This window comes from Thalia democratica, chromosome 1 (assembly GCF_965202585.1).
Source record: "Thalia democratica chromosome 1, ktThaDemo2.hap1.1, whole genome shotgun sequence".
NCBI lineage: Eukaryota > Metazoa > Chordata > Thaliacea > Salpida > Salpidae > Thalia > Thalia democratica.
In genome coordinates, this window is record NC_139165.1 from 62,149,667 (window position 1) to 62,262,692 (window position 113,026).

Here is a 113,026-nt window from a genome sequence, read left to right on the forward strand (position 1 = left end):
TTCAGTTTCTATTTTTTGTGGGTTTGATGTTGTCTAGATTTATATAAAAATCTATCAGTACATTCGAAACATGTGCAATCTAATCTATGAAGAAATGAATTTCTATATATAGAAACAAGCTGTTATAACGATAAGTGCTTACTAAAGTAAACTGAATAATTTAGATTCTTTTAATAACTACCATAACATTTGTCTTGGTTATATACAATGGAAAAAGTCCATAAAAATATAAATTTTAGTTCTGAAATAACGTAACTTAAAGTGTATTTTGATATTTTCTCGCTTAATTTAACACTGTTCAGACAGTCTAGCTCGACTTTTAAAACATAAAACGTTTTATTAAATCAAAAAGTTGTATTCAAATTACATACTATTTTTAAGCTGTTTCTGTATATGTATAACATATTTTCCTTGGATAGTGACTTTTTAAACATGACAAATATACTTTAAATTTTAAGTCGGTGTCATTTTTGCACGAGTCGTCATTTTTGCACCCGTATTTACCCTAACCTCGTGCAAAAGTGACCCGTTACCATTTTTATTCATAAAAGACATATTAGAAAATGTTGATTAATTAAAGAATTCAAAAGTTACGTTTTGAAGTACTATCAGCGTATAAAAGTTGAGTATCTTAATTTAGAAACTAGGTTAAACGTATTATTTTTATTAACCGCCAATCTATATATTGCAACATGCGTTTATTGGCTTTTGGTAGTTACAGGCAAATTTAAAAATATATACTGGCTGAAGTTTTTAAATTGTACATAAAAAGCCCTAATAAAAAAAGACATCACGCTGATATTCTAATTAGAGTTTCTCAAAGTATGCGATATTAATCCCCTTGGGTGGTTGAAGTAAGTCAGGGGGCAACAAATTTTAAATGGGCAAAGTAGAAGGCAATTTTTAGTTAGTGACTAAGTTTTTCTTCATTTGATTTATTAACATTGTAGTTTCTCATTCAATGATAAGTTAGTGAGATAGACAAAAAAGAATTATAACATTTTGTTTTATTAGCATATATTTTAGTTTTGTACAACTAGGTCATAATTAGTTTAAATTTTTTTAATTAACATTCAAAGCTAGTTCTGTTATACGTTATGTAATTAGTTGAGTATTTCTTAAAATTTTTTATATAAATTTTTTAGTAAGTTTACTATGATTTTGAATTAATTGAAGATTATTTAGCGACAAAAGTATTGCTCAATATATTTGGTCTAAGGACCTCTTGTAGGACAAAACTTTTCGGTTATCGATTTGTACACCACCTGGATACCTTTCAACGTCTTGTCCAGGACATATGATTAGATTTACATGTAGTTGTAAAATATTTATATTTGAAAAAAAAATTTTTATTATAGCCACTTTTACCTAAATTTAAATTTTAAGCATAGGTCAAAACAGTTAAACTTTACAATAATTTTGTACTGCGTAGTTTAGATTTTTTAAACCAGGTCTAGTTTCCATATTTAAAAGCCCGTAAACTTTTTTATGTTTCTTGAAATATATGTATAAATTTTTCGTTTTAAAAAAATTTAAAATTCCTGTTTTCAAATTAAACAACACTTACCATTCTAAGTATAGAAGTCTCTTAAGTAACACAAAAGCTCATTTGTTTTTAAAAGAAACAACAACTTGTTGTAATTTACTGTATAAACTCTAAACTGCCAGCTTTTTAAGAATATTTTACAACTGTTAATTTAAAACGAGTGTGAAGTTAGCTTGAATAATATTTTTAAAAATGATAAAACTTTGGGTCTAATTATTTTCCATATCTTAATAGCTAATTAAAAACTTTATTTTTATTCTAGAGAACGATCCTTTGTCTTTAAACTAAAAAAAATCAATTGAATTCGGGTTTGGTTTCTTGAGTGGGGCCCCTTAGAAAAAAATGGGTTTAAAAATTAATAAATTTTATGAGTTTGAGTAAAAAAAAAAATAAAAATTTTATCAAATTTGGATCTAATCATTTTTCTTATATTAATAGCTAATTAAATTTTTTTTTTTTTTAAAAAACGATCCTTTGTCTTTAAACTAAAAAAAATCCAGTGGATTGGGGTTTTGTTTTTTGAGTGGGGCCCCTTAAAAAATAGGGTTTAAAAAAAAATATTTATTTTTTAATCTTCTTAATAATATGTGTATAAACGGCTATATATTTTTTTTTAATAACTGTCAATATTTTGTAAAATTTGGCTTTAATTGGGTTTTTTTATGAATTTTATGAATTATGAACTTAAACTCATAAAACAAAAAAAATCATAAAAAAAACCCAATTAAGGCCAAATTGAGCAAAACGTTGACAGTTAGTAAAAAAAAAAGTTATAGCCGTTTATACACATATTATTAAGAAGATCAAAAAATGAATATTTTTTTTTTTAAACCCTATTTTTCTAAGGGGCCCCACTCAAAAAACCAAACCCAAATCCACTGGTTTTTTTTTAGTTTAAAGACAAAGGACCGTTCTCTAGAATAAAAAAAAAATAATTAGCTATTAAGATAAGAAAAATGATTAGATCCAAATTTTGGAAATTTTTAAAAACTTTATTCAAACTAATTTCACACTCGTTAATTTAAAAAGTATACCAAAATGTATTTTTAAAATCAGTAAAGTATTAATTAAAAATATAATCAAATCAAAAAACAAATTACTTATATGTTAAAAATAACGTTTATAAACAAACATTGGAGAGATTAGTTAAGTCATATAACAAAAAATATTAAATAAAAATATAATTCAGAATCAATGTAATTGCGATAGTGGCTGCAAATAATATTTGAAAGGGGAAAATTACCGTTTGGAGAACATTATTTACAAAGCAACAGTTAACTCTGACCTTGAGAAGAAGTTCTACATCGGCTTATGCTCAACTAAGTTCAGATTCCGATATGCTAATCATAATAAATCTTTTAAAGGTGGTGTATATGAAAATGAGACTGAGCTTTCAATATACGTTTTGAACCTAAAGCGCAAAAACAGTGGTTAAGAAAACACATAGGAAAAGATAAAAATAACACAGCCTATAGCAGATGATAATAACCCTGTCTGGTGGGCTGTGCTTAAAAGAGTAAACCGCCGTTATGTAAGCGTTGAAAAAAAAAGGTTGCTTAAATAAGAAAAGTGAATTCATATAGTTTTGTTGACATGAAAAAGCTCTTTTTAATTTGTTCAACAAATTTTAAAGCATTAGTATATTCACTTATATGTAGTTTTTTGGACTTTGGTTGTTTATTTAGAATAGGGGTGGGCAACGTACGGCCCGTGGACCGGATCCAGCCCGCGAAGTAAAAATGACCGGCCCCAAAACCTTTTTTAAATTTAAATGAAATCCGGCCCGCGGACAAAATTGATCCGGCCCGCGAGTAGATGATCCGGCCCGCAAAGCATTTTCAAAATTTATATGAAATCCGGCCAACCAATGTAAATATTACAAAATTTATAAAAAACTATTTTAGAACTATTTTAATAAAACAAAAATGTAAGACTTTGACCCTGAAAACGTTTGTAAAATTGGCTTTTTATTTTTGTGGTGATAAAAGCACTCTTTTCTTAAAGTATCTTTTTCTATTTCGAGTCAGTTGAAGTAATCCTTTCTCAAATTATCCAAAAACAGTTGTTTACTGAACTAACTTTGATGATCTTACCTACCATAATGACTTTCATAAAAAAAGAACGTGTTAAAAATTGCTGTCTTTCCCAGATGTGTAGTGAGTGGTTTTTATACTTGTTTAGAAAAGTAAAAATATCATTTTAAGCATTGACAATTATTTTAAGTCAAACTGCTCAACATTAAATTTAAATAAAATACTTTAAGTTGAGACTAAAATTTCCACACTTTTCTGCTATTGATTTTTTTATTTATGACTTTTTGATTAATTATATGGTTAAGTTTAGTGATGACCAATTGGTGACAATAGTTTTACTTGATAATGAGTTTGGTCGTCGTATTGCAGACTTTAAACAACTAATAAAAGAATTTGATATTGTGTCATCATAGTTGACGTTTGACACCGAAAATGCACCTAGTAATATACAGTTAGAACTGCTAAACTTCAATGTGACAGTAAACTAAAAAACAAAATTCAAACCTTAAACGTTTGACAGATTTTACGCCCTACTTAACAAGTCAAAGTTTGTTAATTTAAAAAAGATGGCAATGAAGTTATTTGTTCTGTTTGGGTCTACATTTACTTGCGAACATACATTCTCAACCATGTATATAAACAAAAGTTAGCTGTGTTCAAATCTTACTGATACCAATCTGCAGTCATTACTGAGAATATATACTTCGAATATACTTCAAGATTTTAAACAACTTGTTAAAATTTTTGATGATTCACAAATTTCTCATTGACTTCTTTTTAATGTAATTATTCTTGCTAAACTCTTTAACCTTACATTAAAAATGTAAAATGACAGTTTTATATGTTAGTTTTTCGTTTAGTACTATTTTCATTAGTGAAACTGATCTTAATCTAAAAGTCTATTAAATTAGTATGGTTATCATGATTAATTATTAAGTAATCTCTTTTTTATTTTAGTATTTCGTTATTTATGTTAAACTTTTATACTAGATGAATTGTTTGATAATACTATTTTTGGAGTACAGAACTTAGTTAAGTTTCATAAGTTGATCATTACTGTTTGATATTTTGAAAGTAAAAGTACTGGAACTTTAAGCCAAAGTAGTTTTTTATCTAGGTTCAACTGTTTTTTAAATATGTTGATATGAAAATTCATATCAAACATAGAATGTTCGTTGCTTTTAGTATATTTTTAGATAGTTTTTTATGTATTATTGAACGAGCCAAAGTTTGTCAACTTCAAAATATGACTATGAAACTAGTTTTTTTATTCGAAACTTCAACTAAAACAACTAAATTTCATATTATACTATGTCGTCAAAAAGTACGCACTACTCGTGCTAAGTACGCACTTTTTGGTCGGGTTCAATTTGCGTACTTAAGCGGTAGTGTACTGTACATTATGATTATTTATTAAATTTAAAAAACAAAAAGATCATCAATAAACTCTGATTCTAAGTATCACTTTATAACTATGGTTGATTTTATTAAAACATTTGATGATCGTTTTAATTTCTAAGTTTTTTAAAGATTTTGTTTATACATTTTTTAACTCTGATAAAACTAAGACTTTTAACATGTTATCAAAACTACAAATTTTGGACAATGTGACCGGCAAATTAATTTAAACATTATTTATAACATCCTCACTTGCTTTTATGAGTAAATTAAGTTTGTTTAAATGTAGCGATTAGTTTCCAAAAAAGTTTAGGTTTTTTTTTTGCAATTTAACTTGCTTAATTTTTTGTTTAAGTAAAAGTACAATTTAATTTTAAAGGATTCGTATGTTTTGTATACTTCTACGGTATATTATTACCACAATAAAATAATACTTACTAATTAATTAAATATACAGTAGAGACACCAACCTTGAGCCCAGGAATATGTGCATACCGTAAAATGTATTTAAAATACGTATCTTACAGTTTTAAGAAAAAAATTTCGACTTTTACAATTATTAATAGCCTAGCTAATGTATACTTTTTTAGATAAAGTAAAAAACAAATGACCCCGGGTCATTATTTCTACTTTTTACAAACTCAGGTCATTTGTTTTACTTGATCCACGTTTTTCTGGGGTCATATTTTTTACTTGTTAAAACTTTTAGAGTCTTTTTTTAAACTTGATTTGTTATTTCACTTTATTCTTTTTATTTTTTATTTAATTATCGCTGCTACCCCTTACCTATTACCTCGGTCGGTAACTTTTTTTTCTCTTCTTGTTATTATTTATATTTTTTGTTATTAGTTTTTTCACTATCACTTTTACCCCTAAGACTTACTGTTGGTCGCTTTTTTTTTAAATAAATTTAGTTTTTTATTTTATTTTTTCATAATTTTTTGGTTGTTATATTTAAGTTTTTTTTTTAATATCACTGTTACCCTCAGACCTTATCCTTGGTCGTTTTTTTGTTTCTTTTTACTATCGTGCAAAATTGTCACTCTTGCAAAATGACCGCAAAGAAAACTATTTGATAATAGTAAATTTTTTTGCTAAAGTATATCTAGGTTCATCATTTTTACTTGTTCAAACTTTCGAGGTCTTTTTTTTTACTTTCAAATACTGGGGTAATTATTTACTTGATCTTTTTTTATATAAAAAACGGTCTATTCTAGTTTCTCAAAGTTATTATTTTTGTGAACGATATAATACTGGAATATCTGCAGCCTGTACTACATATACCAAGTTTAAACTATTGTTTATTTAACTTCATTCGTTTAACTACATACCATAAATTTAAAAACAAAATTGACCAATCTCAATTTTGAGATTTATTGCGTACCTTAAAAGTAACCCTACTTTAGTTTAGTTCTTTCTGTTTTTTTCTTTACCTTCAAGTTTGATAGAATTTTAGTAAAAAAACAATATCGTTTTTTTAGTTAATGATTAACTTGATCAAATATACAAATTGGTAATATTTAATTTTTCGGTAATGAATACTTATTTTTTCAAGTTTGTTTTCTTCAAAAGGTAATAGTTTAAAAAAACTATAGCAGCAGGTTTCTACTCAAAGATTGTTTTATAGTACTTTTTAACATAGTTTTATTTAAATACATAAACCATACAAAATTTATATATAAAAAGCTAAATATGAAAAACAAAATTTTTGTAAAATATTTTGTAATTTATTTAAATTTACTTGCATAGTTGATAGTCATACTTCTTAATTATTATTGATTGTTTTACTTAAAAAAGTTAGTTAAGGTATGCATTTAAAAGATATTTTGAAAATAAAAATTAATTTTTGTTATTATAGGTTTTGTAAATAAAATATAAAGATTTACATTTTATCTATTTAGAAAAAAACAGCTTATAAACTTTTGTTTGTGAGCAAAGTTAATTAACGTTTTATCGACACTACTGGGCGTTCATACAATTTTTAAGCTGTTTTGTAATGTTTTAAACAAACTTTAATATACAATTATTGCTATTTTTACACTTAGTAAGCTTAATTTTGCTTACGTCTCTAAAAAATGAATTAAAAGCTTTGCAGTGCATAGTAAATAAATAAAAAATAAAAGATCAGTGTTTATCATTCGCACAATAAGTTTTTAAAAATACTGAACTAGACTATTAAGTTTAAACATTTTTAACAAAAATTACTGTTACTGCTGTATTTTTCATATAAAACTTTTATATAATATGCAAGAAATATGTAAAATATAATCGACATAGAAATCAAAATAAAATACAGAAACTAGAATTTTAATATATGTTTTTTTTTTAGTTTAAATCGTTACAGCAACTATAAACTTAGTTCCTTTAAGTAGTGTTTTTAGTTTCTTTGTTAAATTTGTGTTTGTAAAGAGGAATTATTCAATTTGCGAGAGTAAACATTTTATTTTGAGTTTTTTATATTTTTGTCAATTCTCACATAAGCTTTTACAAAATTTTTAAAAGTCAACTTGTAGAAACCGTTAGTATTAAAATTTGCTTTTAACAACAAAGTTAAGATAAATTACTTAAATCATAGACTTAAATGATTAGAAAAGTATATATTCTCTTCACGCTTAGTTCTCAGTCTCAGTAAAAAAATATAGCTATAATAACAACTAACTTCCTTTTTATAGTTGTTAAATATAACTATTTATTTTAATTTTGATCAGGTATAGAAACAACAAACAAAGAACATGAGTTTTAAAAAAGTTTTTTTTTGTACACAAATTAAATGAATTAACAAAAAAAAAATTTTTTTTTAATATTATTAACAAATCTTAACATTAAATTTTGTATTTCTTCTAAAAAAGTTATAAATTGTTTACAAATAAGTACTTTTGACGTTTTTTTTTTGATAGATTTTAATTTGATTTTAATAAATAACTGTTTTAATTTGTGTATCTGAGTTTTATAGGAATATATCAGAGTTTTCCAAAAGAGATTCTTTTTGGCGATTTTAGTTAGTCGGAGGGAAATAACTATTAAAGGGGGAAAAAGGGGGCGGTTTTGAATTTTTTGTCAGTCATAGAATTCTTAATTTTTAGCATGCTATTTCACAAATTTTATTTTGATTTTAACTTTTATTCTGAGGTAAGAATGAAAGCAGGGGTTTTCAAAGTGAACGATATCATGGGGTAATAACTAGTAAGGACATAAAACACTAAATGAGTAAATAAATAATTAAAGGGTCAATATCTAATAAAGGAGGCGATTGTGGAAAGAAATTTTTAAAACTCTGATATAGATTAGTAGACAATATATTAAGCGTATAAAATGAATTTTGGTTTTAGATAAAAGTTAGTCATAAGGTTAGTGTTTTATGAATTGTATATAACCAAATAACAACAATAAACAAAAACACCAAATCTTAAGATAGTTTATAACCGCTGACCGATGGTTCGGTCGGGGTCAAGTTAGTTGGTTGTTTAGTTTGGGTTTTTGCCTTGGTTTGTGACCGCGTTATGCGTTTTATATCGTCCATCGATAAGCGTTTGGACGACATGATCTAATATGTTATTTAATTACAGTATTACAAACGTTCAAATGGAAGTTAACAATTAAAACAAGTAGTAAGCTACTTCTTATTATACTACCCTTTCGACTATACTTATTTGTTTTGTTCAATTTCTGAGTACTAATCTTTTATTAATTTTTTTCTTAATATCTAACTTTTGAAACAAGTAGAAAGCTACTACTTGTTATAAGTTCATGAAATCTTATAGAAATGTTTATACAAAATGCATTAATATTTTTTTGACAAGTATGTTTAAGGTTTTATGAAAATATAATTATAGTGTTAATAGTTTAAAATACATAATTTAAGATTGATAAATGTAGACAAGTATTATATATATTTTTTTTGGTAGTTAAATAGTTGACATTTTGTTAAATATCAAATTTAAAAAATAAATGTTCATAATAATTATTTTTATCATAAAGCATTTGAGTGTATATCAATTAGATTAGTTTACGATTTTTTTTAACTAAAAAATATACCAGGTGGTTCAACAAAGTTAGAATTTAAAGTTGTTTGCATTTTTTTTAAAATAATAATCAAGTTTTATAACCATACAAATAAATTAATTAGTTTTACTTTCTTTAATAATAAATAAAAATAATTCTTTCATAGACAAATGTATATTTCAATTCATATTAAAGTTTTTGAAATTTAAAACTGTATAAATACGTAGATGAGAAGTACTAAACTCAAAAACTTGTAGTAGAAGTTATTATCATTATTATTATAAGTTATAATACTTAGTTTTTGTTTTATATTACAATCAGTACTATATTGTTTTTTGTTACAGCAAATATTTTAGTTTTTGACATATAAGTTTATACACTAAAAATCTAGTAAACGTAAGCTTTATATCATATTAATACTTATGTTTAAGACTTCAAAGCCTTGGTGTGAAAAAAATATTTCTTTAAACTTTTCAACAATATTTTAAAACGATTTATTCATAAAAGATTAATATAATCAAAATACTAGCTTTTTGTGAAATACAGTAAAAACACAATTTTATTTATACTACATAACGTAAGGCTAGTTATACAAGTAGTCTTATTTTTTAAAACTATTTTTTTCATCAAGTAAATATGCTAGAACATTTGTTTACTCATATATGATATAGGTAGTTTACGGCCCGTCAACAGATATCTCTGGCCCGCAACGTATCTCTTAGCAGTAAAGCAGCTAAGTAAGAAAAAAGAGAGTTGTTTATAACAAGTATTAAACAAGTGCACTTAACTTGATTTTTGGTGAACAGTAGTGCTTGTTGTATAGATTTAACTTACTTTTTATTTAAATATTTCTATTAGTCTTAGAAGTTAGTATGACCTGGTTGAAATTGTTTTACAAAACTTTACTTTTCTTTAAAAAAATTAATGTGTATTTCCCACCAGTAGTAAACATTATAATGTTAATTAACATTATTTATAACTCATACATCGTTAAGTTTTTAACAATATTAACAACGTTAGTTTTAATTACAAAATTACTTTTTATACATGTATAAAACAATTTATTAAACAGTCAAAAGTATATTTATTTATGTTAATAAAGTAATTTAAGAAATTAAAACGTAATTTTAATTTTGTTTATTTAAGTAAAACGTATCTTTTAAGATTATGTAAAAACTAGAACAACTTTAAAGTACAATGGAAAATGAATATAGTAAGTAATTCTACAAACTTAAAAATATTCAGTTTTTTATCTAAAGAACGTGCAATTTTGGCACAGTGTATTTTGGTTACACATATTATATAGTTTCATTCTTCTTAGTACCTTAAACTTTAGTAAGCTAACATTTGTTTTTTTTATCCAAAATATCTATTAGAACTAGTTTATAATACTGTTATGCTTAATAGCTAGGTAGAGTTTTATTTTTGGTTTAATAAAAACATTTTTTAATAAATATAATCTCATGCATAATTTGGTAAACTTGTCGTGATTATTTTCATGTAATATTTAAAAGTCGCCTCGTCACACCTGAAATAATTTCTCCATCGTAGCGTAGTTCACGGTCCATTGCATTTCTTCCACACATAAATTTTTCTTTATTTATTTTTTTATCTTCGTCAATGAATTTTTTGTTGTTTTTCAAACCGTTTTATTTAGGCTCAAGTGACTGAAGAAAACTTATAAATACCTTTTAAAAAAGCACTCATCACAGTTTTTTGAAAAAAAATTAAATTGGTATAAGAACAGTTGTGAATATGATCATAAGATTTATTATGTTTGAACTTTATTTAGTTTTAAAAGTCTAGCAACTAAAGCTAGTTATTAATACAATTTAAGAACTAAATCAAATACTGTTTTTATTGTTTAGTTATCTTTGGTACAATTACTAGAAAGTTTAGTAAAATCATTTGTTTTGAAGTTTTTGTTCGTCTTTTGAAAATATTTAATGTTGATATTCTTAAATTAAATTTAATATTATAAATTACTTTGTCAAGTGCAAAACAAAAAAGTTATAAAATAAATAAAACTACTTTAAGCTTGATTTAATTAACTATTTAAAATTACTACTTTTGTTGCAATTATATTTTTATTCCTTTTTAATCGTATAGTCATAATGTAAATAATTGTACACTCTACCTACACTACTCCTAATTTCAAGATATTAACGATTTGAAAAAGCTTATATGTTATGCAACTTTAAATTGTAAATTAAATTGAAGTTTCTAAGTTGAACATGTAAACTTTTTATTGTACAAACTTTGAGAAAATATGAAATATATCAAAAGTATATAATTGTAAAACTAAAAATTTAAGAAGAAAATTATGAAACAGAACAACTTAAAAACAAAAACTGAACAAAAATTGTAGCTTAAAACATTGCTTTTGAACTCTACAAAGTAAATAAAAGTTAAACTAAACTTAAGACTATGTTTAAAAAAATTTATTAATATATTATAACCAGTTGTGTAAAGTTTAGAAAGTATTTTTTTTTGTTTAAGTTTAATTTTAACTTTAGAAATAGCTTTTAATATATATTTTTTTAATACAGTTTTCGTTATTGATAAGTATTATAATACTGTTTATAATTTTTTTTAAGCTTGATAACTACAAATATTTGTATCAACATTTTGACAGCATTTCACATGATCTTAAAAGTTTTGTTAAAAATTTATAGAATGTTTTTATGATTTCTTAAAGATAATAATTAGTGTATTTTTAAATAGTTTTGTTTTTAAACGTTAAATTTTATAAAATCGAACTTTTTTATTCAAGTATTAAAGAATTAATGTATTTATTAAATTTAACAAAACTTTTATGTACAATTCTCTCAGTTTACTGTTACTTACCTTTTCTATTCAACCTGTATAAGTAATTTTTGTAGTTTAACTATTAAACACTTAAATATTTACCTACTAAACAAAACACTGATTTTTTCTCAGCTTAAGGCTGTTAGAAATTGAAATAGCGGTTTGTATTTTACTCTAAACTTCACATCAGATTTTGATAAAATAAAACTCTGTTAAAAAAAAAATGTTTTGAAAAATGTTTAATTTATATACAAAAATTATAGTTTAAAGTAGTTAGTAATTTAATAACTTTTTCAATAGGGCTAGTATTAAAAACACTAGTTTAAAAACATAAAACTTCTTAAAGTTCAAATGCTTAATTTATAAACTAAAGTATCACATTACAAAACTTATTAAAAAGTTGTGTAATATTTTTATTATTAAATTTTTGTATTAATCAATATAAAATTGATATATCCTTAAGTATTTTGTATAGTGATTAACTTGTTGCATTTCTGCATAAATTATAAGTTTTAGTGACATCAGTATCAGTTATTTAGTTATGTTTGATTATTTTTAGACTTTTCTTTTTGGTTAAGTAACAAAACCTGATTGTAACCTATTTTTTAAAGTTTTTTTTTTCTTTTAAATCAAACAATTATGTATGTTTTACTTTACTTCTACTTTAACTTTACCTATTGACAACAATTGAAAGCTGTCAACACCTTTAAATCGGTTTTAGTTTTATAAAAAGAACGTCCAACGTAGTTAAGAAAGTATTTAAACTAACAAGATACAAAATCTACAAGTTTTTGTTCAATTATCTTTTGTGAGCATTATATGAATTAATAAAATGTGTTTTTACGTTGTTATTTTTAATAATTTGTTATCATACGCTAAAATTAAGGGTGCACTGCACAACTATTAAAACTTTGACAATTCAATTTCTAACATTTAAAGTTTTAATACCTCTAAATTAATTTTAACCATCTTATTTAATAAAAATTGACAATCAAAATATTTTACTATCATAGTACTATTAATCAAACCTACATGATCATTTTTATTTTCTAAAAATTTTAGCTATTACTAGAAATATGGCTAAAATAAGTTTCCAAAATTATTAAAACGTATTAACTTTTAGAAAGTTACACTTTTCTGATTTTATAAATACTTTCAAAATACTTTTTTCCAATTATAACCTTATTATTTAGACGTACAAGTTTTTTAAATTATGTATTAGTTTTTGAATTGTGGCCTTTTAAACATTTTTTTAAGAATTTGAACTGTCATGTAACCAAACTTAGTTTTTTTTTAATTAGTAAATTTAAATTTATAATAAAACTACTGTTTAAAAGTTTTAGACGTACTGCACTAAAAATATACCTGCATGAATAAAGATAAAAGAAATGACAACACAACAAAGTGGTACAGCAATAGACACTAGCAGAACACAAGTGTTCAGTACTGGACAGAACAATAGTAATAATAAGCAAAGCGATGAGACCACGCCAAGACCCGTTTTAAGTACACAGTCAAACCAGGTTTTAGTTTTACTTTGATTTTATCTTATATGACATTTAGATTAAAAAGATACTTGTTTCTAATAAAAATATACACCTGTAAAGCTGTTTATATTTTATGAGCAGCAAAAAATCTTTAGTCATTTAATTATATGCGTACAAACGCAGTTTTAAGAATGATAGACTGAATCTCAGCATAAACCAAATATAGACAAATTAGAAAATATCTGTAAACTGACAAAAATCATCATTTACCGAGTATACTATATTCTATGTAATTTTTAACTTTAAAATATTTAGTAAACCCTCAATGGGTCTGTCAAAAAACAACAGCGAATTTAGTTGATCATAATTTTAAACATTTTAATTATTAAAAAAATAAACTTAATCATATATTTTGTAATTTTATACTTTTTTGTTTGTTTTCATAATAGATTTTAAAAAATTAAACTTGAAAGTATTTGTTTCGAATTAGTACTATGTATATTGAATTTTTTTAAGGAATTTCCTTTAAACAAGTTATTAGCGTTAAAATTTTTTTTTTGTATATAAACATTTACAATAGTTGATAAGATTACATCGTGTTTTCATAATGTAGAAAACAGGCTCTATAAACATCGACTTTTTTCATTCTTTAATATTTTTCTAAAGAAACAACTGCTTAAGTACTTCATCCTACGCAAGGCCTCTTGTCGCTTATTAGTTTAACTTTTTACCAATTAAGTTGAACGTTCATGTTTTATTAAATCTGTTTAGTTTTTTATGGCATTTTATGTTTTTTTGAAACGAATTCATCAGTTAATTACCTTGTAATAAGTATAATAAATAAATTTGTCGAAACTCTTTACCGTTTTAACTTTTATTTTTATCTCACGTTTCCTGCAAAACATAGATTATAAGTGAAATTCTTCCTGTTGTCTGATATTTATCGTGTTTTTCAAACATAGTCTTATGCAGATTTTTAAAACATCAAACAAAATGTTAAGCTTTGTAGCTAGTTTATTTTATAGAACACGATAAAAAATTGGCGCTTAAAAACTTTTGTAAAAGGACCGGTGTATGGAACGACTTTTTAATCATCGAGCTACACACCATTTGTTTACTTTATCTTTTTTGAGCTATAAATAAAGAACAATAAAAAGCAAAACGTTTTTTTATAAACAAAAACTTGTTATTTTATTAAACTAAACAGTATAAAAGGAAATATAAATATTTAAAGAAAAACGTAACGCTGTATGAAAGTTTATTAAGGTAAGCTTAATATGAAAAACAGATAGTATATATATTTAAGAATAAATTTTAACTTAAAATAATAGTTTTAGGTTTGTTGAACTGTTTTAAATTATAAAACAGTTGAGATTTCTGTGGTTCAGTAAAATAAAATAATTCTTTTTTTAATTTAAGCTTTTTAATTTTATATATACATATATAGATTGATACCTATAGATTTATAGAGATAAACTGCATAAAAAAACACAAAAGAAAAATGCTTTTTCATTTAAAGATGCTTAGTTTATTTAATCCTGGCTCGAAAAATAAAAATACTGGCTATCAGCTATTTTGAGTACGTATTTATCAGCAAAATAGTTATTAGTTTAAATTAGTAATCTACCGAATCCAAAAGTTTTGGATTTGGCCAAATCCGAATCCGAGTCTTATTTTTAAATTAGGATTCGGCCGAATCCGAGTTCGAATCCTAATGTTTTAATAATTGGAATTCTAAAGATTTAAGCTGCTTGTAATCTAAATAGAATACAAATTTATAAATAATAAGTACTTATTATATAATACTTATTTAGTAAATTAAGTTTGAACAACATTTCTAACGTGTTTATAAATAAATACATTTTTATTTAAGAATATTTAATTTCAAAAGCGAACAAAAAAACGAATGTGTTGCTGAAAAAAATCAAGCTACACACACAAGAACTTAGTTTCAATATTTTCATATCCATACAAGCAACATTAACAACTAACTTGTATTTTTGTTAGACAAAATAAATAAATCATCGACTTTAATAAATGCTTAAAGCATAAAACAAATCACAAACATAATCAAAATATATTATGTTTAACTTAAGAGTTAGAGTTGAACTTAAGAGTTAGTTTTTATTTTGACCATAAACAAATTAGAACATAAACTTGTTCTTGGTATAGAATAGGGGTGGGCAATGTACGGCCCGCGGAGACCGTTTTTGAATAACAATAGAATTCGGCCCGCAGATGAAAATGACCGGCCCGCGTTAGAAATGTCAGGCCCGCAAAGTTCAATATTAAAATTTTGCTGTAAAACTTTGTATTATATTTTTACAAAACAAAACTGTAAAATTTTGACATAAAAAATGTTTAAAAATGGCTTCTCAAATTTAAGTCTACTGATTAAAACCATTTTTTCCTAATAATTTGTGTTGTTCTAAACTTAGTTAGAATACATTTTTGTCAAATTAACCAAATTAATTTGTTTGTTTATATCTGATACTTTACATACCAACCTTTGTCAATTACCATGTCAATTCTATTTGTAGACATTACATAAACATCTGACATGTCGCAATCTACATCGTAAGTTGTCACGTTTGAGAAATTGTTGTGAATTAGAAGGATTCAAAAAAGTGATCAACCGTATCTATAAAACAGATTTCGGTCAAATCTGGGTCCAGATCTCGATTTAAAGTTAGTATCCAATCACATCCGGATAATATTTTCTAATTAGTATCCGGCCAGAACCGGATTTAAAAAGACATTATCCGGATACTGGATCTGGTAAATCACTAATTCGAAATGCTCTGGCCTGCCGAAGACAAAAATTTTCTTGATCCGGCCCGAATAAAAACGTTGCCCAACCCTAGTATAGAACCTTCTTTCGCAAGATTCTTCTATATTTTAGGCTAAAGTTTTACAAACATTTGATAATTCTTTAGAACTTTCATTAGTGTTGACAAACTTCGTCAGTGATCATGATGCGGGATCACGCTTTAGAGCAATGCATTGTTTTTACTTCACTCCTTTGTTACAAAAAAAAGGTTTAAGCAGTACAATAATTTGATTAGCCAGTTGCCATTCTTTAGCGGTGATAATCGAATCTTGAACGTTTTTGTAACTAGCCACATAGTACCGGACACTTGATTTTAGCTTTTTCAGTCTCTCTAGCATAAGATATGTTGAGTTCCACCTTGTATCCACATCTTGAACAAATATTTTTTTTCTTTAGAACATTGTTTATAAAATAAAATATTAAATTGTTTGAAATTATAACATATATGTCATAAATAAAAAATTTCAAATAAATATACAGCAAATAAAAGTAAATAGGTAAAAGTATGAAAGCATTTGCTTTAATGTTACATATTTCATTGTATAAATATTTGACCTTTATATGAAAAATCTCCAAAAAAAAAACTTTTTATAACTGAGATTTTTTATTTTAACTAACAGGTTTTCCAAAAAAACACAATAACATGAAATAAGTAAAATAAAATTTCTACAATCCTTGTCATAAATTATTTAAGAAACAGTTAAATAAAAAATCAATAACATCTGAAGGAGACTGAAAACCGTATTAACCAAACAAAAGATACTTTAAATAATTACGTGGTCTTTGTAAAGTAGACCTCTCTACTAACAAATCCATAAATTTATCCGTAAAATATATGTTATAAGTTTTCAAGATAACCTTAGTAGCGATGTCTAGAAAAAAAATCTTGGTAAGGCCTAAGCTGTGCAAATAAGATTTCACTGAACTGAGGTGACCTGAGGAAAACCTTACTAAAATTAAATAAATTAAATTACCTACAAGTATATATTTTTTTATACTCTCATAAGAGAAATACCAAAATGTTATATGAACTGAAATAGGTTCACGAGCAAACATAAAAAACTAAATATATGATGAATTAATAAGAGCAATTATCCAAAAGCTGAGATTAAACGCCTTAACTACGTACTTAGTTTTATTTAAGACTCTAACAAAATAATTTATCATAGTTTTTAAATTGTGTTCAAAACTCTAAATTAAAGTTGAGAAGGCTATTATAAGTGTGAAAAAGCACTGTTTTATCTACTCAAGCTTTAAATCATTAATTAGTTTTACATTTCATTTAACTTTTGACAAACAATTGAGTAAAATTCAAAAAGTTTAAATTGGTCTACTGAATCCAAATTTTCGGATTCGGCCGGATCCGAATCCGAATCTCGTTTCGAAATCAGGATTCAGCCGAGTCCGAGTCCGAATCTTGAGTTCTGTAGATTACTAGTTAAAATATTCAATTTTTTTGAAGGAATTATATCAAAGAATTTGTAAATCTACACAAAACAGATATTATATTTTAAAATTAAATGCTAAACAAGCAAGCTTTTCTGTTTTATTTAAAGTTTCAAGCAGTTAATTAAAGTTTGACAATAAATTTTAAGCATTTTCGTATAGATTACTTGATAGAAAATAGTAACTTATGAACTTCGAATTATTTTTTTGCTTGAGTTTAATAAAAACTATTTTATTATTAATAATATCTAAATTGTAAATAAACAATTTTATAAAATTCATAATTAACAAAAAGTTATAAATACAATGTTTTTTACAAAAAAATTACTAGCATTTTCTAAAATCACTGGCATATTATCATAAAACTGAATAGTTTTGCTTTAAGTTACTTCTTATAGCATGAAACCTTTAATCTTTTATGATCTCTAATTTCATCAATTTGAATGTGTTTTAAATGAAAAAGTAGCTATTAAAGAGGTAAAAGTTGTAAGTTCGGTAATAAAACTTATCTAAAGTGTTCGTAATAAAAATCTACTACTTGACACTATAAACTAAGCTTATGAAAATTTAATGACTAAATGTTTTAAGTTCATATACTTTAAAATTTAATATATTATGTAAAATGGCATTGCTTGAGTTATTGAGGCATGGTTTTCTAAGTTTCATAAAACGTTGATACATTTAAAAGGTTCATCCTGAGGACGAGATAGGAGTAACGCTTGACTATGACTATCAGGCACAGGAAAGACATTCCGAACCAGGAGAAGAAACAAGTGAGACCAGTAGAAGAGAAAACAGGAGAAATAACAGAGATCGCAGAAGAAGAAGAAGGTTTTTATTTTATTTTAATTGAATGTTACTTTAAACGTTAACAATTTATTTTTCCACTAAAGTAGTTTTTAAAGAAAAGTATATTGTGAAAATATCAAAAAATGAAAGTTTAATTTTCCGTAATTTAATTTAATGAAATTATATCCCTAAAATTGCTTGTTTTTTGTTTTAGTCAAATGCACAACACTTTAAAATTTACGCATTAGAATTTTTAATTCTACCTTTAGACTTTGAGTAAATTTAAGATATTTTATACAACTATGTTTTAAACCTGACTAAGTTAATCAAAATAAGCAGTATAAGACTAAAATTTTGTTTATATCTAATTGTACATGTATGTTAGATACCATCAATAAGTTTAAAAGTAATATAACTTTGTTACGGGTTTATAAACAATTTAAAATCTATTAAAAACTAAAAGATTAATCAATTAGATTTGTTTTACACTTGTAAATAAAAAAAATACATTTTAAGTTTAAGGTACAGTAGTTTTTCTCTAAATACATGTAACTTGTTGTTAATAAAGAAAAGATGTATTACTCTATTACTCGATGTAACTGTATGTACGATTAATTAATATAAGTTTTTAGTAAATTTAAAAGCTTTATAACTAATGCACGCTTTCTATTTTTCGTAGAACACTAGGTTTTGTCTAGATTTTAAGGAGCTCTACATAAATAAATAGTATTTTAAACGCTGTAATTACCATTTAAAGTCGTAAGTAATATATGTAATACGTAGAAATGATATCAAGTTTAATATTTTTGAACTGTTTTAAAAATCTAACTTAATATTCTAAATGTTCTAAAAGTTTGTTTCATTCTAATAGCAGCTGTGTCTACTTGATCAGCATTTTTTTTTCATAATACAAATTAATTAATCTAAATTATTCTGTAACTATCAATTGTTTACAAAGATTGTTAGGTTTACTTTGAAACACTCTTATTTTATTTTTGTTGTATCTTAAATGAAAAAAAACATCTCTAACGTTAATTTTATGTTAAAAAGTTTACAGCGCTTTATTTTTTTTACAAACTTTTGTTTGTTTTTAAATAGTAATAATAGACAGACATTTAGTTGTTTAAGTCAGTTTATAACAAGATTAAGTTTAGCATTAGTAATGTAGCCAATTAATTTTTTTTAAGGGATTTCTAATTCAATCCGGCTAACAATTTAACATTTTGTAATAAATTTGATTTTGATTAATTTCATATATAGAAAAAACATTAAATTTGATTATTTATGAAGTTTTATTACTTCAATGTTTCAAATTTTTAAAAAGACAAAAAAAATACAAAATCTAAATACTTTCGTTGTTTAATGACTATACAAAAATATAAGCTTTTTATTTCTAAGCTTTAATGTATCACAAAAACTCGGTCTTTCTTTCTATATAGATGAAAATAGCTCATAGTTAAAGCAAATAAAATGATTTTGTTTTTAAAACATTTTCTTTAGAATAATAATCTTGAAAAAAAATTGCATAAACTCTAAAAATATTTATTAATTAATTTGTATTATTCCAGTAAATTAATTTAAGGATTTAAAAAACTTACTAATTGAAAAAAATATAATTTTTAAAGATTTACAATTTACGTAATAAGTTAATTGAGTATAAGTTTTACATTTAAGTTAAAACAAAACTCAATAGCAACCAGTTTTATATCTTTTACAATTTTTTTTTGTAAAAACGATACTATGTAATCTAAATTGTATGGCTAAATTATTTAAAATAATACTTAAAGTAAACCTCGTTGTAAGTTTCCCTGCACTCATATAAGGTTTTGAGCTACATTAGTTAAAAATCACTTATATTAGAACTAAATTAAACTCTTTAATACACTTTTTGAATAATTACAGTTTATTGAACGACAAAAAATACGCTCAAAATATTTGGTCCTAGGACCTGGTGCACAAAAAACCTTTCGGTTATCTAGTCGCACACCACGGATAAATTTAAAGTCTTGTTTAGGACAATAGTATGATTTTTAAAGAGTTATAATTAAGCTTATATAAAAAATTCGTATAAATACTTGTAAGTGGTATCGTTTATGTACTAATACTATTTTTATTTGATTTTTTTTTTATTAAAACTAAATTCGGGTTATTTAATTTACTTCATAAGTGTTTCAAAAAGTGTAAACTTTAGTATAGTCGCATGCAAAAAAATAGTTCTATAAAAAAAACTTTATGAATAATGAAAACGTTTTTGTTAACGGTACAAATCTTATGTATGATATTATTTTAAGGTATGTTTTGGTAGTTAACTAAGCTTTAATATGTTATGTAGTGTCAGGTGAAACTAAACCACAATAATATTGTTTTTTAAATAAAAAATAAGTAAGCTACTTAATCTTATAGAGTTTATTTTGAGAATTAGTCATACAATACTTTTTAAGTTTGAAAACAAGAGAGCTACTAGAATAAGTAGCAACTTATAAAAAACACTTTCTTTAAAGCTTAGCATTTATTAGTCATAAAAATAACAAATACTTAGTTTTTATAAGTTTATGGTTTACTAAGGTACTAAAATCATTTTTTCTTAATTTTTACATATAACTGATTATTTAGTCTCTAACTATAATAAACAAGTACACCAATTAACTAATATTTTTTTAATCTTTTTTTAGCTTGACTGAACTTCAGTTGCCATATGTTTTAAAGTACAAAAAGTATATTAATTATAAACATTTTTTTTAGTAGTTAAAACTGTTATACTTTAAACTGTGAAAGTTAAAAAAAGTAAATACCCTATATTTTTCCATAACAGACGCCGTGAACGTTCGCAAGTTGGTTTGTTCGAATTCTATAGAAAACATTGGTTTGGCCAGTTTGCTTCAGGAATGTTTACTGGACTAATTTTTCTGGTCATTGGACTTGTGTTTATCATCGTGTTTGATCAGTTGCCAACTTATATTGGTGTACTTTTTGTTTTAGTTTCTTTCCCACCATGCTGCCTTTCTATTAACAGGTAATACTTGTAAGTAGTTTTAGAGTTTAAATACAGTTTTATAAACGGAATAAATGTTTGATAAAGTTTAGATAAAAAAAATAATACACAATATATTTAAACAAAAAGTATACGTTTTTGTTATTTTGAAACTGCGCATAAATAAAGTTCTAATAAAAAAAGAATGATGACTTTTAAATTCTATAATGTATTTTTATTAAAAAAAAACAATTTAACTTCAATTCAAAACTAAAACTTTAAGAAAAAACTAAACAACTCTATTAGACTATTGTCGGTTTTAAGATAACAGATAGGATTTTTTAGAAGGCCTCAATTAGTCAAAACAACTGTTAGTTATTTTAGTTTTACAAGAACTTTTTGCGATTGAAGCAGTTGTGCACAGATTTTGTATTCCCTAAATACCTACTAAAAGTATATAATTGAATTATTTTAGGTCTTAAATTTTAAGAAGAACAAGCAAAAAAATTTAAAAAGTATTAAAACTTTTGTTTTTTAAACTAAAAAGATTTTTTCAAACATTTTTGTAGTGTCAAATTTAAATAAATTTAACAAATTTAACAACTAAAAATTTATTTAACTCAGTTTGAGGTACAAAATTCAATAACTATGTTATTAAAGTAGAAAGTAAAGCTAAAAGTGTATAAATTATAATCACAATTGATTGTAGCATTTAACAACTATATAAACCGTTTTATTTAAGTTAAGTATTGAAATTGTAAAACGGAAACCACAGAAATAGACTTACATAAGAAAGTTAAGTGCCTAAACTAAAATTATTTATAGATTTTATTCTTTTAATAGTCTTTGTTCCTACAGATTTTTTTATAAATATAAGTTACCTTGAAATATTAAGCTGGAACTCATTTTAATTAACTTCATTTTACTATGTAATGATTTAATAAAACTGAAACACGAATACATTTTGTACTAAACTTTAATTACCAATAAATGACTTAAAAAAGTAGAAAACATGTTATGTTACATTTAAAAACGTTAAGAAAATTTGTTGTATTTTTTAAATCTTTAATGGTTTAAAAAAAAGATCATAAAAAATTTAACACATGTAATTAAATTATTTTACTTAAATTCATTAAAACTAAAAGTCTAACTGTAAAGAGTTTTAAACCTATCACACTTTATAACGAATCACAATTTAAGGTGACTATTATCGTAACTCTTATACTTAATACTAAATATTACCCAGATATGTTTTGTTTTCACCAAACGTTATTCATTTTTAATAAATTTATAACTTTTAAAGTTTAATAATTTTGAAAATCCTTTCGTGGGCCGGACTTAAAAAAAATCTTATCGAGCCAAGAATTCTGAAAAACTGTACTATAAAACTTAAATAAAATCCTAATATTGAAGTTTCAGTGTAATATCTCTACTGTGCGCTAAAAAACAACTTAAGAATACATAATTCTAATAAATGATTTTTCATTAAAATTTTTAATTGTTTTGATTTGCACAATTTTTGTTCAATTTAAAAGTTTTACCAACCTAAAAAATCTCCCGCAGACCGAACGTTGCCCACCTCTATGTTAATGAATGCTTTCTGTTTTTCAACTAAAGGCATTAAATTTTATACAATACTTCATGATCGCATCCAATTCTGCATGTCTAAAAACAAAGCAAAAACTGCAGAGTTTTCACCGTATAAACGTTATACTGGTGTTGCTACAATGGTAAATCACTATGACAAAGATTGCAAACTCTATCGCTCAGTTGATTTATACATTTTCACATTTTTGCCTCACTACCAGCTTAATAAACCGAAAACCTAAGCTAAGGAACATATATTTTACGAGCAATCAAGATTGATGACAGGTTCATTGAAAGTTTTAAAAGCTCTGTGAATTAATTATTGCCTTTAACGCACCAAAAGACGCAGGTATTGATTGTCACATAGCTAAAATTTAAGCCACAATCGCTCGACTACTTGTGAAAATTTAAATAATCTCAAACAGATATAATGTGATGATTGAAATACTTTGCAATTTATATTCAGAAATTAATTAGCTGAAAGAGAAAAATAATTAATTAGCAGACCCAAGAGGACATATAAATTAAACTATACTATTCCAATTTAACCTTTGTTACTCTTTTTTTAATGTCTAAACAATTTTTAGTTACTTTCTTTTTTATTTCTAAACTTTAATAATTACTATTACTAGTATTGGTTTAATCCTATCTACTATGTGTTTTATTCGGAATTATAGTGTTCTCTACAAATCCTGTGAGCAAGCCACGTATAGTCGATTTTAGCTGCAAGAAGGCTATTATTACTTCTTCTCGAGTTTGGTATTACTTTGTTTTTTAGCATTCTAAGTTTTCCTAATTTATTTTTATTACATAAACATGAGTGTAGTAGCAGGACTTAAGATCTACTACATGAAAAAACTTTAATTTCAAAATGTTAAACTAATATATATTTAAAAAAATTTTTTTAAGTTATGTATAATTTATTATATACATATAGTAATCGAAACTTTAATTTTACCGTTTTTGTAAATATTTTATGTTCGTTTTTATATGCTAAGTGTAAACAGATTTATAAGAACATAAAAGTAAATCCTACAAATAATTTATCTTAATGACTTTTCTTCAATTATTTTGATATCTTTAAAAAGTTAAGTGTTTAAGTTTAAAACACCACTTTTAACAAGAACAAACTAATATATACAAATATTTAAAAAATCGTTTTGTTTGTTTGCTACTTCATTGAAAAAGTAAAACGTGATTTTTCTTTGTCATAAAACAAACTAATAACGTTTCAAAAAGAAAAGGATGTTTCACCTTTAGTTGAGTAAAACACGTTTGTTTTAAGTAAACAAGATTTTATTGAGGTTTTTGAGTTAAATTTATAATTTTAGTGTACTTCTTATTCTTTATATATAAAACATCTTTAAGCGAATACTTTAACCATTTAACTAGTGATAGTAAAAATATATAAATTTCAACGATGTTGTTTTTTTAAAATGTGTAAAAATAGTAAACTGTCTCTGTTAATAAACACTAGTCTAATTTTAACAAAAATTATATTTATTATTAATTTCAAAGTTTATAAAAAGTTGCGGATATTCATTATCGAGACAGTTTAGTTGTTGGTTGTTGTTTATTGAACGAAAAAAATCGCTCAAAATATTTAATCCAAAGACCCGGTGCTCGAAAAATCATATCGGTTATCGAGTCGCAAACCTCTTGGAAACCTTTAAATGTCTTGTCCAAGACAGTAACAAGACTAGTCTAAACTTTAAACTTAAAAACTAGAAAACAGTTAAATTATAATATTTGTTAAAGAAGCTAAAGTGTTAATGAACAATAGTATAGATAGCTTTTTTTTAAATAACTAAAAATAATGTGTTTTGTAAATTTTGCCTATCTATGCTTTAACACCTTTAACTCTAAAATAGATAAGTAAATCTAGTAACTGTATTCAACAAAACTTACTTCTGCTTTGAAGTTGTTTTAAAAATTAGAGTTTAGTTTAAAAACTATTTTTATATCATTCGATTCCAACTAAAAACTAGTTATTTTTATATAATATATATTTAAATTGTAAAAATACTATGTCAAAATTTTAGCTAGTTCATGCTCTACACTAGCATGAGGCATGAGCATAATTAAACTATCATAAAACAAAATAAGTAGCAAAGAATTATGCATTAAGATTAATAACACTAATGAAAATATTACCAAAGTTTATAGAGTAGTACATAAAAAATAGTATATAGCAGAAAATTATATATTAAAACTTGTAGCAATTTGAAAATTATGTTATTACAAAAAATATGTTCTAAAAATAGCACTTTTATTTTTAAGTAAATTCTTTTTATTTGAGTGTATAAAGAGAGACTAATTTATTTAAAGATTAATAAAAATTACATAACATTTTTATTCGCAACTTTTTTAGTGTTAATAATCAAATATAAAACTCATTGACTTAATCTAAATATATCTTTAAGACAAACTATATGTTTATGCAAATGTTTAGAACCTTAAAAACAAAACTTACCGATTTTCCAATACAAAACAAAGCGTTATGCTTTTAGTCATAACTATACCAGATATTTAAGTCGAAGACAAAGGACTAAAAAACTGTTAATTAAAATTTTACATACAACAGAAAAGTTTTCATTCTAGAACAAGGATTCTTAAAATGTGCACAAATACTGTTGAATTACTCAAAAACAAAATCTATAGAAAAAACTAAACAAATTTTCTTTATTGACTGAGTGTAAGCCACTTTAAGCAAAAATATTGTTACAAAAAAATGTTCAATTTTATAACTAACATTGTTTAATTTGTTGAAGTTTTAATTTAATATAACTGCAATTTGAAAAACATGTATATATTTATAAACTTGTAAACAAGTACAAATTTGTAAAAAGTTCAAAAGTTGTAGAAGGAAAAAAAAAATTAATGTACGTTGTAACACTTAAACTTTTTTGTATAAGTAAAATAAACATCTAAGTAAATTTTATGTAGATTACGACATGCAAGAGCAGCGGAAAGAAGAAGAAGAGAAAATTTAGAAAGACTGAGAGCATTAAGAAGGATGCACCGACAAAACAGACAGGAGGAAAGAAGTTTACCAGGAAACGACATGCCTCCTGCATACAATAACCTTGCTTTCGTTGGTAAGTAAAATAAAACTTTATTTATGGTCCGATAATAAAAGTCCTCGGTAAAAACTTCAAAATGCGTGATAAGTATGTAAGAGTATTTTTTCAATATTTCAAGCTATCAAATTCCCGTTTCTATTAGGTGCAATTTCAGCCCACTGTGCTGTTTTTAAAAAAAAGTCAGGATTTGTGCAGCAGCATTAAAGTTTAGAACAAAATATTAGTGGTTTTTCTCGTTATCCAAACTTGTTTATACAGGATAAGGAATATTCTTTATTTTGTTATCTAATAACATGACATGGCACATTTATTAACAACAAATTAAAGCACAAAATACTTTGTTTTCGTATTAAACATTTCTAGTATGTTAATAGCTTGAAAAAACAAACTGAATTTATATATATATTGAAACCCTTCACTTAAATTCCTTATTTGTATCAAAAAAACAAACTTTATTGTTTGATAATATTTTTTAAACAATTTTTTATTAACAAGTTTCTAAAATCTGTAGATATACACAAAACAGCTGCTGTACGTTTTTATTATAACTAAGTAGTAAAACTAACTGTCAGTTTCTACTTAAATTTCTCAAGTTCCTAATAAATGTTAGAAAATATGCGGACTAAATCATTTTCAATACTTTTATATTCTTAGTTAAGGTTCGTTAAAATCTAAATGACATTTTTTCTGTTAGAGATAAGTATAGAAGAGCTAAAGTTTTTAATTTCTAAATAAAACAATTAAAACTAGATTTGTTTTTGTTTAATCTGAATTATACTAAATACTTAAGAAATTTTTTAACAAATAGGTGCTGATTATTAATAACAACTGTAGTATATTTCTTAATAAAATGTTTTGTTGTAGTTGTTTTTTCTAATTTTGCATGTCTTATTTTTATTTATGTTTGTAAGCACTAAAAAACTACATTTACTAATAAAGTTCCCCTATAGTTTTAACTGAAAATAAACGTGTTTGTATGTTATTTAAAAAAAAAAGTTAGATTAAATTCTACCTCCAATTTTTGTTTGTTCAAAAGTGTTTAAATTAAAAAAAAACACATCTAGTGTGCTACACTAATATGACCACTAGACCAAGCACTCGAACAAACTAGATAGTATAGCCCTGCCTAAACATCCTCATATTTAGTTAACTTTTAATCTACTAATTTATTGATAAAAACTCGAAAAGTAATGAGAGGCGGCTATAAAATATATTCATAGCTTAAAGACTGTTGTTGTTGTTGTTGTATTTATAAAAACTGAATAAATGATAAATAATTTTGTTTTTATTTTAAAACTCAATTCTTGTGAGTTATCATCAAATTTCAAACAGTTAATTTTTAGTTTAAAATAGTTATTTAAAGTTATTGATACTGCAATGTCTAGGTAATGATGGAGAATTACAAGAAAGAATTTCTAGAAGTTCTTCCATTTCAACGTTATCAGAGTCCGATCTACCTTCATACGAAGAAGCTATTAGAATTAAGCAGGAAATCGAAGAAGGTTCGAATATATTTCTATACTACTTAAGTTCTTATAAAGCATATAAAACTTTTGTTTTTTTTTCTAGTTATAGCTTTCCAACCTTAACGTTTTTTTTTTTGATAAAAAGGCTAACAGTTTAAGATTTATTCTAAACTATAAAGTATTTTCCTTTTTAATTTTGTTTTAGTTTTTGTTTATTTCATTCCGTATTGATAGTTTTAATATAAGTTTAGCTTAATGTTTTCTCACATGTTTATCATATTTTTTCTACACTTTATTATTAACTGACGATCACTTTTGTTAAATGAAACATTGTTTTAAACATAAAACCTTAAGTTATTGGAAGTTTCACTTAAGTACTTCTTAAAACTTTTTTCTAATTCTATTCAGATAAATAGTCGATAGAAATATGACTTTAGTTACTTTTTGCGAAAATGATAGTTTTCAAAATAGTTTTCAAAACCAAATTTTTTAAAAGTTTACAACGCTATAGCTATATAACTATATAACAACTTTTCCACAACATACTTTTAAATAGCTTCTTCTTTTCTTTTAAAACTTAGACAGAAAATTTTGTTACACTTTTATAAAAGAAAAAAATATTTAATTTTTTCACAATTCACAATATTTTTTACAAAAAGTTATTTTAGCAGTCAGATAAAATATAATTAGGTAATAATGTTATCATTCTTAAAGTTGTATTTTTCAATTTCCTTACAAAAAAAAGCATAATCAACTATAATTTTACGTTTAAATTTAAAATTAAAATAGTTTTGAAAAAAAAAGTAAGACTCTACTAATAATTACAAAGAGACGCTCTGCGACCTTGTTTCTTTCTAATTATGAGTCTCAACTTTGTTTACAGTCGTACGAGGCAGTTTAGTGCTCATTTTTTGATGGCTAAAACACCTCAGCTTTGCTAAAGATAGCTGAAATATTGATACAGTTTTTTTTTAATAAGTTTGAACTAACATTTATTCTGGCCATCATAAACAAAGTTTAGATGTTTCGCCCGATCAATAAAAAATAATGAACTTCACTGCACGACCAACAATAACCGCATGCGAAAAAACCCACGACCAGTTTCGTCATTGTAGAACTCATCAGGCAGGCTAGGACGAAACCAGTCGTGGGTTCTTTCGAATGCTGTTGTTGTTGGTCGTATGGTTAAGCTCATCGTTTATTCTAAATAAGGTAATTACAAATTTTACAATTCTCTTAATACTTTTGGTCATATAAAAATTCTTACTTTAAACATAAAGTATTTTAGTCATAAAACTATTAATTAAAAAAAACTACAAATATTTAACGTACTAACATTATTTTTAAAGTTTTTTTCAAACTTTCGAAAATCTACTCAAAATGACATAATGATTTATTTGAGCTTGTTTGAAAAAAAAAAAAGTTTTAGCCATTTTAATTTACTATACCTAATAGTGTTGATTTAATATACAAAAACATTTTTTAGAGTTGGCTAGAGAACGAGAGCAGGCTAGCATATCAAATACACAAGATATTGCGGGAAGCAGTACAATGGTTGAAGAAGTTAGAGACGCAACAATGAATCATGATGAATCTAGTTCATATAGATAGAAAAGCCCCTGTTCTTTTGTTTTTACTTTTTTGATAACAAAGGGTATTTGATTACTCTGGTATGAAATAACTTCACTGCTTTAAAGATCATATACTACTTTTAGATTCATTAACTCTAAGTATAATTCTATAAACTTTAAATGAATACGGTATTTTATAAAGTTAAAAATGCAGTTTTATAGTAAAAACTAATTTCGTTCTTTTTCATTCTATATGCATTTTCGCTTAAAACTGTGCTATATATTTTCAGTGTTCTTTTTAGTATAAACTATTTATCAAGCCAACAAAACATATTTTTAAGATTAATTGAGTATTGTAAAATTTCAATGCTTTTCATTTTTGTCATTGTTGGCGTTTTAGAAAAGTTTAGGAAAAATCAAACGCAATAAAGCTTTAAAAGTTTAGATTTGTTTTAATAGTTTTTTAAAGTTTTAAACTATCAAAAAATTTATATTAGTTCCAATCTTTTACCATACTCTTCAGTTAATGTTGTTTGATTTTATGTATACAAATTTTAGAGCTTAAAAATATTTTAGTACTGAAGTAACTTGTTTTAGATGATACAAGGGTGCTTTATTAATTTTCAATTATTTCTTTTTAGTTTTTTTAAGTGTTAGCAAAAAAAAAATTGTTGTAGTTTGTTGGAAGTAACTTCTATCACTTTTTGAATATAGAAACTTCATGAATTCAGTTTGTAGTTAGCAAAAAACGTTTTTTTAGTTGTTAAGTATATCAATATTTAAACAAAAATATGACGCCACATAAGCTTCGGCTGTAATTATTATTTAAAAAATTTTTATCATTACAATAGTTTTTTGGTACTAAAAAGAATGTTCTTACCACTAGATGTAAAATAGTATTTTAAGCTATTTTTTACAGCTTTAATAAATTTGAATGCAGCAAGTGTATTTAGCATTATTTTTAACTTACTGCTGTGATTTAGTTTTAAATGACTACTGAGCATTTAAAACAACACACTTTTGTAAAAACGATTAATTTTTCGAATAAGAGTAGTAAATAACATTCGCATATTATGCTCGATCATAAACTGTAAAATTCCAAAAAACAAGTACTATATTTAGTTAATAACATAATTTTAAAATAATGGTTTGTCTTTTTTAATAGTTTAAAACAGTAGTTAACAGATTATTTTGTTCAATTAAAATTAAAATAGACTAAACAGAAGTGATAATCGCTAACATTTCGTTTTAACAGGTACGTTTTATATCGTTTGAAAATGTACCTGTTAGATTATATATATTTTTTTTTCTTAAACAAGAAACATATAACTAAAGATGAAATACCAAAAACAATGCTAAGTAAAATAAAATAAGCAATTTAAAATTAACTGTAATAGTTGACTATATAAGGTGTACATTTATCACTTCAGGTTCCAAGAATAAAGCATAAAAGTAATATAGACTAAATTATTTTGCCTGCAAAGCTCAGGGTTAAAGATTACAACAAAAATTATTTTTAAAACAATTATAATTTTTTTTTTGTCTTTTTATTATTCTAAAACTATTTAAAATGTAACTATCAGACTAATACTAGTTACAGTAACCTGCTGCTGTTTAGACACAGAACAGAAAACGTAACCAACCGGTAGTGCGTACTAAAGAATTTTTGGTCTTAATTCCCTACATTAAGCCTATTACAAACACTTTAAAAGCCACAAACAGTTTACATAAACTATCAAACAAAACTCCTTCAAAACAAAAACTTTCACCATAATTAAAAGTATTAGAAGTCTTTAATATTCACTCATGTGTATACATAGGCATAAGAGAAAGTCACTGTTGAAATTATTAAAATACTTTAAAAAAATCAGTCTTGATAATAAGTTTAAATAGTGCTGTCACGTAGACCTTTTACAACAATGAATTATAAAATACAGTAACCTCTCGCTTATTTACGCACATTGTGTCCACAGAAAAAGTGCGTAAAGATATGAGAGATCGTAAAGATACGAGATGTACCAAATATACTTACTATAATGGCAGATTTTTGATATTGCTTCTAGTTAAAAGCAGACTAAGGACTTTCCCACTTTTAAGAACTTTTTTACTTTATTTATAAGTTTGAAAACAAAAGATAAAAATTATACATATATTAAAAAAAAGATTTAAATTTATATAAAATAATAAAACATGTAGAAAAATTTTACTAACTTTAATAATAGGTAGATTTTATCTATATTTATATGCGACTTATTTGATACTTGACATTTATATTCTATTCTACTTAGCAAATTCAATTTATAGTAGAGCATTTGTTTAAATTAATAAACGGTGTGCTGTCTATATTAAAATTTGTTTCTATAGCCTTTTACAAAAATATGCCTTTTGTGCTGTAATGGATTTCTTCTTTTAAACAACAATATATAAAATATAAGAAAAATGTTTAATCAAAAATGTTTATGTTACTACATTTTTTTTTTTAATTTGACCTTTGCCCACATAAGGATAAACTTTCTTGCATTGTATATAGATATATTAATGGATTATTTGAGTAGGAATGAAATTTAATGCCACAAAAATTTGGATTAGGAAGTTTTATTAGATATCTTTTTTAGATATTTTTTTCATATATAGGGCAAGAGTGCTCTATTATTTATTTGTGTATTAAACTCTCATTATTTCATTAGACTTTCATTATTTAACACAGTCATATTTCTTTCAGAATTTTAATTTAATCTCTTAATGTTAACAAAATCTCTGATAAACTGAGGTATAACTAAATGTTTTTTAATTAATCAAGGAACATAAGTTTACAAATTCTAAAGATATAGAAAAGTGATTTAGCATTTAAAAACATATTTTAAATTAAAAATATACAATAACCTAACTTGTGCAATTAAAAAAAAAATATTTTATTTTTTGAATATTTTAGAATTCTAAAATGCGTAACTAAATGAGAGTGCGTAAAGATGTGAGAGGTTACTGTACTTTAAAATATAGACATTAATGCCACACATTAAGATATTGATGAGCTTTTGGCATTGATGATGAATGCAGTCGAATTTTTCTAAAGGAAATGTTAGAAGAAGAAAACAGTTTTTTGAAGAAAAGCAAGCAGTAAACGAAGAAGAGAATATTACGTCATAAGAGATGAACTAATAGATGTTTGTATAAATTACCAATGCTACAAGCAACCAATACTCTTGATAACATTTACACAAAGCTTGTCATTCTAGAAGGAGTGCGGTCTTGAGCAGAAATGCAAGTATCTGCTGGTATAAACAACTATGGCAAGCAACATTCAACTTTTAAAATCTTTCAAATTATTTTGAAAACTTCTTGCGAGCAACAAAAAGTGTCAGCTAAACCCAAACGATAAGCTACACTAACAGACATGTTTTTAAAAGCATCTAGTTCTAAACTCCTTGCAATACTCCTTATTTTCATTGATGTCGCTTTTTTTACGCATTTTAAATTTAGGTTTTAATCATTTGGTGTGTAAATGTCAATTGCAATTTTGTTTATTTTTGTTGATATCGTTTTTTCACACGACTTTTACATTTTTTTTTCAACCATCGGCTATTTAATTGTCAATTATTCTATTCATTACTTTCGTTTATCTAAATTTTAATTTAGATTTTGTACGATTTTTACTTTTATCTTTCTACAATGGGGTACGTAATAATAATTGTATTGTTTATTTTTTTACGTTTGTCTAAGTTTTTGATGAGCTTTTGAATTTTATTCTTATGTTTTAATTATGGGGTATGTAAATTTACACTGCACTGTTCGTTACTTTGTTAAATAAATAAACTGCAATACGTTTGTTTTAAATATTAGGTTTGATATTATTCTAGTTTATTGATCAAAAAAAATTCTATAGAGTTTTTAAATTCTTTTTTTTTTGGTTCCTTTGATTTCAAATTATTAAAATTTTATGTGAAAAATTACATTTTGTAAATAGCGAATTTTGGTTAAAAAGTGCGTACCCAACCGGCAGTGCGTTATTTTAAAATGCGTATGTAAATAGTAGGTTATTGTATTTATTAAATTTAGGCTTATTTCTGAACTAATAACCAAAGTTTCTTCTACTTTTTAATACTCTGACTTAAAAAAAAAAGGTTTATTCAGTGTTTATTAACTCGATGTATTAAAATGTTACTTGTTTTTACTTTTACTTGATTTTACATACATATTTTATTTGTAGGATTATATAGTTTCATAGGTTAATTGCTACTATTTTTGAAAGGCTTAAAATTTTATATAGCTTATTAGTTCAACACTTAACTCTTAAATTCACAATTTTTTTATAATTTTAAATCATCTTATTTAATTTGAAAGTTAGAACAATCTGGTAACTTAAAAAACACAGAATTTTCTTGATGGAAATTTTTAACAAATTAATTTGGTTTATTTGTCTTAGCAATTGATGAAATAATAGTCGCTAATAACACTTAAAATTAAAGTTTATATGAAAAATAATATCTTTGTTACTAAAAACTGTTTCAAAAAGTGAAAATTGATCTTAATAGTATATATGTACGTTTTTAGTACAAATTTTTATTACTAAAAAAGATCCAAACCAAACATATTCTTGATGTCAAAAAGAACTTTTGTAGTTTTAACAACTAAAAATCTTTTTAACATTATAAATATATGTAATATACAGTAAGAATTTGAAAACTAATTAGTTTATTAAAATACTACGAACGTTTTTTCTATGAATAACGCAGTTCTACGGAACTTTTATAAAGTAGATGGTATTGCTTGCTACCATCTACTTTATGAAAACTTTGTGTCGGAATTATTAGAAATTAAAGTTTTAAGCACAAAATATTTAAAGAACGTTTTTTTTTTTCAAATTAAAACTTCATGTTTCATTAACTTTGGTTAAAAAAAGAGTTTAACAATGATTCCCTAAATCGTAGAACTGTGTTACTACTTTAACATAACGTAATGTTCCCTAGTTATTGATAAATATTTTTCGAATCGATGTTATCTAATTCAAAAAAACTTGTTTCGTTTGTGTTCTTTATTAGCTAAACATTATTAACATTGAATAATTTTTATAAAGATTATGTTTTGTTTAATATTTAAAAACTATATTTAATCTGAAACAAAATAAATAAATAATACCTGTTTTTTTTCAATGCAATTTAAGAAAACTACATAAAACAACAAACTTATGTTTTATTGTTTATTCACAAAGTTTAATATTAAAAACAAGGTTATTTTGATACCAATTGCAACTTAACAAGAATGCATTTTTAATTTTCAAATTTTTTTTAAATCTAAAGCAGGGGTCGACAGGCAGTTGGTGCTCGCGGACCAAATTTAAAGTTTCAAAATCTTAGCTGGCCGCAGTTTTCGTTTTAGTGACATTTAAATAATCTATTGTTTTAGCTTTAGTCACACAAAAAAAATAGTTTTACTTTTATTCAGTTTATTATTTTAAACTTTTAGCTAAACATAGAATGCCTGTTTAAATTATACATATACAATGGAAAAAAAAACATTGACAAATATACTTAAGTCTTAATAAACTATATACTATCTTAAACAGTTAGTTAGTTTGACTTATAATTTTTGTTATTTTACTTACAACCTAACTCTCTTTAAGAACCGAGCTTGAAAAATATCTATAAGCCACTTTTATAACTTGTTTATGTTATCAACCTCTTTTTCATACTTTCTAAAATTTTAACTGTTGAAAATTATTTTCGCGTTTTAAACAATTTTACAGTAATCTATAAAAGTTAATAACTAATTGTATTGTAAAAAAACTAAAACATTTTTTTTACATAATAAATGCTAGAATATTTTAATAAAATACCTTACCAGTATTTAATAAATTTTTTACATGGTTGCACTTTAAAAGCAAAAATTTTTGAGTTGTTACTAACTAGCCCAAGTTTATTAAAAGTTTAAAAAGCCAAAAACTTGCTTAAAAAAAAAAAACAAAAGCTTAATTGCCTAACTAAAATATCATCATTATAAAAAAGTAAACAATATGTAAAAATACTAGTAAACATTACAATTAGTAAACTATACTACAGTCATAAAAACTGTTTTGAGAATTCGAAGATTAACCAAAGTATTTGAAATAAGAATTTAACACACGCCTAAGTTTTAAAAAAAATTTACAGGTTTAACCTAAAGTGAGTTTTCCAAATTTTCAAACTAGCTTCTTTGTTTGGCAATCATTTTTTAAATAAAGTTAACGAAATAAAGAAATAACGAAGTTTGTTAAGGGCATAGGAGGCATCACTTTTTTCATAATTTGATCTTATTTATCAAATTTTAACTAAGCTACAAGAAACTTTTACAAAATTTAAAAGTTCAAAATAGTTTTTGATATATAGCAGGTCAAAGTTGGAGGCAACAATAGGTTCATAATGGGAGGCGCAAACTAAAACGGGAAAAAAGACTATTTCACTAAAAATCTATTTACTCCTAAAACTGTTTTTTTGTTTATGATTTTTTTTTTAAGTTTTTCAAAAATTCTTTCTGACAAAAATGTTTAAGTATTGTAAGGAACATTTCCTGAAAGCTTGAGATAGCTATCTCAAAAAACGTAGGATATAGATTTTTAGTGATTCGCCATTTAAGTTTGCGTCTCCCATAACGAACCTATTGTAGTCTCCGACTTCGACCGGCTATATCTCAAAAATTGTTTTGAGTTTTAAAATTCTGTAAAATTAACTTGTTGCTCACTTAAAACTCAATAAAATAAGACTAAATTGTGAAAAAAATATGTGTATGTTATTATGCGGCGCATAGAAATTAACTTAATTTGCCAAAAAAATGAAATAAATATTAAACAAAAACCATTTTAACTTATGGCATGTATATTATTTTAAATAAGTCGGTACACACTTAGATATCATATGTAGAAACAATTATAATATAAAACTGTGCTTAAACTTCACTTAATCTAATTTAACTATTAAATAAAAAAGTGGTTTAAAATGAGCATTTTAGTACTTGCACATTAGTGTGCATATGAATTAATTTAAAGTGCACAAAAATCTTCTAAAACAATCAAAGTTTGTCAAAAAAAAAACCTTATTACTTATTTCTAAATTTTTTTTGTGTACATCCAAATATAACATATAGGGATAAAATATCTATAAAAGAAACTTAAACTTAAATAACATTTTAAACAAAATACCTAAACTGTAAAAAACTGACATTTTAGTTAATTACTGTGCATTAATTCTTACACAGCGGAAATAATTTGCATTTAGTTTATTTACTAAATAGGTATTGTAAAAATAAGTAACTTATTCCAAGTAATTTTAAGACTCTTTTCTCAGTTCATAAGTTGCTATTGTAAAAAAAAAATATTATGAAACTAAAAAAAAAACAATGCTCGAATGCTAATCTGTCTTTTTCACATTTTTAAGCCAAAGCAGTAAAATTTTTTAATTGTTTCAAAGTGTTATACAGAGACTTAAATCGAAATTAATCAAATTTAAGCAAATTACCGAAATAAAATTAACTTAAAGTATGTTTTTGCTCAACGGGCAAAATTTACATGCTCGCAGAATTTTATTTCGCGGGCTGCACTCCATTCAAAAAACATCGTGCTCGCCGGCCGCAGTTTGCCGACCCCTGATCTAAAGCCTTTCAAATCTGCTTGATTCTTTTTCAAAACTTAAATGAATTGTAAACAGGTTTAAAGATTGATATGAAATTTAAACTAACTATAACGTAGTTGTACAAAGTTATAAAGTACATGTTAATAAAACAAAAATATGTGACGATAATTGAGTAAATACATTGTTAGTAGGACTATTTTTTCATTTCCAGAAACTTGCGTATTTAGTTTCTGTTGTTCGTTTTCAATAAGCATTGATTCCAAACTATAAAACTCACCTCGGGCACGCCTTTTAAGGACTTTGAAATTATTATCGTTATTGGAGTTTTGACATTGTATACAATGGTGCAAAAATTCAAAAATTGCACTGCGTTTATCCTTTCCTTTGTGGTCAGCAACTATTCTAAACATTTGACGCGGGGTCTTCTCAATATTGGAGATGCTCTGGTCTACAGCGTAGGTAAACTAATAGATGATGTTAGCTTCAAATATCTAGGAACACTTGCTTTTAACGTAGAAGTATTTAGAAACTTTCTTGGTGGTATATGCTGGCATTTTTTTTTATAACGTGTTTTTCAAAAACAGTTCTTATTTGTTTTTTAAATCTTAACGAGCATTTTCCTAAATAAATAGCTGTAAAATACGAACTTCGATCGATTTCAGAGTTTTTACTTAAATTTGTATTTTGCTATCGTTTAAAAGTTGTTTATTTATCGGTTTCAAAAAAAATTATATATTCTAGTTCGTATAAGTTGTTCCGGATATTGATTCTTAACAGTATTTTTGTAGTTTTTAAAAGTTCTTCATTGAAATCAGAAAGGGTTGTACATAAATTAGGTGCTCTATTTAAAACAACCTGCTAATGCAATACACAAGTGTCTACCCAAAAGAATGGAAGCTATGTCTGTTGGACTGTTATTTAAATAGAACACAAAATTTATGTTCAACCTTTATGGATTTCAATGAGATACTTTTGAAATTACAAAAAAACTGTTAAGGAATCAATATCTGGAATAACTTATACACTAGTACAGATAATTTTCTTGAAACCCACAAAATAAACAACTTTTAAACGATAGCAAAAACCAAATACAGGTAAAAACTCTGAAATCAATCGAAGCTCGTGTTTTACAATTTATTTAGGAAATTTCCTCGCCAAGATTTCAAAAACGAATAAGATCTGTTTTTGAAAAAACGGTATAAAAATAATTCCAGCATATACCACTAACAAATTTTTTGAATACTTTAACATTAAAAGCAAGTGTTCCTAGATATTTGACGCGAATGTCATCTATAAGTATACCTGCTCTGTAGACCAGAGCATCTCCTATATTGAGGAGACCTCGCGTCAAATATTTAGAATGGGTAGCTGTCAAATTTTCACGAGCGTAAAAAATTGCACGAGGGCACAAAATTGCACGTAGACACTTTTGCACGGAGACATGTTTTTACGGGTTGAAATTTTTTTTACTACCACTTTTACCACTAAAGCCCTAACCCTTACCCTCCGTCGATTTATTTTTATTTTTCTTTTTTTTTTAATATTTATTTTATAAGTTTTTTTTTAACTATCACCGTTAACCCTAACCGTTACCCTCGGTCAGTAACTTTTTTTTCTTTTAGTTATATTTTAAGGCTTTTTTTTAACTCTCCGTTGCAACCGTTGCAACGACCCTCCGTGCAAAATTGTAACTCGTGCAAGTTTGTCTTCGTGCAATTTAGTCCCCTCGTGTAATTTTGTCTTCGTGAAATTTTGACCTGTTCCCGTTTAGAATAATTGCTGACCACAAAGGAAAGGATAAACGCAGTGCAATTTTTGAATTTTTGCACCATTGTATACAATGTCAAAACTCCAATATCGATAATAATTTTAAAGTCCTTAAAAGGTGTGCCTGAGGTAAGTTTTATAGTTGGAATCAGACGTTGGACTAGACCTCCCTAGTGCAACACTACCTTCAACGAATTAATTAAACCAACGCTGAAATAATTTATGTCAAAGGCGTTGAGAACGTTGTAGCAGACGCTCTTAGCAGAACACCTCAAGCTGTAACAATGTATGTTCGTGGTCCGGGTTCTTATGAAACGGACCCGGATTACGAAGAGATATTGGACTCCGAGAACAAAGATTCGGAGGGTGAGTTAGTAGGGGTAAAGGAAGAAACAATTAATCAAGGGAAGATTGACAGGAATTCTGTGGTCCTCTTACAAAAACAAGACGTAATTTAAACAGCCCGACAAATGAAGGAGGTCAAGTTTAAGATTTCATTCAGAACAAGTTTAACATTTCATTCAAAACCTAAGCAAAAATACTAATAAAGAGTTTTTAGGAACGATAGTGTAAGTTAGGCTTTTTTTTCCTAAAAGGACAAAATAGTCATAAAACACTAGGTATGCTATAATATGTCTTCAGTTTGAGTTTTGGAGTTTGAGATTTTTGAGTTGGTGTTTGCAGAGTAAATCAAGGTTTATCTGCAAGAAATAACTGTTACTAAACAAGCAACTGTAAGTTATATTTGTTCTCTCCTTAGATGTTGTTATTTTAATATTTACAACCTCATAGTTAATTCATTTAATAACAAATTTAGAAATTTTATAGTTGTGTACAATTTATTAGTTATTTTTATTATTTTTTAGTAATAGCTAAGGTTTAAGTTTCTGTATATATTGATCATTGTTAACAATTATTTAAAATGTATGGTGCAGTAATTGTTATTGGAATTCTTATTATTTTTGATTCTAATCCTCATATTCATCCTCATATTAAGAGTTAAATCCCCATATTGATATTCATATAGTCATTCTTACATTTGTTATTCTCTTAAGTAACATTTTATATTTAGATGAGTTAGAGACGCATAAGTAAGCGCAACGCAGAGAATAAAATTAGCAAGATCCTTGCGACTATTAGGGTCGCAAGTGACTCCGAGGCTGTTACGCCAGTGCTACCAGGCCCTCCAAGCGGACACGACAATAGAATTAAGGCTATTTCGAATTTAAAACTCGCACATTAATATCATTTGTCACCAAATATTGTATCACAAATAGTTAGTAAAATAGAAAATATTTAAGGTAGGCAGCCTATTATAAGTAACAAGCCAATCTTAGAAATAAGTTGTTTGTGGGTTAATTTTTTTATTTCAGTTATTTGCGGGCAGTAGTTTTCTAAAAATGTGGTAACTAATAGAAAAATATACTTTAAAACAAAGAGTAACTAATAAAGCACTAGTAGTTACTAAAAACTTAATTAAGAACTAAATCGTAAAGTCTTTTATGTATATTTTTAGCTAAAAGCACATCGAAGGCCGCAGTTTTCCGACTGCTTATTTAATGCGTTATTATATAAAAATGTATGAAGCAGATACTATTTCATTCAGAATGCTGTTTTTAACTTATTAGCTTATTTTCTTTTTCCCCTTTTTAACTTATTGATATATTGTATACATTAGCTCCTCAGTTTTTAGATGAAATTTTAAATTCATTTATTGATTTAGTTTTATAAAATAAAAGTTGTAACTTGAAATGCAACTATCAAACTAACAATAATCTCCTTAAAACATTTTTTGTTCAAAATATTTTTTTTACTTTGTTCTTAAAGTATGTTTTCTTACTAACTTTTATAATAAATTTGAAAACTTTGATATTGAAATTTTTATTAATAAAACTAATAAGTTTTTCAAACTTTTTTTTAAACTTAGTAGTACGTTTAGTAAACAAAACAAAATATGCTTTAGAAAATTTTGGTCCAAGGACCTGGATGCACGAAAAGACCTCTCGGTTATCGAGTCGCACACCCAATACACCAGGTCCTTAGACCAAATTTTTTGAGCGCTTTTTTATCGTTCAATAAACAATATAATAAACAATAGAGCTTGCTTCTGTTTTTTCTTTATGCTTTATCTAATTCTAATATATTAAAATTATCTTTTTTTGGGGTTCACAAAAAAACTTTTCAATGATTTAATAATGCTTACTCCCGTAAATAATCTAACTAAAAAACTGCTAAAGTAAAGTATTATAGCTAATAAAACACAATTTTTAACCTAAATTAAAACATTTTTGAAAAATAGCTAAAAATAACTGAATTAAAACATTTTTGTAAAAATAGATTTAATTTTACACAGTTTTTAAAATGGATGCTTTTTAAAGTTTAGACTTCGATATACATAAAAATTTAACATGCAAACACCAAAACTAAGTGATACAAAACAGTGGCACGAAAAATTGTTTTAAAGCTATGCACAAAACATTACTTTAGATATTTTTGGAGTTTAGACTGTATAAAATATTTTTTGTACACCATCCACTATCATAACGGTCTATACTATATACAAGAACATGTTAATACTATGATAAGTACTTTTACAAAACACATAGAATACACATTTATTATAAAATGTTTTTACTGCTCATTGTAATTTTTGGGCTATGATATAACTTTATGCACTTTTTAGAATACACTAACATAAAATATCTTATGTAATGAAAAACTGTGGACATTATTATCCGAGTCAAAAATATTAACAAAAATTGGTTAAATATCTACTAAATGATTAAAAGATCAACTAAACTGATGAAAAAGCTAGTTTTATTTTGTTTGTTTTCAGTTGTTGTCTATATAATTTTCAACAACAAAGTTTGATTTTGATTATAGAAATTTTATGCTAAGTTATAGTTTAATTGTGTAATGATCTTTATAAGATAAAATAATTTAAAGTTTCTTAATCACAAATTGTAAATGTTAACATGGTGTCCTGAATTAAAAAGCAATTACTATGATTGGTTTTATTTTTTTTTAAATGTTTGTTTTGCACTTTTTAATAAGCTTGTACAAAAATAAATAGTTTTATGAAAGTAAAAAATTAATATTCAGATCAAAAAAAAAACTTTACACTAATAGAAAAATTATTAAACTACTCAATATTTATTGTAAAATTTAAACGAACTTATATAACCAAGTTATTTGCAGTAGAACAAATAACTTTTTAGTTTATATATTATTTGTTTGATTTAAAAAAATGTAATAGAATCTTATTAATTGAAGTCTTTAAAGATTTTTTTTCTAAAACATATCATGTGGTTAAATTGTTTTAGAATTAAGGGGTAGCTCGATATTTTTTTTTTCAAGTTACTTTTTAGTTTTGACGAGCAAACTCTACAACTTTTCAAAAAATTTTAACGTTTTTAAATAACCTATTTTTTTCTTTTGTATAGAATTAATTGAAAGTATTCAGATTACATGAAATTCTGATAAAAAATTATCGGAAAGGGAACGAATATAGTGGATACTACTTACGGATAAAAACGAATGCCTGCCCTTAACATGTTTCAGTGTAATAGTAAAATTGATCCAGTTAACCTAACAGCAAACGCTTACAACAAAGACAGCCTATCAACAGTATTTGTTAATCTAGTAAGCAAATTGTAAAAATAAGAAACACATGTCAACTGCTACCATATTTACTTGTTTAACCTATTTCATTTATAAAAAACTCATGCTTTTTACCAAAATTTGAACGTCTTTTGGACTAGTTTTTTCCTAAACTAAAGCTTCCAATTACCAGCTAGTTACAACTTAAAAACAGAAAATTGACTGATCTTTTGGAAGTAAATTCACTGTAGTTAGGCATATCATTTAGCGCGATCGTCGGGCTGCAAAGCGTTTTTAAACTAGTCGTTTTATAAACTAACGTTCATTAGGCAGTTTAACAAAAGACTGCACGAGTTTTAAATCCAATGACTTGTTATATAAGCTAAAATTTATTACATATAGCTAACCTTGATTATATATTCTTAATAGCATATTATTTTAGATTAACGTAAGTACTGTTAATACTTTTTTAAAACTTATTAAAAAATACAAAGTAAAGACACTATAATGAAATATAAAAACATAATAGTCGACTAAAAACATTCAGTAATTTAAGAAATTAACTGGTAGTCATCGTCAAAAAGCCACATGTATTAAAAAGAATAATACTTAAGCAATGAAAAGTTAATGATTTTTTGTAATCTTTCTCTTTTAAAATAAAAAAAAAGTAATGAAGCAATTGCTACTTCTACATCAGCTATAAAAATTTTTAGATTGTTTTTTAATAATAGTGTACTACTAAAGATCATAGGGGTGTAAAGGTATTAAAAATAAGTCTTGTATAAAAGTTAAACTACCTATTTACAACATTTTAATTTGTAAAGTAAACTTTCAGATTTATTTAGTTTAATAAAAAATTCTGAAAAAAATGTATCGAACGCTTTTTTTCATTGTTCAAAATTTTAAGTTAAATATAGAGACATGAAACTTTCGGAAAACATGCCTTAGATAGTTTAAAAAAAATGTCATGCTGGATTTCTAATTTTAAAAACAAAATTTCAGATGAAAAAATACATATGTAGTGAAATCTTTTATTCAAAATCTAAAAAATTCCTTTGACTGAACTATTCAAATATTACTATTAGTAAAAACCTACTAAACTCAACAACTTTGACTCCTTTTTTTTTTTAAATACCTTGAATTTGTTAATCGGTAAAAATTTTCTGATAGCCACGATAAAACTTTACAAAATAATATCAACTTGTAAAAAAATTGGACCGCTCTATGACCTTAAATACGGATAATTTTGAAAAGTACTGTATTTTTTAACCTGCAGAGTTGTAATATAGAGAATACTAATTTTAGATAACTAAAAAGAAATAAAACTAGCTTTAACTTCAACAATTTACTACCAACCGAAGAAACATTAAAGCCTCACACTGAAACACAACAAACCTGGTTCAAAATATTTTCTGTGTAATTTAATTGCATTTAGAGCAAGAACTAACTACGACTAGTCAAATTGACAACAATATGGCTTTATTAGTAAATTTAAAATTAAGCATATAAATTTTACAAAACACAATTTCAGTATAAAACGCTTTAAAATAAAATAAAACTTTTGAGTATATTAATATATACTGATGAGGTTAATGAAAGCTAGCAATAACTATAAAAGCTATATAGTCTCACTAGTTTTAGAAATATTTGATTTTTTAAGATTCAGTAAAAAGGCTTATTTCACTGAAAACTTAATTTCGTTACATCAACTAAATTTTAAAACAATATACAACATGAATAACAAAAGAAAAGATGATTGGAAAACTTTACGTTTAACATAAGTAAATTAATTTAAATTAAAATATTTCAACATTTTTTTCAAAAAATAAGATTTAGTTGTGTTTGAAATCTAAATTGTTTATAATATATGCAATGCTATTAAACATAATTATGATATTAAAAATGTATATCATAGCAAAGAATGCGATGCTTGATTTTGAAAAACTAACTATGATTTTTTTTTAATTATAAAGGACGTCAAATTTCTGCTCACGATGGTTTTTGAGGACAGACTTGTTTTTCATAACCTTTCATTAGAGCTGTTAAAATATCGATAAAAAAGTAAAAAAAACACTTATTTTTTATTTTATATCTAAATAATTGAGCATAAATTAGTTATTTTTTCTTTTAAAGGTTTATTTCAAAATTTAAAATAAACTCTTCTTCGTGAAAATATAGCTCATAATTGTACAAAAACTTATACTAAAACATGTAAACTTTTAATTTAAAAGATTTTAACTATATTTTTAACTTTATATTGCAAATAAATAAATAATCAAAATATCTAAATTAATATGAATAACAAATTTTATCGAAATAACATCAGCTTAAACATCCTAAAAATAAATGTTAAGTAAAAAATTATTAAAAAGCATATGTGAAAAATATGCTGTTAACTACTGATTTTTTCAAAAAGTTTACGAACTTATACCTCGTGAACTTTAATACATAACGAAATTATACGACTAAGAATCGTAACACTTTTAGTTTTGGAGTTGTCTTTAAAACAATAAAAATAATTATTTTGTATATTTTAAAAGCAACTATTGTTTATATTTTCACATATCGCAACTCTTTATTGTTTTCATTTAAAACTTGTTAAAGTATCATAAAATTTAAAGAAAATTTAAAGAATGAACTTTTTAAATATTGTTACAATCTTTAAGCACAACGAATTGTTTTAAACACGCCGGCTGGATCCGGCCCGCCAACAGAAATCTTTAGCCTGCGATGTGTTCGTAGCTTTATAACATCTTGTGAATATAAATAAAATGAGATTTTTAATAGTAAATATTTTGAAATATGTTCTTATTTGATTTTTATAACAATTTTAGTGCTTAAAAATTGTAATTTCATCAGGGTTGCCAAATGTTTTTGAAAAATTTTCTCCAGGTTATTCAAAATTACACATTTTTGGGTCTATTTTTAGTAGTAAAGTTAAGTTTAAGGTAAAAAGCAATTAATAAAATAAACAGTTAAGTAAATAGTATAAAAACATTGAAAATATAGTGTAAGGCTACTTCAAATATATTTTTCAATTAAAAAAATTTTTGATGATGACAAAAATTTTTTAGCTATACGGTAGATTTTTTGTGTCAAATCAAAATGTTTGTACTTAACATGTAAAAATTGCTTAAAATTCCAGGTTTTTCCAGTTTTTTTTTAGTTTCTCAAATTACAGGTTGTTAGCCTAAATTGTCAAATTCCAGGTTTTTCCAGGTTTCCTAGTTTTAAAAAACTAATATTTGATTGAAATTTTGCTTATAAAAAGTTTTACTTAACTTTTATAGTACATTTTTCCTAATACGCGGTCTACTGGCTTTAGAAGTTGGCTACCTCTAACCATTAGTTATTATAATACTAAATCGAGTTCAACAGGATTCTCACTAAATTTCAAAAAAATTAAAGTGAAATCCATAAAATATAGCAAATTTATAGAGAAATTATCAAAAAAAAAACAGAGAATTTTAAACATTACGAACAAATTTTTAAAGTAAATAAAGTAAAATATGTCATTAAGATTTATAAGCACATTCTTAATGAGAAATTTACGAAAGTTCGAGGGTTTTTTAGCTCTTACTTTAGTTAAATAAGCGAACTTTAGATAAATTGTATTAAATATAAAAAAGGGGAAATGTTATCCGCTACGTGGCATCATTGAATCACAGTTGTACTGAGATTGCAAAGATTTGTTTAAAAATATATATATGTGTTTTACACTACGCGGTGTTGCTGTTTTGGCTTTCAAATTTCTATCACTAAGCAAAAAAAACGTAACTTATAGTGATTTATAAGGATTTTCACATATCTTTTTATTTTTTTAGGGATTTTTCACAATATTGCAAATTTATAGGGAATTATAGGAATTTATAATGAAGTGCGAACCCTGGTTTAAGCAGCCAAAATTTTGAGAAAATGTATTTTCTATTTGGGATACCCTTTTAATTTTTTTCATTACAGTAACTTCCGAGATATAGTTAAAATTAATACCTTAATAAGTTTCAAGCCATTCCTTCTTTGTTCAGTGTTGTGTTCAATTTAAAACTAACTAAAACTGCTACATTATAAAATTAAACGTAGTAGATAAAAAAATAAAATTGTTAACGATATATAGCAAGAGAATGTCTGAATGGTTGTATTACAAAGTTGTTACAAGTTTTGTACTTAAATATCTAGTTTACATTAACTTTAAAATAAAGAGTAAATAATTAGGTTTATTGAAAATTGAATTTTTATTAAAATGAAACTTGTTCTTTAAAATTACTTAATTATTAATTTTATCTTAAAAGTTCTTACTTCTTACTGCCATATAAAACATTTTACAAATAAATTATATATAAAAAATATTGAACATACTTACATAGTACTATATCTTGCCAAGGAAGCGTCAGGTAAGTGAGATGAGTTTTCATTGAACCTTTTTAATCATTTTCATTAAAAAAATTAAAATACTTTACACTTTATAACTAAATATTCAGTATTTTATTTAAACTTATTTTTAAAAGTATAAAAAATAAATTTAACTCGATGCAAAATAATATGATAAAACTATCTTATCAAAATATTAACAATAAAAGTATGTAGAAAAAGTATTATAGTTTTTTAAACAAGGTCACTAAATAATAAATTTAAAGTAGCACTGAAACAAATATTTAGGTTACTCACAGGTTTTGGTAGTTAAATTTCTTCCAGAGTAAATCTACAATAAAAAAAATTAAAGTTATTGTATAGTTTAAAATAAAGGTTTTGATTATTATAATTCTTAATAGGTTAATGGCTTCAGCACAAATAAATTTGTCTTGTAATGAACAAAGTAAGTTTTAACATTATTAAAACTAAACATAAAAATTCTTGAATGGTAATCATCTTTTACTAGTTTTTTTTTTTAGAATGAAATAAAAAAATTATAAAAGTTTAAACTACCTGAAAATAAATTATGCTAAACTTAACTTTAAAAATCATTTGTACTTAAATTTGTATTAAATATTAAAAATACTTAAATATGTTCACTTTACAAGTGTTTAACAAAATTTGATGACTTTAATACTTAACTTTAATTTTTAAATTGTATTACTAAATTCAAATTTTGATTAAAACAATATTTTTTTTAATGACTTATATAATTTATATATTTCAACTCGTATTGTTATACGGTTATAATATTACATTTTATTATTATAAAGTAGACACTAATTATTTTATGAAATAATTCATTTACAACTACTTAAATAGACATACAAAACAATCATGTTTTTTGTGTTTATTTTATTGATGTTTACTAGTAAACTAAGTAAACATCAATAAAATAAACACAAAAAACATGATAAACATGCTTAAAAAAATATCTTTTTATAAAATATTCAGTTTTAAATAAAATACACCTAACTTTTTGAACTGCTAATTCAACGTATCCCTTTTTGTTGGGTCCAGGTATTTTAAAAAATTCTTTGCTCGGAGGAAGTTTAACTAAACCAAGTGTCCATTTTGAAGCCATACTTGACATCGTGCCAGAACTCTATTAACACGTTATGATTTAAATATTTACAATTTTAATACACATATATGGCATTTAAATAAAAATATTAACTTTATTAGAAATACTTTATTTGTTGTCCTGGACATCACATTAAACTGTATCCTGGTGTATGACTCGATAACCGAAAGGTTTTTTCGTACACCAGGTCCTAGGACCAAATATTTGAGCGCTTTTTTTTTCGTTCAATAAACTAATAAACTAACTTTAAAAAATATCTAAGTTATGAACAGTGAAAGCAGTGAGGTTTAACTTTTTTTCTTTTAATTTAACATAGATTAATTGAAAACTATTCAATTTCACTATCGTTTATATATGATCAATAACACGCTTTTGCACTAGTACTTTTGTCTTACTTAAAAAATATTTTCAAAATTAAACGGCTGTTAATTATAAAGATAAGTGTTATAAATTTTATAAAATTGATAAAACTAATAAGTAAGTTATTATAGAAAATCTAAGATTCAAACTTCTAGCATCGTATAAATTTATAGACCATTAAAAGTTGATAATAAAAACAGCAATTTTCAAACAATAAAAGGTAAAACCACATAATTTAAACTCAACAACCTAACACAACTTATAATTGCATACAAGTAAACAAAGTAAAAAACTCATGTTACAAAATGTTCTTTTTATACGATACTTATATTTTAGTATTAATTTTGCTTATACTAATTGTTAGAAAATAAGTCTTCTTAAATTGTTTTTTTCACGGTAACTTTTGAATTTAATCTTTTATTTCATAAACTTTTTTTGTAGTCTAAACTATATTAAATCCAGGTTGTTCCGAAAAAATTACTCCATAAGCACTATCAATTCTATTCTTTTATTCTAAAGATCATCACAATGTTTCACTAAGAAATGACTAAATAAATCAGATTATTTGCCTTTATCAACTGAAGTAAAATCTCTTTGAAACCTTTTCCAATTAATCTTCTGTGGGCTGGACAGCCTTATCCTAAAATAATTTTTAATTTGACCTACATTCATTTCAATGCAATTTAAGCATTGACAGGGTTCCCACTAAAATTTCAAAAAAATTATAGGGAAACCTATAAGACATAGCAAATTTATAGGGAAATTATCAAAATAAATTTTAAATGTTACGAACATATCTTTAAGGTACATAAAGTTCATTATGTCATTAACCGTTTATAAGCAGTCTTAATAAGAAATTTACAAAAGTTCGAGGGTTTTTTTAGCTGTAATTTTAGTTAAACAATCAAACTTTGGATAAAATTATTAAAATAAATAAGGAATATTTTTATCCGCTAGGTGGCGCCATTGAATCACAGATCGTACTAAGATTGCAAAGATTTTGATTTTAAAAAATAGAAAAAATCTTAATGTGTTTTTCACAATGCGGTGTCGCTGTTTTGGCTTTCAAATTTCAATCAGCAAACAAAAAACTTAACTTAAAGGGGTTTTCTCATATTTTTCAATTTTTTCTAGGGATTTTTCAGAATATTGCAAACTTATAGGGAACTATAGGAAATTATAGGGGTTTAAAAGAAAGTGGGAACCCTGCATTAGGCAGAGTTTGTGCCATAATTTTTGCAATGTAATTATGTTTTAATGTCTATTCTCTTATTTTTTTTTGTCGTTAGTATCTTCTTATCTTCTTATTTTTATACGTGCTTTAATGTCCACATGTTGCACTTTTTGCTGTTATTGTAATGTACTTTTAGTCTACTTCTAGCTATACTGTATCAAAAAGCTAACTAAAACTTTTTGGTTTAGTGAATGTTTTTGTAAGAGGAAACAATTTCATTATTTCTTTTGAAAATCTTGAAAATTTCTTTAATTATGATGACCAGTAAATGTTTTAGACTTTATATTTTTTAAGTTTAAATTAACATTCCGTTTTAAATTCTGCTCACTAAGTTTATCAAGTTGGCTTTTTACCAATTTAGGATTAAACTTGGACCTTATACATTTATCTTACCAAAAAACTTGGACTGAAAACATTGCAAATTGTAACCTTCACCACTCCACCATTTTCTGAATATATCATGTATACAGAGGCATGAAGCACCGTATACGGGCCATGGGAACACGTTCAAAATCCACCCGCGATCAAAATCCACCCAGTCAAATTCGAGAACCGCTTATCGAACGAGGGTAAGGGTTAGGGGTAACAGTGATAGTGAAAAATAAATAAAAAATTAAAAAAACATATAAAATAAATAAGTAAATAAAAAAATGTAAAAAAAAATCGGGCGGATTTTGAACGCGGGTGGATTTTGATAGTATACCCTATTAAACTTTTCTTGAAATCGTGTTCAGTTTCATCTAATCTCTTGAGGCGTGTAATTTTACCTATTATAATTGCTTTAAACAACATTTTGTGCATGATATTATTTACCATTCAGTGTCATTTTTAAAAGTTTTTATCTTAAAAGAGTTTCTTTCTTTATATCAAAAACTGGTTTTATTTCTAGAAATGGAATTATTTTATTTTCTGTTGACATAATTTAGATATTTTTTTTTTATTTTTTTTAATGTAATTTTTGATGACCTCTTTGGAAGTTTCATTGCTTTCTGAAATGAGAACAAAGTCATATAGGAATCTTCTTAAACTTTTCTTTATTAGCATTATTTCACAAGCATTCCGTACTTTCAACATGATAAAATTCAAATGCTGTGTTAGCAATTGCCACAGAATGTTTGTACCCATTATTATACAATTCTTGTAAAAAAAAATAATTATTATTTAAAGTTGTTAGTATCGTTATATTGTAAGGCCTGATTATACAGTTTATAATGTTATCATTGTAGTTTAACATAGGCTATTTTAAACTTAATCTTAGATCTTATTGGCACGAAATACTGCAAATTGTAACTGCTTTTTCTATAACAGCTTTTCTAATTAGGTTTACTTCAAGTGTTGGATATAAATTGACTGCATCTACAGTGTTAGTATAATCTTCTCAGAATTTAAGTCTTAAGATAACTCGAGTCTTTACAGTATCAATTTAGTTTAAGTTGCAGTATTTTGTACCAATAGGATCTAAGATTAGGTTTAAAATAGCAGCTTTTTAATAAAGATATTGTGTCTTCTGCCTGAACAATAAATATACACTAGTATTGGAAACCAGTTTATATAAAGTGGTGAAATCATAACAGGGTTTTCAAAATTTTCTTCAGTTTTTCAAAATTACACATTTTTGGGTCTATTTTTAGTTTAAAGTTAAGTTTAAGAAAAAAACTATGTAGAGTAGTATAAAAACATTGAAAAACATAGTTTGTAAAATTATTTTCAAAAAAGTACAAACTTTACTTTTGTATTCATTATATAGAGTATGATAATCAAGAGCACCGGAAAATAAAGAATATTTTACATCACTTTTTTGCTTTTCTTCTGCATGCATTTCAACAGAGACTTTTTGATCTTCACTCAATTGCATATCATCCCACTCCTAAACAAAAAATTCATCAATGTTTATTTGCTAAACAATTTAAATTAACTATTATTGTAAAAATACTACAAAGTATAAGATTTGTTTTATACTTAAGATTTGACTGTTAAAAAAAATTGTATACGATTTATAAATTAAATACTTAAGTATATATTTCGGTGTAATTAATATAACTTATATAAATGTACTAAAGTTATTGCAAACTTCTTCAAAGTTATCAATAGTGAAGAAAATATTTGGATATGTAAGTTCAGTTGTGCTGCCTTTGCTACTCATTTTTCTATGTGAAGGTGATGGAAAAACTTCCTGTTAGTAAATGTAAAAGTAAAACACTAATTGGTTATTTCGGAAAAACTAGAATAAGTTTTGGTATTTAAAAACTATTGATAAAACTTGTACAAACTTAAAATAGCTTAAAATATTTATATGCTTATGTATATGTTTTTAACAAAAGAATTAAGAACAAATTTATTATAATAACTTTAACTACTATTTTTTTTCAATTGTACTGCAAAATGTAAAAGAATTTATTAATAAAGTTGTTTTCTTAAAATTTTTTAAATTTTTTAACAATAAAATATTTTTATCGTTATTAAAAATTAATTTCTAGATAACAAAATAAATATTTTAATCAACAAACCTTTTTTTATAAATTTAAAAAAAATAAAAATATTGTTTATCAAATCTATTGAAATTTTGAGGATGTTTTAAATAAGTATATATATATATAAGATGTAACGCTAAAAGGTGCTAAATCCTAGAGATCCTGATAAGCTAAGCTCATCGAAATATATACCACAGGTGTTTTTGTGTTTAGTTGGAATAAAGTTTTAACACAAAAACATCTGTGGTATATATATAATTTATTGAAATAACGATTTTAAAAATTCTGGAACATATGTATCATAAAGACAAAAAAGATTTTCTCTAATCTTCAGCCAGTTCAAATTTAAAATACAAAGCACATTGGTAAACAAAGATGCAAAAGTTTACAAAAAAACAAAAACAATATGACGTAAGAATTGAACATTGTACATTACAAATATTCAGTACAAAAATCGATCTACCATCTAACTAATCATACAACCAAAATTGACGAAAACAACAAATACTTCAAAATTGACCATAAAATATTGTTAATTGACCATAAAATACTTCAAAATCTGTTGTATTTTAAGAGGAGCTTTTTCATATGTCGACAAGACGATATAAATTCGCTCCTCTTATTTAAACAACCTTCCTTTTTTAACGCATACATAACGGCTGTAGATTCTTTTAAGCACAGCCTACAAACAGGGTTGTTACCATCTGCTATTGGCTGTGCTCTTTTTATCACCTCCCAAGTTAATTTAAAATCAATGTTTTTGTGCTTAAGACCGCAAACATACTTTGAAAGCTCAGTTTCATTTTTGTATACACCACCTTTAAAGGATTTTTCATGGTTGGCATACCGAAATCTGAATTGAGTGGAGCATAGGCCGATGTAGAACTTCTTCTCAAGGTCAGAGTTAACTGTTGCCTTGTAAATAATGTTCTCTGACCGGCAATTGCCCCCCTTCAAATTATATTTACAGTTATGTATGCGTTAAAAAAGGAAGGTTGTTTAAATAAGAGGAGTGAATTTATATTGTCTTGTCGACATATGAAAAAGCTCCTCTTAAAATACAACAAATTTTGAAGTATTTTATGGTCAATTAACTGTTGTTTTTGTTAATTTTGGTTGTTTGATTAGTTAGATGGTAGATTGATTTTTGTACTGAATATTTGTAATGTACAATGTTCAATTCTTACGTCATATTGTTTTTGTTTTTTTGTAAACTTTTGCATCTTTGTTTACCAAAGTGCTTTTTATTTTAAATTTGAACTGGCTGAAGATTAGATACAATCTTCTTTGTCTTTATGAAACATATGTTCCAGAATTCTTAAAATCACAATTTCAATAAATTATATATATATATATGTATATATATTTATATTAAAATACAAAAAACAACTAATGCCCGATTTGTTTACTATAGTTTCTATGCATTAAGCATTTCATCAGAAAAATAATGAAGTCAACAGCAAAAATTTTTACGGAATCACAAAAATACGCAATGTGACTTATCTTATAAATTCGAATAATCTTAGTTAGCTAACCTTAAAAACAGCTTCTGTAAAAATTAATTCATGTTTTATTTTGTCTTGTTTGTTCTTATTTTTAGTTCTTTTTTTGTTGATTTTTTTATTATTGATTAATTTTTTTTTATTTAAAATACATATTTTGGTTGTGAAGACAGGGTTGCTGCCTTTCTTTTCTTTTATTTAGTGATGACTCTTTTTTTATTTTTTTCAATTTCATACTTTTTTAAACTACATAAATTACATGGTTTGTTGTTTTTTGTTTTTTTTTTAGTTCTGCAGAGTATTTCCCATTTTTAATTATAAGCTTTGTTTGCATCTTTTAGTTCCCATATGTAGTTTGGTAACTCAGTAGTATGTCTTTTTAATTTATTATTAAAGCTTACCTTATGAATACGGTATCTATTTTTGAATTTGTGCTTGTTGAAGACACTTAAAATGTTTCTTTTAAATATTTCAAAAAATATTTTAACGCTCAACTTTATTTAATTTAACGGTTGCCACTTGTTTTTCAAAAAAATTTCCAGGTTTCTTCCCAAGTAACATTTTTGGGTCTATTTTCAGTTTTAAGTTAAGTTTAAGGTAAGAAACTATGTTAAATAGTATAAAATCATTGAAAAGATACTGTAAAGCTACTTTAAATATGTTTTTTAATAAAAAAAATTTTGATGATGAGTTTTTTATACTTTTGAGTCAAAATGAAATTTTACTACTGAACATGTGAAAATTGTTAAAATTCTAGGTTTTTTTAGTGATTTTTGTTCAAAATTTCAGGTTGTTTTTTGCTTAAATTGTCAAATTCAAGGTTTCAATGTAAAGTGACAACCCTGTAGTTTGCAAAAGATGTTTTCGAATTGAAAATTAAGTAGCAGGTTATATATTTCTGTTGGCAGGCTGGATCTGACCCGTGAGCCATACACTGCCCACCCCTGTCCTAAGTAAACATAAAAATTAAAGGTTTGTTGTTTTATGATAGCTCTACAACTTTAAAAACATATCTAACCATTGATTTTCTTTGATGAAAAACAAGATTAGTACTTCCTGAAGGTACAGAATATATAGCCATTGTTACTATGTATTTTATCTAAAGAAAAAAAACAATCAGTAAAATATAATTATATACAGATCTTCGAAAATATAATTGCATATGCATTTCAATTTTACCATTTGTAATTATGATTGCTGAAACTTATACAACAAATTGCCATTGCCTAAAATCCAATGTAACTTTAAAAAAGCAAAAAGATTAGTTTATTAACTTATAACTTTATGTTACACTGGTTGTCAAAACTACAATAATAAAATATAACTTTAATGATAATAAACAAGTTCAGTTAAATATGTGGGTAACATTTAGACTCTTATAAATAGATTATAAAAACTTGAAATGCTTAATACTAAAATGTTTCAATATACTTTATACTATGTAAGTTCTCAATAATTTTATTTTTTCTCTAGGCTTAAATAAAAATGTCTCTTTTCATATAAAATCAGCTAATTATCACAAAAAAAAGATAACTTTGTTGGTAATACATTTCAGTCAGACTAAGAAATTTGTTAAAACAACAGTGATATCAAAACAAAACTTTACCTACTTGATGCAGAATCATGTTTAAAAAGACTGTTTCATTCCATTCAACTAGTGGATCACCTAATCCTGGTGCTTTTGATGAGAACTGACGATGTACTTCAACTTCTTCCTTTACATATATAATGCATTATATTGTATATGGTATTTTCAACACGTTCTCTAACATAAAGTATAACAGAATAACTGATTTTAAATAAATATTTTCTTGATAAAACTTACAGTTATTTTGTTTTTAATTTTGACATAAAACAGCATATCGTCCTGACTTTCATCAATGGAATTTATGAAATATTTTGCAAATATTTGAGTCCAGAAAACTACTGGTGCAACAGTCATACAATCTAAATTTTTCAATATTTTTTTTTCATATGTTGGTTTTACAAACTAACATATTAAATATAACATTATATGTAATAAATTATAATAACCAATATTTATTTTAACCATCATCAATAAAGTTGAGATGTTTGCCCCATAAAAAATAAATAATTAACGTCTCCACACAACCAACAACAAAAGCATCCAAGACAACCTACGACAAGTTTGGTTCTTATTAGGACTCATCAGGCAGGCATAGTCGCAAATACTACTGTTGAGATCTTACCAACAAGGGCTTAAGTACAAAACAGAAGCAACCGTTTGTGGGTTAAGTTGAAAAATGACATAGCTAGATCATTCACAGCCCAACGTCTCAGAAATTTTTAGCTTATTGTGAGATTGTAGTCTGTGCTCGTTTGATCAATCAAAATTATAATAAATATTGCAAAGTATACATTTGACAAGTTAAAAATTGATGAGTAAAATAAAAAAACATTTTGTTGTTTTTAAAGTGTTTTCTTGAGATTATATCAATTTTGTCAATGGAAATAAAGTGTTTTACATAAAACTAAATCAATGAAAATTTATGAAAGTTTGAATCATAAGTATTTTATTCAATTGCTGACTTGAGCAGTAATCTTCTTACATTGTGCACCTGAGCACAGTAGTGTGTATAGGAATTATTTTAAAATCTAGTGTAGTAAAAAAATACAATATAAATGACTTAAATTTTGTCTTTTTAATAAGAAATGCAAAAACTTTTTTTTTGTTCTGTGTTGACAACTTGGTTTGATCTTGCAACGTTCAACTCAGAGAATTTGTCATTAGAACCCCTACACAATGAGACTAAACAAAAATTAACAGTTCTTAACAGGCTAATTATATATTACAACACTCAAAGCAAACATATTCTTTTTTTTCTAACTTTTAATTTTATTGTTGAGTACCAACAAAATTTATATCCAATAATTCACTGGCACAGCTTTATAAAAGGTCAATAACATAGGTCAAAAAAAGGAACAATTTTAATTTGCTTAAAAAACTTATTATTTTCTTGTTCTTTGACCAAAAAAAAATTGTGCTAAAGGTTTTTTTTTATGATAACACTAAAATTTCAAAATATTTTTTTTAACATATTAAATCATATTAATTTTTCCTAAACAAAATTTTTGAATAAAATTCCCTGATCTAGAGCATAGTACTACCAAATCCAAGTGCCATATACTACTTGATGTGGACATAACTTTAAACTTTATTCACCTTTAATTGGAAACAGATACATTTCTTCAAATTAAGATCAAGCCTGGACCAAATGGAAACAATTATTTCAAATAAAATTTTGGTTTGATTCAGATCTTGGCAAGTTAAGATCCAGTAATACCTGACGTTTGGATCCAGTAGAAAACTAGTGATTTTTTTTATTATTACTCAATATGCTAACGGGGTCAAAATTATTATGTTACAAGTATGGTCTTGGCTGCATAAGTTTAACAAAGTTATTTTAATATCATTTTCTTATGAATATGGAGGAGTAAAATTCTAAACTTTATTTTCGATAGAAATGTTTTAGAATAAGCATTATTATAAATGTTAATAAGTATAATAAAGAAACGTTGTATTGTATAAAATTCTGGTTATTTAATTTTTTTATCTGATTTTATACTGTTTATTAACTTATTTCATACTTAATAAGCTATATTTGACAACTAAAAATAACAACCTTCTGTATCTTTTTCAAGTTTTGTGTCATAATTTATTACATCTTTCATTAAATCAGAAAAATTTCTAGTGCATTTGTTTTCCTCTTTGGTTATTGACATTTCCATTTGAAATAAATGGTTCCATGTAAATATTTTGAAATGTTAGAGTGATTTATATTGTTTCTTATCGTTTCAATAAGTACTAAAACAGTGTCTTTTTTAAGACCAACTTTAAAAAATTATTCTTTGTTCATATACAAAACAAACATGTAAGGTCTAGCTCAGAGTTCTTCAGTCATTTATAAGAAAACGGCAAGTTTTCTTAGGAAAATTTTCTTGCAGGTTGCATTGAAGATTAAAATTCTACACTCGCTGCAGTCAATAAAAAAAACTTTTACTAATAAAAAAACTATTTCAAACCAATATTGTAATAAGATGAGTAATGATAAGGCAGTAGAAGTGCCATTAGAAATTTGTTTAAAGTTTTGGTCAAAGAACCAAGTTAAAAGAAAAGACTTTTTTATTGAACCACCAAACAACTAGTAATTACTAATTATTATTATCATGTTATAATAATTACAAAATTAATTTGATAATAGTTTAAGAGCCTAGTTGCAAGTTTTTACCACTAATTTTTTTTTTAAGTATGTTTTTATTTTAGCCGAAATATACATTGCAGTCACAGACTTTTTACTTTGTAGGCCTTAGTTTACTAATCCTCACTTTAGTAGAACAACAATTAAGACTAAAATTTAGCCAATACAAAACTACCAACTCGACAGTTACTTCACCAGAATTTAAGACTTAAATTCAAATAAACAAAAACTAAATCATTCCTATTAGTTTCGTTTGAGAACTATACTAGCATGCGGAGAAAAGAATCAGTACTAAAATAAATATAAGTTAATTTAACGATACTATTTAAAGATTGAAGTTGTACAACTTTCGTATAAGAAAAAGAAAGGATGAAATACTCTGTTAAATTTGTAAAGAAAATTATACACTGTTTGTACACTATTTATAATTGTTATTTTTATTTAATTAGGTATTAAAAAAAACTTTTTGAGAAGAATGGTACTTTGTAAACAATTATATTAATTACATGAAATATAATTTGAAATTGAAAATACTTTAAAGAAGTACAACAAAGTAACGATGTAAAAAATTACAATATAATTTTAAACTTAAAAAGGTATGTCTGCTATTTAAAAACTATTTGTGTTTAAAAGTTTAACAAATATTTTACAATTAAAAGCATTTAGAGTTTAGACTATGGCTTCCTAAACTTTTTCTTTTATATGGCCCCCTCTAGAGAAATAAAAAAATCTATGGCCCCTTTCAACAAGATTATTCAAAAAACTACCAAACACATAAGACTGCTTTATTATTTACTCTTCTTTAGCAATTTCAGAATATCTAGTGTAAGTTTCAGAATTACGATTTAAAACACCTAAGACCTTTTTTTTTTGCTTTTTATCTGCAACTCCAGAATATCTAGTGTAAGTTTCAAATTATGACCTCGTGACCCCTTTGCTGCTCATGGTCCCCTCGATACCTGTCATGGCTCCCAAGGGGGCTACTTGGCCTACTTTGAGAAACCCTGATTTAGACTTATTTAAAACAGCCTTACTGCTAATTTAAATGCTAATTAAAGTAGTGTTGGTATTTAAAAGCTTTTTGAAAGAGACTTTTGTTTCACAGTTATCTTCATGATACCTAGGTACTAAATGATAATAGAAAAAGTAAACTAAAAAGTGTAATGTATATAATGAGGTTTCAAACTTATTTTGTGTTTCAAATTTTAAAAACGATACTGATAATTTAAAAAACCGATTAGCATAATGGCACTATTTTAAATTTTAAGCAGTTTTTATTTATATGGCTTATAATTTTACTTACCCTAGTTGTATAAACACAAGATGAGTTTAGTTAAATCATTTTTAAGTAATTTATTGCTGACCAATAGTTTTAAATCTCAACCAAAATCGATTCCTACCTAATCAATTCCGACCTAATGTATTTTTTATTCTTTTGATTCTCATTGAAACTAGCCCCTACCCGTGTTTTACTAACCAAATAGAATTTAACACAATCAAATTTTTACCCAATCAATTCAAATCTAAAACAATTCTTACCCAAGTTATTACCTACAAGATCAAATGAATAAAATTTGTGCTTTAATAATTAACCGGATTATATCGAGTCATAAACTTTTGCTGTTCGAAAATGACCATCAAATTAAATTTTCTTATTTTTTTAAATGGCAATTTAATTAGCTTCAATCTAATTTTCTGCGTTTCATTCAAATCCAATCCGCTAACAATTAAGTCTAATCAAGTTTCTTCCATTCCGAATTGTTATCTATCTTAAATTATTTTATCGTAATCGTTTGCTATTTAATTAGAATCCAATCAAATTTACTGTAATGCTAACTAGTTGAAATAATTTGCACTTTAATATTGTAGTTGGTTTAGGTTTTTACTGTAGAGTTGATAAAATTGTTTTATTACTTTATTAAAACTGTAAACAAGTTAAGTAATGTTAGGTTCTATTTTTATATTTTAATATTTTTCAATTTAAAAGACGTATTTTTTTTGTTTAACGTTTAATGTGTTAAAAGTTTAAAGACAACAATTTATTATTAAGGTTACAAAAGATGGATGCAATATATTTGTTGAAAACTTTAGTGTCTTAAAAATGGGTAGCTGTCAAATTTGCATGAGCGTACAAAATTGCACGAGAGGACAAAATTGCACGAGTGCACAAAATTGCACGAAGATAAAATTGTACGAAATTACTTTTGCACGAAGGGTCAATTTTGCACGAGGGACTTTTTCACGGAGATATTTTTGCACGGGTTAAACTTTATTATATTATATTATAATATGTACACATTTTTTTAATTTTTTTTTAATTATTAATTTTTATTATTTTTCTTTTACTACCACTGTTACCCCTAACCCTTACCCTCGGTCGGTAGCTTTTTTTTCCAACTTTTCTTAAATTTGTTTATTATTATTTTTTTTTTACTTTCTTTTATAGTTTAATTAATTATTTATTTTTTTTTACTATCGCTGTTACTCTTAAGGCCTTAACTCTCGGTCGGTAATTTTCAATTTTTTTATAATAGTTTTTATTAGTTTTTTTTTTTTGTGTTTTTACTATCACTATTTTTATTTTTATCTTTTTTCTATAAATTTTTTACCCTCGTTCAAAAATGTAACTGGGTCCGATTTTAAAGCAAAAGTGTTTCCTCTAATACTTACTGAATCATCAATTAATTTTTTTTAAATTTTTTTAGTATTTATACCCTTAACCCTAACCAACCTCACCAAAAATATTTTTATTTTTTTATTTATACCCTTAACCCTAACCCACCTTACCCAAACATATTAAACACTAACTAAAACATATTTTTTTATAATTACTCAGCAAATATTTGGGGATTTCCGTCACATCAACAAAAGGACTCAATGTAACTCGTGTAAATTTGGCTTCGTGCAATTTTGGCTTCGTGCAATTTAGACCTGTTCCCCTTAAAATATATAGCGCTTATAAATTTGTTACAAAGCGGCAATCTGATTTTATTGAACTTAATTCTAATTTTTTGTTTGTTTGTGCATATATATTGAATACGAAAAAAAAACGCTCAAAAATTTGGTTTTAGGACCTGGTGAACGAAAAAACCTTTCGGTTATCGAGTCATACACTAGGATACAGTTTAATGTCATGTCCAGGACGGGTCATAGTAGTTTATCATAATCTTTTCGTTTAGTTCGTATACTGGTCAGGTATAAAAAAGTTTTTTTTTTTATAACTTATCTTAGTTTAATTTAAAAACAATAATAGATAAGTATGAACAATATTTTGTTTATTGAATGACATTTAAAAGTCTTCAAAATAATTAGTTCAGTTCTTGGTTTACGAAAAAAAACCTTTCGGTTATAGTGTCTTACACCACTTTGATACAGTTCAACGTTTTGTCTAAGACATATATTATGAAACTCACTGAGACAATAACAACAATAAATGCTAAAAAATAATTGGTTATTAAAATTAAATTACGGTAAAAAGTCTAAAAAGTCATATACCTTAATAGTTTTCGGCAATATACTTTGCATTTTTAAAAAATTCGCCTAACTACTAGTGTAAAATAGTATTAATAGAACTAAAAAAAAAAATTATTTAATTCATAAACATTATAGATGATGTGATAAAACGTCAAACTCTTAATACCAACTTAAACAAGACCATTTACAATAAAACAAGTTTTTGTAGATAAAGTCTTGACTTGGCTAACGGCGTTTGTTTATTAAAGCATCGAACGGTAGTTTTTAAAAGCAACGGGTCCGGCTAATTAAACAAGTTCTTTACAACGTCTTTCGTTTATTTAGTACTTTCAAAATATCAAAAAAAACATTATAACTTTTTTTGCAAAAACTAAATAAGTTAATAATTAATCATCCAGATTAAATTAAAATCATTTTTGTTAGTGTACATTATAAAAATATTTAAAATGCTTTATTTTGCACAAATTGTTTCATAAAAGCTAAATAAATATGTGTTTAGTTTTATACATGTTTTTTCTATCTTAGCCTTTGTTTCTTAATTACTTAATAACAGAAGCATTTTTTACAACCATAGTTTTAAAACTTAGTCAATTTAATCCTTTAGTATATCTCAAACAGAACAGTTTAGTGTTTTATATCAGTAACTCTCATTATTTATGTAAAATTAAGATGAAGCTTCATAAAACTTTTTGAAATTTTAAAAGCTCATTATATTTAGAGATTCATTTTGGACTCATAAAATTTTTAAGATATACAAATACTCTTGCTTGTGTTTTTAGTAAAAGAAGTACACAAATACTTGTATAACTGAACGTATTTTTAAAAATCATTAGAGCTACAATAATATAAGTTCGTTTTTATTTGTTTCATTAAAAAAATCATTTAATATTTTATTTCATTATAAGCAAATATAAAAGTTTTTAATTGTTGTCAAACGCTTTCTTAGAGAAATTATTCGAACCGAAAAATGTAGAATAGGGGTGATTTAATACTTTATAGAGTTAAAATATGTATAAACTTATTTTTTTTAAATGATGTGTATCACAAATAAACTCATTTTACAGTATTTATACGGTTTAGGGTTGATACATTTGCTAAATGAGTAGGACTAGATTAGAGAAAAACATATAAGATGAAATTTATTTAGTTTATAATATTTCTGAATAAAAGTTTATTAAGTAGGAATTGATTTTAGTATAAATTAATTTTGGGGGGTGAATAGTTCAAACTGGAATTAGTCAGGTAGGAATTGTATGATCAAACCCTAAAATTGATCTCAACTGATTAAAACTAGGAAATGCGTAATTTACAATTAGTCTCATCAATGTTAATGAATTAGCTAACCAAATAATTTAAAGCCTTCAACATTGGATAAAGTACAGTAAATTATCGCTTATTTGTTCCCTCGCTAATACATCCGTTTAAAGTCGAGAAGTAGGTCTAGTTCAGCGATTCTTAACCTGGGGTAAATAACCTTGTTTTAGGGGGTAAATTTTCTTTATTAAAAGTTTTGTGAATTAATGTTTATTTATTGTCGTTTTCATATAAAAATTAGTACTTAATAATATATTTATTAGTTAAATTAATTCTGTATTTTTAAGTATTTAATAAGTTTAAAGATGAAAATACTTTTTTTTCTCTCAAAACTAAACACTACGTTGTATATTGGGGGTTAACTTGGTAATTACTTTCCATATAAAGGTAAAATATGAAAAAAGTTAAGAACCGCTGGTCTAATAAGATTAACTAAAATCAATGTTTTCAGTTAAAATCTCCAGTAGTTATTACAGCCATCATCAACTGAGTTGAGATGTTTCGCGCCATCAATAATAATAATTAATAAACTTTACCGCAAGATCAACAACAAAGATGTTGTTGTTGATCTTGCGGTAAATTTCAGTAATTATCGTACACTTAAAATCTCGTAATGAAAACAATATGTTAGTTATAAAAACAGTTTGATTTCTTTTCGCAAAATTGATTTTAAACTTTACCAAAGTTTTGTTCCGTTTGTTATTTGTGTTTATTTAGACTGTTTGATTCAATTAAAAAATTAAAACAAATTAAACTAATGAAAAGTTTAGTGTGCGTTTTATTGCATAACATAAAATAGGTTAATAAAAAAAAAGAAGTTTTTTCCGTAACCAGCCATAACAAAAAAAAAAAAGCTTGCCCAACTTGGCTAAATGCAATGTAATACTTCCGCAACTTAGCAAAAGCTGTGCAAACTGCACAGTGTATCATTAAAGAAAGATGATAGATCACACCAGATTGTTAACACTTGCTCAAATAAAAACTAATGTTTGTTATAGTTCGTTTGTGGTGAACTTATTGAAAACTATTAAAAACCAGCTTTGATACCAACTCACTATTATTAACTTTTTTTATCATTTGTTAAGATTGTCTGCACAACAAGCTATTATAAATCTACTTTTTGGACATTAATGGCCTTTAGAAATTATAAGACCAAATAACTACAAAAACAGAAAAGATTATAATGTAATTTGTAACAAAGCATACAGGGTACTTTCCATAAGTAAAGGTGGCTTAAAAGTGTTGGTCGAATTTGTAGGACTACTTCATTAAAGTGTAGACTTTTACCAATACTTCAGTGATTTTTAGGTGGAATTGTTAGAGTAAAAAACAGGGTATAATAAAACTAACAGGGTTATATTTTAAAAGTTGCAATAATTAGTTAAAACATTATTTTTTTAAACAAGACCTAATTCCTAGAAGTAAGTGCTAGAACTAAAATTAAATTTAACAAGTATGCATAACTAATATTTGTTATAACTTACTATTTTTATTTAATTTCTAATTACCTTAATATTTTGCTCCAGTTGAATGAATTTATACTAATCATGTTTAACTAAATAAAACAGCAAGTGAAACTGCTATTTCTTAATAAAATATACATAGATTGTAACTAATCTAAATAATATTTTTCAAGCTTTTTGAAAAATTTTAAGAAAAAATTAACTTGTCTGAAGTATATTAAATTCATCTTGTGCTAAATTAGAAGTATGACAACATACAAGATTTTACTAAATTTTTTGTTAAAAAAGTTTTGTGTTTACTTCATATTTTTCTGCAAAAAAATTGCTACATTTTTGTTACAAGTACAAAGTGATGTTTTTATTTCTTTTCTAATGACTTCCACTCACTAACAATATCAACAAAAAGTTAATCTTAAAACATTATTGTTTCCATAATAACAAAGTTAGCTAAAACTACAGAGTATTTTAATATTATCTAGTTTTTAAAAATTAACAAAAACTCAAATTAAAAAAGTTACAGGTTTTTCGTTCAAAATTCCAGGTAAAGTGGCAACCCTTTCAACTCTAAGGTCGGGGCAACAGATGCACCCTAGTGGCCACCCTGAACCAAAAATGTTTATAATAAAATTAATAAACACACTCAAGCGCAAAGGCAAAAAACTGCATGAAGCAGTCCTACAAATTAGTTCAACAATTTGAAGACGCCTACAAGTAAAGTTTTATAAATCTAGCCGTTGTGAGTGCTATAGTATTTTTACCTATGTATTGTATAGTCATGTATTTAGTTTTAAAGATATAAGCGTAGATGAAATATATTTTTTTGAACCCCTAAATTTAAAAATCTTTATTTAAAACGACTTTTCTTTATTAATAAACTCACGTTCGATGTGAGAATGCAGCCAAATAGCACACATTAACTAGACCCGTGTAAAATCAACGGCAGTATTTATTGCTTTTCATAACATTGAATTAACTTATATATTATTTCGCTTCTCTAAACTATAATGGTGTTTTTTTTAATTATAAATCTATTTTATTTTATACGGTAACTAAATAAGTTTGAATTATTTAAATGTAGTTGGTAATTGGTTTTAAACTTTACTTTTTTGAAAATAAACATAATAAAATATGTAAAACTACTTATGCTAAAAATATATAAACTACAGTTTAACTTCATCTTTTTATTTTTTTTTAGTTGAAATTTTTCAAACTTAAGTTAAGTCTTTTTTTATTGCTAAATGAAAGTTTAACCAATGTTTTTTTTGAAAAATTGTAAGTTCGTTTTATAATGAAATAAAAACCTATATATTTTTTGTACTAAATAAAGATAGAAGTATTTGTAAAACTATACATTAACAATTGAAAATATTTATTTGACAACTTAGTAAAATTCACAGTTCGTGTACATCAAAAAATGTATTTAATAATCTTCAAAAATAAAAATACCTAAAAACAATTTTAACACTAGCCATAACAAATAAAAATAACAGCTATTAAAAAAAATTACATAAACAACTAAAAAAGAAAATTAAATTAAGTTGTTTTCATCGGTTGAAACATATCTGGGACTTCGGTTTTTTTCAATTTTAAATTATATGCATCTACTTTTAAGTTTTGTTCTTTTAGGTACTCTTCTATGAACCTATAATTTTTATGATAAAGGTAAATATCATAACTTAAAGTAATCAAAATAAAGTAATCAACATTTTTGGTTATAATATATAAAAAAAATATACATATAGTTCTAATTTATATGAGTTTTTTAAATCTATTGATCTATAGTTACTTACTTGGTAAACTTGTTTAATGGGGAGGGGGAAATCCCTTGTTTTTAAGTAAGTCTTATTTTTCCATATAAAACTAAGCTACCAGTTGTTTTTTAGAGTTTAAAAAATTCAAAGTAACTTTTGAAATTTAAGCGATCAAACTTAAAGTGTTCTACACAGGGTGACATGCAAAATTTTGTAAATATAGCCTAACTTTTCAAGATTTTGGCCGATATAGCCTGACTTTTACCTTCCTCTTAGTTACGCGTTTTAAGCACGCTCTTTTGATTAAATACGCATTCTGACTACGCACATTTTGATAAGTACGTATTTTGAGTACACATATTTTGACAACTACGCATTTTATTACACACTTTTTATTCGGTACACATTTTTGAACAAAAATATAAACTTTCTGTCAAGTTTCTTTTTTATTTAGATTATTAATTCTTAGCTACAAACTTCCTATTGAGTAGCTGCTGTGTCTAGAATGTGTACTTCAGCGAAAGATAACTGTAATAATAAGTTGTTGAAATGTAAAAAAAATAATATAAACTTAAATACAAAAATTTTTGCACGAGCGTGAACTTAGCTTGAGAGCGTTTTTTAGGAATTTTATAAAACGTCCAAACTTAAGACCCAATTATTTTCCTTATCTTAATAGCTAATTAAAAACTTTTAATTTTATTCTAGAGAACAGTCCTTTGTCTTTAATTTGAAAAAAAAAATCCAATGAATTGGGGTTTGACTTATTGAGTGGGGCCCATTTAAAAATTTTGTGCTTTTTTCTATTTTTTTATTTATACAACCTTTTCTCAAAAAATAATAATTTTTTTTCAATTTTTTTTAAACATACTTATTAAAATGAGTTTAATAATGTTGTAAACTTTTTAAAAGTTTTTTTTCAATTTTTTTTTATACCATAAGCCTGAATAAGCTTTTCTGAAAAATTCCAATTTTGCACGATTTTTGTTTTTCAGATATACAAATATATAATATTTTTTTATTAATTTTTATTTCTAACAGATTTGTATAGTTATGTTTCATGATGTTGTGATATTTTTTCCTAGTTTGTTATTGCTTTTAAAATATATGACCCATACAAGCTTTACCTAAACTCTTAGCACTTGAGCAAGAAATCCCTCAAATAGCGTTGTTATAATTTTAGGTGAAACTTGTATGGGTCATATATTTTAAAAGCAATAACAAACTGGGGAAAAAATATCACAACATCAAAAAACCTAACTATACAAATATGTAAAAAATAAAAATTAATAAAAAAATATTTTATTTTTGCATAAAAGTGTAACGCTATTCCAAGTTTCACTTGAAAACCGTTTTGTTTTTAAGAGAAAATAAATAGTTATTGCACTTCCAATTCTTGCCCGTGCAAAGTATGATGAAACAAAAAGTGAGAAAGAGAATAAAGAGAATGAGAGCGCATTTTTCTTTTATGATGTAAAGAGAATAAAAGAGATCGAGAGCGCATTTCTCTTTTAAGGCGTACAATCAAAACTGTATGATGCAACGATTCATTTTAATGTTTTTAGTCACAAGCTGATAAGGGTGATACGACAGACTGAGCTGGGTTGACAGAACCGCCAGGAGCTGCAGAGACTGTTTACAAGAAAGACACTTGAATATTGGTACTAAGTTGTTTTATAGAGTTTTAGTTTATATATTTATAATTGTATTTGTTAGACTTAAAGATTGTTATTTAAAGTAAGTTTAGTAATTCTCTTACTGTACATTTTATAGCTCTTTTGATTTTCAACTAGTGATTTACTTAAAGCATTTTTTAAAGTTTATAATATAAAGCATTTTTCACATAAGTGACATACTTTTATAGTTCTTGAAGTTTTTAACACTTGGTTAAGTATTTAATTCTAAGTATTTCTTAAAATATTATTGTGTTTTTTATAGTGGTTAATATACAGTATTTTAGTACACAAATTACATATTTAATAGTTCTTGTGATTTTTACAATTGGTTTTGTGTTCTTTGAAGTTCGTTTAATAGAGAAACCCACTCAATTGTTGTGCCTAGCTATCTATTGTAATATTGATATCTAGTAAAACTTAGTCTAAAGTAAAATAATAATTATGTCAAATCCTAATAGTGAATTATCATCTAGGGTAAATGAACCTTTGGATGTTGGGTCACCAACACCCATTGGTTTCAAAAGGATGTATACCTGAAAAACGAAAATCGTGCAAAATTGGGAATTTTTCTGAAAAGTTTATTCAGGTTTATGGTATAAAAAAAATAAGTTTTAGTTAAAAAAAAAAGTTTACAACATTATCAAACTTATTTTAATAAGTATGATAAAAATAAAAAATTAAAAAAAAAAAAGATTTTAGTGAAAAGATGTATAAATAAAAAAAAAAGAAAAAAACAAAAAAAAATTTAAATGGGTCCCACTCAATAAGTAAAATCCCAATTCAGTGCATTTTTTTTAAATTAAAGACAAATAACCGTTCTCTAAAAAAAAAAGTTTTTAATTAGCTATTAAGATAAGGAAAATAATTGGGAAATAAGTTTGGACTTTTTATAAAATTCCTAAAAAAAGGCTCTCAAGCTAAGTTCATGCTCGTAATTTTTGCACCGAACTAGGTATAATTTTTTCTCACTGTTTACCTCTTTGCAAATAATCTCTAAGTGTCACAAATAAGAAGTAAAATACTGGCAAATAGTTAATAATTAAAATACTCAAATTAAATCATAATTAATTCTGCAAAACGAAAAATGGTATTAAAAATTTAACATTTGTAATTAACTTCGTTAAAACTTAAAAAAAAATTATACCATGATGTATACTAAAAAATTAGCCATGCTCTTACATAAAATACTTAAATAAACCTTACAAAAAAAAAACGGAAATAAAGAAAACAACACATGTAATGAAATAATAACTATAATTAATAAATAAGCGTAAGGCTCTGTATTGATAGATGACCTGATGACTCATTACATAACTAAGTATTGTTATATAAAGCTAACCTTGCTAATACATTCTAAGTAATATCTCTTTCTTATATTTACCTAAGAACTGTTCAATAGGTTTTACAATTTATTACACATTTCAATATATACAAAGTAAATATACACTATAAGAATACATAAACATAATAGTCGATCAAATAATACTCAGCTTAAAAAAGAAATAACAGGTGATTTTGGCTCCACCATTCTAACAAAAAAGCCACGAATATTGAAAATTATTATATTTAAGCATTTGGAAAACAATCTTTTTTTGCAATCTCTTTTCTTAAATAATTAAGAAAGCAGTGAAGCATGCGATATTGCTACAGCTCTTTTTAAAAACTTATTTTAAAATATAAACTTTAAAGTGATGTACTATTTATGATGCATAAAATATAAAACTCTAAACAAAAAACAGTTTCGAGTGTAAATGTCCCAAAAAAAATTTAAACAGTAAACTAATAAAGTGTCCTTGCCACAGATCGTCAATACTAAAAAAAATACATATAATAACTACTTGTTCAAATAGGGTAATAGTTCAACATTTTCCAGGAAAATTTTGCAATTTTAGTCTGACTATAAAGGATTTTTTGTTAATCTTATACCATTTTAAGGCTTTAAGTAAAGAATTTGGTAAGTTAGAACTGACAAATTCAGAAATTTTGCCATTTTAACCTAATAAAATAACCAATGAACAAGATCAACAACAACAGCATCCGAGACAACCTACGACCGGTTTCGTCCTAATTAGGACTCACCAAGCAGACATAGTCGCGATTAAACCAAGCGGGATTAAGTATGAAGTACTGAAGCGACCGTTTGTGGGTAAAGTTGAAAAAATTGACACAGCTAAATCATTCACAGCCCAACGTCTCAGACATTGTCAGCTTATTGTGGTTTATAGTCTAAGCTCGTTTGATCAGGTTTAACCAGTAGTTATTACGGCCATCATCAACAGAACTGGAGGTTTCGCGCCATCAATAATAGTTAATGAACTTTACCGCAAGATATTGTGCATAGACTATAATCTCACAATAAGCTGACAATAAGTCTGAGACACAGGGCTGTGAATGATTTAACTGTGTCAGTTTTTTCAACTTTACCCACAAACGGTTGCTTTAGTACTTCGTATTTACACCCGCTTGGTTAGATTTCAACAGCGGTTTCAGGCGACTATGCCTGCCAGATGAGTCCTAATTAGGACGGAACTGGTCGTAGGTTGTCTCGGATGCTGTTGTTGTTCTTGCGGTAAAGTTCATTAACTATTATTGATGGCACGAAACATCTCAACTCTGTTGATAATGGCCGTAATAGCTACTGGTGACCTAAAAAAAACTGACTTAGCCTTCCCCTGCAAATTAACTCTTAATGGGAGGCACAATCTAAAATAAACCTTTTCACTAAAAATCTAACTCATCCTTCAATTTTTCAGCAATTGTTTTAAAACTTTCTTAGTCTAAAGTTTAATAAATTTTAAACAAATTGTAGAAAAAATATTTACATTTTTTAAACTTTGTTATAATTTTTTTAAATTTATTTTCTTATAAATCCGCTTCCTTAAAGTTGATCGTAATATTGAAAAGAACACTTCCTGAAAACTTGATGTGAATTGCTTTAAAATGAATATGACAGACTTTTAGTAAATTTTTAAATATTTCCGAGGAAACCGGGAAAAAAAACTTAACAGTTTTTTTTGGTGTAAAAAAATTCTTATATTATATACTCTAAATTTTCAAATGTTAGTTTTTGTAAAAAAAAATGATGCACTCCCTATGCCATAGGATATAAGTTAAAAGTTTATTAAAAGTATGATGTAATTATTCAACTTACTATTTTAAGAACTTTATCAAATACTTTTTCTCTTAACGTTTTACAAAACTACCTGTCAATTTTCGGATGGTATTGTGATTTTATGTCATTGAAAAAATTCACATAGTGATTTCCATTGTAATAATATCCTTCTGGTAACTCTTTAGTTTTGTGCATGTTCTGTTTAAACATTAGTTTTAAATTACATATTTGGCTATAAAAACTAAAAACATTACCTGTCAAATGTCTGATTGTAAACTTTTTTAAGTATATTTAGCTGGTATAAAGTCAGCTAAGTTTTACAAAACTTATACAAAATTTTCAAAGAAATTTGTGTACAATAATCTTCCAAAGATAACAAACAAATTTCAATACATACTGATCGTTTGCTACTTAAAAAAGTTTTAAAAGGTTATGACAATGAATATAACAAAATTCACTTTGAGAAAAGTTCAATAACTGATGTTTCGTATCTAATTATTTAGGAATAAACAAACTTTAGCGTATCGAAAAAGTATTATCAATGACTTTAGTACAAATTGCTATAAGAATTGACTAAAATAGACTAAGCAAAGTTATGAATAAATTAACTTGTATAAAAGTGTACTCTTTTTGACTAAGATCATCTTTAGTTTTGTGCTGCTTTAAAGTAGGCTTTTGCCTACCACACTTTTGTATCCAGTCCATAACTGTTTGCTTACAAATTGACGTTCCATAAAATGTCAAATGGTAACTCACTGGTTTATTGTTTTCAACACTGAAATTTAATTTATAAGTTTCCATTTTTAGTTTGTTTTAAAATTAGATTGTAACGATTATTAAATAACTACAATTTAATTAATTTTATGTAATGATATAATACAATAGCTTCAACTTCAAAATATTTCTAAAGTTGTACTTAAGGTTTTAAAGTAAAATAAAAAAGCATTTACGGTAAAGCTACAATTTTTTTTAATTAAAAAATATTACATAGTAGTCTTTAAATAAGACTAAAAAAGTTTGTACTAAGGTTGTACATTACTAAAATTGAAATCAGTAGTTTTATATGATATAAACTCAAATAAAAAAAAAAACAAGCTTTCAAGGAAATAAGTTAATTCTAACATACTTGCCGTTTGAAATAGTACTATAAAAGTACAATTTTAAATGATAATATGTAGATCTGTTGATAAATTTTAATTCAAAGGCTGAAAAAACAAGGAAGTTGTTTAAAACAGAAATTTATAATAAAATATAAAGTTACGGTTTCATAAAGTACAACAAATATCTAAAATCATTTACTTTAAATTTTTGGGTGGTTGAGGTATCAAACCATTCTGATCTTTTATTACATATGTAAGACATTTTGTTTTCGTTGCATACGTTACTTCATGATCAAGTTTGTTATCTTTAAAATAAAGAAAAACAAACATTATACGTTCGATTTTTGTCATTTCATTTGAAGCTATGTAGTCAAGTAGTAAACCAATATTTTAATTAAAACTCCTTAACTTAATTATGTAAATTAAGGTATAAGGGAGTAATGATTTATTTCAAAGTTAGCTTTAATTTTAGAACAATATTTTTTAAGCTACCAGTAGTATTTCAAAATTTTGAGATACCAGCGATTAAAGTTAGAAAGTTAAGGGAATAGCTAAGGGAATCACTTTTTTCACTATTTGGTCTAATTTTGCTGACTAAAACTAAGCTACAAGTTGCTTTTTTTACGATATAGTTATTCTTCGTTTTAGTTTACGCCCCCCATAAGGAACCTATTGCAGTCTCTGACTTCGACCGGCTATATCTCAAAAAATATTTTGAACTTTTAAAATCTGTAAAAAACAACTTGTAGCTTAGTTAAAACTTAATAAAATAAAACTAAATTGTAAAAAAAGTGATCTAAAATAGTTTAAACTAGGGGTAAAAAACTCTTCTTGTTGATTGGTCAGATTTGTCTTTCGTGGTCCGGACTTATTTTCAAAATATTCTAGCCTTGTAATCTATAAAACTAAACTTAAAAAAAACTCTTTATAAGCAAAATTTTAACGAAGTGGTAATTACTACACTATATTACTACTTGATGAGAAACAAATTAAGAACACATTTCAATTTCTTGTTATAAAAAAGCTTAATCTTATTTGTTTTATAGAAGTTGTTTTCAAGGTAAACTAACTCTCAGACGGTTTGTTACCCACCTTATGTAAACAAATACTCACAGTTTAGTCTTAAAATGCAAACTTTTTGAAATACAATACGAGCAATAAGTAGAACTATTGCTAAGTTCTACTAAAAATAGCTAAAAAATTCTATTAGAATAAGTTACTATCTAATTCTAACGCAACTATAAAAAACTACTATAATAATATTTTATATTAAAAATGGTTTTTAATTAAGAGAATGTTGCAAAAAAAGCTAATTTTAAAGCATAAACCAGGGCTTACAATCAAATTATAAAAAATAAAAAATAGTGTTGGAAAACGAAAATCCAAAGTTAATGTTTTGAAATAAATGGTATCTGTTCGAACACTCAGGTTAATTTTTTTTTTTACTAAAATTATTTTAATGTTTTTTGTTAATAAAAAATTTATTACACTAATTACAGTTATCAATGTTAATAATATTTTATAAGAAAAGTACTTCCTCTATCTATCTACTGTGTTAATACTTTTAAAGAGTTAGAGAACGACTGACTCAAGCTACTGTTCATCTCTATCTTTAACTAACTTTTCTTAGCTGTACATTAGTTGATACAATTGTACTTTCTTCATCATATAGTTTAAGGTTACTTAAAAAATATATTTTATCAATTTTTTTGGGAGCACTATATATAGTTTATAGTACCTTATCTATATTGACACTCAAATAGCACATGCTATAAAAAGAGTTAAGCTAGGTACAGGAGGAGCATTTAGATAAATAAACATCATGAGATCGGGTATCACAGGCCTTCTGAGAGCTTTAGTCACTAAAACCTGAAATCGGCAATTGAAACTACTGGAACTTGTCTGAACTTGTACTGAGCAAGCTGTTGTACTGGACATAAACCAAGTGCAACATAGATTCATTCAAAAGTTAGTTTATTTAGTAAATAAGACTTTTCTTTTATTTATTACTGTTGTTATATGTTATAAAGTTAAGTAAAAACCCATGAAAAGTATTAAAAACACAGCAAGTTAAGAAAGATTGTTTGTACAAGTTTAAACTTTAAAGTTCTACTCAAAGATGAATTTTTATAATTGAGAGCCCTTTCAATGAAACTTAGTATTAAAATCAACTCTAAAAAAACAACTTTTGTATAATGTTTTCTTAAAATTATTCAAAATTTGAACTAAAATTGTGTTGCTTTTAATCTCATAACTCAAGAATAACTGCTTTCCGAATTAAGTGAATTTAATAACAATATAAAATACTAGAAACAAGTATAAACATATAAACTAAAATGAGCTAAAGCTTAATAATTCTACATCCTCTTCAGTTCATTAAGGAAAAATAAACTTAAGACGAAACAAAGCTTAAATAAGGGAATCTAGATAAGTAACAAAAAGCATTGAAAATTGTAATAAACTGGATATCTTAATAAAATTCAATTTGCTTTAACAAATTAACGATTAAAAAATAAATAATATAACTGTAATACAAAAAAAACATTACAATTAAATTTTACACAATTAAACATATCCAATTTAACGTGAATCCATTCTGTCTTTGTTAATATCACAAACTTGGACCTGAGACATTAAAGTCTTTTAACCTTCGCAGAGCAAAATGTACTTTATTTTTTATGGGAACCATAGAAGCAGTAGTGTGCTCTTCCTCAACATTCTTATGATCCCCATCAGCTTCATTTGTCTCATTAGTTCTGGAATCATTCGAATCATCTGAAAACATTGAAGGTAAATCGAAAAATTGATGACTTACATTGACCTCTTGTGAGCTAGGTTGATCTCGACGTCAACCATAGAATGCCCTTGCATCAATACTCGTTGAGATTGGGTTGTACAACCTCAAAAACCTTATATTCCTTCGCGTCAATCTCCGTGAGCGATCAATTCTCACCACAAATTAATCATGTGGAAACACCTCCATTACAACTCCACTCCTGTCCCATTTATGTAGATGGTTACCGCTCTGGTTCTGCAGTAGACACCTACTGCCAACGTACAAAGGTCGCAACTTCCTAGCTTTGTGGTTGATAGCTTCTGCATTTTTGACGAGTCTTGTACGCAGTGCCTCTTCTTTTAATTTCCATGCTTCTCTCAATACAGGTCGCACCGCAGGATTAGAAAATTTTTCCAGCTTGTGAAAAAGTGCAAAACCATCTCGCAGCTGTCGTCCATATATAATTTCAGCTGGGGATACTTTACAGTCGCTGTCAGGTCTGTTCCTCAACTGAAGCATCGCACTTAAAAATCTATCGTTATCTAGGCTACCTGATTCAGTAACATTGGATCTTTTTGCTTGCTTTACAGCGACTTCTGCTTTTCCATTTGACCTTGGATAGTATGCTGAATCTACTCAATGTGTTCCATCCCAGGTTTTAAGAAGTTATTTTGTTGTACTAGACGAAAATTCTGGTCCACCACCAATTGATTTCTCCTTAGGTACTCCGAATCTAGAAAATAAGTCTCGTAGGCACTTAATTAAACCACGCAAACCTGCTTGAGATGTTCCGCTGGGTGTTGAAAATATTTCTGTCCAACCTGACAATCTATCGCTTACTACAAGAAAAAAATTTCCAGCAAACTGGAAAAAATCTGCAAATATCTTTTTAAAAGGACTTGTAGGATGATCAGATAACTCTTGTGGTAACGATGGTTGAGAAGGAAAGTTTTGCTTGCAGCTTTAACACTTTTCTCGAATTGATTCAATGTCCTGTGTAATCCCAGACCAGAAAACAATCTGTTAGGCACGAGCATGCATTGATGTTACACCTTGGTGCGCTGAATGTAACTTACAGAACATGAGGTCGTCAACTTATAGGCACCACCTATCAGACCTTGTATAGAATAGCTCCATATATCACGTACAAAGCACCATCGTATCTAAAATACGCCGATAAACATTCATCATGTTTTAAACTTCGACCTTCTTCAATACACCTAAAAACTCTTGAAAGTAGTTTGTCATTTAACGTTTCTTCCTAAGTTATTGCGATTGAACGGCGTACTTCATTGAGTACTTAATGAAGTAATAACAAGTGATTTATTAGTATTTATTAGTCACGTCACCATCATGCGAATTCATTTTTATTGACCATTATTCATATAGGTAGGATAACGTGATGCAGCGTCTGCAGCTAAATTAGTATTACCAGACATGTACTGTACTTCAAAAAGCCATGGTAGTGTGCGTTGTTTCTGTCTAAATATTCGGTTATTCTGAATTTCGTTTAAAGCACAGCACAATCACCAAAAATCTTTACACGTGGCTTATGGTCCGTAACAACCACAAGATCTTTGCAGCCCTTAGCATAATTTTTGTCTGCTCAATTTAAAAACCTTGAACCTGGAAGCGTCACCTTCCAACCAGTGGTGCAGCAGTCTGGTAACAGGCTATTGCAATTGCAGTGTTTCTGCATGAGAAAGTAGCCTAAGCCTTGCTTTGACCAATCAGGTTTTAAAAATGTCAACTTTCCAAGATCAAATATTTGTACACCGTTTCTTATTGCATCAACAATCATTTGTTTTGACTCATTAAATGCTTGGTTCAAATTTTTTGTCCAAATGAATTTGTGTTTTGGGCTTAGAAAATCTCTAAAAGGTGCCATAACTTTAGAAGTTTGGCATAGTTGGATACTTTATTTATTAGGCTAAACCAGCCCCGTGTATCTGTGGTAGACTTTGGTGTTGGGAATTTTCGAATTGAGTCCAAGTACTTTGGTAAAGGTTCTATGCGTTCATTTGAAATTCTGACACCTGAAAAATCAACTGACTTCTGACAGAATTGGAACTTATCTGGATTAAGGTTTATGTCAGATTTTCTAACTTTTGACAAAAAATATATTGTTCTCCACCAGTGACACTCTAATTCAGAATCATAAAACACAGTATCATCTACACACCTTTCCTTTCTATCAAAATCAGATAAGATAGCTGAACAACGACGATTGTAACCATCACCAGACGAAACAAAGCCTTGAGGTGCTCTAGCATAACGAAACCTAACAAACAGAGTGATAAATGTTGTGAGATGCCTATCACTTTCTCTCAAAGGAACTCAATGATACCCGTTCCAAGCATCTGTTACAGTCTTGAATGTTCTTTTTGGAATTCTGCGTGCCAACTTAAACGGAGTTTCTAAAGCCTTGTTTCCTTGTGATAACCATACGATGACACCAGATTACAGGTTCACCAAATGGGACACGTTCCAAAACACCCTTTCTCATCCCTTATGAGATCCGCTTCAACCTGTCTTTGCCAATGAATTGGTACGTGTGCCGGAGTATGAAAAGCACGAGGTTTAACATTATCCTCCAAATAAATTTCAAGTGGGGGCCCACTCATTTGATTAAGTGGTTTATGCAGACATATATTATACGTAGAAGCTGCATATCTTTGCAGAAGCCACATACTCACATTTTCACTTGTAGCCTTGAATGGAACTTTGCTTCTGATTGGGCAAAACTGAAGGTTACCTCGTGTGACTTGAGTTTACTTTGATCTTTTTCATTCAAATTCGCTACAACTTTAAAATGCTGATGAGAACCAATAGTGGGGAAATCACTATTTAAGATTAGAAGTTCAACCATTGTTCCATACGAGAGAAAAAAAAAACCCAGTCACTGACATAAATAATACCATTGCAGCTAACTACCTTATTTTTGGAGACATTCCACTAACAGCAGCTCTAAAAACGCCTAAAATATTTATTGGAACTTTGTTAGCAGCCCGAATTATGATTGATACAGGAAGTAGGTCATTCTTACCAAAACCAGCAACTTGAAAGTTTTTCCATCCCCAATTATTTGACTGTGCACCAGTATCAGTTAACGCACTAAGCATAACAAACTTATTTGTGCCGTATTTAGTGATTTTAAGTGATGAACGGGGATGGTCGAATGTCTTGGCTCTACACAAATTTCTTTTGTCAAAAATAATGTTGTTCAACATAATTTGTTTATTAGAGTGTAATGACTTTATTTGTGGATTCTGTTGCATAAAACAGAAACTATCATCATGGGTTTGAACAGCATTAACCTTCTTTGACTGGCTGCGCCAACAAGAAAAACAATATCTGAAAGGTTTTAAATTTAGAATTCCTTTCCCTTTGAATGGATAAAACAACTTTTTACAGCGCTGGCAAGCACATACTGGGACTTATCCCCTACACTTAAAAAATGCTTTTTCTGTCGTTGAAACGAAGATACCGCTGATACATTCCGATAGTTCTCTGTTGCATGTCTGCCCATTTCCTTACTTTCATTAAAAGAAATTATCTTAAACGATGATCTGGACAAGATATCTTCAGTTCTTAAGACTTCTCTTTTAATATCTTCGTCACCTAAACCCGCAAGCATCACGTCTTTAATTGCTTCATCTGTATAACATGTATTATTTTTCTTTCCGCATTCACACTCACTAACTGTAGTGAAATTACAAGTTTCTGTCTTACTTCTAACACAGGTTGCAAATGTTCTGAAAGGTTCATCGTGGTCTTTATGTAATCTCACCAGTTCTGCTCTTTTAACACCAACTACAATTTTTATGACTGCTACTGACTCCATCAATTTAGCTACATACTCTTCTGATTAAGCCATCAATCTAAGATCACTGCCAACATGAGATCACCAAGTTTGTCATGCACACATTGAAACAGTTGTATGCTTGCATTCTGGCTGCTTATGGTTGAACCAATTTTGAATGCCTCCCACCTACGAATGAACGCAAGCCATGTTTCTTGGCTGATCCCACGGTCCACTCTTGGCCGAATCAGTTGAGGTTCATTTGGCATTGATACACTTTTTGATGAACCAGAATTTTTTTCATGGTCAACTTTGGTCCAGAAGCCTGCAAACTAACTCACATGATTCATATTGCGTTTAGTAGCTGCATTCTTGAATTGGGCACTTTATCACAACCATAATAAGATATCTTACATAAAGTAAAACTTCTGGTTGAATTAAGTGAATTTAATATCAATGTAAAATATATGAAACAAGTATAAATATGTAAACTAAAATGAGCTCAAGCTTAATAATTCTATAATGACCTTTCCATAATTTGGTATATTTTAAAATATTTTATTCAAGAAAACCAGTATTTTTTTTGTAAAACTATGTTTATTTATTCAGAGAAGTGCAGGTTAAGTAAGAACCTTAATGTATCTATAAAAATGTGTTATATAGTTATTAAAATAAAAAAGCAAGCTTGTTTAGTAAACAATATTTTTAACTTTCAATACCAACAAAAATTTTGCACAGAACTTTTATTTATTTAATTGAAAATGATTGTGCTTAACAACTAATACAGTCCCACGGGTTCCAAAAAAAAAGTACTGCAAAAAATGACAAAAGATAAAGAATATGAATATGTGTAGTAATTTACATAGTAATATAGTTTAAATTTATTTGTTAAGAATTATTGATTTACTCCATTTTGCAATTTGAGTGATTGACATACATTGTACCTACTATTAGTTATTAACCTATGATAAGTATGGCTATAAAAATACACATACTCATTTTCTATATTTGCTATCTTTTTTGCATGATTAACTTAAGGAAATCTATGGAACTGTGTTAATTGTTTAACACAGAGAAACATTTGTCAGTAAAATAAAGAAAAGTACTGTGCAAAATTGTTCTTATTATTGTATATCATTAGAAACTTGTTTCGTTAGGAACTGTATTAACAAACTATTAGATAGAAATTTTGAATATATTTATTTTAAAAATACTAATTTTTGCAACAAATGACTCTTTAAAGTTTTTATCTAAAATTAATTAGCTTTATAACTATTTCTTTTCATTTTTTGTCCTTAAAATATGCGGAAGATTATAATACATTTATTAATACATACAATTTCACCGTATAAATAACTAAGCAAACATCGGCTTAAGTCTATCAGACTAAAGCCTGAACTTAAGTGTGCCGTTAGACAAGCTCAAATTGATACAAAGGTTTGATCACACCTCTTCGATCATCAGACAACAAGCTATCGGTAGACTGAGACAAGTTTTTTCGGTTGCGACTGACGATTTTCAATAAGAATGAAACCCGGGTCTCAGACTATCGAAAGCTTGTGGTTTAAGGCCCGAAGAGGTATGATTTATATATAACTTTATATAACTAAATAACATTTTGTGACAGCTGTAAAAAACTAATTTATTTTGCACAAAAGATAAACATTACAAACTGAATCATTAGCGAAAACAAACCTATAAAACTAACGATGCCCGTTACAGCAAAAAGACTATTTGATACAAGTTTTTTTATTGCACGAAGTCTGGTTTCAAAAACGCCTTTTAACAAAGGCTGGTAGAAATCAACACTTAAACGGTCTATTTTTATTAATTTGTTGTGGGATTGAAGAATTTTCTTACTCAAATACCTGTTAGTTATAGGTATAAAAAAACTCATACTTAATTATCACAAACAAAACAAAAAATTTTTTATAAAATTAAGGTCAGATGCGGTCATCTTAATTTTTGGATTTTGATCTTACTTCCTGGATAAACTTCTTAGCTAACAGATATTTGCTACGGATTTGTTAAAATTCGCAGCAGTTTCTGCATTTAAAAGATCGAAACTTGAGAGTTCAACAAGTTACTAACAAATAGTGCAAAATAAATAGGCAAATCAAGATGATTTCAATAAATATCTACTTGTCTTAATGTTTATAAAGTTTAAAGAAAACAGACATTTATTTTTTTTTCTTTTTAAATAACTCTTTAACTCCTACTCACAGCTTATTAAACTGTATAGGAAATACTCTTCTCAAAACCGAGGTGCATAGGTTGAAACCCTAAAAAATTCCAATAATTAATTAGTTTTTTAACTATCGAGGAAACTGGTAATACTTTAATATGAAAAAAAACAACATACAATACTTACTTTGGAGCTAGTAGACTCCGTAGAACTATTTGTATTATAGAGCAGCAAAACGCTGTCATTAAATTTAAGTATTTGTATGCATACAGTTTGATTTTTTATAAATAACAAGGAAATATGTAAAAAAAATCTAAACAAACATAAATGGCAATGACATCATTCGCATTCTTACGAATTCATTTCTTTCAAACTCATCATTTAGTAACACATTAAAGTCTTTGCTTTGAATTTTTACGCCTTTTTCAGCAAAAACAAAAGAAGCATTTGTTATTGATAATCGATTGTAATGTTGTATTTGCTTAAAATTTACGTCTTTCTAAAATGAATAACGTAATTAATTTATATTAGGTTGTGAGAGTTTATGAAGGTGTAATTAACATTTTCTAAAGCGTAAAACTTTTAAAAATTACTGAAGTAGAAGAAATACCTTCTAAAATGTTTTATGCAAAAGCACCATAACTACGTTCCATTCTTAATAAATTTTACTAACTTTATCTTAATTACAATATTGATTTAAAACTTTCAAGATTCATGCATTTTTAAAATATAAAATCATTTTTAATCAGAGAAGTAAGAACTTATATCAAAAACTAAATAATTACATTAAAATCATAACTTAACTTTTTTTTAAAGTGAATAAAACTAAGTACATTTATAAATAAAAATAAAGTAAAAAAAAAAACCTGTGAATTGCTGACACCGGTGTACACAACAGAATTGCACCAACCAGCTGCTGAATACTGATTTGCTATAATATCATCTGTACAGTAAATTACGTTACTTATTTTTGTATTTTCATCAGATAATACTACTGATATTAACTGGTACATATCAAAATACCTGAAAACAAATCAAAAATAAGCATTCTGAAAGACTATAGCTTAATGATTAAACTAATTTCCGGTGAAAAAATTTATTACTAATTAAAATAATATTTATATTCCAGTACCCTTAAAAGCGTTTACTTTTTTAGTTATGTTATGTCACTATAAATTAATAATTTAAATAACATTCTAGACTTAAGTGTAACTATTTGTACAAGTTTATTACACTTTCAAACCCAATAGACTAAAGCATATTTCCTCTATACTGTGAATAAATTAATTACATGTAAAAAACTATACTTTAACATTTATCACCATTTTATTGCAAATTATAACTAAACTCTGTATATTTAAACTTAAAAACTTATTTAGTACGAATAAAGTCAAGTAACGGTTAAAGAGGCACAAAAAAAGTAGTTTAATATAATTTGGAAATAGAGACAATGTTATAAAATTAATTTATTTATTCATTATTATTAAAAAATAACCAAGTTCTTTATACGAACAATATATTAGAAACAAACATTTGATTTCGTAAACAAACTTATAATTTAAAAAAACATATAACTTTATCATTTTGTGTCATAATAGTTATATATAAACTTAAAAACTAAGTATAAGATGTTTACAATAAAGTTTGAACTTGCAACTTTAAAACTTTATATTTTACAAAAAAAAAATTCTATTTTCGTTCATATTTTCAATAAATAAAATACATAAACAAATAATATAGCTAATAACTTATTTTAAAAACATCAACTAAGGGCAAAAGAAAAATTTATTTTTTTAGTTTATTTTTTACATATAAAACTTTTTACCGTTTGTTTTAATCCGAAGTAGCTTTTGAGATATAAGCTATCAAGGTTAAATAGTTCAATAGGTTCTTTATGGGAGTCGCAAACTAAAAAGCGAAATTAGACTTTGTCACTAAAAACCTACCTCCTCCTATAGTTTTTGAGGAATCGTTTTTTTTCGATTTTAATATTTTTTGAAAAGTTACCAAAAAAATATTTTTTACAAACTATGATCATTATTATTTTTTAAATATATTTTCTTTTAATCTGCTTCATCAAGTTGTTTATAATATAATATTAAAAAGAATATTTTCTTAAAAACTGAATTGAATTTATTTATAAAACGTAGTAAGAGAAAAAAAATTAGTAATTTTTACTTATTCACGGTTTTAGTTTTCTCCTCTTATAAGGAACCTATTGTACTATTTGATTTAACTGGGCTTTATCTAAAAAATACTTTGGGTATTAAAAACCTGTAAAAAACAAACTATAGCTCATTTAAAACTCTATAAAATAAGATCAAGTTGTAAAAAAAGTGATTGACTCCCCTATGCCCTTAAAATAAAGTACAAACTAAGCAAACCCGTTACAATTAATAATGATTTGAAGTTTTTTGTTAGATGCTGCACCTGGCCTAATAGACTTTCTTTTCGATACGGCTAAATTTATTGATTTCTGAAAATATAGTTGCTTTTAAGTCTACTTGTCATAAGCTAATTTTAGCATGTATACAAAAAACATAACAGCTATAAGACATAAAACATAATAATAAAAGACAGATACGGAACATAAAGTTAGAAAGCTGTAAAAAACTTATTTACAGTATAAACTATATACTTGATAGCAAAGTACAATTTGAGTAAATAAGAATTTATTAAAACAACCAGTGTTTTATGCAATAGGCAATGATTTTGAAGAACAAACTCTATAAACCCTAAAATAAACTTTTATTAGTAGAGCTCTCACTGCAGACTTAACTTACTTTATAAAGTTTCTTAGTAATTAACTACATATTTGTAAATAAAAAGTTTATAAAAACATAACAATAACTTTGATTAAAAAATTACCCTCTTTCGCGTAACTTTTCTCTAACAAATTTAAACATTTTATTTTAAATTTTTTTCAGCAAAAATATTATTTTAAAAATCTTTCTAATCTAGTTGTAATACTTATTTCTATATGTATTGTTTTTAGCTGAGCAAAATACAACTAAGCAAATAACTTCTAAACCATAGTTCTCATGTTAAAGAAGCAATATCGTACTCTATGGAAAACAGCTGTTTTAGATGAAATTTTGTTTTGAATGATCGTTTGTCGCATCATGTGTAAAACAGTTTACAAAACATCGAAAAGGCTTCTTATTATAAGTTCTACTAATTCATAAATGTATATTTAACTTTTTCGAACTGAACTTTGAAGTTACAAGTTAACTAAAGTTAAATCAAAAAACAATTTCTTATTCTTAAAATACTATGTTTTCAAAACTATTGTGAATACTATATACGCAAAACTAACAAAAGCTTTAAAATTTTGTCAAAAAAGGTGTAGAAATTTACATAGTATACTTGAAAATATTTAAGTAACTAAAAATAACTGCAAATAAAATAATTTATTACCAACCAGTAACTTTAAGTAGTCAAGTTCATCAGTTTGGTTTTTTGACGTGCACTGGATTACTACCCATCTTTTTTTCTCCCTGCTACATTCTACCAGCGATTTTACAAGTTGACCTGTGTGTGAGGTTGGATTCCCAATAACAATATACACAGGTACCTAAAAAATTTAGTACAGAGTAGGTTGATACAGTGGTTATTTAACTAGATGCTCACAGTTTAGTTGTGAAGAAAAGTACGTGCAAATTTGTGCATAAAATACAGATTTACTTAAAATAACTTTTTATTGGTTAGCTATACATACTTATAAATAGCATAAAGTACTATGATCTAAAAAGTGCAAACATTGAGAAACACAGACTTAAGTATTTCAAAAAAGTGATTCAAATTTATATAGACATAAATTTTTAGCAAAATAAAAAAAAAGTATGAAAAACGAACATTAAGTTATTGAGTTTTATATACTTGAATTAAAAGTAATAATCTTGCTTTAGTAAACAATTAAAGAATCTTTACTAAAGCATCTACAGAAATCTACATTTAAAACAATGAAAAACTTATTTTATTAGTTCACCTAAGTTTTCAATCAAGAAAAAGTTTTCTATTACCTAAAACAAAGATACACTATATAATTTAACTAGTATTTAAAAATAAAGCTTCCAAATTTGATTTTTTTAATCAAAAAACTATTAAAAAGTAAACTAACCCAGAAAAAAAAAAGTAAATTAGTAAAACATAAAACTACGGACTATTTAAAGTCAAAAAATTATTAACCAGTCAAAATAAAAAGCTTTACTAAATAAAAATAAACAGTACTTAAAACTGAAAAACTCGCCAAGCTATATAGCGGTAAAGCATAAATGGTTACACTTTAGTTAACAAAATTTTAACGCAAAGTAGTTATAGTAATCTTACAACGGCAATATTTTATAAAAATTTAAACTTTCAGATACAATGTTATTAAATATTGAAAATTCTCGATTTTCAAATCAATGATAACTTGTTTTTGTTTTTACTGATAAAACTCTTAGATAAAATTAGTATACACTAACTACAGCGAAACTAACTTTGCTTTCATTGAAACTTTTAAGCTCTGTAGTCATTTTAAGTAAAATGTCTTTCTGCTGTTTTGTAACTATTTGGCCTTCAAAACGACGTGATACTGATAAATGGCACTCGAAATCTGTCACAGTAGAAAATAAAACAGCAGTAATAGAACATCCAATTAAAAAATGATAATAGTAAATAAGGAAAATTTTTTTTTAGAAACACGGAAAACAATCTTAGTGCATTGATCGTGGTAAAAACGTATATGTTAATTAAAACGTATAACAACCTTATAAATTTCAAACGCACAACTTTCGTGTTCATTTATATGGAAGCGTGAATAGTTGGTTAGTTGCAAAACGTAGAAACTGATAATCTACATTGGTAGTGTAAAACAATCTAACCTTCTATATTTTTTTGAAACCAGCTAAATCTACTTTTGTCTTTATGGAAATCATATTTGCTCTGTGAACTTTTATAAGATAATTTCTTATTGTGCATAGTGGCAAAGTTAGCAACTGCTTCTTTTAGTGCATCAATACAGTTATCCGTATCATTCTTAAAAAACGGATTGTCTTCGGAAGTTGGTATTTTAAAATTTATTTTTATAAATGAAGGAACTATCTGTTTCATAAATATGTATCATTCAGTGTAAAAAACTAATTAAATACAAAAATAAATTATAAATATTCGTTATGTTGCACTATCTATACTTTTTAATAGACATATAATTATAGTTTTTTTATATAAGTAGTCTTTTTATCAACTTTTATTTCCCGTTTCTAGCTGACGAAACTTATACTTAAAATAGAACAAAAACATCTGATCACTTGGTAGTAATGTTTTATTAACTCTAATAAATGACTTTCAAACTCGTTCCCTTAATTCACTAAATTCAATAACTATTGTTAACAATTTAATAAACTGTAAATACGAAATATAAAAACCTCCTTTTGAAAGAAACTCCAATTTTCGTTGGGAATTGCAATTGCAAAACAAGAACTTCCACTTAAGTTAACAAAAGCAGAATCGCTGAATAAAAGCGGATGACAACATAATGTTGATGTACTTTTTAGTACAACCTGCATTAACGGCATTTCAAAAAAAACTTTAGAATCTGTTAGAGTTGGACTTGTTAACTCTATTCTATCAACATCTTTCAATAAATCTACACTAATTGGTTGGTAATCCTTAACTTTAAGAGAAAAACTTAAGAGTTGTGAGTCATCTGAATCGCCTTGCATCTTTTCGAAAAGAAACTCAATAGAGACCTCTGTTAATTAAAGTAAAATAAATATATTTTTTTAGAATCTATACTGTTATCTATATTTTTTATCTGTTGAACATAATATTTTGTCTCATTTTCTCGATTTAGTTTAAAGTTAATAAGTACATTAGTATCTAAAGCTGACAAATAACTATAACTTAAACATAAGATACTAGCATTTGAATTAAACTTTAACATTTTCTAACAGAGTTTATACTTATCTATGATTTTTTCTAACGTTTTAGTGCTTAAGTTTACTTATTTCTGAAAAGTTGTAGTTTTTTTGACTTAAGTAAAATTTGTTGATTTCAAAACTAATAAACAAATTTTTTTGACGATAACAACTAACCAGAAGTACTATGTATTAGCTGCGATGTAGAACAAAACAATAAATTATCTATTATGATGTCATTTTTCTTATCGTCAACAACAGGCTGATTTAAAATGTCACCTCTACTAAAATTTGACGTTGTTTGATTAAATTGTCGTCTTTCTAGTTTCTGTACAGCAAATTTTTGTATTCTTTTAAAAGTACTTGAAAAAAAAGAATAATAAAATGTTTAAAATCTTTATAGTGACACTTTTAGCCTTTAATACTACTACTTGAAAAAAAAATTATATATCTACCTATAATTGAAAAAATATATATATAGGATTGCCAGAGGTTTTTTTAAATCTAATTCAAGTTTTTTCAAAAAATATTTTTTTGATCCATTTTCAGTATAAAAATAAATTTAAGGTAAAAAACTGATTTTTGGCAACCCTGTATATAAAAAAGTTTTAAAATTCAATGAAAACTGACTGCAACACCAAGTTTTACTAAGTTTATTAAAATGCTTTGCTGGATGTATGGGGGGGGGGTAAACACCCTTTTTTGGTTTTTGATCTTATTTTGTATAACTTTTACTAAGCTACAAGATTCTTTTTACAGAATTAAAAGTTCAAAATAATTTTTGAGATATAGCCGGTCAAAGTCGGGAGCAACAATAGGTTCCTTATGGGAGGCGCAAACTAAAACGCCAAAAATAGACTATTTCACTAAAAATCTATCTTCTCCTACGCTTTTTGAGATAACTACCTAAAGTTTTCAGGAAATGTTCCTTGATATATTTAGAAAAATGTCGGAAGAAATTTTAAAAAATTTTAAAATAAAAATTTTATACAAAAAATAAACAAAAAAAAACAGTTTTTTTTTAGTTTTTTTGTTATAAAATTTTTATTTTTAAATTTTTTAAATTCTGTTTCGACAGAATTTTCTAAATATATCAAGGAACATTTCCTGAAAATTTGAGGTAGTTATCTCAAAAAACGTAGGAGGAGGTATATAATATAATTTTATTGATTAAATTAGCTTATATTTATATCAAACAGTTAATACAAATAACTAAATTTATAATACTTGGAAAAGTTAAAGTTTATATATTAAAGTAAAACGTGTGCAGACAATAAAACTTTTTTAATGGATATAATTTTATTTAAGTCTTTTGAATTAAAACAGTCTACTGATGTTACTTTTTATTACAATTTTTAAAATTTTGACCATACTTATTTTGATTTATCAAATAACTTAAAAATAAATTCAATTTATAACAACAATTAAAGCAAAAAGTATAAAAATAAATTTAGATACACTTTAAATTACAAAAACTGAAAAAAAAAGTTACTGAAAGTGATAAATTTAGCTACATAAGTATTTAAAAACAAAATGAGTTCACGACTACTCAAATTCCGATAATTCAAACTCTTAAAAAAAAATTAAAGTGCCACAACTAAAAATATAATGTAGATTTGAAAGAAAAACATATGTAGGTCTTATTTATATCTATAAGCCGTTTTTTATTATAGTAATTTTTAAACATCTCAAAAAATATTAATTTTTTTCATAAAAGAGTAAATAAATTGTAAATATTAGTAAGGCTTACGTACTTATATTTTATTTTATTTCAAAAATATATAACTTTTTGAGATATGGTTTCTTAAATATTATGATAAAATTTGATTTGTTGAAATTAGAATTCTCCGAATTTGAATTGTCATGTAACCAAGAAAAATATAAAGTTATAAAACTAATTAATAAATATTTATACCATTTTATAGTTAAAGCATTAAGATATAATTAGATTTGAATTTCCTGAAACCTAGAAAAACAGCCTAACTTACTTGATCCTTCAGATCTGAACAACTAAACTCTTTATAAGCATCAATACACGAAGTAAGTACCAAGTATTCACTACTTGTTTCACAAAAAGTTTCATCTAACTGTACAAAAGTAAAAAATAAATAAATTATACATTATTAATTTCATTCTTTATTTTGAGCAAAACTAATAATAAAAAACAATAACACATTTTGTTATTAAAATATAAATGAACAAAAAGACTAATTACTTATAATAAGTTTAATATCAAAATTAGATTTAAGTATACTATCATGACATTATTTCTTTTTTAATTTATATCATTTAAACAAGTGATCAATCATTATTAAATAGTTGGGACCTATCAACTAGTTACTAAATGATATATAAATTCTAACATTTATATATGAGTCTACAAAAGTGTCACTAAATTCCACACTACCAAGCAAAGTATTTGTATAGGATGGAATGTTATGTACAGACACCGTAATCCGTTTAATAGTTGACTCTTTTGAAAAATGTTCTATTTGGCACCATTGGATTGAACTGTTTAAAACGATAACTTAACTTTTACTTTATATATTAGTTAGTGTTACCAATCTTTTAAATAAAAACAAATATCGTTAATAAAACACTTTTCATTCTTAGTTTTAAAAACATTTTTGCGCCATATTTAATTTATGCACATATTAACTTTTTGTTTTCAACAGCACTTTCTAATGATACTTGAACAGTAGGTTGTATGTCAAGCTTGCTGGTTGCTAAAGTATCTAGGAATGGTAGAATGTGATTAGCTGCATCATCTCTCGGTTTTAAATTCTTATCTTGATTACTTTCACAAAATCGTTTAATTGCAATTTGACAAGCCTCTACGCACAATGAATATAGCAATGTCAGTCTTCTAAAATTTCTGTTAAAATGTTTTGTAAATAAAACCTATAAACAATTTTTTACACTTTTTAAGTTTGAAAAAGCACTAAATTGTTATATTAATTTAATTATGTTTATAAACCAATGACAACCAACTCTTTTTCTTCAACTGTAGCATGTATATTGGGAGGAAAAAAGTATGTTCTTGTGCACACTATTTGACTTTGCGGTGCTACTGACTGAAGTAACTGTAGAAAACAAATTAATAGCTTATTTACGACAACAACTATAAATAGATATTTATCTATAACAAACAGGTATTTATAAAATATATGTCACTATTTTAGAGTTAAGCAGTAAATACACAGAAGTTATAGAAACTAAACTGTGTCATAAAAACGTTTAAAAGATTTGTAAACACTTTAATTAAAGAAAAAGAAATTAAACCATATGTAATGGAAACGACCCTTGATTTGAATTTGTTAACTTTTGCTCTGGTAAATACTCAGAATCTGGTTGAGTAAAAGTGCCAAACTTGACGAAAGGTCGAACAACTTGTTGCGTTGGTTGATGGCTTATACTACCATGCTTGTAATAACTCGTCAGTGGCTAAGAACAAAAGTAACTGATGCTTATTTATGTACAAAACAAAAAGACAAAAAATATTTAGTACAAATAAAAATAAAAAGGTAATTTCAAACATAAGAATTGTGTTTTTTGGCCTTTTTTTTGTCAAAAAATACAAATTAAACATATTATCTTTAGTTTTTCTTTAAATTTTTTTTAATAACATGCTGTGTAGCTTCGCATGGTAAACCCTGGGTCAATGTGCGAAGGCACACAGTTGTTGCTAAGAACCATGACAGGTCCAAACATAAGCTGAAATGATGAATTCAAGCTTTTATTTTTAAATTGAAACTAATTAGGTGCGAAATTACGCGACAAGTTAGTGGACTTAAAGGCTACTGAGTGAAAAATTTTTCTTTAGTGATCTTATATGCCTAGCACCTAAAAATTGAAAAAAAACACTAGTTTAAACATTTGTATAGAAAATATTAATCTAAAAAGATAATTATTGTTTATACTTGTAGTTATTATACAAAAGCTAACTGTAAATTTTGTTGTTTAATGACCTTAGTTTGAAGAAATTAAAAATAAGATTAAGGACTAAAAATAATGACTGCTATTTTAAACAAGTAAAAAAATTTGCTTAAATTCTTAATTTTTTTACTTTTATAATTTGAATGTTGTTTTCTTTTACTTGTTTAATTTTGGTGTCATTTTGGTAGTGAAAATTTTTTTCTGAAGTTTAGTTTCTACTTATTTTTTAATTTTGTTGGTTATTTCTTTTACTTGATCAATTAAATAAACTCGATCTTTTGTTACAACTAAATTGTTGCTAATTTTTTTTTTAACTACCTTAATTGTAGTTAAAATATGACACATTGATGATAGCATAAATTCTTAATAGTAGTTCTTTACTACCTCATTTATTCTCAAAAAAACTTGTGTATGCTGATATTTGAAAACATATCTCAAAACTTGTATTTTACTCAACATTCGTTGCCACTTAAATACTTTTATATTATTCACTTTAATAAATTTTCTAGAAAAAAACAAACTTAATTATTTTTTAATTTCTATTTTGATGCGAAAAATATTAGGGGTCATTACTTTTGCTTGTTTAAGCTTATAAAGTTTTTTTTTTACTTTTTCAACTTTGGTGTTTTTTTTCGTTTTATACCATTCGAGGTCAGTATTTTTTCTTAATCAAAGAAATTACATTGCAAAACTATCAAAATCTATCATTGTTTAAGGTTGTTTTTTTAGTGGACTTTAAAACGTCAAACTTACGGAAAAATTATAGGAAACTAACAAATACATTGATGTGCTTAAATAAAATCGAAGGGCTATATATCATAGTAAGAATAGAAGTTGATGAATGAAAGTACGAACAACGGCGTTTTGTAATGCTGTCACATATAGACACAGCAATACAAAATGTCACTGTCTATACTCAGCAATCATTAGAACGAATGCCTAAAACTTTATGTAAGCTATTTCAAGAGCTTAAACTTTGTTAAAAACAAATTAAGAATTCTAAATACAAGTAAATCATTAAGGAATTTCTATCCACTTATATAAACAAATATGAAAAAAACTTATCATTAACATTCACTGTTAAAAGTGTTGAATTACAAAAAAAAGCTAAAACTAACTTCACTTGCTTTTTTATGAGTCAACTCATCGAACGATTCACATGAAAACATGTTATTTACTTCATCCCAATGTTTAACTGTAAGTTTAACAGATTCCAGCAAGCATTTATACAGTTTCTGTTTATCCAAATCATCAAAAAAATCAGTTATCTTATTGTAAATATTAATTACTTCGTGTTCAATTGTAAAAAACGTTCCCCTGTATGAATTCTAAGCGTTATAAGAGAACATAGTATAATCTTCTCAAAGCATAAGCTAATACTACAAAGAATTTTTTCGGCTATAAAGTTATATTATAAGTTTTTAGGAAATTATTCAAATTATAAAATAGCTACCATATACAACGATTATAAAACTAAAAAATTATTAGCGGAGAGCAAAAAGAGTTACTAAAATATTAAATACTTTTTTATGCATATTTGTAAACAATTTTAATAGCACTACTTAACTGTAACACTTTAAGTTCTTCACTATGTATATGTAAAATTGTAAAAAGAACTGCTACAAAATAAAAATAAATAATACAAGATATTTTTAAATTATTTACAGATAGCTTAGGTATTAATTAAATAATAAAAGGAAGTAACAAAAAAAGATATTTGAAACATTTAAGAGACAAGACACTTCTAATATTTTTAAAGGAATAAGGTCATAGAAGGTAAGGCAGTTTTTATACATTTTGATCTTATTTTAAAGATCTTTAACTTGGCTAGCAGTTGCTTTTTACCGTTTTGTAAAATTAAAGCTAGTTTTAAAGATATAAGGGTACAAAGTCGAAAACTCAATAGGTTCCTTATGGAAGGACCAAAGTAAAAATAAAAAAAGAATATTTTATTAAAAGACTATCTTCTACAGTATTTAAGCAATTGTTCTGAAACTTTCTCTATTCAATCTCATCAAAATAATTAACATTTGTATTGTAGAATTTTTTTAATTTTAAGTATAAATAGTAATTAAAAAAAATATTTATTTTTAATTGTTACAATAGGATTTTTCTATTAATGCAAGGAACATATCTAAAAAAATTGAAGTTAATTGATCATAAATGAGGAAGAATATTATTTTAAATTTTTTTTTTAAATTCCGAGAAAATTAGCAATGATAAATTCGTTCTCTATACGTTTTTATCGGAAACTTATTAAACAACTGATGATATCTCAAATATTAACTAAAATTTTTATTTTGTGAAAAGCACTTTATAGTTTATAACTATAACTTTCATATTAGGTCTAATGTTAATTTTTCTATTAAAAAAAAATTAGACCCTCTAATAGGGATCCTATAGCCATAAGTTACGTAACTTAGTAAATAAAACTTATCAGTGACAGCCAGTCCCTATAATAATAAAAGTTTGTAATTAAAATATTAAAAAACTTACTTTCCAACACCATCGATGGCGTATGACTGTATAATTGGCCACTTTTCTACAAGAAGCTTGTCTAATTTTATACCACTAAAGTCTTTTCTAGTTTTATAAGGGATCATAACTTTGTCTCTACCCTCCATCATTTTAATAAATGTTTTGACTTTGTACATTTCTAGTTCATCTGTATCCTAGATATTTTTATTAACTTTCAACGTAATTGTTTGAAAACAAAAAACTTATTAAATAATGTTCAAGTTTAAAGTAATAACCACAGGGTTGCCACTCTTTGAGTAAAAAACTATCCTGAATGACCTTGAACTATCATGAGTCATCCTAAGTTTTTTACAATCCTTAAAAAAAATTTATTGCCTTTGGTGTAAAGAAAATGTTATTTATAAGAGTAATAAAGAGCTAGCTGCAAGGCTAAAAAAAAATTTTATAACTATTTCAAAATTAATAAAATCAATTTCTTGAACAAAATTGGTTATATTAACTAAAAACATTAAAATAGGGTCAAACAACTAAATCTGTCCTGAGATTTTTTAAAAATCTTAAAACTATCCTGAGCTTTATATTAAAAAACAAAACTATCCTGAGTCAGCCTGAGTTAAATAAATAAACTCAAAATATTCTGAGTTATCCTGAGTGTTTGGCAACCCTGTAACCACAAAAAGTTGATGGTTTTTATTAGAAGTAACTTTTAAAATGAACTATTGATTTGATGTGTTAAAATAACTATTAAAAATAAACTTATACTTCTACATTAGTCTTTTCAATACTTATGAAAATATTTTATTTATTTCAACAAAATTATAAAAGTATAGTTTTTGTTAACTGAGTTTTTTATAGACAAAATAAATAAATATATTTTGTAAAATTATGATAAATTTGAAACTTTTATTTTTAAAATTTTGTTATTCTATTGCAGCAGATGTGTTTTCTTCTTAAAATTTATTCATGTTAAAAAATTTGTGAATATTAGTTGTGTTCTGAATATAACAAATACTTTTAGTAATAAACTATTACTAGAACAACATAAATTGGATACTTACACGAAACATGTTTTTTAAAACACGTTATTTTAAGACTATAAATAATACATGTGTTTGCCATGAATACTTACAGAATTAAACTTCTTTAGGCAAAAAATATCTATATTTCTCCAATGGTAAATGAAAGGTAATACAACATCATAGATAAGCGGATTACAATAAACTGCCACCCAATCATTTGTGATAGCTATCATCAAATCTGCGAAATTTTTAGAAAAATTTAAGTAGCTCACAAAAAAAACAATATGATAATCAATTGATGATTAATTAAGATCACATGTTAAAAATGTACAAGTTTTGCCTCTGAAAAACTCAATAGTAAGTACAAAGTTTACGTTTATATTACAAAAATTCACTTTGGCCCTTATTTGAAAGCTCGAGTTATATACTATTACTTTTAGTAGAACCTAATAATTTTAATTAAATTTTAAAACATAGTTGTTTTAGTAGAAATTGTTTAAAACATAGGGAGAAGAAATCTTCCATTGCCAATTTTTAAGAATTTTGAAAGTTTACTAAATCAACACAGTAAGCTAAAAAAAATTATTAACAATAGTTTCATAAAAAGTAGAGTGAATAAATATAAATATCAGACTTAATAATGAAAGATAAAAAAAAACTACATGTAACATCTATATTATATCCACTTAACACTCATACAAAATATTTATAAACAATACCTTCCTGTATAGCAACTTGATGCCAATAAATGATAATAATGAAACTTATTCAGTAGGAAAAAACAGCACGCTAAATAGATGTTAACTAAACCATCTTATATTATATAGCTAAATTATATCAACCAAGATAGTTCTAACTATGTTTAATTCATCAAGTAGTGGAAAATAAACTTTGATTAAAAAAATACTGAAAAAATTATAGACAACAGCAGCAAAATGCAGCTGTTCAATAATCCTTTTTTCAGAAGTTTTTTATACAACTGTCTCAAAGTGATAGTAAAAAAGACTAGACACTAACAAAGCTCTTTACTGAAAAATATTTTACACGTTTTACAAGCTTACAAAAGACTTATAATATCTCATGCCCTCTGCGACAAGCAACGACAGGACTTTTTCAAAAGGATTAACTAATAAGTGATTAACGAGAGTAATACAAGTAAAAAAATGGTCAATTAAAAATCAATTATTAAATTAAGTATAATACAAATTAAATAAATTAGTGTAATAATTGAATAAATACGTGTACTACTCTCCTTAATCACCTAATAGTTTTTTAAAACAGGGTTACCACTCGTTGAGTCAAAAAATCTTCCCTGAGTGAACAGAAACTTCCCTGAGTTTGCCTGAGTTTTTTCAAATTGTTAAAAATTTCATTATTTATTAAAAAATTACAATTTAATTCTAAGAATATTGAAGAACTAGCCGCAAGGCTAAAAAACTTCTAAATAACCACTTAAAAATAAACAAAATTAACTTTTTTGAACAAAATACTGAAACTGGATTAACTAAATCTCATTCTAGATCTAAAATAATTTTCCCTGATATTTTTTTTTAAATCTTAAAATTTCCCTAAAATTTTTAGAAAAAACCCAAAAATCCCTGAGTTAAAAAAAAGAATCAAAATTCCCTGAGTTTCCCTGAGATTTTCTATAACTTGAAATTTCCCTGAGTTTCCCTGAATTCCCAGAGTTCCCTGAGTGTGTGGCAACTCTGTTAAAAATTTAGTTGTTTTTAGATTAATAATTGTTATTATGCAGTACGTTTCTGATAAAAAGCAGTGAAAATGTTTTAAAACGTTTGTAAAAAACATTGGCGTATTTACTATAAATTGATAAAACTACAAGAGGCATATGTTTTTATTATTAAAGAAGGTTTATTCCAATTCAACAGCGCAGCTGTGTGACAGTTTGCTAATGTTTGCATTGTGACATAATCAATGTAAATTAAATAAAATTTAATTGAGTTTCTAAAACAATGTCTGAATAAATTTATCTGTCCAAAACGGTTAGTACAAGAGATATAAGTCAAAGATTAAATTTAATCAAAAAGCTGAAAAAAAATCATAAAGTGTGAGATAACTAAAAATGATGAATACCTAACCAAACTTTAAATAACAATAGAAAATTGCAAAATGAAGTTAAAAATGATCTTAGTTTGGAATTTGATACATACATAAATATTAAATTGTATTGAAGCAAAACAAATAAAAGAAGCGTACGCTAAAGAATGATTCAACATTTAAGGCTAATCTTGTTGCGATTGTTCAGAACTACTCCAATGAAAAACCTGAGAATGATAATAACACAAGTGAAATGCTCAGATGTCATTATAAATATCATAACAAAAGACAAAGTTGCTTTGACATAGCCGGATAAAGTAGTTGGGCATTGTTGTACTGGACAAAACAGACTACTTGAGGAAAACGTATGAGATCATAGATGATCTAATATCTAAATTTCTTAAGTTGGGACAGGTTAGTAATTTGAAAATTTAAATAAAACTAAGATATAATAAGTTTACTAAAAGACTAGGTCTCAAAATATTAAATAAATCAAACATTTTTCAATAAGTTTAAACCTATGGGTTTAATAAGACCCAGGATATACAGTCTGCCAAAACTACATAGATTATAAGTTTCTCTAGGACCTATTTTATTAATGACAAAGTCACCCCAACACAAGCTAGCAATAGTTCTCATTTTACTGCTTGAACCAGTGCTACATCATTTTTCACAGTTTGTAGTAAAAGATTTATTTAATAATTGTTTTTGGGTTGATTACTTTTTTACTCCCACTAATCACTTAATGGTTTTTTTTTTTTGTTTTTTAGATGAAAAACTGTATTTTGTTTTTATTAGTCTGCACTCAGCAGTATGTTTCTGATGATAATCATTGAGAATATACTAAAACGTTTTTGAAACAATATTGGAGTATTTAATTTATATATCGATTATATTTTTATTAGTGAAGAAGACTATTTTTAAAACAGAAAACACTTAAAATGCACAAAAAAAAACAACAACAATTGTTGAATAAATAATTATAAGGAAAACTGTTACTAAAAATGCTACATAGTTTTGATTACAAAATACCTTACTCTAAAACAACCCTAGGTCAAAAATACAGACAATAATTAAAAGATATTAGATACTTGTATTAACCAAGGTTTCCCAAAGTGGGCCAAGTGGCCCCCTTGGGTTCCATGACAGAAATTTAGGGGGCCATGAGCAGTAAAGGGGCCATAGAGGAGCCATGAAGTCATACTTTGAAACTTACACTAGATATTCCTAAGTTGATGATGAAGAGTAAAAAAAAGGTCTTAGGTGTTTTTAATGGTAGTTTTGAAACTTACACTAGATATTCTGGAGTTGATGATGAAAAGCAAAAAAAAAGGTATTAGGTGTTTTTAATGGTAATTTTTTGAGTAATCTTGTTGGAGGGGGATAGCTTTTTTTAATTCCTTTAAAGGGGGCCTTTTGAAAAAAAAATTGAGAACAAAATGTGTAAACAAATAAAACCAAGCTAAAAAAACAAAAAGTGCAACTTTATCAAACTAACTAGATGTTTAAAACCAAAATTATAAAAATTATACAATAATTATTCCTAAGTTTTTGACTAAAATATTATTAAAGTGTGTTATGATGTAAAAGAGACATACTAAGTATATATTTAGTCCGAATGTATAGATTGATAAAAAACTAACACAATTAATTATATATTTTTATTAAAAACTCTGGTAAAGTAAACTTACTAAAAAATTAATTTAGTTATGTAAAGGAAATTTAAACCTTCTGCTATATCCTCTAACATGTCGTTACTTTCCAATGCTGATGTCAAAAAAGTGAAAAGGTCAAAGAACAAATAGTTTGCAGTTTCTAAACAACCATCATTGTATCTGTTAGTAAATTAATGTATAGTTAATAAAAATGAGTATATAATAAAAATTTATGTTAAACTAATTTAATGAAAAATAAATTTGTATAAAAATTTGTAGTTTAAAAGTAAAGTAAAAGTTTTTAATTTCATGCAGTTTTTAACAACTACTGACAATACAATTCTTTGAAAAAATTTAATGTATTATGAATTTTAAATAATTTATATGTTTTCCACTTTTAACAATAAATTTATACCACAAATAAGTTTAGTAAGTAAAAAGATATGCCTATCATTATTTTTGACCAAGTTATTAGAAGTTTAAGCTGTTAGTCAAAATAAAACTCAAAGTTGAGTCACATGGGGCCTAGGCTCTAGATATTTGAAGACGCTTATCCAAATTAACACGTGAGTGCTTAGACAAAACTGAATTTGCTGGTAGCCAACAACAACTTTATGGTTGAAAACGAACACAAGTTGGTCTTGCTTTTTGTCCCTTTGGCTTTACAGGAATGTAAACAGACCAGATCCTCTTGCAAGGTTCAGACATTGTGTCAACTGGATCTGCTAAATTCAATGTTATTTTTTGCCGCTTACTTGCTTGAAACAGTTTGCCAAGGTCACAAGGGGGAACCTTCCATACAGTGTCAAGACCGCTGGCATTGATACTAAAAAAACACAGCAAAGCCACCAGGGGTCATAGGGATAAACTTTAACCTTTTGACCAGAGGTGGTCACTTAGTTTAAAACTGCTAACTTTTCTATACTGCTGCAGTTTTATTTGTTGCTTGTTGGCTCCTTGTACTGATACAGCTTGCCCTAGAGTTGCCACAGATCTAGAACTATTTAATTTTTTGTAGTCCCTTTTTTGGTGTCAGCTAAGAGCTAAAGGGATTCCCCTTATGCCAGAGGTATTTTCAATTCATTTTGAAAGCAGAGTACAGTGTCAATTTACCTTCACTAAACTTGTATTGCAACTATCCCTAACTGTTACTTTTGTCCAATATAACTGCTTTTTTTAAATAATTGACACCTTATATCAGGGACTGGCAAACTGCAGAGCAACATTGCACACACTGACAAAACTAAGATATTGAACAAAAATTTTAGAGTTCTAAAACAATATAAAATGAGTGAAGATTACAGCCTGCAAATAATAATTAGTGAAAAACTAAGGTCTAATACTAAGGTTAAATACTCAAAATACATCAAATGATTAAGGGCATAGGAAGGGTAAATCACTTTGCTCTTGATTTTATTTTGTTGAGTTTTAACTAAGCTACAATTTGCTTTTTACAAATTAAAAAAAAAACAAAAAAATTTTTGAGATATAGTAGGAGAGTATAAGAGGTGTTTTATGAAAGGAGAAAATAAAAATGACAAATAACTAGAAATTACTAAAAATATATGTACTACTGTGTTTTTGAGTTTATGTCAAAAATAAAAAGTGAAAAATTAAAATCAAATGAGTAACTTGTGCTTATATGTTTCATTTGACATAATAAAAACTATGTTTCTTTAAATTATTATAAGTTATTATATACTTAAATTCTAAAATTTAAAAAAAAAATTTACAGTGTATACAAACCGACAATCAATTCCAATTGGAACAAATACAACATGATTTGAATTAGAAGGAATGAGTGATTGAATTCTTCCAAGTCGAATTAAGCTGTTTTTAATTATAATAACTTATTAGTTCAGTAGTCCAGCATTAGTATATAGTATGAGTTTTAAGAATGGTATATAGAAAACAATATAAAATTTAAAACTGAATATATAGAGTAATTTACTAAAAAATAATATAAACATTACTCCAAAAAAATAGTATTAGTAAATTTGTTACTACATAGCCTAAATCTAGTTAAAATAAAATTTTATTTACAATTACAAATTTTATATTGCAATCATAAGACTCATTTAAGATGGCAAAACTAATTTAAGTATAGCTTGAATAAACAAATAATCTTACCTTTCAGATTTAGAAAATCCTGAAGTAGATAGAAAGTTTTCTAAATCAAGTTTATCAAACATTTTCGATTAATACAGTCCAAATATTTTTTTAATCCTTAATTTTGTTGTGAAAAATTGAAACAATTGTTTAAGAAAAAATTAAAATGTAAATATATAAGTTTTTCATAAAAAGTTAAAATATATTATTGCTTTATAGTATAGCAGAAAAACAGATTAAGTAAAATTTATGTTTCTTTTTCAAAAACAATATCTTGGATTATACGTTTTAGAAAAAGAAGAAAATATGTGCATGATCGCAACTAAGGTCAATGGACTGGTGTGGAGAAAGACCTTTCGGTTATTGAGCTGTGCACCATTTGCTTGTAACCAATACTTTGAGCTAACTTTAAAACAATAATGAAAAAACATAAATAAATAGTTAAAAACTAAAAAAACAATTGTATATAAACTAAAAAAGAAACTATTAAAGTTTAAAAATAACCTTTTTTAACCCAATACTGCCAATATTGACCATAAAAATCATAGTCTACCATGGGCTCCACACCATCTTCTCCCCTAGATTTCTATTTTCATGATCATTAACATTCAAATTTTGCTTGTTGCCCTTTCTACAAGAGCAACAACAAAATATACAACAAATAACATAAAACTAAATAAGAGGGGAGAATTGGTAATGTCACTACAAATAAAATATTTAGTATAATCATTATATTGTTAGAGCAACATGTATTTTAAATAGTGTCTATAAATTTCAGTATATGTGATTGTAGGTAGGTAGAAATTTAAAAATATCAAGTATTTGCTAAAGGGTATAGGGGTAATTTATTCCAATATATTTTAACTTGTCTAATAAAATTTTTTTACCCACACAGTCAAAGACCTTGCTCAGATCTAATAAAACAGCACAAACTGCATTTCTCTTATTAAAGAAGGACAATGTACTTTCCACAAACTCTGACAGAGCTAAGGTAGTAGAGTGTACCTCAATGAATCCAAACTGAGAAGAATTCAATATATTGAAATTAGTTTGTAAAAACAATTATACATGACTTTTTTTATAATTTGTAAATATATGACAAAAGTGAAATTAATTGATAGTTTCCTGGAAGTGTTTTTGAACTTTCTTTAAATATAGGTACAACTTAAGCTAATTTTAAACAATTTGGGTAATTACCTTCCTGAAATGCTTGTTTAGTTTGTTTTATTATAACTTGAGCTATATGATAGTTTATTTTCTTTAAGATTCCAATAGAAATATTACTACACCACAAGCTTTATCTGAACTTAAACTTTGTATGATACTAATTATTACATTTTCAAGTACATCAAACCAGGCAGAACTTTTATAGTAATTTTTTAGGCCATTTATAGAAGAGTTAAGATAAAATTCCTTTTTTGAATAAGTTTGTTTTCCAATATTGGCAAAATGTAGGTTTAAGTTATTTACAATTTCATCTGGATAAACAAAAGATTTTTCATATATTTCAAGTTTATGGTGAAAAAAATATGTTTTTTTCTGTCTGTTGTTAACATAAGTAACTACCTTCCAAATCTCTGCTGAATTTTTATTACTCCTTTAAAGTTTTTTTTCAAAATACATTTTTTTGAAATTTTTTTAATTTTTGTAAATTTGTTTCTGTAAACTTTATATTCTTTTATTTGGTTTTTATTACTAAAGTTATTTATGCAAAGCATTTTGTAAAGGTTGTATTTATGTCATAGTCTAAAATGGTACTTTGTTTTAAACAAGCTATAAAAACTTATTTATTACAAAATCTTTCATAAAATAATTAAACTTTAATAATTAATCACTTTCATTTGTAAATATAAAGTTATTATATCCCTGTTTATAATAAAGTCTTTTTTCTACAGCTGTATACATTTAATTTAAATTATTTGTTAATAAAGTTGCACAATGACCTAAAGATTTTTTTCACTTCTATGGTCCATTGACCATACATTCAGTTTTTTTAAATTAAAAAGTGGAACTTTCTTACTGGCTATTTTAAAGGTTGTTTTAGCTTGTAACCTAGCAAATTTCAAAATTCAAGTTTTAGGTAGAGTATTTATTGAGAAGCTTACTTTCATGTACGTTAAAAACTTCTTAAAATTACATATTAAGAAGCTTTTTGATTTAAGCTATTTCTTAAATCATATAAATAATAAAGAAAAAATATTTAAGAAATATTTTTTTTTAATAAGTTTAATAACAAATAAATAAGATTGAGGAGATTAACATTTTTGTCTGTCGAAACAATTGTCGTCAATAAAACAGATATCTCTCTTTATTAGGCGTAGTCCATGAAATACATGATGTTGAGACGATAATTAAGATATTTGAAAACTTTTGTAGGTACAACCGTATCGACGAACTTGACAACTGCGAAAGAATAAAATTTATCTTATGGTCCAATGTTTTACCTCTTGATGAAATGTTTATTTTTTTTGATTCAAACACAACTGAACATAGAAATCTCGCTAATTTAAAGTTATTCCTACGTAATTTTTTTACGAGAAATAGTGAGAAACTTAAGCAAGAATTCCGCAAATTAGAAGCCGAATTTGCCGAACTAAAACGCAGAGCAGAGGCTAGCCAATCTTCGCAAGAATTACGAAAATTAGCAACCAAATTACGCGAATTAACAACCAAATTAGTCGAACACAATCGCAGGAAAGCTGCTTTAGAATCAAAATTATGCCTAATCATTAAAGCTGCCATACCGAATTATGACGTCACAAGTACAGTATCACGCAATGCAACGATAATATCTACTAAGAACCAACGTTCTGAGCAACCACGGCCAGAATCGCCAAGGCCAGAGTCATCGACCAGAGCCAAAGATCAAAGCCATGCCAAACAGCACCACAACGGGCAGTCCCAACGGTCAGCGCAATCGCAGCAAGAATCCACAGGGCCCGAGTCAACGGTCAGCGCCACCGAAACCAGTACCTATGCTACAGCGCCAACGATCAGAGCCATCTCAGCCAGCACCAAAACGGGCAGTCCTAACGGTCAGCACAACCGCAACCAGCACCAGAACGACTAGAGCCAATGGCCGCTTCAGATATGCCTTCCGTCAAACCGAAAAACGCAAGGAAATTATCCTCGTCGACGACAGAAAGCACAGCAGCGACTACAAACACTTCTTCCAACATTAGTTCGGCTGACAGAATCACGAAAGTTGTCCCTTTCTCTAAACAAGAGCACATCAGCGATGCCAAACAACGACGAAACTAAAAATGTTAGGCCCGATCGCGAAATCTTAACAAAAAAGAACATTTCTTACTCTAAACGCAAAACGATTGCGAATAACAAAAAACCTTTAGAAATTAGCTTACAGCAAATTTTTAAAACAAACCACGAATTAGTTTGGTTTATATTTCACAAATGGCGTTTTAAAGCCAAAATATCTTATAAAAATATTGAAGCACGCATTTTTAAAAATAATCGCGAATTATTTTAGTTCATTTTCCATCGATGGCGCTTTAAAAATTTTAATATCGAAAGTTCTTTAAACACTATCGCACGTATTTTTAAAACTAATCGAGAATTATTTTGGTTCATTTTTTACCGATGGCGTTTTAAACATATTAAAATTGAAATACTTGTCAGAAACCGTTGCAAAACTTTGAGTTTTTGTTCAGACGCTATTTTTCACCGCTGGAAAATTAAACTAAGATATTATTGAAACTTTACTGTTTATTAACTCTTACAGCAAAACGTTAAGACCACCAAAAAAGTAATGAACTTTTAAACGCAAAGTTAAGGCCACCAAAAGAGTAATTTATTTTATTTAATTATGGTAGGCAACTAGTCTAAGAAGCTTTCTGAACAAAGCTTAGGACGAAATCGAGTCATAAGAAATTGAAGGAGTATTTTTAAAATTTATTCTTTAACTTAAAATTTTATTTTGAGCTCTTACTAATATAAAAAATTGCCTTAATTTGTTAAGCTTTATTTCAATTTGTTTTTTAATAACAATTTTATGTTCAAACTTGAACTATAAATCTACAGTTGTACTATAGTAAACTTAGTGATTGATGTTAAAAAGGTTTATTACCTTGTTTTTTGTTGTTATACACTTCAGCTTACTTATAAACACACAATTTTTATAAGGTCATTTGAGCTATTAAAAATCTTATTCAACATTTAAACGCTAACAACAACTTTGTTTTTAACTTTTCTAGAATATTAAAGTTTTAAAAGTTGTACAAAGTTCAAAGCTATATATTTTTTACGAAAACAAGTCTAAACTTTTGAAATGCTTGTAACTGCTTTTTTTGTCAACTAACTTATGTTGAATGTGAAATGTTTTTAATATACTAAAAGTTTATATAACGAATAATTAGCTTAAACTGAAGCTATAAATTTTTTTTAAGTTTCTTATAAACATACTTAAAAGTACTTGAAAATACTTGAAATAGTATTTTCTTTATGTGTTTGCTTAAACTTTTTTTTAACTTCGCACGAAAACGGCTCGAGAAATCGAAAGTCGTCAACAAGTCGGCGAAGGTGACAAAGAGATCTGATCCACCATCAGCAAAGCGACCTAGTGGAGTACAGATGAGGAGACCGAGAATGCACGAATAGCGTCTACGGGAAACAACGACTCACGAGCACTACTGGCGAATAAAATTCTAAAAATTCTTTCATTTTTTTTCATTTTTGTAGATTGTTAAATTTTTTTAATTCTGCGCGTCATTTATTAAACTCAAAGCATTTACAAAGAAAAATAATAGTTTTTTACAAATAACAAGATATAAGTCGACGATAGTCGACGGTCATATTACATTTATGCTTCTATATTAGAAGTTTTTTTAATGTTTTTTACAAATTCAAAAATAATTAAAGACCATATTTTCTTAGAGATAAGTGTGAACTCCAAAATAGCGGGTTTAAGTCGAGAGAATGTAACAGCATGCGCTGTTCTTTCTTCCTTTTTTCTCAAAAAATTCTTAAGTTGAGTAAAACGCGAGTTTCTGGGCAGTCTAGTTTTACCTTTGTACTTATAGTATATTGTTTCAAAAGATTGTGTTCGCCTCGTACTTCTTGTACGAAGGCGACTGTTTTTTATATAAACTTGTGAATTGCAGTAGCTTATTTGTATATTTGTTATCGTGTTATCGCAGTGTATATTCATTTTAATACTGTTTGTGTTTCTAGACTCGATTTCTTTATATACAATTACTTAAGCATTCTAACAATCTAACTATTTAATTAAACTAAGCTTAAAACATAGTCTAAGTTTAGTTCGCAATTCATTAAGTCGACTTAGCTAAATAACTTAGCTAAGTCATATCTAAATATTTAAGATTTAAATAACATCACCGATAATATTTATAACGCGCACGGAGTCAGATAATAACCAGCATTGCGTAAATATAAGTATTAACATCATTCGGTCGATTGTTAAAATCACAACTCTAAATTTTAAAGTCAAAAATACTTTTATTTAAGGTTTAAACTAAACTAATTACTAATTTAAAAGTATATTTCAGTAGTGACTTCATAAAAAGTGCGGAGCAACGATCTAAATTTTTATTGTTACCTTTTGCTAAATGCAGTTTATTTTAAAAATTCGAAATAACTAAAATGAAGCATTTTATTTAATTAGTGAGATAGTGACTTCAGGTAATTTATGTTGTTTCACAACGCTTATGACGTCATCATGCATCCAACTAGTATTTTTTGTTTTTACTGAAAAAAAAAATTTTTTGAAATTACGACGAGCAGATTCTAAGAATTTCTTTATTTATAAGCTATAGTTTACAAATTTATTAGTTCACGAATTTGTTCATAGTTTTTTTTTACTCAGTCGGTCTTTAACATTAATGAAATACTCAGTTACAACTAAATTCATATTCTATTTGAATAAGAATTTAATTTTAACTGAGGAACTCATTAATCTCATTGATTAATTGAGTAAAATATTGTTTTATGAAAAAGTTCGTGAATGTATAATTTTGTATTTATATTCTTGGATTAAAACTAAGAATTTTGATTGTTACTCTTGAAATAAGCGAATAGTATTACCTATAGTTTTTTTTTAAACATTTATTTTTTTTGAATTAATGCATGAGTTTTTACTTTGATTTAGACAAAAAGTACTTTACTTGATCAAACTTTAAAAAAACTTTCCATGCTAAAAATATATGCCTAATTGAACTTTGTTTACAGAATAATATATCTGATATTAGAAGTTATAGGTCGTATTTCTGTCGACGGGTTGTAAGTAAATTACAGGAGGTAAAAGTGTTAGAGACTAGTCAGAAAGTTAGTTATAGATATTTAAATGTAAACAAATCCCAATTAAAAAACAACATTTTTAAAAACAGTTTTTAGATATGTCTATGAATTTAAGGAACAACGAAAATGATAACTTTACAAGCAATTAAATCAAAAACTAATCAAACTATTTCAAGAAAATAGTAAATTTACTTATAAAAATATAAGTACAAATTAAGTAAGTTCTTTTGTTATTGAGATACTAATGTAACAAACTAAAAAAAGATAGCTATGGGGTTATGCAGTATACCAAAATCAACTTTAAACAAGCAAACTTAAACATCTAAATCAGTGTTTCCAAATTAAAAACAGTACTAAAACTTACTAAGTTTATCGGTCTTTAGATTTTACACAACAGCTTTTCGAGATACTTTACTACCTGTTATTGAAGCTTTTTTTTTTAATAAGTCGTTTAAAGTTATACTTAACTTATCTCTGTGCTAGGTATGTTTGTACATGTCCTGGACAAGACGTTAATAGGTATCCGTGGTGTACGACTTCGATAACCGAAAGTTTCTTCGTTCACCAGGTCCTAGGACAAAATGTCTTAAGCGTCTTTTTTTGCTGTTCAATAAACTATATGTAGACTATATAATAAATAAAAAATAGCTTTTGAGTTTTTATTAAACTAATACTACTACATAGATTTTATATACAAATATTAATTTTTAAAACCCACAATAAACTGAATGTAACAACCATCAAAGCTACATATTTTGTTTTAATAAAAGTGAGCATTTTTTAATTATCATAATTTTTTATATTAAGAAATTAAAAACATCTAAAACATATTAAAAACACACAAACTTAATTTAGATCTGCTTATTAAAAGCATTTTTAATCTTTAACTAGTTTGTATAAATATAATGCAATTGCAGATCTTGTAAAGCTGTTATTTATAGTCTCTTTTTTTTTCTTTTTTTTTTTTGAAAAAGTTTAAAGTTTACTTAAAAAAATTAAAAAGTATCCTTTTTTTCAGCACTTGGTCTCATATGTATTAATCAGAAAAAATTATAAGAATTTAGATCATTTAAAGATAAATTAAGTAAGATGAGAACAAAAATGTTATAAAGCACAACAAAAACAAAATCTAAAAAGTAATTTTTGATAGAGTAAAAAAAATTAAAATAATTAATAATTAAATTGCAGTGAAAATTTAACTAAAACTAAATACTAAGTCTCTTTTCTCAACAAAAAATTTTAAGTAGAAGAAATCTAATCAAAAATAACTGCAACTGTAAAAGAAAAAAGTTAACGATGACTCCATACATTAACAACTAACGGTGTATTTCTATAGTCAATTATTGATTAAAGTAGAGAAATGGCAATGTTTCTTTTCGCCGGAAAATATTTAGCTTTTTATTTTTTTTGCGGACCGGAACTGTTAGAAAAATACCTTAACGGGATAAATGTACAGGCCGCAAACAGTAAAAGAAATCGTACTATAAAAATAAAGCTGCATTGAAATAATCATTCAATAAGCATTACTTTTTATTAAAAAGCAAATTAAGAACCCTTTTTAAAATAATTATTATAAAAGAGCTAAATTTAGTTTTGGCACAAATTTTTTTCAAAACAAAAATAGCATCGAAGGCCAGAGACTTCATTTAGCGGACCGTACATTTCCCAATTACTGCAACTTTCAACGAGTAAACCTCAAAGTTCATAAGTAAACCTCAAAGTTCAGAAAAAGTTCAAGGATAACTTTATCTAAGTATCTTACTAACAATAAAGACGAGCAAGTAGAAAATAAGTATTGTAGTTTACATCTTGAGTTCGAACTTTTTAAGTTTGCACGCACTTCCCATTGAATTCACACTTTTTACCAGTAAAACGTGGCAACTTTTAATTTAAATAGTAATTAATAAAACAAATTTATGTTTAAGGTTTGTTATGTTAACTTAAATAAAAAGAAAAAATTCAAAATTCCTAATTATAAAACAATAAAACTAAAAAAATAAACAATAGTTTAGTTTACATCTAAAAATTTAATGACGAAAAATAAATAAAAAGCTGTTAAATACCCTTAATAAAACTTAAAGATTAAAAACGAGCAGAGTAAGTTACATAAGCATCATTATAGTTGAAATATCGATATAAAAAATTGTCAATGTTTAAAATCAAGTTTTTAAACAAAAACAACAAAAAGTGAAACTTACGAATAATTACTTCATAGTATCAACTTAATACTAAAAAAGTATGTCAGCAAAAAAATATTTATAAGTAGTTTAATAATTCAACTATTATTGCTTTATTATATCTAATAACTCAACAATAATAATGTTTTTGATGGGTATTTATTTTATGTTTTTAGTGGTTTTTACTTCTTCATAACATTATTGGCTTTTAACACATAGAAACTAACCAATCAAAAAACAAATCATCATTTCTTGGGCCCTTTTCGTTGAGTTCGCACGCTTGGATTTTCTTCAAAGAGCAAACTGTAGAGGAATATTAATGTAGTCAAAATTTAATGAGAGCATTTTAGTTGCAGAACCCAAATAAGAAAACTAATCTAAGTCTACGAAATGAACAAAAGCTTATTTGTCCAAAGTGTTTTTTTATAATAAACAGTCGGTTTATACTTACACATTTGGCATTGTTTATAATTTAGACAAGTTGATTTATAACATAATACATTTCATTTAGATTTGTTTGGTAAATTTCCAAAAAAATGATATTGAATTAGTTTTGACTTATAAATTTGCTATATGCTCTCTTTTCGTTATAAAGTGACTAAAAACTAATAATGATTTTTATGTTTAGTTCTATGTTAAAGGAATAAGCTACTAAAAACTTTAACACTTGTTTTTTGTTACTTTTTTTTAAATAATTAGCTTAAATTCTCAAATTTTGCTAATATCAAGTTGTTAAAACTGGGTATGGTAAAATAATAAGTTTCATTTTAGCACGCTTAGTTACTACAACTTTTTTTAACTAAAACTAACAAACTTTATTTATTGTTAATTTTTAGTTTAATGATTCAAACTTATCTTAATCTAATTAATTATCCAATATTTTACAAAAATAAATAGTTCATGTATCTAATAAAGTTTGTTATTATAAAAACTATTTGCAATAAATGTTTAGCTTTAAAAAATCATTAGCTGGTATTTCACTTAATTTACTGATTTCTTCATTAAGTTAAAAGTATGTCAAAGATTTCATAAATTATAAAACAATTATGGGATTAAAATTACAACTTATATGAACCAACATGTAGGAAAGTTAAGTTAAAAAAATATTTTATAGCTTTATATCAACGATGTTAAAACTACTGTTTGTTAGCATTATTACGTCACAAAGATTGTGTTTGTTATTGGCGTTACTGAAAAATCAGAAAATTTAAGTTGTCATTTAAGCCGTGATTTTTTTATTTTTTGAAGATTACTTACATAAGTTGATTTGTATTTAAGTCATTTGAAGTGTTTAGACAACTTTGTTATTCAGAATAGATTAATATTTTAGATAAATAACAATGAATTCAAAAGTATATAAACATTTTGCAGTAAATATTCGGAAGGTTTTTTTAATTGTCTAAGTATACATCAAACTCTGTTTAGTAAAAAGTCATACAAGCTTGTTCAAAAAAGTTCAAGCGAGTAAAACTAAACAGAATTAGTTTGTGTTTTTATTTAAAAGGATTTTTTTTCAGAAATATAACTAAAACCAAACCAGTTTAAAAATAATATTTTAAGAATACACTTTCTTTAAACTTTTTTAAATCGGCTAGTTATAGATACGTTTGGGTCAGCCAAGTTTTAATTAAATTTTGTATTTTTTTACTTAATGGAGAGGACTTATCAAATTAATATGGATATTAAAGATTTTTTTAAGATCTAGGTTTAGTAATAAAAATATTTCATTTGTATTATTTGTATAAAAAAAGTTTCTGTTAGAATTATACTTGTAAAAAATATACTAGTTATTACTTTAAACAAGTTATCCTTATAAGTATAAAAAAGTTATAAAACTAAACATTTAAGCTTAAACGTTTTTTAAGCTAGAAAAATATTTAGTAGCACTTTAGGATTAGAAGTAAGAATAAAATTTTAAATTATTTTAGTTTAAAAAATTTTTGAAAATTAAAAGTTTAATTTTTTAAATCACCATATGAAAACAAAATTTATAAGAAACATAGTTAGTAAATTTATTTATCTATGTAAAAATATTTTAACGACTTTAAAGTAAGACTGACGCCCATTTAGCAAACAACTTTTATTTTGATATTTATAAATATATAAATTTTTTATCGCTTTATTTTTGTATATAAAAATAAAATACAACTTTAAACTTTAGAGGCCTAAAGTATCTTTAAGTTTAGTGTAAAAAAAGCTTTTAATAACGCATTTTTATTTTTTAAAAGTAATAAACACAAACTTTTTAAACTCTAACCCTTCTTAAACTAATGCGTAATTATAGTAAGTTAAAAAAAAAAACTTTATAATATCAAAATGTTTAATAATTAGCAAAGTATATTTAATACTAGATATACAGTAGTTCTTTAACATCAATTATTTTTTAGGTAACCCTCAAATGATTATCAGAAAAATTTAAACTTAAGTCAGTTATTCATAAAACATTTTATCAACTTGCACATGGTAGGTTCTAGATTGGCTCGGAGAGTCAATTTTACACGAATCGTCTTTTTATATGAGTCGTCACTTTTGTACGGGTTTCATTTTGCACATATCAATAACTTTACGTTTGTTTCAAGTTTTTGAATTTCAACTATTTAAAACTAACCATTAAAACTTACTTTGCTAATGATATAAAAAATTTTAATTTCTTCAAAAAGTTAAAGATATTCATTACAATAAAAATTACAACAACTTTAACTTAATATAGCATAAAACTAAAACAAAGTTTTATTTTATTTTTAAAATTTCAAACCGAAAGTAATCTTTTATAACAAAATTGCTTTTGTTTTAGTTAAATTATTTTTGTTTTTTCCCGTTGCTTAAGAATCAATACTGGTACAATAAAGAGAACTCATTACAAAAAATAGTTTTAAAATAGTTGTAATCATTTTTTTTTCTAGTTTTAAATGTTAAAAGTTTAGGATATTTTCACTTAACATACATAAATAGTTTTGTTTTGAAACAATTTTTTAAGGAGAACGAGTCAATTATGCACGAAGTGTCACTTTTGCATGAAGACACTTTTGCACAAAGGGTCAGTTTTGCACGAGTGATAATTTTTCACGAGAGTTAAAAAAATTTAAATGATAAAAAAATAAAATAAGTAAACCAAAATAAATTAATTAAAAAATTACCGACCAAGGGTAAGGGGTTGCAAGTATTATAAAACAAAATTTAGAAATAATAAGAAAAACAAGTAACCGATCAAGGGTAAGCGTTGAGGGTAACAGTGATAGTTATAAAATAAATAAATAAACAAATAAATAAATGATACTAAAAAAAATTTAGAAATGCTGATCAAGGGCAAGGGTTAGGGGTAATAGTGTTAGTAAAAAAGAAAATAGTTAGTGTTTATAATAAAATAAAATAACAAGTTTTAACCCGTCCAAAATTGTTTTCGTGCAAAAGTGACTCTTCGTACAAAAGTGTCATTTCGTGCAAAAGTGTCCCTTCGTACATTTTGACACTTACCCCTTTTAAAGACTTGTAGAACTTTAAATTTTCTAAGAAAGAGAAACACCTTTAGCCAAAAAAAAAATAACGTAGAAAAAGCAGTTGTGTTGTTTTCCGACTAAACTAAAGTTTTGAATTTTTTTTAGGACTAAACGTCTAAGCTCTGAAATTTAATTTATGGAAAACTAAAAAGTTATAAGTGATTGCCATTAAAATAACACTATATTATTTACACACACTGTTATTTCAAAAGTTTCATACTTCTTAACTGTTTCTCCCTTTTTGATTTAAAATTCTGAGTAAAAGTTATACCATAGTCATCGCAGCAAAGTAATTTTTTTGCATCTTAAGTGGCATACATAGATTTACGAGGGAGCAAAGATACAAACTAATCTAAAAAAGGTTTTTTAAGCAAAAAAAAAAACAATTACTTCAAGTATAATAAATAAGCTTAGCTTAAAACTATCTCCGGTAACATTGAAGTGTTTAAATATTTGTTCGGTAAAAACTTAATTTAAGTCATGTTTTGCATTTTCATAATAAATATTTGAAGTAACTTATGTATTCTGTTCTTACAAAATTACTTTAAAAACATAAAGAACATTACTCAAGGTAAAATTACAGTTTTTGATTTAGTTTTCAAACATAAGTAAATATCCATTTAAATATACCAAATGTTTCATTATATTTTCTCACTGATAAAGAGAGAAATTTTTTTAGGTATATCTACCACATATATTGTCAAGTTTTTACTTTTTTGAGTGAAAATACAAAAGTTTAAGTTATATACATTAGATTATTTGTCTAACTGTATTATAGAAAATTAAGTTGAACTAAAATACTGTTTAAAAAAGCTTATAAAAATATTTAAAGCAAATTATGACTTTAAACTTATATAAAACACATATAAAAGTTTCTAACAGTTTTAAGACAAGTAAGTTAAAAAAATGACCTTTTATATTTTTTGTATATCAATAAACACGTTAAAAATTTTTACAATGTATAAGTTTTTCTTCGAGAGAAGCTATAGAGTATATTGTATGTTACAAATAGAATATTTTTGTTTACATGGATAAATTAAGCTAAAAAAGCAAGAAAATTATAGTTTTTCTTTATAACTTCTGACTCATTCCAAACTTTAAATATAAATTAAAGTATAAGTAAATTTTTCTGCTTTTAAAAATACTTAGTTTTTTTAATATCTTAAGCCTTATAAACCTCGTGTTTGAAACCTAAAAACAAAAAAATGTGTATAAAGTGATGACACGTGCAAAAATGACATTCTTATAAGAGTTTCACCCGTAAAAAACGACACTCTTATATAAAAAAACCTTGTATGTTTCTTGTATTCTTATTCAAACAACTGAGCTAAATACTTGATAAGTTTTTTAAAAAAAAAACTAACCTAATAAATTTTTGTAATTCAAACCTAGGAAAATTAAATATATCTTTTTAGCTTTGCTTTAAACCAGGTTTTCCTAAGCTTGTTTTTTCAAATTGCCCCTTTAAAGAAATTAAAAAAGATATGGCCCCATCCAACAAATTACTTAAAAAAATACCACTAAAACCAACTTAAACCCTTTTTTTGCTCTTCATCATCAACTCCAGAATATCTAATGTAAGTTTGAAATTATGACCTCGTGGCCCCCCTTTGGCCCCTTTGCTGCTCATGGCCTGCTGAGTATCTGTCATAGCACCCTAATGGGCCACTTGGCCTACTTTGGTAAACCCTGCTTTAAACTTACTTTATTATCATGATAAATGTCGTAGGATATTAAAAATTTTCTTGTTGATTGTCTTGTGGTCCAGTTTAGTGCTATTTTAGATAGCTGGAAAACATCACATTTTTGCCAATGATTCCCAAAAACATTACTACAAAGTAGTTAAAAAATTTGAAATAATAATTAAACAGTTTTAATGAACTAAAGAGTTATTGATACTGTAAAATAAGTAGATTTTATTAGGGGTCGTCAATTGTTTTAGTCGACGAGACAGACTTAACAAAAGAAAAACTTAACGGACTAGACTTGTTATACATACTTTTTTAGG

At 26.0% G+C, this 113,026-nt stretch overlaps 3 protein-coding genes across 4 annotated transcripts; 1 reads left to right on the forward strand and 2 right to left on the reverse strand.

The window, feature by feature from the left end:
- The first annotated feature begins 13,127 nt into the window (after window positions 1-13,127).
- On the forward strand, window positions 13,128-29,930 carry LOC145833138 (uncharacterized). The gene is made up of 6 exons (XM_082940341.1): window positions 13,128-13,310; window positions 18,239-18,381; window positions 21,152-21,352; window positions 25,844-25,995; window positions 27,366-27,482; window positions 28,933-29,930. Exons 1-6 carry the CDS (start codon window positions 13,176-13,178, stop codon window positions 29,055-29,057), a joined length of 873 nt encoding a protein of 290 aa, XP_082796467.1. The 5' UTR covers window positions 13,128-13,175; the 3' UTR covers window positions 29,058-29,930.
- Window positions 29,931-43,761: 13,831 nt separating this feature from the next.
- Window positions 43,762-56,815, reverse strand: LOC145844412 (uncharacterized protein KIAA0930 homolog). 2 transcript variants are annotated; one of them, XM_082951815.1, is made up of 10 exons: window positions 56,691-56,815; window positions 54,872-54,993; window positions 54,657-54,761; window positions 54,065-54,145; window positions 51,145-51,246; window positions 50,797-50,940; window positions 47,372-47,500; window positions 46,651-46,684; window positions 46,346-46,402; window positions 43,762-44,024 (listed from the first exon to the last, which is right to left on the reverse strand). In XM_082951815.1, exons 1-10 carry the CDS (start codon window positions 56,794-56,796, stop codon window positions 43,975-43,977), a joined length of 930 nt encoding a protein of 309 aa, XP_082807941.1. In that variant the 5' UTR covers window positions 56,797-56,815; the 3' UTR covers window positions 43,762-43,974. The 2 variants fall into 2 exon arrangements, with proteins under 2 accessions (XP_082807941.1, XP_082807947.1); XM_082951821.1 differs by lacking the exon at window positions 54,065-54,145.
- An 8,077-nt stretch (window positions 56,816-64,892) lies between these two features.
- On the reverse strand, window positions 64,893-99,195 carry LOC145837923 (dynein axonemal assembly factor 9-like). Its single transcript, XM_082945416.1, has 24 exons — window positions 99,096-99,195; window positions 98,712-98,795; window positions 97,039-97,145; window positions 93,363-93,490; window positions 92,252-92,427; window positions 90,874-91,072; window positions 89,102-89,263; window positions 88,811-88,902; window positions 88,479-88,694; window positions 88,183-88,330; window positions 87,808-87,906; window positions 85,997-86,147; window positions 85,328-85,653; window positions 84,785-85,004; window positions 84,401-84,516; window positions 83,341-83,493; window positions 82,304-82,395; window positions 80,786-80,942; window positions 80,243-80,418; window positions 79,430-79,602; window positions 71,356-71,461; window positions 70,666-70,831; window positions 70,148-70,254; window positions 64,893-65,159 (listed from the first exon to the last, which is right to left on the reverse strand). Exons 1-24 carry the CDS (start codon window positions 99,155-99,157, stop codon window positions 65,051-65,053), a joined length of 3,525 nt encoding a protein of 1,174 aa, XP_082801542.1. The 5' UTR covers window positions 99,158-99,195; the 3' UTR covers window positions 64,893-65,050.
- Between the last annotated feature and the right edge of the window lie 13,831 nt (window positions 99,196-113,026).

What these genes read in the sequence shown, in the direction of transcription:
- LOC145833138 (XM_082940341.1), top strand. Translation starts at nt 13,176, where the DNA reads ATGACAACACAACAAAGTGGTACAGCAATAGACACTAGCAGAACACAA. An exon ending in GATCGCAGAAGAAGAAGAAG is followed by an intron (nt 18,382 to 21,151) that starts GTTTTTATTTTA and finishes TTTCCATAACAG; the next exon opens with ACGCCGTGAACGTTCGCAAG. An exon ending in TAAGCAGGAAATCGAAGAAG is followed by an intron (nt 27,483 to 28,932) that starts GTTCGAATATAT and finishes AACATTTTTTAG; the next exon opens with AGTTGGCTAGAGAACGAGAG.
- LOC145844412 (XM_082951815.1), bottom strand. Translation starts at nt 56,796, where the DNA reads ATGGAAATGTCAATAACCAAAGAGGAAAACAAATGCACTAGAAATTTT. An exon ending in CTATTGATAACTTTGAAGAA is followed by an intron (nt 50,941 to 51,144) that starts GTTTGCAATAAC and finishes TTTTTTGTTTAG; the next exon opens with GAGTGGGATGATATGCAATT. An exon ending in ATAATGAATACAAAAGTAAA is followed by an intron (nt 47,501 to 50,796) that starts GTTTGTACTTTT and finishes ACGTGTTAATAG; the next exon opens with AGTTCTGGCACGATGTCAAG.
- LOC145837923 (XM_082945416.1), bottom strand. Translation starts at nt 99,157, where the DNA reads ATGTTTGATAAACTTGATTTAGAAAACTTTCTATCTACTTCAGGATTT. An exon ending in CCAATTGGAATTGATTGTCG is followed by an intron (nt 97,146 to 98,711) that starts GTTTGTATACAC and finishes ATTTACTAACAG; the next exon opens with ATACAATGATGGTTGTTTAG. An exon ending in GGGCATCGTTAGTTTTATAG is followed by an intron (nt 71,462 to 79,429) that starts GTTTGTTTTCGC and finishes TTTATTTTAAAG; the next exon opens with ATAACAAACTTGATCATGAA.